The 125,368-nt window shown below is 34.5% G+C and overlaps 2 protein-coding genes, 3 long non-coding RNA genes and 2 pseudogenes across 5 annotated transcripts; all 7 read left to right on the top strand.

Moving 5' to 3' along the window:
* The first annotated feature begins 15,534 nt into the window (after positions 1–15,534).
* LOC118052576 (uncharacterized) lies at positions 15,535–18,355 on the top strand. Its single transcript, XM_073406974.1, is given in 5 exon segments — positions 15,535–16,198; positions 16,352–16,419; positions 16,421–16,911; positions 17,010–17,326; positions 18,228–18,355. Coding segments are annotated over 5 exon segments (1,668 nt in total).
* A 20,672-nt stretch (positions 18,356–39,027) lies between these two features.
* On the top strand, positions 39,028–40,175 carry LOC140954262 (uncharacterized). The gene is made up of 5 exons (XR_012168900.1): positions 39,028–39,100; positions 39,222–39,293; positions 39,375–39,446; positions 39,530–39,601; positions 39,701–40,175. It is a non-coding gene; the product is annotated as an uncharacterized lncRNA (long non-coding RNA).
* Positions 40,176–41,066: 891 nt separating this feature from the next.
* On the top strand, positions 41,067–44,785 carry LOC118052575 (probable LRR receptor-like serine/threonine-protein kinase At1g07650; annotated as a pseudogene).
* A 10,250-nt stretch (positions 44,786–55,035) lies between these two features.
* Positions 55,036–56,903, top strand: LOC118052611 (legumin B-like; annotated as a pseudogene).
* A 23,207-nt stretch (positions 56,904–80,110) lies between these two features.
* Positions 80,111–84,876, top strand: LOC140955133 (uncharacterized). The gene is made up of 4 exons (XR_012168901.1): positions 80,111–80,259; positions 80,357–80,428; positions 84,634–84,705; positions 84,821–84,876. It is a non-coding gene; the product is annotated as an uncharacterized lncRNA (long non-coding RNA).
* A 261-nt stretch (positions 84,877–85,137) lies between these two features.
* LOC140955134 (uncharacterized) lies at positions 85,138–85,550 on the top strand. The gene is made up of 3 exons (XR_012168902.1): positions 85,138–85,219; positions 85,304–85,375; positions 85,501–85,550. It is a non-coding gene; the product is annotated as an uncharacterized lncRNA (long non-coding RNA).
* Positions 85,551–87,168: 1,618 nt separating this feature from the next.
* On the top strand, positions 87,169–90,388 carry LOC118052613 (probable LRR receptor-like serine/threonine-protein kinase At1g07650). The gene is made up of 8 exons (XM_035063606.2): positions 87,169–87,480; positions 87,549–87,744; positions 87,887–88,027; positions 88,434–88,552; positions 88,680–88,890; positions 89,022–89,259; positions 89,516–89,666; positions 89,894–90,388. Exons 1-8 carry the CDS (start codon positions 87,289–87,291, stop codon positions 90,278–90,280), a joined length of 1,635 nt encoding a protein of 544 aa, XP_034919497.2. The 5' UTR covers positions 87,169–87,288; the 3' UTR covers positions 90,281–90,388.
* The last annotated feature ends 34,980 nt before the right edge of the window (positions 90,389–125,368 follow it).

The raw sequence follows: 125,368 nt of genomic DNA, 5'->3' as shown, positions 1-125,368 counted from the left end.
AAGCTGTCGTGATATTCCATTAATATAACTTATTGAATTTTAATTATTTTAATGGAAACAACGCAGTCTAAAATTCAACAGGTAGCATTGTTTTTACCAACGCAATTTTAAAATAAAATAAAATAAAGGTTGCACTATCCCTTTAAACAAGAAATTAATTATACTGGTTTTAACAAAATAAAAAAATTTAAAATGGTTCAGCCAAAGAAATTATAGAATAATATAAATTATATTTTAAAATTATATTTTTAAAATTTAAAATATTAAATTAAGATAATTCTTTTACCCATCACAACCTTTTAAATTATTTATTTGTATTTTTATTTTTAAAAGTTGCACTGCTAGAAGCAGCATCACTTTTTATTTTTTATTTTTTTATTGAAAAAATTACTTAGGGCCATATTTTATCTTAATTTTTTCATAAATTATATTTTATATTGCAGGTTAACACATAATTCATATGTCGATGAAACAACTAAAATATTCCTCAACTTTTTCACCATTTCCTTTTTTTTATTTCTTTTCTTTATCCTCTCCAAGAGACTTTTGTGAAAAACTATACTAGGGGTCTTTGGGTTGCGATATAACCTGTTTTTCATTACTTTTGTGGAAAATTTATTTTTAATGAATATAAAAAATAATTTATTTAAAAATATTATTGTAATATAATTTATAACAAAAATTTATTTTAAAAAATAACTCCGATCAAATTTACAAACATCCTTGACAATACAAACATCCCTGACAAAAATAAAAAGGGTTAAACAGTGATACTAGGGTTTGATTTAGACATCGAAGGTGGGTCTCGGACGGTTTGCGTTCATGGCTCAGTGTACTAAAAGTTCCTACTGTTAGCAAACAAAGCATTCATTTCACACGGTTTGCATTCATGGCTATCTCCTTCGGGCCATTCCATCCACAAGAATTGATTTACCATATGAATATGGCTGATCGGTTAACCTGATAACACAGTCGTCTGGACTGCAAATCTATTTCAGATCACAAAATCCTCCTTTAGCTCTTCGTAGTTTTGTATTTTGGGCAAGCAAAATTGCTAGTTACTAATAAAACAAGAACCTTGACGATAGCTATAGAGGCATTAGCTAGGTTATATGGTACCTGAATGGAATAAGATTAGCACTTGAAGAAGATGTTTATAGTTATGGAGTTGTGATCTTAAAGATCGTCTTTTGCAGAAGAAATATGGAAATTAACGTATCAAAACCAGAGGAAGAAGTTCTACTTCTAACTGGGCATGCATACGAACTTTTGATTGAAAGAGAATTAGACAAGCTTGATCGTGGTGAATATGTAGACTGACAGAAATTGATGTATGTACGATGGTTGATAAAAATATCTAAGTGAGAAGTTGTAAATTTTTAGCATACAGATACAGTAGCAAGGCCAAATGCTGGTCCCAAGAAAAGTAATTCGCTGCCACCAGTTCACACCAAGCCAATAATTATGAAGTGAATTCTTGTATTTTTAAAATAAAAAAATACAAAACTACATGTTAATTATATTCTCACCGTCTATTTTATTCCAAGATAATAATCAAATGCTATTTTAACAGACTAACACTACAAATTACTAAACCCAAAAGAAGTTTGAATCAAATTCCAAAATTTAAACTTTATATCCAAGTATTTGGCTGCAAGGTGTGCTAGTGAAATATAAAAGAGAAAGGTAAGGCATGAAAGAATCTTGGGCAATAAATCATCATACTTCATTGGAGATGCATCAGCAAAGTTCATAAATGGAGCTAGCACCTCAATATCAGAACCAACCTCTCTGCGGGGAAGCTTTTATTGTTTTCCAGGTCACTTTAATTGGAACTTGTCGTTTCCCTGCCACCTATTTCTTGTTCATAAATGTTTTTAAAATATTTTAATATAAAAAATAAAAAAAAATATTTTTTTATTCAAAAATATTTTTTAAAATAATCATGGAACACAAAATCAAACATCAGTTGAAAGATTTGAGTCCCTACTGGCCGACGTCTCATGCATTATTGTCCTTCTGTCCCCATACCAGCCTGTGGCAGGTTTTTGTGAATCTTGGCTATGGACTTGTGATTTCACAGCTGGAAGGCAAGGAACATGATTTCCTTGCATTAATGGAAGGATATTTTGGTTTTTCAAAAATATTTTTCAGCTAAAAATATATAAAAACTTCTCTCAATGCTTTGTGTATTTGGTATTTTAGTTTTTTAATTATAAAAACTTCTTTCAATGCTTTTGTTTGTGTAGCTATAAATCTTTTTTTGTATTAATTAATATCTTTTGACTTTATATACCATTTTAGTGTCGTATTATTATTATATATAATAATGGAAACAATCAGCCTTTTAGGCTTGGCGAAGTAAATAATTTTTTGTTATTTTTTTTAAAAATTGTTTTCATCAATAATATTTTTTTTATATCACCTCATCAAAATTATTAAATAACACAGTTCAGATAATTACATAAAACAATCAATAAAAACTTAATAATTTCGGCTATTCATAGCAATATATAAACTCGTGATACATTGCTTATTCCTGTTTGTTTGAAATGGTTGACAGATGCTTAGATGTGTTTGATTTAGACTCTGTTTGGGAAGTAGTGTCCATCTTTCCAAACACGTACTTACTTTAATTTGATTGTTCAGAAATGCTTTATTGGATTATGACCCCATGGTAAAGTAAACATTTGCTCCTGAACAATGAGAATAGTCACAATTTAGTCCTTCAACAATCTGATGTGTTTGCTATTGCTTGAACTTATGATGTTCACTGTTTTGTTTTTTTATTAATATAGATATTCAGGCCAGCATGCATGTATCTTGATTAATCTCACAGCCCTGAAATTAACGATCATGTAAGTCTTTAATGACTGAGAAAACTCGACCTCGTGATCATAAAATTATAAATCTAAAACCTGACTAGTTAAGTTATCTTTAGAGTTATGATATTTACTTTTAGATGTCAGGGGAGGGAGGAAAACCGATCTAGGCAACCATTTGTTTTACAGCAGGGATAAAATGATGGAGAATGCTCCATCTGTTAGGAAATATATGTTTCTTCAAAGATAATATATTTTATTTAATGCAATTTTCTTGTAATTTTTTTTTGTTTTTTGTACTTAGACTCCTTGTAATAGAATAGCGTAATTATAACAATTCTCCTTTTCTATTGCTTTTACATTAATATTAGAGCTAGGTTCAATACCCTAGTCTTTCAATATTATGGTCACATATTGTGGAAGACTAGAAAATCATAAGAAATTTTGAAAACACACGGAATCTCATAGAACCACCCATGAGAGACCAGTAGGAATCCAACTTTGAAATGATATTCTTTAAGATATTTCATTTTGAGATATTATTCAATACAATTGGATTAATAAATATATTTTAGAAATAAAAAAAATATTATTTCTAAAAAAATATTATTTTTTCTTTATATTTTTTATTTTAAAAATATAAAAATTCACTTTAAAATTATATCAAAGAAAACATTATTTTTATGTGTCAACTAAATATATTTTTGGTTTTATTGTTACTGTTTCTATTATCAAGAGATAATAATTAAATATTTTATAATAAAACGTTGATATACCATTTTTTTAAGAAACAACGAGTAAGGCTCGAATATAAAATCTTTATATATAATTGCGGCTAGCATGTTTGAGAGCGGTTATTGTTGTTTTTTAAAATACTTTTCATTCGAAAATATATCAAAATAATATATTTTTTTTATTTTTTAAAAATTATTTTTAACATTAATACATCAAAATAATCTAAAAATACTAAAAAATATTAATTTAAAGTAAATAAAAAATAAAAATATTTTAAATTTTTTTAAAAATATTTTTAAAATACAAAAATAAACACTTCTGTATACTTCCTCTTCAATTTCCCAATGATATTTATTATTATTTTTTTGACCTACCAATCTTCCCGTTGACGAAGAGATAAAATCGAAGGGCACAAGTCGTTTAGTACAGACAAGGGTGTATTTTCGTGTGTGCTTGTCTATTTACTAAATATTTGACCTGTATTCGGTAATCTGCAGCAAGTTATAATTTTTTTTTTAAAAAAATCTGGATATACAGCTATTTTAACATATTTTTATATAAAAAACTTTATCTAGATATCAAATTAAATAAACAAAAAATTATCTATGTAAATAAACAAAAAAAAATTGTTAACAATAATTAAAAGAAAAATTGAAAAAATCAAGAGATGAATATAAATCAAGATATTTGATTTTATAAAATGAGATATTTATTCGTTTGTATCTATTAAATTTATTTATTAAAATAAATAAAATACAATGCAAGACAGAATATATAAAAAATATTTTTGTAAAATAAATATATATTTTTTTAAATAAAGCTTATCTATATAAAATAAGGGGAAACAATTTTTTTAAAAATAAATATAAAACAAAACATTTTTTTAAAAAAAGACATCTCTATTGGAAAAAGACTTGCAAAACCCATGACTTGAGCCATGAGATCAAGACAAACCAATAGAAAAGAAATTAAAAATAACCACAAAATCAATCTTTTTTAAAAAATAATGTAGAATGATAAAATCATAAGAGAAAATGAGAAAAAAACAATCCTTAACTGTGTCAACTTTTAAAACTCGTGATCCATGTTATCATATCAGAAGCATGACAAATAGAAAAATCATGAAATTTAATCCCCAACAAATCAAATACTGAAGGATGAAACTGGGCAAAAAAAATAAATCAAACAAAAAATTGTAATTAAAATAATGAACGTGAAAATAAAAAAAATTAAATTGGAGGGTTAAATTAAAAAGAAAAAACACTTTAACAGAAGAAAAAAGAAATCAAAAGAGTAAGGGCTAAATTAAAAAAATAACATATACTTTGATTGAAGGATGAAATTGAAAACAACAAAACTTTAATAAAAAAAACCAAGAAAAAAAAAATAAAAATCAAAAGAATAAGGACTGAATTAGAAAAAAATAACATAAAAAATTGTAATTTAAGGGCTAAGGACGAGAATAAAAAATTAAAAACATAAGGACTAAAATTAAAAAAAATAGAAAAAACATGCACTTTCTCTATAAAAGAGAGAAAAGAATGTAGAAAGAAAAATAAATGTCCACCAACAACAAATCATTATCATGTGCCGCACCAAGAGGAAAAGCTAGGTGAGGCGGCGATTCCAATAACATGGCAGAACAACAGATTTGGCCACTAGAAGAAGTAACATGAGCTGTTGCCCAGCGGTTCAATTTTTTTTAGTGGAGGGGTAATTTTACTATTAAAAGAAGTTAAAAAAAAAAAACAAAAACAATCCATTTCAATCATTTAATGATCAATTGATCATTGAAAATGACCATTTCATTACTTTAAGCTTTCTTCAGGCAGCCTATATATTAACTCTTGAAGTGGATTGCAGACTAAGGAAGATGGCTCCTGCACTCTCTCCATGGGAACAATTAACTTGGAGGCCCAAGATTTGAGCCTTGCTCCTGATGAAGGTACACACACACACACACACACACACACACACACACACACACACACACACACATATATATATATATATATATATATATATATATATATATATATATATTTAATTTGATTTTCATACACTCTTCGATAACGCAGTCATCAAATGTGATTGTATTTCCGAATTCTGTAACCATGTTAGTAATGTGAAAGTAAATCCGTGTTTTTTTGCAAACATTTCTTGGCAAGGCATTGTAGAAGCCACCAGCTAATCATCCCAGAATTAGACGTTGAGGTTTAATTTTGATTTATGCAGTGGGAGCCTTGCTTGAAGTAGCAACACAACTGGGCAAAAAAGGCTGGAATCGCAATATGGAACTGTGCAATGATACAATTTTACCTCTAAAGCCAGATGCTGACAATAAAGTTGTTTGCAATTGCTCAGTTCCTGGAGAACCGTGCCACGTTGTTGCCATGTATATCTCTACACACTTACCACTCCATGCTTTTATTTTCAATTTTAATTTGAGGTCTGAAGGATTCTGACTGGGCCAGTCCAGGGAATTAACAAATTACTCACACTCATAATGCTTCATAATTTTGCTCGATTCTTTTTATTAAGTTATATACCAATATCATGTATTTTTTTCTCTTGATTTCAACATTAAATATGCTGGTAGTGGCATTTTATATATTTTTTTATGAATTTATTTTAATTTTATGATTTAAGTTGCAGGTTTAACAGATTAACTCGGATTTACTTTTTAAATTTTTTTTTATCTTTTTTAAATTTAATATTTTTTTAATTGGGATTAGTTATTTTTTTATTTAATTTATACGAGGTTATCTTGATCTTATTACCTAGATCACGGGTTTGATAGGTAAACCTGGGTTGATTCTGTTTAATTTTTAGTCATTTTTTAATTATTTTTTTTATTTTACCTTTCAACAACTGATTTTATTTTTCAATTTTATCTTCCATTATTAGGCTTTTTGAGAATCGAGTTTTTTTTAGTTTTTTTTAATTTGATTTTCGTTGAGTTATTTCGGTCTAAATGATTTATTTATTTTTTCTTTAATTTGATTTCAATTTTCAACATTAGATGTATTAGAAAAATAGCTTTGTAATTTTTTTATTTGCTTTTTTATGAAGTTATTTTGTCTCTTGTTCTAGGTTAAAGGTTTAATAGATTAGCCCGGCTCTGCATCATCCTCCTCCGGAAAGAAATCGAATCTAAGACCTTCAACTGGTGTAGGAATAAACAACCAGTTGATCCCAAAAGCCTAGACAAATGTTAACGGACAAACTTATTCCTATATTCACTAGATAATAAATATAAAGGTCCTATTATGTGAGCATTTACATCGTGGTTCCCACCACGATTTCCACTCTAGGAGGAAAAGGATGCTCTGTTTTCTCCGATTGTTTCTGTCCTGTTTGCTCCGATTTAGCGTACGGTCTGATCCTAACCTTTCTTGTGTTATAATTTGTTTAATCATATCGGTTGCCATGAACATTTTTATTTCTATGTATAGAGCGATATTCAGTGCACATTAATTGTGGGGGACCAGAAGCCACCATTGGAAACACCGTCTACGGAGCAGATGATGAGCCAGGAGGTGCTGCAAAATATGTGTCCAAAAGAGAGGATTGGCAAACAAGTACCACAGGACATATCTGGGATGTTGATTCTTCCTCGTATAACTACAAGGCAGAAAACATGTTCATACTCAGAATGGACAACTCTGTATTGTACACAAATGCACGCTTCACGCCTTTGTCTCTCACATACCACGTTCGCTGTCTGGTAAATGGGAATTACACAATCAAGCTGCACTTTGCAGAGATAGTAATGAGGGATAACAGATCCTACTACAGTCTAGGAAGACGGATATTTGATGTTTATATTCAGGTATCTATTAATTAAAAGATCATAGATTCATTCCTTCTGCAATAGGTGACAGCTTAATTGAAGAATTGTTCTCGCAGGACATTGTTGTGCTGAAGGATTTTTATATAGTGAAGGCAGCGGGAGGGGTGGATAAGGTATACATTCATAATTATACAGCACCTGTAACCAATGGAGCTTTAGAGATCCGCCTTCATTGGGCTGGGAAAGGAACCACAAGGTCTCCCACAAAAGGAACATATGGTCCTCTAATATCAGCCATTGATGTGGAATCTGGTAGGTTGACATATAATGGAATGACATGGTAATGAAGTAATAATTAGTACTTTGATCTGACAATACTTGCTCTTGCTGCAATTCTGTTTCTGCCTAGACTTCAAGCCTCCTACTAAAGGCAGGAGGAAGAGATTCATTGTCGCTGGGGCTGTGGTTTTGTCATTATTCCTCGTTTTCATACTTCTATCCTCTCTCTGGTGGAAAGGTTATTTGGGAGGAAGGACATCGAGGGATCGAGGTACAGTTGATACATTTATTTGATTTTGCAAATTCTAGTGAGGAATCCAGTCACTAAAATAACACGGCAATAAGCAATTTTCTGCATCTTATTTGCTGTATGTCTATCCATGAATGCATACATTTGTCAAAGAATTATCTCAATCCAAAAACGAAGCTAAAGGAATGGTTTTATATTACTCTCTCTAAGAATGGTTTTTTCAATGGGAATTACCAATCTCAATGCTGTTTAATTGTAGGACTGCAAAAACCATCTGTGTTCTTCCTTTGATGAATCATTCATGCAGAACAACTAATAGATACATATCCTCTTTGTTCCTTGGGCAGAACTTGTTGGGTTAGATCTGCTTACTGGTATCTTCACCTTCAGACAAATCAAAGCCGCAACGAATGACTTTGATCCAGCAAACAAACTTGGAGAAGGTGGTTTTGGCTGCGTCTACAAAGTATAGAGCAGATTTTTGTTTTCGTCTAGCTACTTGTCTACTATATTATTTCTTTTCTCTTATCGAAGCATCAAGGAATGGCCTCAGTGAACTTATTTTGTTTGTCTAAAATTATTCTTATTATAGGGAGTACTATCAGATGGCACTCCTATTGCGGTTAAGCAGCTTTCTGCGAAATCAAAACAGGGGAATCGTGAGTTTGTGAACGAAATAGGCATGATTTCTGCTTTGGAACACCCAAATCTTGTTACATTGTATGGATGTTGCATTGAGGGGAAGCAATTGTTGCTGGTATATGAATACATAGAAAACAATAGCCTTGCGCATGTTTTGTTCGGTAGGCCTCTGATCACTTCCCCATAGTATCTTATGTAAAGTAATGGGAAAGAAAACAAGTTCTTTTAATAGCATTTAGATAGAATTAGTGAAGAAGAAATTGATGGGTTGGGTTATGCATGATGATTACAGGGACAAAGGAAATCCAGGCAACGAAGCTAGACTGGCGTACAAGGCAGAGGATATGTGTAAGTATAGCGAAAGGTCTGGTTTTCCTGCATGAGGAGTCGACACTCAAAATCGTTCATAGGGACATAAAAGGTACCAATATCCTTCTTGACAAGGACATGAACGCCAAGATATCTGATTTTGGAATGGCCAAGCTTGATGACGAGGACAACACCCACATCGACACCAGAGTTGCTGGAACAAATATGAGTTTCTGATATTAAACAAACTGTAAGGAAAACACACAAGTATTGTCATTTATCTAAGATACCTTTTAGTCTTAAACAGTATGATGCTGTGACTGGGCTCAAGTGCCGATGGAAGGGTTAGCTTAAAAATATGTGGTAGGCAGGCATCTAGAGTTCAAATCACACACTTGCAGGGTTCTGATGGACCAGGGCCTCCCCATCTATGGCTGTGTTCCTCTAAATGAACACATTATCATCCAGGGTTCGAAATCCTGTTTAGGCTGCAAGAAATATAATTTTGCCTATCGAAAACAAAAACAAACAATAGACATTTAGCATTTTTTACATGTTTTAGAGAAGCAAACTAGTAAATTGTCTCTGAGTTATTCTTTCTGTGCAGGGGATACATGGCACCGGAATATGCATTATATGGTTACTTAACTTACAAGGCAGATGTATACAGCTTTGGTGTTGTAGCATTGGAAATTGTTTCTGGGATGAACAACGTCAAATTTAGGAGGGATGAAAATTTTGTATGCCTTCTAGATTGGGTAAGTTATGCCCATTTAGTCTCTTAATTGTCTGTTCATGTACTTACTCTTGGTCAGCTATATATCTTTTTTTTTTTTGTTATTTCAGGTTCTATATTTACAAAAAGATGGGGACATAATGGAGATAGTTGATCCAAGATTGGGGTCTGAATTCAACAAGAAAGAAGTGGTTAGAATGATCAATGTAGCCCTGCTATGCACAAATCAATCTCCAGCACTTAGACCTACAATGTCTACAGTATCTCCTTAGCTGTTTTCTTCTCCGCCACACTTGATAATACTTCATTGACTAATGCTAAATGTATGTTAGCAATAGCATTGCCATCCATCTCATTCCATTTTGCATTATCAGTGATCTCCACGGGCCGATCCCCAATTGCTGCCAAACAATTGTCTTTCCTTAAGATTGCCTTTATTCTCATTTTTCACAGTGAGAAATTGCTCCCATTGAACCTCTCAATCTTGTACTTTAATGCCATTGTATTCACCGAGATTTATTCAGATATCACCGTTTCACAGTTCTGTAACGTATATGAAAATAATATCGTGTGAATAATACTTCACTAAGTAAGTTCCCAAGAAAGATTAGAGGGGTCACAAACGGTCCTGCTTAAAACCCAATCTCCTTAGACAAAACTTCCTAGACTGTATTTAATCACCGCACTGACTTTCTATATACGCCAATAGTAACGTATGTGAACAATATCGTATGGATGAATAGTGTCGTATAAGTGAATAGTATTGTAGACGTGAATAGTAATCGTATACACGAATAACTTTTGTGTGTTAACAACACCAACCAAGAAGGCTCTGATACCACTGTTAGGATACTGGCATGCAAACCCGACAAGACAAAAGGCAAGGAATGGAATAAAATGAGAAATGAGACATACAAGAATTTACGTGGTTCACCCAATTAGGCTACGTCTACGGGCAAGTATAGAAGAATTTTACTAAGTAATGTGGGAATTACAACCTCTCTCAGATAATAGGAGAACAACTAAGAATCTCTCTATTACTAGGAGAAAATACCTCACTTACTCTCTCACAAATACCTCACAACTTTGTGGGATTACTCTCTCTTCACTCTTCTCTTCTTCTTTCTATCTTGGTGTGCAAAATAACCTTGGAGGCATTGCCTATTTATAGGAAGAGTGAGGGGGACAAAGGCCATAAATCATGACACTAATTATGCCATAAATCATGGCATCAATTATGCCATAAATCATGGCACCAATTATGCCAACAACTCCACTAATTTTTTGTATTCCACCAATTAATTAAGTGGTGGCTTTACACATTAGATAGAACATGGGATGGTCCTTCATCTTCATCAGCCTAGGATCTGTATCGTGATCATTAATAATGATCCTAACATGTACGGATTGTTGAAGATTCAAGATATTCAAAGCCTTAGTAAAGTCCTCTCTCTCTCTCTCTCTATATATATATATATATATATATATATATATATATATCCTCACTAACTGTTATATATATTAAAGTCTGTTAGAATACTAGCATAATAATAGGAATTGTTTCCTTAAAGGTAAGGGATAGATTAGTTAATAATATTATATTAATAAACTACCTCTGCTGCTATATAAAGAGGATAGCCTTGTAACATTAAAGCAATGAAATTGAATATAGTGAACAAAAGATCAATACTGAATACTGAATTTGTCATGGTATCAGAGCATTGGTATCCCTTAAAACACTATTGAATTACTTCTTTTTTTATTCCACGTAAAACACCACTGAAATCCTTATTTCTTATCAATAAACAGCATCATGCCTTCTTTATCTTCTTCATCATCCTCGTCTGCCTCTCAAAAATCTTTGTATACCTTCATCTTCTTGATCGTTTTCCCAAACCAAGATCTATAATCTTGATACAAACCATCCTTCATGAAACCATATTCTTGATACAGATTCTATAATCTTTCTCTGTTTTACATTAGGTTCATCACGCTTTCTGTCTTATAGTCTTGCTCACAATCTTGAAATCTTGTATCATAATGAATAACAATACAGAAACCACCCCAATTATTCATGTTCAAACCGAAAACACATGATTCACCACCAGTGTTATTCTTACTGAAAATAACTACGATGTATGGTCACAAATTATGGAAATGCAAATTGCAGGAAGAGAGAAACTTGAATATATTATGGGCAAAACACAACCCCCCCCCCCCAAGATTCAAATGCATCCTATGCAAAATGGTATGCTGATGAAACACAACTTTTCTCATAAATCAGAAAGCTTTCTCCTTGAAACATATTGGACGCCCTTTATCAACATACTATGGTGATCTTGTGGAAATCTTCCAAGAACTTGATCATCGTGATCGAACTACAATGAAAGATCCTGACGATGTCATTACCTATAGAAAATCTGTTGAAAGATTACGGGTACATATTTTCTTGAACGGATTAGATGCTGAGTTTGAACAAATACAAGGAGAGATTCTCAGAAAAGATCCAATATTGGATCTTGAAGAAGCCTATGCATACGTATGTCGTGATGCTGTTCGTAGAAGTACTCTAAGCAATGAAACTGATCATGGTGAATCATCTCTGATGATGGCATGATGAGCCAAACCTAGAACATATTTTCGGACATCAGGACCTCAGAATAAAAGCTATGAGATTGGAAAAGCCAAATCAGAATATGTTTCACTCATTGCAGTGAGACTGGTCATCTAGGATATATGATGATGCGTGCTCACGTGGACCTCCTGAGTTCAAGCGGATGCAATGATAGCTTTCTTCGCTCGTGAATGATGGGTGTCTTCAAGTCACTTTAGAGCATGCCAGCTTTTTCTAATGTTTAGAAAATTTTGTGGTTTTGTTTTTGACGTTTCAAGATTTTCTTGCAGTTGGGATCACACACGTGATCTGAGTTTGGTCTTTATTGTTTGTGTGACGTGTCCTTCATCTTGTTTGTTTGCGGATACCAAGAACAGTCGCGCTAAGCTCTTAGAACAGTTGCCCCTTTTTTCTTTTTTTCTTTCAAATTCCTACCCATCCTAAAGGTAAACAAGAATTATTGCTAATGCATCAATGGAATATTCTCAGGTACTGTTTGTGGTCCAGCCAACCTGGTGAATTCAATGATGGATCTTCAGCATGGAGCCCTGATGCTTCTTGGTCCCACAATGAATGCCAAGGTTGCCTTTGAATTGTCAGAGAGGATTCCTCATTTGGGGTTGAGGATGAAGGAACATTGCCACCGTGCAATGGTTTACGCCACCAAAATAAAAAAACTAGGCCTCAATGTCATTTACCCAGGCCTTGAAGATCACCGTATAGCACGCAAGAATCACTAATTAATTCGGTGAATTTTACTACACTTGCTGTCATCACTCGTCGAACCATGTGCTATGCAACCTACAGCACTGTTTCACACACCAATTCCGAGCCAGCCAAACATCGAATTCAGATGATTTAAGAGTACTACAACACTAATGATGAGAGTTGCATGGCCTTACCTGCCATATCAACCAAAAAAAGTTGAAGAAAATTCTATGTTCATATAGATTCTAACAAATTAAATCACACAATGAGATCTGCCCAATTCACACTGTAATGCATGGCCGGCACCTAACAAAACAATGCATGTTACCCTTGCAGATGGGTTTTCAAAGAACCTCGGAAACTGGCACCATTTTAAAAGAAAACTTTCATAATTACATTACTGGTGAAACACTGATTAGTTATCAACAACTTTATTCGGTTTTATCATCTGTTTATTAAAGATTACTTTTCAAGTTATCTTTTATTTAAAAAGGTATAAAAATAACATATGTTTTTATTTTTTAAAAATTTATTTATAACATCAGCATATTAAAACAATTTAAAAATTTTAAAAAAATTCAGAAAATTTAAAAAAATATAGTTGAACCGTAAAAACAATATGTTCTGATTTATAACATCCTGTTTTTATTCATTTTCTTTATCCTCTCCAAGCACTACTAGAAAACCAGAGAAAAACAATAGAATTACTGATGGAATTATTTTGTTGGTAATTTTACCGACGGACATAATTCCGTCGATACAACGGTCGGTATATACCGACAACAAATACACATTGATGATCCGGTCGGTATATACCGACGGAATGTATCCGTTGGTATATATCGACCGTATCACCGACGGATTATATAGTGTTTTTGAAAAGTTGCAACAGTGTGATGAAGTGGATTTCTTTCAGACGATTTTACTAACGAAATGACCGAGGGATTCAAACCGGGATCTCCGTACAGTGACGTGACACATTTACCGGCAGAATCACCGATGGCTTGACCGACGAACACGTTCCATCGGTGATTCCATCGGTAAAAGCCAATATATACCAGTTTGCCAACACTCTCTTCCTCTATCTCTCCTTCTTCTTCCCCATCCCCACCCTACCCCCCCAAACTACAACCAACCACCCATCCCAACCCTCCCCCTCTTCTCAACACAAGTTAGCACTCAAGTTTGTTATACTTTTGTACGTGGTCAAAACAATATCCATTCTTGTGGATTTTATCATTTTTTATAAGTAAATCTATCCTTTTTAGTTTTAACTTTTAAATGTGAATTTTATTGTTTTATTTATTATATGTTTTTTGTTAACATATGTACTTGTTTGATTGTCATTTGTCAAAGAAACTTGTAGTATGAATGCATAATTTTGTAGTTGTTATAGTTTGTTTTAGATTTTGTCAACTTATATTTGTTTGTAAATTGTTGAAACTTTGTTTGAATTACACCGAATTGGATGTGTTGTGATGAAATAAATAATAATTTGTTTAACGAGTCCGTTTTAATTTTTATCAATTCTATTGCGAAGTTGTGATTTTCGTAAATTTATATATGTATAAATTTGTATGGACGTTGATAATTGATAATTGATAATGAATATTTAACATAAGTGTTTTTTTAGTTTGTTGGATAATGTCGAGGCAAACAAATATTTTTGTTATGTTTATTTATGTAACATAGTTAATTAATACATGTTGTTGTCATAATTTTATAGAGGTTCGATAGAAGTCATGGATGATCGTTCATGGATGTATCGGGACTCAACTCAAGGATTGCGGAGGATGGATTATTGTAATGGGGTTCAGGGTTTTATTAATTTTGCAACATCTATCCCGATGAATTTTATTGATGGCGGTATTAGGTGTCCATGCAGAAAGTGTAAAAATAAAAATTTTTTGAATCAAGATGTTGCAACGATGCATCTTCTAACCAAAAGGTTCAGAGAGGATTACCTGTTTTGGTACGCACACGAAGAACTATTTCTTCCTAATGAGAGCATGGTAGAAAGGGTGGTTGGGTCAACTTCTAGTGCTAGCAACATGCATGAAGTTGAAAATGACAATAGTAATCCTTACAGGAATATGGTTATGGATGCAATGAGAATGAGTGAAGGTAATGTCATTGAATGTCCAATAGTAGAAGAAGAACCAAATGCAGATGCAACAAGGTTTTTTGATCTATTGAAACGAACCATTATGGGATGGCTGCACGAACCATAGTAAATTATTGGTCGTAGCACAGGTGTTCATCATCAAGTTAGATCACGGGTTAAGTGAGGCCGGTTATGAAAAGATTATTGAATGGGCGAGAAGCATTTTACCTAAAGGTAACAGGTTGAAAGAGAACTTCTATGCTGCCAAGTCTATGATGAAACCCCTCGGTTTAGGATACCAAAAGATTGACATGTGTCCTCACTTCTGCATGTTATACTACCTTAAAAATGCTGAGTTGACCGAGTGCATGATATGTGGGCATTCCCGTTACAAACCTAGAACTGGTAGAGGGAAGACTCTTGTGGCATATAAAAAACTTGGATACTTCCTAATCACACCTAGATTGCAAAGGTTATTTATGTCACCAAGGACTGCTGAGCACATGACATGACACCAATCACATCATGCGGTTGATGGAGTGATGATGCATCCTTTTGATGGAGAAGCCTAGAAACACTTTAATAGTGTGCATCCTCACTTTTCAGCTGAATCAAGGAACGTGCATCTTGGGTTATGTACAGACGGATTCAACCCATTCGGGTCATTTGCTACTCCTTATTCTTGTTGGTCGGTCATACTGACGGTTTATAACTTGCCATTAAGGATGTGTATGAGGCCGGAGTTTATGTTTTTATCTATGGTCATACCAGGTCCGAGCAGTCCGGGATGGAATATAGATGTTTATCTTTTTTCGTTGATTGATCAGTTGACACAGTTTTGGTCCTCTAGAGCTTTGACTTATGACATCTCGAGGAAACAAAATTTTATTATGAGAGCGGCTTTGATGTGGACCATCAATGATTTCCCAGCTTATGGACTGGTTTTTGGTTGGAGCACGCATGAAAAGCTAGCATGTCCATACTGTATGGAGAACAACAAGGCATTCAAGCTGACAAACGGGGGTAAAGCTTCTTTTTTTTACTGTCACCGTCACTTCTTGCCACCGAATCATAGGTACAAAAAGAACAGAAATGATTTCTTTGTTGGAAAAGTTGAAAAGGATGTTGCACCCCCGCGTCTTTCCGGTGAAGAATTGTTTGATGTTGTGTCAGAGTACGGTGACATTGTGTTTGGTCTCCAATCAGGTAAGTAGAAGTTTCCTGGTTTTGGTTTAACCCATAATTGGGTGAAGCGAAGTATCTTTTGGGAGCTTCTTTATTGGAAGACCAATCTTCTCCGCCATGACCTTGACGTGATGCACATTGAAAAGAACATGTTTGAGAACATTTTCAACACCGTCATGGATGTGAAGGGGAAGATAAAAGACAACATCAAGTTTAGATTGGATATGGTGTTGTTTTGTACATAACTGTAGAAATATGGAGTTGATTTGTAATGGGTCACGAATCACAAAACCAAGAGCAAGCTTCGTGTTAGATAAAAACACACAACTACTAGTCTATAAAAAGCTTAAGCGTTTGTGTTTTCCCGATGGACATGCCTCGAACATATCAAGGCTGGTTAATACGGAGGAATGCAGATTATATGGAATGAAGAGTCATAACTGCCATGTGTTTATGCAGACACTCATCCCATTAGCTTCTCGTGATTTGTTGCCAAAGGGGATATGGGATGCACTAACGGATATCAGTTATTTCTTCAGAGATATATGTTCTACTAAGTTGAATGTTGATCACATTGAAAGGCTTGAAACGAATATCGTCGAGACAATATGCAAACTTGAGATGATATTCCCTCCATCATTTTTTGACTCAATAGAGCATCTTCCTGTATATTTACCATTTGAGATAAAAGTTGGAGGACTTATCCAGTATAGATGGATGTATCCATTTGAGAGGTTAGATATTACAGTTGCTATGTAATTTATAATTATTTTTTTTTGTTTTTTTTAATTGATCATTTTTCCATTAATTCTATATATTTATATATATGCAGGTACTTGTTCAATCTTAAAAAAAAAAAGGTTAAGAACATGGCGCATATTGAGGCGTCAATATATGAGGCCTATATTGTTGAGGAGATCTCAACATTTATCTCATACTATTTCGAACCTCATTTGAGATTGAGGATCAACCATGTTCCACGACATGATGATGGTGGTGAAGTGCCTTCAAGTGAGAACTTGTCAATATTCTCCAATCCTGGACAACCAACACCTAAAAATGCTGTGAGGGGAAGATATTTGTCTGAAATAGAGTTCAGACAAGCACACAATTATGTCCTATTTAACTGTGATAAGCTTAGACCTTTTAGTAAATAAATAGATGTTCGACTTAAACTTTGTCAAGAGTGTACTATTTATGTTTTGTGATACCATGCACTTATATAATTTAGAACAACCTTGCAGGCAACATCGACGATACTTACTGTCTAATAACTCATAGCTGACCGAATCCCAAATCTTTCAATTACAAGATGAACAATTTGACATGTGGTTTAGAACACATGTAAGTCCTATCACAAACTCATTATCTCTTGTAATGTAGGTAATTGTACGTCAATATTACATAATATCCGTTTATTGATTATTGTTGCATTTAATATACAAGGTTTATCAAATGGGAGGTAGTGCTGCTATTTCACTATCTTTACTAAGCTTGGGCCCTGAAAGAAAAGTCAAGTGCTATAACGGGTATTTTGTCAATGGAATGTCTTTCATACTGAAGAATACGGTCATGGAAGAAAGACATACAATAGCGGTGTTTGTGTTAAGGGATCGATTTCTAGTGAGTTTGAAGTTGACTACTACGGTAGATTGGAAGAGGTCATCGAATTGCAATATCATAACGAGTAGAATAAAATTTTTTTATTCAAATGCTATTGTTATGACACAACTAACAGAGGAATCAGAGTACATCCTCACTATGGTCTTGTTGAAATCAACTCAAAAGCTAGACACCCCAACATAAATGACGTCTTTGTTTTCACAAAGCAATGCCAACAAGTTTATTACACATACACCCCTTCCTTTAGAAAGGACCGATCAAGAGTTGATTGGTTATCCATTTTAAAATCCAAACCCAGGGGTGATAGATGAAGTCTTTCAAGCTAGTGAGTTGGTTGAACCATACTGAGTTGCTCCTTCGATTGACTTAGAAGAAAATTTGATTTTTTGTGTTTTTGATGATAGTCTTGTTGATGTTGACGCAAAAGAGTTGAATGATGTTTTCAGCTCTAATGGACTAGAGAAAGTTGATGAAGAAGATGATAACCACATTAAAGAGTGCGATGAAGCTGATGATAACAATTCAATTGAGGAGGAAGATGAAAATGCTGACTAAACATGTTGTAACGCCTTATTTTTATAATGTAATATTAAGGATGATATTTTGGAACTTGAAATATTTATTCTTCTTTAATTGTTAGCTCTTGTTATTGTGTTGTGCGTGCTGTAAGTTTGCAATTCAACATTTTATGCAGGAGGATAAACAGAAATACATGGAGGTTTTGCAAAAATATTGACAGTTTCACCAACGGATATACTGACGAAATAATACCTGTCGGTATTTCACAGAGAGTTGCAAAAAATTTACGGAATTTTAACATTTTCATCGACGGATATACCGACGGAATAATACCCGTTGGTATTTTCACTGAGAGTTGCAAAACAATTATGGCCCCTGCCACTATCACCGACGAACTCACTAACACTTGGTGCACCTCCTGAAGCGCACGCATGTCAAAGCGGCAGGTCAGTCGGCACATTTACCAACGACCGTGGAAAAACCAAGACGCCCGTGCTCTGACACCCGGTTACCAACGAATTTGCTAACATATCAAAAAGTCTGGCGGGATTTTTGAATTTTTCGGTGCGAATATCAATTAATTACCAACGGATATTACCGATGGAATTTAATGCCACCGACAATAATAAATGTCCGTCAATAATTTTGATGGAAAAACTGCTATATAAATCCCTCCCTCCCCCCTCCGGTTTCATTTTTTTTCTCTTGTTCTTCATCTCAATTTCTCTTCTCCTCTTCTCCTCTCCATTTTTATTACGTTTTTATTCAAGATTCTGTTGTTTTGGTGCTATTTGGAGCATATTAAAAGGTATGTATTTTTCTTTCTTTATCTTTGTAAATTTTTTTTATTTTAATTAAATTATTTTTCTGGTGTTCTTTGTTTTGTGTATTGTTTGTACAATACAAGTTTCACAGTTTTACCGACGGAAATATTTCATCGGTGTGTGATTAGGAGTTCGTCGGTGATATCGTGATTTACTGACGGCCACATACCGTTGGTAAATTTGTCGGTGAGTGTTTGAAATACCGACTGAATATATTCATCTGTAAATTCGTTAGTAATTGTGGCAGCTGCTGTCAAATGCCGACATATTAATTCCATCGGTAACTCTATCGGTGAATGTATGAAATACCGATTGAATATATCCGTTTGTAAATTCATTGGTGATTGTTACTGTCAAATGCCGACTGATTTATTCCGTCGGTAAAACCCTTTGTAATAGTTTTTTCTAATTTTTTTTTAATTATTTAGAATACATAATATAAAATTATATAAATTAATGGTGATAAAAACCAATTATGCAAATAAAATTTATATTAAACATAAAAAACATAAAATCAAAGTTAAATAATATTCATTACAAAATGAATGTGTTTCAAAAAAATATTAAATGAAATTTTAAAGGTAAATAATGTTTATTACAAATTAATATAAAGGTGGAGCTAGAGAAGGAGGAGGCTAGTGGTTATACGGCCAAAAAGGATTAGGCGCACATGTTCCACTATGTGATGCCATGTTCATAACCATTTCGCGAAGCTCTTCATAAGCCCTTTTTTATTGTTCAGACTCCGCTCTTTGTTGTGATTGAGACGCTTGGAGTTGTACGTACGCCTCTGATAGGTGGTCATATTTTTCGATGAGCTAAGTCGTATGTTGCTGCAAGGCCACGAACGCTTTAGATTGGGAGCTCCCCACAGTTGAAACACTACGGGCCGACCGCAAGTTGTAGGTCGTAGTGTTGGAGAGCCCGTAAACCTGATTTTTATTGAGTCCGCCTGACGATCCAACCTCCAATCCATAAATCCGGATCGAATTCCAGATGGGTCAAAGGATCATCCCCGTATCTCTTCCTCAACCGATTATTATAGGTCTCCTAAAAATAAAAAAAGTAATCATCATATTCAATTCAATAAACATAATAACTTACAAAATAAAATGGTTAAACAAACATACCATGAAATGTTGAGCACAGTTGTTAACGAACTGTTGTACCCCCTTTTGGAGGTCTTGACTCCACACACGCTTCTCCAAAAACAGCTTTATCGAGCTCGGCTCACGTCCAAGTGACGTAGCTTATAATGAAAAAAATTTATTAACAAAAAATTAATTGAACGATATATTTCATTTAAATTAATCTTACCATCCGTTTCGCATGTGCAGCAAACAGAATGGAGCCGCCGGTGTGCGTTGTCACCGAGCCATGAATTGGCCGATTTCGGTTGCCGGCACCAGACTGTGAGCGTCATGTGAACCGCTCAGACATCATGTGCTCAAGATAGTGCCGCCATATATCTTCCGGAATGTATATTGGTTTGAAATCCCTCCAAACCGTAACATCGTTCCAACCTTAGAACCCCCTATCCCTCGCTGCTTTTTTTTCCCTTTTTTGTGCTTCGTACCAAAAATCACACAACCTACTTCACACAACCAAAAATTACATTTTGAAACATAAATTTTTATCTAAAAAGAATCTTGTATTGTTTTCGATGTTACTTAGTTGCTGCGTGATTTTCCCACACCCTCCTCACAACAGTGTTATGGTCACTCTCCCAGCAGAATTTGTCCTGTGTATAAATAATTAATTTTAAATAAAAATAATAATTTATTTATAATTTATTAGAAATAAGCTGAAAATTATAAATTAACACCAACCTCAAATCTGTCAAACCATGCATTGATTTCAGGCATCCATTCAGGATGCCTGGATATCTGATTCCATTGAAACAATGGAATCTCTATCGATGATTTAAACGTCGATGATATTACTCAGGTGACCTCAATATTTGTGAACCTGAAAATAAATGAAATTAATGAAATAGTGATTACTTCATAAATTATGTTATAATTTTTTTTTGAAAAAAAAAAATAAAACCTTAACAAACTTACATTGAAAGGTCGTCCTTTCACTGTACCTTGTACTTGCGAGTAAATTGATTCCGCTGCGAAGGCATGCTGCTTCTACGTTGTGAACTAGTGCTGGAAGAGGCAGCATCGGTTGACGGCGCAGGTGGTGTAGGTGCCTCTTCTTGAGAGGCACTTAAGGAAATATCATCCTTGCTTCTAGACGAACTAGCTGCAATCGTACGTGAACGACCAACTCTTGTTTTCATTCTACGCATCTACCTAATTTTATACAAATAATTATATAATTAAATTCAAATGTTAAAAAAAATTCCACAGCACCTCCCATATACTAGATACTACCCATATCCACAACTTGCAAATATTAACAATAGCCATAACCAATTGACCCAATCTATTCTAATTATTCCAACATATTCAATTATTAATCCTAAGGTAAATTCAACATTAAGAATTACAATTCAACAAATTATTCAATAATTATGCCAATACAACAATAAAATATATTCAATAAATTAAAAAAAAAACTCTAAACTAACAATTAAAATAAATGGAAAAAAATAAACATAAATCATGCAATAATAGAGTAAAACTAATAATTATTCCAAAAATATTCAATTACTAATACTAAGGTAAATTCAACATTAACAATTACAATTCAAAAACATTATTCAATAATTATGCCAATACAAATAAACAATAAATTAAAAAAAAAACTCTAGACTAACAATCAAAATAAATGGAAAACCTTAAACACAAATCATGCAACAATAAAAGTAAAATTAATAATTATTCCAACATATTCAATTACTAATTCTAAGATAAATTCAACATTAACAATTATAATTCAATAAATTATTCAATAATTATGCCAATACAACAATAAAATATATTCAATAAATTAAAAAAAAAATTCTAGACTAACAATTAAAATCAATGGAAATAATTAAACACAAATCATGCAATAATAGAGTAAAATTACTAATTATTCCAACATATTCAATTACTAATTCAATATTCAACAAATTAACTAATAATAATTATGTCAATACAACAATAACAAATATTCAATAAATTCAAAAAAAAAAACTATAGACTTTAGGAATGAAATATGGTTACCTTAATAATGTGTTGAATTCAAAACTTTATCTACAATACAAAAAATACACCAAAACAAAAAACATAACAAAAATAACAATAGCTAAAAAAACCCCTTAAAGTAAAATGAAATAGAAGAAACAAATACCTTTTAATCTGATGAAGATTCACAAGAAATCTTGCTAGAGATTCTAGGTGAAAGCTTTGAAGAATTGAGAGGAAAAAAATCCAAATTTAAGGTGAAAACGGAGGAGAAGAAAAAATGAACCAAAGGGGCGGTCGCTGGAACTTATACGGCAGTTTTACCGACAGATTCACCGATGGAAATAAAAAATTATTTTTATTTTAATTTAGTCCGTCGGGAAGTATAAAAAAACCATCGGTAATTTTTGAATTTTGCACCAAAATGTTCAATTACCCTCCATATTTTTCGCGATCCGTCGATTATTCCGTCGACAAGCTAACGCAGTCAGAGATGCATTTAATGCACCACCCTTTAAAATTCGCACAGTCCGTCGGTATTTTTATCGGTAACATTGACCCCCCGACAACTTACCAACGACAGTTAATTCGTCGGTATAGTCGTCGGTGATTGTGCATTTCAAGACAGACGTGAATCCATCAGTATGGTCGTTGGAAATTATGGCATTTCAAGTAATTATTTTCAAACTCTCTGTGAAATGCCAACGGACGTGAATTCGTAGGTATGGTCGTCGATGATTATGGAATTTCAAGTAATTTTTTACGAACTCTCTATGAAATGCCGACAGACGTAATCCGTCGGTATGGTCGTCGGTGATTGTTGCACTGTACAAGAAAGGTTGTATTTGTATTGCATATTTACCTTCCTGCAAAAACTTAAATGATAAACTATCCATCACACAAAACAATAACCACAGTGCTTAAACAATAAATATTTTATGTTACAAAATATATCATCCATAATCTAAATTACATGAAAAAAGGGTTTTACATAGGGTTTCATTACATAATCTAAATTGCATGATAGTTAGTCAGAATTGTTTTCTTCTTCTTCGTCATCAATTGAATAGTCATCACCTTCATAGAAATCTTTACGGTTACAGTATAAAGCTATATCCAATCTAGCTTTGATGTTGTCCTTTGTCTTCCCCTTCATATCCATGACGGTGTTGAAAATGTTCCCAAACATGTTCTTTTCGATGTACATGACGTCAAGGTTATGCAGAGCAGATTGGTCTTCCAATAAGGAAGCTCCCAAAAGATTCTTTGCTTTACCCAATTATGGATCAAACCAAAGCCAGGAAACTTGTACTTACCTGATTAAAGGCCAAACACAATGTCACCGTACTCTGATACAACATCATGCAATTCTTCACCAGAAAGATGCGGGGATGCAACATCTTTTTCAACTCTACCAACAAAGAAATCTTTTCTGTTCTTTTTGTACCTGCAATTAAATGGCAAGAAGCGACGGTGACAGTAAAAAAAAAGAAGTTTTACCTCCGTTTACTAGCGTGAATGCCTTGTTGTTTTCCATGTAGTATGAACATGCGAGTTTCCCATGCGTGCTCACACCAGAAAGCATTCTATAAGCTGGAAAATCATTGATAGTCCACATCAAAGCTGCCCTCATAAGGAAATTTTGTTTCCTTGATATATCATAAGTCAGAGCTCTGGAGGACCACAATTGCACCAACTCATCATTCAACGGTCAAAGACAAACATCTATATTCCGCCCCAAGCTGCTTATGACAGTAGATAAAAACATGAACTTCGACCTCATACACATTCCCGGTGGCAAGTTATAAACTGTGAGTATGACCGGCCAACAAGAATATGGAGCAACAAATGACCCAAATGGGTTGAATCCATCTGTACACAACCTAAGACGCACATTCCTTGATTCACCGAAAAGGGAGGATGTACATTGTTAAAGCATTTCCACGCTTCGCCGTTAGAAGGATGCATCATCACACCATCAACTACATCATGTGCATGGTGCCATGTCATGTGCTCAGCAGTTCTTGGTAGCATGAATAACCTCTGCAATTTAGGTGTGATCAGGAAGTATCTAAGTTTTTTATATGCCACTAGAGTCTTTCCCCTGCCAGTTTTGGGTTTGTAACGGGAATGCCTGCATGTCATGCACTCGGTCATCTCAGCATTTTCAAGGTAGTATAACATGCAGAAGTTAGGGCACATGTCAATTTTCTGGTATCTTAAACCGAAGGGTTTCATCTTGGACTTCGCAGCATAGAAGTTCTCTTTCAGCTTGTTCCCTTCAGGTAAAATGCTTCTCGCCCATTCAATAATTTTGTCATACCCGGCCTCACTCATCCCGTGATCTGACTTGATGGTGAACACATGTGCCACAGCCGATAATCAGAATGTATGTGGACCATCATGATCTTCAAATAAAGTATTTTCTATAGTAGCACCATGAATAGTGCATAGCAGAGCAGTGCCCAATACACCGGCAACTGCAGCCATCCCATAATAGTTCGTCAGAATCTTTCAACAAATCAAAAAACCTAGCTGCATCTACATTAGGTTCTTCTTCTATGATTGGACATTGACTGACATTACCTTGATTCATTCTCATTCCATCCATAACCATATTTCTGTAAGGATTAATGTTATCATTTGCCGCTTCATGCACGTTGCTAGCACTAGAAGTTGACCCAACCATCGTTTCCCCCATTCTCCTCTTACTAACAAATACTTCTCCATATGCCTACCAACACTGGTAATTCTCCATAAACCCTTTGTGTAGAAGATGCATCATTACAACATATGGATGCATATACTTTTTATTTTGACACTTCTTGCATAGACACCTAATACAGCCTCCAGTAAAAAATTTGGGAATAGATGTTGCGAAATTAATAAAACCCTGAACCCCGTTACAATAATCCATCCTCCGCAATCCTTGGGGTGAATCTCGATACATCCATGACTTATATCAAACCTCTATAAAATTATGATGACATCATGTATTAATTAACTAAGTTAGGTAAATAAACTTGCAAAAATATTAGTTTACCTCGAGATTATCCAACACACCAATCACAACTTCTCATAAATATTAAATATTCATTATCATTTATCAATGTCCATACAAATTAATATATATAAATTTACAAAAATTACCACTCCGCAATACCATTGATAAAACTTAAAAAAGTAAGCTACTAATTATTTCAAAACAACACTTGTAATTTGATAATTCCATAAAGTTTTAACAATTTACAAACAAATATAATCTTACAAAATCTAAAACAAACTATAACAGGTATAAAATTATACATTCATATACTACAAGTTTGTTTGAGAAATAACAATAAAACATGTACATCTACTAACAAAAGACATATACTAAAAAAACAATAAAATTAACATTTAAATGTTAAGATTTTAAAAAGATAGAATTACTTACAAATATTGATAAAATCCATCGGCAAATTAGAACACAGATGCTATAACCATAAAACTTCAAGAAATATAACTTGTTGTGGTGAGATGAGGGAGATTTTTGTTTGGGGGCTAGTTGTTTGCAGATGGGGAGAGTTGGGATTAGGAAGAAGAAGGAGAAATAAGGGAGGAGAGGGTCGGCAAGCAGGGAATTATATTAAATTTTTTTGACGGTTTCACCAACGAAATAATTCATCGGTGAGTCCGTCGGCTATTCTGACAAAAAAATCAACACGTCATCGTATGGATTTTCCATATTTAATCCCTCGGTGATTCTGTCGGCATTTTAAACGGTGAACCAGTCACGTCACCATACGAATCTGGCATTTCAAATCCGTTGATAATTTCATCGGAATGTTTAACGGTGAACCGGTCACGTCACTATACGGGGCTGCCATTTTGAATTCGTCGGTGATTCTGTAGGAAAAAATCACCTCGCCAAAACCTCCACGTTAGCGACCCACCTTTTTTTTTTTTAATTCTGAACTTTTCATCCGTAATTCAGTCGGTAACTACTGATGAAAAGTGTCCGTCGTTAGTTACCAACTGAATTACGGACGAAAAAAGTTCCATCGGTAATTTCAACCTCAAATTACCAAAAAACATATTTCTTCGGTAAATCCGTTGCTATTAAGAAAATTTCTGGTAGTGGTAGATAAAATCTATAAATCAACACACTATTAAGGTAAGCATTTTTTATTCCTAAATTTATTTTGAATTTATGTATTGTTTTTTAGTTTTGTGTTTAGGATGTTTTGTGTAGTGTTCTTTAATTTTTTTTCTTTTTATTTATTAATTTTATGATATTATTGTTTGTATTGCCATAAATGTTATTGTTGAATTTATGTTTAAAATATTAATTGAAATATAGAATTAAATTTAATTAGTTTATCTTAATTTTAGAATATTATTGTTTGTTTTGCAATAATTGTTGTTGTTGAATTTATGTTTTAAATGTTAATTGAAATATATAATTAAGTTTAATTAGTTTATCTTATATTTAGGATATTATTGTTTGTTTTGCAATAATTGTTGCTGTTGAATTTATATTTAAAATGTTAATTGAACTATAGAATTAAGTTTAATTAGTTTATCTTAATTTTAGGATATTATTATTTGTTATGTTTTTTTATTATTTTGATTAATTTTAATTGTCATTTATGAATTTCTATTGATGTTAGTTGAAAAAATATAGATTTTGAATTTCTATAGATGTTAGGTTGTATAGAGTTGATTTTGCAATATTTGTGTAATTATTAATATTTATAGGTATGAAAACTGTGGGTAGTCTCTAATATATAGGAGGTGCTGTCGAATTTTTTTAAATGATTGAATTTTCATAGATGTTAGGTTGTATATATGATGTTGCTGGAGTCAATTGGATTGTGGTTCTTGTAAAGATTGCAGGTTTGTAAACTATGGGTAGTCTCCAGTATAAGGGAGGTGCTGTCGAATTTTTTTAAATGATTGAATTTCTATAGATGTTAGGTTGTATATGATGTTGCTGGAGTCAATTGGATTGTGGTTATTGTAAAGATTGCAGGTTTGAAAGCTTTGGGTAGTCTCCAGTATAGAGGAGGTGCTGCCAAATTTTTTTAAAATAATCAAAGTTAAATTATGTAATAATTCGGGTATATTTGTGTAGTTAAATCTACAGCACGTCGGCAGCAAACTAATGCAACTAGTTCTTCTAGCAGCGAGGAGGACATCTCTTTAGGTGCTGATCACGGCGAGGCATCCGCATCAACTTGTGATGCTGGCTCTTCTAGTGTGCCTTCATAGCGCAGAGCTGGTGTGCCTTCACAGCAGGGTCAATTCACCCGCAAGTACCTAGCACAATGGAAGGATGACCTCTCAATGTAAGTTTGTTTAAGTTTTAGTTTTTTATATGTACTTATAACATAATTTATGAAAAACTAATTAATTTTTTATTAATTTAATTTAATTTCAAGATCACAAACATTGAGATTAATTTAAATGAAATATATTGTTAATTAATTTGTTGTTGATTATAAATATATTTAACTTGCAACTTTTTTTTCTTACAGGTTACATCTCTTAGACATGAGCCGAGTCCAATGGAGCTATTTGTAGAGACACACGTGCAGAGTTAAGACCGCCAAAAGGGGGTGCTGTAGTACATGGACAACCATGCCCAACACTTTATGGTATGTTCGTCCAATCATTTTATTTTGTATGTTATTGTTTTCTTGAATTGAATATGATGATTTAAAAAAAAAAATTCAGGAGACCTATAATAGCCGGTTGAGGGAGAGATATAGGGACAATCATTTGACCCATTTGGATTTTGATCCGGATTTATGGATGGAGGTCGGATCGTCTGGTGAACGCAATAAAAATTGGGTCTACAACCTCTCCAACAGTACGGGAACACAACGGCTGAAAACTTGTCGTTGGCCCGTAGTGTCTCAACCGTTGGGAGCTCTTCATCAGTATCAAACACCTAGTCAGAGGAGTTCGTAGCCTTGAAACAACAATATCAACGCCTCTCGATAGATTATGATCAGCTCCGTCAAATGGTTATGGAGATTAGATCAAAGATGGGTGATGATCCATGTGCTCCCTTTTCCCCGTACGATTCTGGTAACAACCAGCCTCCTCCTCCTCTGCCGCTATATTAGTTTATTTTTTTTTTTTAAAAAAAAATAAATTTGTAATGAATATTTGGATGAATATTATTTAACATTGTTTTTACATTTTTAATCTTTAAAACAAATTTATTTGGTTATTAAGTTTTTTTCTTGTTAATAAATAATTTTTTTTCGTATTTTAAATAAGTATCGACGGAATTACAGACGGAAACATTCTGTCGGTATTTAACCGAGAGTTGGAAACAAATTACAAACCATGCCACTGTAACCGATGAATATATTCCGTCGGTAATTTCCATTACTATTATCGACGGATATATTCCGTCGGTATTTTAAAGAGAGTTCTGGATATCTGGATATTTACCGCCCATGCCACAATCACCGACGGCTATTCTGTAGGTAAATACCATTGGAAACACAGACGGAATTATTCCGTCGATAAAATGCTCGCGGGGAAAAAAAATTTAGCGCGCTTCGTCGTCTGTGAAACCGTCGGTGTTCCACAGTGTTTGTTTTTTTTTTTTATTACTAATAGAATTTGCAACGGAATGAGAAATTGCCGACGATCAAAATTCCAACGTACATATTCCGTCGGTAATATTTTTACCGATAGTTTGTGTACCTCACACCGACAAATCTAATTTGTCGGTAAAACTGTTTAATGGTGTAGTGAAGAGACTTTTGTGAAAAACTATACTAGGGGGTTTTTGGGTTGGGATATAACCTGTTTTTTCATTACTTTTGTGGAAATTTTATTTTTTTATTAATATCAAATATATAGTTTTTAACAAAATTTATTTCAAAAAAATAACTTCTATTAAATTTACAAACATACTTGACAATACAAACATCCCTACAAAAATAAAAAGGGTTAAACAGTGATATTAGGGTTTGATTTAGACGTCACCCCTGACAGAAAAGAAAAAAAGTTAGACAGTGATATTAGGGGTTGATTTAGACGTCGAAGGTGGGTGTAGGACGGCAGGACCTGTATTAAAGTTCCTTTTGTTAGCAAACAAAGCATTCATTTCATAGGAGCTTTAAAGCATGGAAGTGGTCCAAAGTCATTGATTTGGAAGTGGTCCAAAGGCATTCAGAAGTTGTAATTGTTAGCATACAAATACAGTAGCATGGCAAAATGCTGGTCCCAACAAAAATAATTCGCTGCCAATAATGTAGACCGACAGAAATTGATGTATGTATGATGTTTGATAAAATATCTAAGTCAGAAGTTGTAATTTTTAGGATACAGATACAGTAGCAAGGCCAAATGCTAGTCCCAACAAAAGTAATTCGCTGCCACCAATTCACACCAAGCCAATAATTATGAAGTGAATTCTTGTATTTTTAAAATAAAAAATACAAAGCTACATGTTTATTATATTCTCACTGTCTAATAACCAAATGCTATTTTAACAGACTAACACTACTACTAGGGTTACAACAAATTACTTCATTGGAGATGCATCAGCGAAGTTCATAAATGGAGCACCTCATCAGAACCAACCTCTCTGCTGGGAAGCTTTTATTGTTTTCCAGGTCACTTTAATTGGAACTTGTCCTTTCCCTTTAATGTTTGAAAAGACTATATACGTCAACGGTTTTTTTCCATGGCCAGACTAACAAATTCCCACACATTCAAGTCATGCCCAATTGATATAAATTTGTTTCGAATTAAATTGTCATATTTACGAGTTAGAATTTAAAATTATGATGATAATTACTTTTATTTATGTATTGACTTAAATTAGCTTTGGTTAACTCTCCAAGCCTTGCCTAGTCGACCCTCAAGTTGGTATTTAAAACTATGATAATAACTATTTTTATCCTTATATTAACCTAGGTCAACATGAATTGACCCTTCCATATTGGATTTTAAAATTATGATAATAACTAATTTTATTTTAACATTGACTTAAGTCATCTATGGTTGATTCTTTTGACCTGTGACTTGGGCCTTGTCCTTGGTTAACACCTGAGTCAGATTTTAAAACTATGATAATAATTATTTATATCTTTACATGTCTTAGTTTGATCATTTTAGAATTAAAAGTTTTTTTATAAAAACATTTTAGAAATAAATAATATTAAAAATTGTTTCTAAAACATGTCATCTCTGCCTCATATTTTAAAAATACAAAATTTCATTTTAAAATTATTTTTATATCTTTATCTCTTTTACTTCAACTAAATATATTTTTAGCTTCATCGTTTTTGTTCCTATTATCTCGGCAAAATAACTAAACAATACCTAATAAAACGTTGATATACCATCTTTTAAGAAACTACCAGTGAGTCTCTTCGATGGTTTTGTGGATTCAAAGAATTATAGCCTATCTTTTCTCCATTTCACACACAGATAAATATGTGACCGCGGGCCAATATGCTAATAGGTTATTAAATTATGTTTGTTTTTAATCTTTTTAGAATTGTTTTATTTTTTTCCTTTCACCATCCTAAATTTTTTTAAAAAATAGAAACTCTAATCAATTGAACTATTATTCAAACTTTGACCATTAACTTGCAATATCAGCACCTTTCCAATTAAATATTCTCTCTCTCTCTCTCTCTCTCTCTCTCTCTATATATATATATATATATATATATAATTAAATTGCTATTGATCTAGAAGCGCGGGTAAATATGTTAATAACTTATTAAATTATATTTATTTTTAATATTTCTAATTGTGTTATTTTTTCCTTACAACGTCCTAAATTCAAAAAAAAAACTCTAATCACTTTACTTATTATTCAAACTTTGACCATTAACTTGCAATATCAGCACCTTCCCAATTAAATATTATTTTAGGAGCTTTTTACTCTTATTTGTTCTTTCAAAACAAATCAAAACTTACGATTCCAAGAAGAAGATAGAGCTAGGAGGATAAAAGAATATAATGATGTTGTGATCTATATATCTTTTATTTTCCCAACTAAAATTGGAATCCTCAATCCTCTTTTAAAAAGAAAAGACAAAGGGGATATTTGAAACAGTAATAAATATTATTTTTTATTTAAAAATATATTAAAATAATATTTTTTATTTATTAAAATTTATTTTTAATATTACCATATTAAACCGATTGAAAAATAAAATTAAAAAAAATAAATTATTTAAAAAAAAAACTACAGTTTAACCGCATGAACTAACACCTTGAAAATCTCATTAATATTTTAATGGTTGAAAAAGTAAATCTTTTAAATATTGCAAATAAGATTAATCAAACATTAATTATTCTATTTGTCACCTAACTAGACAGCATTGACAAGACTCTGATTAATATCTCACACTGAACGATTATTATCTGAACGCTATGGGATATTTTTTAAAATATTAAATTAATTGTTTTTAAATGTTTTTAAAATATTTTAATATAAAATTTTTAATTCAAAAATATTTTTTAAAATAATCATGGAACACCAAATCAAACATCAGTCGAAAGATTCGAGTCCCTACTGGCCGACGTCTCATGCATTATTGTCCTTCTGTCTCCATACCAGCCTGTGGCAGGTTTTTGTGAATCTTGGCTATGGACTTGTGATTTCACAGCTGGAAGGCAAGGAACATGATTTCCTTGCATTAATGGAAGGATATTTGGTTTTTCAAAAATATTTTTCAGCTAAAAATATATAAAAACTTCTCTCAATGCTTTGTGTATTTGGTATTTTAGTTTTTTAATTATAAAAACTTCTTTCAATGCTTTTGTTTGTGTAGCTATAAATCTTTTTTTGTATTAATTAATATCTTTTGACTTTATATACCATTTTAGTGTCGTATTATTATTATATATAATAATGGAAACAATCAACAGGTAGCATTGTTTTTACCAACGCAATTTTAAAATAAAATAAAATAAAGGTTGCACTATCCCTTTAAACAAGAAATTAATTATACTGGTTTTTAACAAAATAAAAAAATTTAAATGGTTCAGCCAAAGAAATTATAGAATAATATAAATTATATTTTAAAATTATATTTTAAAATTTAAAATATTAAATTAAGATAATTCTTTTACCCATCACAACCTTTTAAATTATTTATTTGTATTTTTATTTTTAAAAGTTGCACTGCTAGAAGCAGCATCACTTTTTATTTTTTATTTTTTTATTGAAAAAATTACTTAGGGCCATATTTTATCTTAATTTTTTCATAAATTATATTTTATATTGCAGGTTAACACATAATTCATATGTCGATGAAACAACTAAAATATTCCTCAACTTTTTCACCATTTCCTTTTTTTATTTCTTTTCTTTATCCTCTCCAAGAGACTTTTGTGAAAAACTATACTAGGGGTCTTTGGGTTGCGATATAACCTGTTTTTCATTACTTTTGTGGAAAATTTATTTTTAATGAATATAAAAAATAATTTATTTAAAAATATTATTGTAATATAATTTATAACAAAAATTTATTTTAAAAAATAACTCCGATCAAATTTACAAACATCCTTGACAATACAAAACATCCCTGACAAAAATAAAAAGGGTTAAACAGTGATACTAGGGTTTGATTTAGACATCGAAGGTGGGTCTCGGACGGTTTGCGTTCATGGCTCAGTGTACTAAAAGTTCCTACTGTTAGCAAACAAAGCATTCATTTCACACGGTTTGCATTCATGGCTATCTCCTTCGGGCCATTCCATCCACAAGAATTGATTTACCATATGAATATGGCTGATCGGTTAACCTGATAACACAGTCGTCTGGACTGCAAATCTATTTCAGATCACAAAATCCTCCTTTAGCTCTTCGTAGTTTTGTATTTTGGGCAAGCAAAATTGCTAGTTACTAATAAAACAAGAACCTTGACGATAGCTATAGAGGCATTAGCTAGGTTATATGGTACCTGAATGGAATAAGATTAGCACTTGAAGAAGATGTTTATAGTTATGGAGTTGTGATCTTAAAGATCGTCTTTTGCAGAAGAAATATGGAAATTAACGTATCAAAACCAGAGGAAGAAGTTCTACTTCTAACTGGGCATGCATACGAACTTTTGATTGAAAGAGAATTAGACAAGCTTGATCGTGGTGAATATGTAGACTGACAGAAATTGATGTATGTACGATGGTTGATAAAATATCTAAGTGAGAAGTTGTAAATTTTTAGCATACAGATACAGTAGCAAGGCCAAATGCTGGTCCCAAGAAAAGTAATTCGCTGCCACCAGTTCACACCAAGCCAATAATTATGAAGTGAATTCTTGTATTTTTAAAATAAAAAAATACAAAACTACATGTTAATTATATTCTCACCGTCTATTTTATTCCAAGATAATAATCAAATGCTATTTTAACAGACTAACACTACAAATTACTAAACCCAAAAGAAGTTTGAATCAAATTCCAAAATTTAAACTTTATATCCAAGTATTTGGCTGCAAGGTGTGCTAGTGAAATATAAAAGAGAAAGGTAAGGCATGAAAGAATCTTGGGCAATAAATCATCATACTTCATTGGAGATGCATCAGCAAAGTTCATAAATGGAGCTAGCACCTCAATATCAGAACCAACCTCTCTGCGGGGAAGCTTTTATTGTTTTCCAGGTCACTTTAATTGGAACTTGTCGTTTCCCTGCCACCTATTTCTTGTTCATAAATGTTTTTAAAATATTTTAATATAAAAAATAAAAAAATATTTTTTTATTCAAAAATATTTTTTAAAATAATCATGGAACACAAAATCAAAACATCAGTTGAAAGATTTGAGTCCCTACTGGCCGACGTCTCATGCATTATTGTCCTTCTGTCCCCATACCAGCCTGTGGCAGGTTTTTTGTGAATCTTGGCTATGGACTTGTGATTTCACAGCTGGAAGGCAAGGAACATGATTTCCTTGCATTAATGGAAGGATATTTTGGTTTTTCAAAAATATTTTTCAGCTAAAAATATATAAAAACTTCTCTCAATGCTTTGTGTATTTGGTATTTTAGTTTTTTAATTATAAAAACTTCTTTCAATGCTTTTGTTTGTGTAGCTATAAATCTTTTTTTGTATTAATTAATATCTTTTGACTTTATATGCCATTTTAGTGTCGTATTATTATTATATATAATAATGGAAACAATCAGCCTTTTAGGCTTTTCGAAGTAAATAATTTTTGTTATTTTTTTTAAAATTGTTTTCATCAATAATATTTTTTTTTTATATTACCTTTTCAAAATTATTAAATAACACAGTTCAGATAATTACATAAAACAATCAATAAAAACTTAATAATTTCTGCTATTCATAGCAATATATAAACTCGTGATACATTGCTTATTCCTGTTTGTTTGAAATGGTTGACAGATGCTTAGATGTGTTTGATTTAGACTGTGTTTGGGAAATAGTGTCCATGTTTCCAAACACGTCCTTACTTTAATTTGATTGTTCAGAAATGCTTTATTGGATTATGACCCCATGGTAAAGTAAACATTTGCTCATGAACAATGTGAATAGTCACAATTTAGTCCTTCAACATTCTTATGTGTTTGCTATTGCTTGAACTTAAGATGTTCATTGTTTTATTTTTTTTATTAATATAGGTATTCAGACCAGCTTGCGTGTACCTTGATTAATCTTACTGTTCTGAAATTAATGATCATATAAGTCTTCAGTGATCCTAAGAAAACTTGAACTCTTGATCATAAAAAAATAAATTTAAAACCTGACCAGTTAAGTTATCTTTAGAGTTATTATATTTACTGTTATATGTCAGGGGAGGGAGGAAAACCGATCTAGGCAACCATTTGTTTTACAGCAAGGATAAAATGATGGAGAATGCTCCATCTGTTAGGAAATATATGTTTCTTCAAAGATAATATATTTTATTTAATGCAATTTTCTTGTAATTTTTTTTTTGTACTTAGACTCCTTGTAATAGAATAGCGTAATTATAACAATTCTCCTTTTCTATTGCTTTTACATTAATATTATAGCTAGGTTCAATACCCTATTCTTTCAATATTTTTGGTCAAATATTGTGAAAAAATGGAAAGGCACAAGGCTTCTAGCACATACAAACATGTACTTTTAAGTGCTTGCTTATATATATATATATATATATATATATATATATATATATATATATATATATATATATATATATATATATTTTATAATATTGACTTACCACTTTACAGCGGGTTAATAATAATTTTTATTTAAATATAAAATTATAAAATATGATTTTAAGTATATTGAATCCAGAAATAGAGCTACATCCAATAATCTTAGATTTGGGTTCGCATATACTTGGGTTTGGCTTTGCATAGGATTGGGTCTAGTTGTGGTCCTTAGGTCTGTCATCATATTACAATAATACAAAAATATTAAAAAATATTAATTTAAAAAAAAAATTTAAATGTATTTTCTGAAACGCAATAATGAACATGCTTTGATAAGAAAAATTCAACCCAATCTAAAAATGACAAAAAAATATCATCACTCAACTTTTGTACAGCATAAAAAAAATCAAATCAATGTATTTGCTCTTTACAATATGAAAAAATCAATAAGAGAAAATAAAAAAAAAATTAAGAGGAAAACAAATAAAATTGAAAAGATCTTAAAAATAATATTCCGCTATGTATTATTCATGATGCTATTGTAAAAAATGCTTTAGTTGGAGATGATAATAATGCAAATACAAAGCATGCTTTTAACCTAACTCAAACATCTTTATATTTTAAAAAAAGTTGTTATCAATCTGCTGTAGAGCACATGCCAATAAAATTCAATAGTATTAGGTCCTGCTCCTAACCCCACCTGACAGTGGTGTGCCTGTTGAAAGCATATTAGAAAAGGTAAGAAAGACCCCACATCATGGAAGGTCGACTATAATAATGCATCTCCAGGCAGCCTACTAAATAACTCTTGAAGTGGATTGCAGACTAAGGAAGATGGCTACTGCACTCTCTGATATTTTGAGTGTCAGATCTAGCTTACTTATGCTTATGTTACTAATGTTTTGCATGGGAGCAATTAACTTGGAGGCCCAAGTTGGGAGCCTTGCTCCTGATGAAGGTACCTATACATATTTTTAATTTGGTTCAGATGGGCAGATTCTTTAATGTTTAGAGGAAGACATACACTTGTAATGCCTTCTTCTAGCAGGAGTGTTTTTATATGCAAAATCCTCACTGTTTCATACTCTTCGACAATGCAGTCATCAAATGTGTTTAGAGAAATCTGTAACCATGTTAGTAATGGCATCATGCAGTGCTTTGTTTACAGAATTCTGTGTTTTTTTGCAAACATTTCTTGGCAAGGCATTGCAGAAGCCACCAGCTAATCATCCCAGAATTAGAAGTTGAGATTTAATTTTGATTTATGCAGTGGAAGCTCTACTTGAAGTAGCAACACAACTGGGCAAAAAAGGCTGGAATCGCAATATGAAACTGTGCAATGATACAATTTTACCTCCAAAGCCAGATGCTGACAATAAAGTTGTTTGCAACTGCTCCTTTCCTGGGGGTGTATGCCGCGTTATTGCCATGTATATCTCTTCACTTACCACTCAATGCTTTTGTAATTTGTTGAAGGAATTAACAAAATACACATAATCGTATATATATTTTTTAATTTTAATCTTTAATAATTTAATATATATATTTTTTTATTTTTATTTTTTAAATTCATCCTTCAATATTAAATTGTTTTAGAAATTGTACTTTATAATTTTGCTCAATTTATTTTATTAAGTTATATATTGATCTCATGGATTCAATTTTTTTTCTTGGCATTGAGATTTTTTATTTACTTTTTATGACTTTATCTCAATGTTATGATTCAAGTCGCAAGTTTAACGAATTAACATGAATATACTTTTTTTTATTTTTTTGTCCTTTTGCAATTTAATATTTTTTAATTAGGCTTAGTCATTTTTTTTTTATTTAATTTCTATGGGGTTATTTCGATCTTATTACCTAGATCGCAGATTTGATAGGTAAACCTGGGTTGACTCGATTTATTTTTTGGTTATTTTTAATCTTTTTTTTACCCTTCAACAAATGATTTTTTTTTTCAATTTTATCTTGCAGTATTAGGTTTTTTGATAATCGAGTTTTGTAATTTTTTTCAATTTCATTTTTGTGGAGTTATCTTGGTCTTAAATGATTTGTTTTTTTTTTTTTTTTGTCGATTTCAACTTTCAACATTAAATATATTGAAAGTAGAGCTTTTTAATTTTTTTAATTTTTTTATGAAGTTATCTTATCTTATGTTCCAGGTTACATATTTAATATGTTAGCTTGGGTTAACTTGGGTTTTTGTTGTTATTTTTTAATTGAATTTTTTTTTTCTAATTTCAACCTTCAACAATGAGTTGATTAGAAATTGAGTTTTATATGTTCTTAAAAAACTTTTTTTGAGTTATATCGATCTCTTGATCCGAGTTGTGAGTTTGGAGGTTGATCGTGGTTGACTTGAGTAGTTTTTTTGTCATATTTTTTATTTTATTCTTTAATATTAGATTGATTAATAATTGACCTTCATAATTTATTTTGATTTTTTTCTATAGGGTTATCTTATGATTCTTATCACGAACTTGACAAGTTAACTAAAATCAATTCAATGTATTATTATCTCAATATTTTTTATTTTAAAATCATTCAAAATATATATTACTGTATAAATATTTTAAAATATATCATCTAATAATATCATATTTTGAGTTAAAAATTGTTTTTTTATTAGAAAACAGCGGAGGACTATTTGTGGTGGATTAAATCTCCTCATAAACCCCATTCGATAGTTGAATTTTATTTTAAGAAATTCAGATGAAATTCATTAGCAGTAAAATTATATAAAAAGAAGCTAAATATGTAGTGAATAGCAAAAAAAGGATCTTCAGCAAAGAAAATGGTCCAGTTGTCAGAAGTTTAGGCTTAAGAGTTTAATCATACGGAGAAAAGCTGAGCTCTGCTAGATGTCAACAATTTGGTTTTCTATTCCATTGGCTGTTGTAATTTAAATCAACAATTTGATTGATGATTTGCAATGGTTGAAAGTATTGAGGAGTTGATGGGTGCATGTGTTCTTGCAATGCAGATATCTCAAAAGGCAAGATCTTGACGGTACTCTCCCAAAGGCTATCGAGAAACTACCACACCTTAAACATCTGTAAGCAGTGCTTCAAATTACTACATTTCTACAGATTGAGTACCGTGAATTTGCATCGAATGATTCGATTTTATTAGAATTATATCTCCTCTGCAGAGATCTCTGGGCCAACTACCTGAGTGGCAATATACCACCTGAATGGGCTAATACCAAGCTGGAATTTTTGTAAGAAAATTCTGCATTCATGTTTTCTAGCCAAGGAATTGCTTACTCATAATTAATAGATTGTGTAAACAACAGGTGTGTCGGCGTGAATCGGTTGACAGGAAAAATTCCTAGCTATCTGGGAAGGATTACCACACTTAGTTACCTGTATGCATTTTTCTACTAGTCAATTTCTTGTTTTTTTTTTTCTTTTCATATTTAAATCTGTTCAATTGTTTAGTCAGGAGTAATCCTGAGAGTTGGCATTTATGCAGGAGCATTCAGAACAATATGTTTTCTGGAACTGTTCCCCCTGAGCTTGGAGGCTTGGTTAACCTAGAGAATCTGTCAGTTCATTCAACCTTTTGTATTAGAAATTAAGTCCTAACGGATTATTGAATGCTAAGTTTTTTTCTCCTTTTGTGATTGCAGAACTCTCAGTGCCAATTATCTCACTGGAGAGTTACCCCCGGCTCTCACTAATCTGACCGGATTGAAGGAACTGTAGGTTCTCATTTCACATGGTTATAGTGCATCATACTCATTCGTTGCAGTTTTTGATATTACAGATGCATCTCTTTACTCCAAGTTTCATGATTCTGTGTTTTCCGTTCGGCGAATGCAGAAGGCTTAGCAGCAATAACTTCACTGGAAGAATACCTGATTTTATTCAGAGCTGGAAACAACTTGATAGATTGTATGTGCTAGTTTTTACAACAAGTTCTGAAACTCATCAGTGAAGCAGAACCCTAATCCCCCTTTAATTTTGTATTAACAGAGAGATCCAAGCTGGTGGTTTCACTGGACCCATTCCTTCAAGCATCTCTCTCTTGACTAATCTAACTGATCTGTAAGATATTTGTTTTAAATTTATGGTCTCAGTTACAACTTTCCTGAACATCTCACTTTTATATGCTGCCTAATATTGAGCAGAAAAATAAGTAACTTACTTGGAGATGGTTCAGAGTTTCCCAACCTAGAATCTATAGCAGGCATTCAGGATCTGTGAGTTATTGTTGCAGCTGACACTCTCATATCAGGATCATATTTAATTTACAGCTCAGCATATATATTTAGCTTACATGAAATTAATTTATGTTGCAGGCGATTGAGCAACTGCAATTTGTCAGGAAATTTTCCCATTTATTTGACCAGAATGGCACAGCTGAAAGTTTTGTAATTTACTTTATCCCTTATATATCATCCATTCTGTCATTCATCTACATGAAGATTGAAGTGTGAATCTCATGGATGCTTAGAGCTACTATCTTTAGATTGCAGCTACATTATGAACCATGGTCTTTACCTTCTTTTTTTTACCCTTCTTTTCGAAAACAGGGATCTCAGTTTCAACAGATTAAATGGTAATCTTCCAACAAATTATGATGGCCTACGAAGATTGAAGAAAATGTTAGTACACTATATTATATTACCTTCTGAAATTAATGTCTTCCATATTATAAGCATGGTTATTAAACCTAAACTGGTTAGGCAAGTTGACCTGGAAAATCCAGGACTCGGAGCCTGGCTAGGGTTGAGATTCCAGTTGAACTATATAAGACATTGAACTGCCAAACCTGTTCGACCTGGCCAAACCTAATCGGGTCAATATCTTGTGAAAAGAATGGAACTAAATGCATTTGTTTAAATAAAAAAGTTGACCCGAGCTGACCAATGACTCAATCCTTTTTTCAAGTTATTATCCAGACAGTCTTTTGCAATGATAGCCTTGGACAAATGTTCAACCAAATGATAATTCTTACTTTTTCAACCAAATGACAATTTTTACTTTCTGTATAGGTATCTTACGGGGAACATGTTTACAGGGACCATCCCAGAATGGATCTACCGAAGAGATACTAGCTCGTATGTTAGTTTTTTCTTAATTTCTGTATCCGGATTATGATTTTTGAGATTTTTGTTCGTAATATATTTTGTTTCTACTCAATTAAAATTATTGAATATTTTATCCATTAACTCTCCCCTGAAAGATAGAAATGATCATCAACTTCAGTTCACCTTTATCATAACATTCTCAACCCAGGAGCTTAATCGTGAACTTCAGGTTTCCCTTATCCTATAACAGATGCGTGTCTGTAGGTTTAATAATATGTCCTAGTCTTTGAAAAGATATACTGATGAGAAGCTGATAAACAGATGATCCTTCCCAGTTCCCAGTTCCCAGTTTCCAGATAGTTTTCAGTACAGCTGTGCATGAACGATCAAACTATCTCCAAGGTTTCATTTAGTTATTGTCCTAGAATAGAAAGGACAAATACAGTAGGAACAAAAATGTATTTGGTTGCAGTGACGAAGATGAAGATATAAAAATAAATGTGTCTCTAAGATAGTTTTGGGTTGAATATTCATCTCTTCTGCCTTGAGATAGCAACCAAAAGCTAACCAATTGCAATACCTTCCAAGTGTCTGGCTATAACATGTGCATGCAATTTTCTAAAAAACTGGCTGAATGTTTAAGGAAGTTATCTTTGTGTGCAGCGAAATCGATCTTTCTTACAACAATTTTACTTTGGAAGCAAAATGTAGAAAAACAGTACTGTAAGATTGATTTCATTTTCCTTGCCTTCCCTTTGATTTTGAAAGTGTGCTCTTTTTACATCACCGTTCACTTCATAACCTACAAAACTTAACTCTTCTTGTCTTGCCAGAAATCTGTTCAGAAGTACTTGGGGAGGGAACTATTCGTAAGCTTCTATTTTGATATAAAGATCTAAAACACACATCATTTTATTTTCTTCTTCTCTGTCATTTCTCTTAAATAAGCTGATGATTCTATCTGGCCAATCTTTCCAGGAAACCTGTTGAGTGCCTGAGTGCTTGTTCTGCAGGTACTAGTAATTTGTAAAGCTATCCGCTTTAACATTTCACCTGGAACTAGACAGAAAAATGATGCAGGAACATGTCAGCCTAGACTATAAATTTATTTCTATATTCATTGGATCATAGCATCTCAGTCATAAACTCAATGGTCCTTTAGTGTGTGGCTACCCCATCATGCATCCGACCACCTCTGGAAAGAAATCGAATCTAAGACCTTCAACTGGTGTAGGAATAAACTACCAGTTGATCCCATAAGCCGAGACAAATGTTAACGGACAAACTTATTCCTTTATTCACTAGATAATGTTGTCTCTGTCATAAATATAAAGGTCCTATTATGCGTGGACCATCCCATCGTGGCCCTATAACACCCTTGTGATGGGTCCCACCACGATTTGCACTACAGGAGGACAAAATCTTAATTTGCTGTCGTGTTTGATTGTTTCTGTTCTATTTGCTCCGATTTAGCAGACGGTCTGATCCTAACATTTCTTGAGTTATAATTTTTTTAGTCATATCGGTGGCCATGAACATTTTTATTTTTATGTATAGAGCGATATTCAGTGCACATAAATTGTGGGGGACCAGAAGCCACCATTGGAAACACCTTCTACGAAGCAGATAATGAGCCAGGAGGTGCAGCAACATATGTGTACGAAAGAGAGGAGGATTGGCAAATAAGTACCACGGGATATTTCTGGGATGTTAATGCTTCCTTGGTTAACTACACAGCACAAAACACGTCCATACTCAGAATGGACAACTCTGTATTGTACACAAATGCACGCCTCACGCCTTTGTCTCTCACATACTACGTTCGCTGTCTGGTAAATGGGAAATACAAAGTCAAGCTGCACTTTGCAGAGATAGTAATGAGGGATAACAGATCCTACTACAGTCTAGGAAGACGGATATTTGATGTTTATATTCAGGTATCTATTAATTAAAAGATCACAGATTCATTCTTTATGCAATTGGAGACAGCTTAATTGAAGAATTGTTCTCGCAGGACATTGTTGTGCTGAAGGATTTTGATATAGTGAAGGCAGCGGGAGGGGTGGATAAGGTATACATTCATAATTATACAGCACCTGTAACCAATGGAGCTTTAGAGATCCGCCTTCATTGGGCTGGGAAAGGAACAACAATGTCTCCCAAAAAAGGAACATATGGTCCTCTAATATCAGCCATTGATGTGGAATCTGGTAGGTTGACATATAATGGAATGGCATTGTAATGAAGGAATAATTAGTACTGTGATCTGACAATACTTGCTCTTGCCGCAATTCTATTTCTGCCTAGACTTCAAGCCTCCTACTAAAGGCAGGAGGAAGAGATTCATTGTCGCTGGGGCTGTGGTTTGTCACTATTCCTCGTTTTCATACTTTCTATCCTCTCTCTGGTGAAAGGTTATTTGGGAGGAAGGACATCGAGGGATCGAGGTACAGTTGATACATTTATTTGATTTTGCAAATTCTAGTGAGGAATCCAGTCACTAAAATAACACGGCAATAAGCATTTTTCTGCATCTCATTTGCTGTATGTCTATCCATGAATGCATACATTTGTCAAAGAATTATCTCAATCCAAAAACGAAGCTAAAGGAATGGTTTTATATTACTCTCTCTAACAATGGTTTTTTCAATGGGAATTATCAATCTCAATGCTGTTTAATTGTAGGACAGCAAAAACCATCTGTGTTCTTCCTTTGATGAATCATTCATGCAGAACAACTAATATATACTGATGCAGACCAGAACGGAACTCACACGCGTTCCAACACACAAGGATTTCTTCGATCTGTAATTCCGCAGAAAACAGAGAAAAGAGAGATTTTTGAGTTAACTACTCAAAGAAGTTTTTTTATTTTTTATTCCATCCATCTGTCGCAAAGCGATTACAATCAAATAAATAGAGGAACTAACCTCTTAGACTCCTAAAAACAACTCCCTTAGATCATGAAACAATCCTGCATTAACTAGGAAATAAAAGCTGAATGGAGAAACGGAAAGAAAATTAAACTCTTAGACTCCTAAAGCAAACAACTCCAAATTAATTAGGGAAATAAAAGCTACATGAGGAAACGGGAATGAAACTCCAATCGTTACGTAAGAAACTTAAAGTGCTCAATAGTGAAATTTATGACTCAGCAATGTCAAGCCTTTATGTTGTTTTGGGTGTCTTAAATATGAGGCTTGTCACCCGGGCTGCATCATATACATATCCTCTTTGTTCCTTGGGCAGAACTTGTTGGGTTAGATCTGCTAACTGGTATCTTCACCTTCAGTCAAATCAAAGCCGCAACGAATGACTTTGATCCAGCAAACAAACTTGGAGAAGGTGGTTTTGGCTGCGTCTACAAAGTATAGTACATATTTTTGTTTTCATCTAGCTACTTATCTACTATATTATTTCTTTTTTCTTATCAAATCAGCATGGAATGGCCAAGTGAACTTATTTTCTTTGTCTAAAATTATTCTCATTGCAGGGAGCACTATCAGATGGCACTCCGATTGCGGTTAAGCAGCTTTCGGCGAAATCAAAACAGGGGAATCGTGAGTTTGTGAACGAAATAGGCATGATTTCTGCTTTGCAACACCCAAATCTTGTTAGATTGTATGGATGTTGCATTGTGGGGAAGCAATTGTTGCTGGTATATGAATACATGGAAAACAATAGCCTTGCGCATGTTTTGTTCGGTAGGCCTCTGATCACTTCCCCATAGTATCTTATGTAAAGTAATGGGAAAGAAAACAAGTTCTTTGAATGTCATATAGATAGATTTAGTGAAGAAGAAACTGATGGGTTGGGTTATGCATGATGATTACAGGGACAACGGAAATCCAGGCAACGAAGCTAGACTGGCGTACAAGGCAGAGGATATGTGTAAGTATAGCGAAAGGTCTGGTTTTCCTGCATGAGGAGTCGACACTCAAAATTGTTCATAGAGACATAAAAGGTACCAATATCCTTCTTGACAAGGACATGAACGCCAAGATATCTGATTTTGGAATGGCCAAGCTTGATGACGAGGACAACACCCACATCGACACCAGAGTTGCTGGAACAATGTGAGTTTCTGATATTAACACAAGGGGTTTTATTGAACACATGAAAAAAATCCTGAAAAAGAAGACATTAACAAACTGTAAGGAAAACACACAAGTATTTGTCATTTTATCTAAGATAGTTTTTTAGTCTTAAACAGTATGATGCTGTAACTGGGCTCAAGTGCCGATGGAAGGGGTTAGCTTTAGATTATATGGCAGGCAGGCATCTAGGGTTCAAATCACACACTGCATGGTTCTCATGGATCAGGTTTCCCCATCTATGGCTGTGTTCCTCTAAGACTAACCCTTGGAGAGGTTTAGCTTGGTTGCTAAATGAATATACTATTCACATATTATCCAGGGTTCGAAATCCTGTTTAGGCTGCTAGAAATATAACTTTCCTATCAAAAACAAAAACAAACAATAGACATTTAGCATTTCTTACATGTTTTAGTGAAGCAAACTTGTAAAATATCTCTGTGTTGTTCTTTCTGTGCAGGGGATACATGGCCACCGGGAATATGCATTATATGGTTACTTAAACCTACAAGGCAGATGTATACAGCTTTGGTGTTGTAGCATTGGAAATTGTTTCTGGGATGAACAACGTCAAATTTAGGAGGGATGAAAATTTTGTATGCCTTCTAGATTGGGTAAGTTATGCCCATTTAATTAGCCTCTTAATTGTATGTTCATGTTTACTCTTAGTCAGCTATATATCTAGTTTTTTTTTTTTTTTTTTCTGGTTATTTCAGGTTCTGTATTTACAGAAAAATGGGGACATAATGGAGATGGTTGATCCAAGATTGGGGTCTGAATTCAACAAGAAAGAAGTGGTTAGAATGATCAATGTAGCCCTGCTATGCACAAATCAGTCTCCAGCACTTAGACCTACAATGTCTGCAGTAGTGAGCATGCTTGAAGGAAAAACTGATGTCGAGGAACTGGTCATGGGTTCCAAGCACATTGGGTGATCAATCAGGGTAAAATGCTACGGCCTCACATAAACAAGTTTGCTCAATCTTCTGTCAATGGAAGTTTTAGTGAAACTCAGTCCCTCGTGAAGTCATCAGAGGGACCATCGACTGCTTCTTGCTCTTCATCAGCCCAGGATCTTTATCTTTAAATCAATTTAAGCCTATTTCTCTTCAATTCAGACCTAAATTATGACTTAAGAATTTCCAATCTTTATTTTTTTGCTCGGGATATTCAGATATTTGAACCAATTGCAACCCTAGCTACATCAAATTTTTATATTTTTTTTTTATGTTTTCCAATATTTCTTGTACACAAAAATTAAATAAAAAATAACAAAATAGATTAAATTTATATCAAAAAATATATTTTTAGATTTTTTTTATTTTAAATATATATACAAAAATAGGGGTCAAAAAATGGGTTAAGCAATTCCATTCATATCTTTTCAAACCCCCCCCCCAAAAAAAAAAAAAAAAAAAAAGGCCAAATATTGGCTGATGAAAGCTTTTGGTTCCCATATCTATATATTCTCTCACTATTTTCACCTATTGAAGATATCTTATTGTGATAGAAGGAAGAACAATCGTAAAACATCCTGCTGAATTAAACTGATATTTTACCAATTTATGTGATAATAGCTTGTAATTAATGCAATAATATAAATATATTGAAATAAATTCAATAGATCATCCGGGGCAATAAAATGGGGAACTTCAAAAAAATAATTAATGATAGTTGTCCAAAGAGTTTTTATTTAAGGGGATGTATTAAAGAATAATATAAATTATATTTTGGGATCTCAACGCAAGTTGGGTTGGAATCTCAAGAATATGATTTATATTAATTCTCTAACGCAACTCTCAAGTAGAAAGCCTTTTGAACTTATAAAACTTACATAGACGCCCCACATTACTTTGTGGCTTAGTTTTGTCAAAATAAATAAGGATGACGAGATTTCGAACTTGTGATCGCTTGGTCATCGAAGGCTTTGAATACAATGTCAAAGAATCATCTCAACCCAATACTTTAAATTTTTAGATAAACTTTTAAAATATAATTTATATTATTCTCTAATTCTCTTTTCGATAACATCTACATGAAAGAAAGAAAAATACAATATTAGAGCACTTGAGGTCTTTGGCTTCAGCGGTTGAAGGGACTTGTTCTTCCCTTCCTGACTGCATCCTGGGTTCAAACCCCACCGGTACACGCCTGTCACCCCCGCGGTGCCTTACATGCTCACAGTGGGTTTGCAGGATGTTCAGTGAGCCGTGAGATTAAGTCGTTGGTGCGCGCAAGCTGGCCCGGACACCTACGTAAATCAAAAAAAATAAAAAAAAAAACAATATTAGAGCTTAATTTATACCAGGATTTGTCTGCAAGGTGTGGGCGAAGCTCTGAAACAATCACCGATTTTGAAGAAATGCTGACTGAGAGGTTATTGTTTTGGCTCAGAAATATTTAGTGGATTCTACAAGTTAAAGCGTGATCTCTTGTGTGGTGATTGTAGCCAATATATCATAGAATATGATCTTTTCTTGATTCATGGAGATGGGACCAAATTTTTTAAGCTAAATCTTTTCAATTTCGGCGCCGTTTGCTCCTTGGTTTCCTAGTCTTTTAATTTTCTTATTTTTGGTTAATTTTCCATCTTTTTTCTTACTTTCTTTCAATTCAGTCCTAACCAAAATAAACATCCCCTCTAAAAAATTCTCTTGCTTTTCTCATTTTGGTCCTTGTTTCCCTCCAATTCTTTATTTTTTAAGCCAAATTTAACTTTCAAATTTCAAAATTTCTCTTAATTGATTTTCTTCTTAACTTTGCTACTTGTTTCAAAACTCATCTTTAAACCTTAATTTCTTTATAATTGTAGCTAAATTAACTAATTAAGCTCATTTCTCCTCAATTTCAGACCTGAATTATGACTTTAAAAATTTTCCAAAAACTTTAATTTTGCTTGTGATATTCAAATATTGGTCCAATTACAAAACCCAAGCTACATTTAATTTTTTATATTTTTTTAATGTTTTCAATATTTTGCCGGGTTGATTCAAGTTAACCGAGTTGACCCGTGTTGGCTTTTCATTGCATAGAACTGGGAAATAGTGCTGCGGATTTTCTTGTTCAAGTTGGCTCTGGTTAGAGAGGAGCACTACCAGAAAAATTTCAATGCAAATTAAGAGAAAGCGCAAGCATTGTCAACACTTTAATTATTATATTATTATTATTATTGTGAAACAAAATTAAAAAAGGTTATATTAGCACAGAATGAATGCTAAAATGAGATATTGATGTAAATCAATAATTAAAATTAGAGAGTTAAAAATAACATACATCAAAAATATTTGATTTTATGCGTCATCAAGAGATATTTCATATTTTTTTTATTTCATTATATGTTAATACATTTTTTTTATAATTTTATGTTCTATCAAAATAAAATAATTTTCTAGTATACTCTCTTTTTTTCAACAAAAAAAATATAGGCTTTTTTAGTAATGCATATCATTTAATAAAAATCAAAGGTAACTAGAATAAAAATTCAAAAACTATAAAGGATCTGTAACAACGATAAAAAAAAACATGATTTTAAATAAATAAAAACTTTTTTATCCTATTAATATATTATTTTTTAGGCAATTTATTTATCAAAACAAAAATTTTAAAGAAAAAATAATGAGATCATAAAAAACAAAATTTTAATACAAAAAAAATTACTAATGGTTTTATTATTGTGCCTAGGAGGTAATTGAGTATTGATAATTTTATGAAAAAAAATGCTATGATGTCATATAAAACTAAATATAAGCTGACTAATATTTAATAAAATGATATTTTTAATTTTTTTATTGAATAAAATTCAATTAAAAAAGGAAAAAAAAAGTTCAATGGATTTGATAAACAAAGGCCACGCGATTGATACTGTGTCGCCAAGCCCATGCGTGCTTGATTCAAAGAAGAAAAAGCCTAGCGTGTTGATTAAAAATACCTAATATAAGCATTCATATTATTATCAATAAATCAATCTCTTAACTCAAAACATTTTTAAATCGATCTAAAACACAAAATCAAATTAGGGTAAAAAATCACCTCTAAAGTCTGATCTACTTTTTTCATAAAAAATAAAGGAAAGAAAATGTCTTAATGGAACTCTTCTCATTAAATGAAAACCTATTAACATCAATAAAGACATTTTTCATGGCTATAATTTGGCTACCCGACTTTCACTTTCTTTCATTAATTTTTGGTGACTTTCTCTTTTATATCTTAAACCAATAAACTTAAAAAATAAGTAAAAATGAACTTTTATAATGAAAATAGAAAAATTATAAAAACTATGAATGACCATGTATTTTTTTCACATTTTTACATTGAGGTCCCTCTTTTTTAATCTTTTCTTTTATATAATTTAAAACTATATCTCAGGTATTAAAAAATGAAATAAAAAATAAAAATAAAATTAAAAAAAATACAAAACAAAACAAAAAATATTAAAGAAAGCGAATCACCTCTCGGCACAAATTTACAATTTAGGTAATTATATTGATTTTTAAGGGTTGGTTGTCTAATTTGTAGTAGCAGTAACAGTTCAAAGTGTTTTTCGCTTAGAAATGGCATTAAAATAATTTTTTTTTATTTTTTAAAATTATTTTTAATATTAATATATAAAAAAATCTGAAAACATAAAAAAAAATATTTTAAAATAAAAAAATTAAAAAATTAAAAAAAAAAAAAAAAAAAAACACGGTTTACATAGACTTCTACACACTTAAGACAAAACAGTGACTTCAGCCTTTTGAATTACGACCGATATGAAATTAAGGACTCTAAAATACGTCACACCAAATCAGCCGCCAATATTGATCCTAACCAAAAAAAAATCACCTATTGAGATGTAGCCCACATTTCATATAAATAGTTTTTTTTTTGTGTTTTAATTCAATCTTCTACTGCTTTTCTTTCCATGCTCTCTTTTTTTTTTTTTTCATTAAAGTCTTTATTTTAATTTTATTCCTTTTATATTTTATTCATTTTATAAATTTTTTTTATAATTTTAAATAATCATCCAAATATTTAATTGATGTTTAATGTACATACACCCGGAAGTCGGATTTTGAGATAATATATAATATCAAAAGGAATTTATTTAATGACACTGTTGGGATTCTAAAATCCAAACCGTATAAAACAATTCTCCTCCATTCGAATTGTATATTACATTATTAATTATTATTTATTATTATTATTATATTATTATCTCGTTCAAAAGATTGCTTGCAAATCTCATTTGATGATGTTATCGAGGGATTAATTTCAGCATTCAGTTACATAATTTATCACGTGGAGTCAGGGGCCTTCTGGTCATTCTAACATGTTTATACTATGTAATTACTTAATAGCTCTTGTAATAAACTTTGTTTTGGCCTAAGGTAAAGTGGTATTTTTAGTTTTTTTAATCTTATTTTTTCTGGAATTATCACAATGAGGTTAGGGGTATTCTAATCTTTATGTAATTAAAAGAAAATAGGAGATGCTTATACCTTTTGAGAGGCTTGTGAGGCGTCTCCTAGTAACCGTTGTTGATCTTTAGCGAAAACTATGAAAAAACATTGAAAGATAGAAATCTCTATGAAAATTAGCAAAAACTCTTTGAAGCTTACTGCTTTTTTTTTTTCTTATTTTATTTATTTTCCTAGTTATTTTTTTCTATTTTATTTACTGTCATTGTTATTTTTATGATTTTTTTTCTTTTTGACTTATGTCGGGAATTAGGCCACTATTCAAATGATTTTGTAACTTATTTCATCATAGGTTGAGTAGTCATGTGGATGCTCGTTGAGAGTTTCTTGTGTTAATTTAATCTCATCGAGGGAATTTAAGTCTTTCCAATATTAGCACCCTGTTTCTTGGTTTAAGGCATTCTATGAACTCTTCTTCTTTTTTGAGCCTAGAACAAGGTTTAAAATCCATGTTTAATCCAATATCATTACTTATCAATTATCTAGAAAGAAATATTTTAGAATTGTTTCTCTCTCTTTTCTTCCTTATATTTTTAAACCCTAATTTAAGTTTACTCCTAACTTTGGATGGTGTAAGTCTGAAAAAAAAACTTGTATAGAATTCTTTTTTAGACATAAACTTGTTTATAATCCAAATGCGAAAGAGATTTTATTGTATCCAAGACTCAATTTTTTATTCATTGGAATAGTTTAATTACAATGTTGTTCTTAAACCAAAAAATCTTTTGAACTCCATATTAGGGGTAAAGTGGTTTTTTTTCATCTTAATACAATTATATTTTTAAATTATATGGGTTAGATTAGTAATTTTGTTTTATTTTTTACATTAAAATTACTAATTTAACCTTAGAATAAAAATAATTTAATACTTACTACTCAAGGATTTTTTTTTAAATAGCATAATTACTTTGATGCTCTTAAATAAATTTTTTTTTATTAAATATTTTTTTAGCGATTTCATCCTTTAAAATTAAATTTATTAAGAGATAAGTTTTTTTGGTTGAATTAATCCAGGTCAAGGATTTCACAAATTACAGGTTTTAGAGATTATACTAGGTTTAGATAGTTCACCCCATTTTTCTCGCTTTTGTTTCCCTTTTTTCTTATTTTTTAATCATTTTTTTTTGGGTTTTATTTTCCTTTTTCTTTTTTGTTTGATTTTATTTGGTTAGCCCTCTATAATTGTTTTTTCAATTTTCACTCATACCTTTTTTTTTAATCTATAAATGATCTATCAAATTACAAATATTTTTCAATTTTATCCCTTATGACTTTTTTTAACCATTCAGATTTAGTATTCATTATTTTAATTGCTATTTATTTTGTTTGGGATTATTTTATTTTCTTCTCAAATTTCAACCTCCTTAGGTCTTTTTCTCTCAAGTTTTATTTACATTCTTTTTGGTTTTTTTTTCCAAGTTTTTTAATTAATATATTTTTTTCAATGATTTCATCCTTCAAAATTAAATTAATTAACAATTAATCTCCTTGATTGAACTCAAAGTTCAAGATTTAACTAGTTTACAAGTTTTTTAAGATTAAACTAGGTTTATGAGGTTCGTCTGAGTTTTTTTTGGTTTTTTTTTTCTTTTTTGAAGTTGATGTTTTCTTCTTCTTCTTCTTTATTTTAAAGTTTTACTTTTTATGATTTTCCTTTTTATTCAGTTAAACATTTATTTGTTTTGATAATACGAATATGCTCAAATATTGTTCTTTTTATCTTTTTTTTTGTTAGTTTATTTTTTTTGTTATTATTTTTTCTTTCATATTACTTAGATTTTTTTTACATCAAAAAAGAAATTTGCTCAGCCCACGGCGAAACATGGACAACACATATCTAGTGTCATCTATATCTACTTCATTTTTTTCAATTGTATTTTTTTAACTTAAATACATAGGTGCTCATAATTTCTTCTTCTTTTTTTTCCTGGTTCACTTTTTGTCCATGGGGGATCTTAATTTGTAGTTTTAAATTGTCAAATATGCTTAGTCTTCAAGAGTTCAAGAGTTTTTAGTCTTCAAACCATTTAGATCATTTATAATTGATTAGAGGAAGCCACAACAAATTTGTGGTAGCACCAAAAGTCTTCTAAATACGTACTGATGCTCTACTTGCCACCGCCACCCATTCGAACCCATTAATGGTGTCATTTTTTTTATTTTATTTTTGGATTAACGTGGGTGTCCGGGCCAGCTTGCACGCACCTCGAAAAATCCCACAGGTCCTGAAGTTTGTCGCACGTGTGCGGTGGCGCGACGATCGTCCACTCTCAAGGAATAAAAAAAAATAGAATATGGATTCCTTCCTGGCAAATACGTAGAGACAAGGAATTCTTGTCTCCTATCAGTGGAAAATTTGAATGGGAGTCATCACCTAGTATTCTGGTTACTAGAAACCCTAACTGGTCTTTAGAGATCGGGTACGGAGACTGGTTGCATAAAGGGAAGGTATTAGCACCCCAACTACGCCCTACCCAAGGTAGGCTGCATTGTTTTAATGTCTGATAAAATCTAAGGTCGTGTTGTGGTTTCTTATTGTTCGGAATACGCATTACATGTAATGTCATACCACAGGTTCTATTGTCCGAAAAATGAATTAAATATCCGAAATATGCATTACGTGTAATGTCATACCCCGGATACTAAGAGACAAACAAAATAAAATTTTTGTTGTTTTTTGAAATTTTGGCCAATATTCTCTTGACTTTAATAAATTGGTTATTAAAGCCAAAATGCAATGCTAAAAACATTGTTTTTTTTTGGTGTATGAAAAATACAATATGATTTTTAAGCTTTTGAGACATTTGGCTGTATGCACAAAAACATTTTTTCTATTTTTTTTCAATTTTTTTGTATTTTTGGAAGTTTTTATGAAAACCGGGTATTTTAATACTGGATTTTGTATTTTTTACGACAGAAAAATACTGCCCGATATTAATCAAAATGATATAAAAACTACGCGGAAAAATTATAAGATGCTGAAACAAATTTTTATTTTTTATTTTTATCTTTTTTCTTTGAAATGGGTCGGGTCAGGCCTAAATACATGGGCTGGGCTGAACCAGGCCCAAATGCATGGGCTGGGCTCAACCCCAGCCCATGTGAACAGTGCCTTCCACTGTTCACATGCTACGTGAACAGTGGAGGCTGGCAAAGGAGAAGAAGCAGGAGAAAGAAGAAGGGGAGAAAGGCTGACCTGCGGTGGCTGTCGTCGTTGGCGGAGTTGCTGGTGGCGACAGGAAGCGGCGCTGACAGTGGGGTGGCCGGCGGTGGCTCTGCACTTTCCTTCTCTCTCTCCTCTATTTTTTTTCGTTTTCTTCTCTGCTTCTTCTTCTTCTTCTTCTTCTTTTCAATTTTTTCTTCTATTCCCTTCTTTCACTTCTCTTCTCCCCTGCTCTTTTCTCTTGGTCCCCTCTCCCCTCCTTTCTTTTTCTCTTCCCCTTCCCCTGTTTTTATAGGCAAAAACAGGGAAGAGGGCATGGCTGGGGCGGCCACTGTGCTGCCGCCCCTCCACCGCCCGTCCAACACGTGGAAAGCTTTGGGCAAGTGGTGTCCTTGTTCGGCGTCTTTTTGAGCAAAAGAAGGAAAGCATGTCAGTGAAAACAGAGGAGAAAAACAATCTTCTTCTCCCCTGTTCTCTGCGCGTCCAGGGGAAGAAGATGATGGTGCCGTTCAAAACGACATCGTTTTGAGTTTTCCTCTTCTTTTTTTTTTTTAAGAAACAGTGCATGAAACGACGCCGTTTTGGTCAAAACGCGCCGTTTCATTTAAATGGATTTTGGCGCCAGAACGCGTCAGATTTAAAATTAAGCCCTCAATTTGCGCACATTTTGCAGTTTGGTCCCTGGTCTCGAATTTCTTCAATTAAGTCCCTAATTGGCCATTAAACTTCCATATTTATGCAATTAAGCCCCTGATTTGACCAAATTAACTTCCACAAATTATAATTTGACCCCAGAGCTGTAATTTCTTCCAATTAAAGCCCAAATTAACTCGAAAATCAATTGTTTTTGCGATTAAACTCTCCATAAATTCAATTAAACCTTCAATAAAATTTAATTGCGTCCATAAACTTCTAATTTTGGACATTTCTTCCTCAAATTGAATTTTCTTTATCATCGGCGCTCTCATCAGTCAATGATATATTGTCAAATTTTAATTTTTATATTTTTGAACATCCTCAATCAATTTTTGAGCATTTTTAGGACGCTCTGGCATTTTTTTTCACTGTTATATTTTTTTTACAATAATTTTTTGAATTGTTTTTTTAATTTATTATTTTTTTATGTAGGGACCAAAAAATGGGTTACAACAAAGTTAACATCCATGTAAGCCTCCAGTTGCCATCATTTCTGTAAGACTACAGAGGGAGCAAACCTTTTAATCCCAAAATTTTACCATGAGCCACCTCCTAATGGTGTCATTTCTTGATGATGTTAGTAATGGAGGGATGATATATATTAGGGAAATCGCCAAGTACTTTGATGAACTTCAATCAAGCTTTATATTAGTTGCAAATATTAATTAAACAAGTTTAATTAAGTGTTTTGGCTAACCTCTTAAAAAAACTTATAAATCCATTCTGAATTTTTTATTTTTTTTTCTCATTGGTAGATAATCTTAAATTGCATAAATTTACACAAAACCCAAAAAAAAAAATACAAAAACATACCAACCGGAAGAAACACATATACAGGACAAACTCAACTACAAACGATTGAAGCTGCTAGCCATGGAACAAATCCATAAAACAGTCCTTGTGCATCCCTCTATGTCTCTAAGCGTTCATCGAACATAACGCCCACCATTTACACCAAAGATGTTCGAATCACCACGTACCCATGAAGAAAATGTACGTGTAAGCAAGAAAGAGCATTTGCAGACATGCGAATCGAAAGGACAAGTTTACATGCAGAAAGCATCAATAGAAACTCTAGTCCTAACTATTTTCGCCACGTCCCAAATCCTCAGCCCACACTATTTCGCCTATAAATACTAGGGCCCTTAATCTTGCCATAACACAGTACCATACGAAAGAGTTTGAACAAGCATGTCTTCCTCTACTTTGTTTTCTCTTACACTTTGCTTTCTTGTTCTCTTCAATTGTGGCTTTGCTCAGATAGAGCAAGTGACCTCGCGACATGAGCAGCAACAAGCGCGACGACGCAGCTCTCAACATAGCGAATGCCAACTTCAGAGGATCAATGCCCTCGAGCCTGCTCGGAGGATTAAATAAGAGGCTGGTGTCACTGAAATTTGGGACGAAAACGATGAGCAGTTTGAATGTGCTGGTGTTGCAGTTATCCGCCATACCATTCACAAGCGAGGCCTCTTGTTGCCTGCATACACTAATACCCCTAAGCTTGTCTATGTAGAGCAAGGTATGCGCTTAAATATTATTTACCATTTCACAGTTACAATTAATTAATATACTTCTGTTGGTGTCAATGTAGGAAGGGGCATTCAGGGAGCTGTATTCCCAGGCTGTCCAGAGACATTCCAGTCATCAGGGCAGTTTTCTCGAGATGGAAGTCAAAGCTCCGAAGACCAGCACCAGAAGGTTCCACAAGTAAGAGAGGGTGAAGTGGTTGCCTTGCCTTCCGGAGTTGCTGATTGGTTTTATAACAATGGTGATTCACCTCTCGTTCTTGTTCAACTTCTCGACACAAGCAATCCTGCCAACCAGCTTGATCAGGATTTCAGGGTAAGAATCACAAAAATTCAAGCGTGCGATATCATGTAACAAGCAAACAAGGATGACTTTATAAGCAAACATTAATGTACCATTTCAGAATTTCTTCCTTGCTGGCAACCCACAACGAGAATTGCAAAGCCAAAGAAGCTCATACCAGAGAGACCAGTTTGAAGGTCAACGTGGACGCCAAGACGAAGATGAAAGTCGGAGACACCAGCAAGACAGAAACCGCAATGTCTTCGGCGGCTTCGATGAGCAAATCCTGGCAGAAGCTTTCAACATTAACACCAGACTAGCAAGAAGCATGAGGAACGAAAAAGATAACAGAGGCATCATTGTCCGAGCTGAGCATGAGCTTCAGGTGGTAAGTCCACATCAGAGCCGAGAGGAAGAAGAACGTGAAATTGAATACCGAGGGGGACCAGGTGGCAGATTCAATGGCATAGAGGAAACTTTCTGCACTGCTAGGTTGAAGCACAACATCAATGACCCAGAACGTGCTGATTTCTTTAATCCACTCGCTGGACGCCTCACCACTGTCAACAGCCTCAATCTCCCTATCCTTCGATCTGTCCAGCTTAGTGTTGAGAGAGGTGTACTCTACCCGGTAAGAAAGTCTATGCACCCTTCATTGAATTTTTTTTCTTGACATTACAACAATTTCTCTTGTTACGAAAAAAAAAAAAAAACTCACAAACTGGGTTCATGTGGATCAAAATTGTTTCATTGGCGATGTATATAGTAATCCCTTGTAGTATATACATGCTGTGCTTAATTTATTGTGAATTTCCTACTAATGTACGTACATTGAATGTGATCATGCACTGTAGAACGCTATGATGTCACCGCATTGGAATATGAATGCACACAGCATAATCTACATCACCAGGGGAAATGGAAGGATTCAGATTGTTGGAGACAATGGACAAACGATATTTGATGGAGAAGTCCGTGAGGGTCAAGTAGTTACAGCACCACAAAGCTTTGCAGTAGTGAAGAAGGCAGGAAGCCAAGGGTTCGAGTGGGTATCATTTAAAACGAACGACAATGCACAAGTCAGTCAATTGGCTGGACGTGTCTCCACCATCCGAGGTTTGCCGGTGGAAGTGGTGGCAAATTCATTTCAGATCTCAAGGGAAGATGCTAGGAGGCTTAAGAACAACAGGGAGGAAGTTAGCGTTTTTAGTCCTTCACAATCTGGAAGGAGTGGTGAGATTGCATGAATGCAATTGTAAGCTGAACAAGCAAGAGGCTGTTTGTCTAAATCAGTAGAGAATGAAATAAGCCTAAGAGGGCATGTGATGTAGTCTTGTATGGAACCTTGTACGATGCATGTTTTATACGGGAAATGAATGAAATGTTTGCTTTCTTTTCCTTTCTTTTATTTTTTTCCTCTTTTTAATTAAGTTGAATATTTAAACTAATTTGTGCCCACCTTCAATAATTCTGAATTGACTCAAACTCATGATTTCTCATTAATTTTCAAATATCCTTTCACTGTGAGAGAAGAGGAAGTTCTTCTAGCTACGACTACTTCAAGTTTGTATAATATCATTGCCATCATCACTACGTACCAATTAACGATATATATATATACACTGATGCCTTAAGTCAAACATGCTAATATTTGCTGCAACAATGATTGATTTAGTGATTAAAGTTTCTTATTATAGGATGTGTTGTAATATAGGAAATATTATGTTTCCTCTTGTATTGTTTTATATGTGTAATAGGCTACACCATAACATATACATATATATATATATACAATGCCCTACTTATATAAATAGTAGAGGAGCTGCTATATTAAAAGCACCCTCACTAAATTATTACAAATCCATGATTTAACTTGGTATCAGAGCCTCTCTACCTTAAATTGGTTCTTCTACTTTCTGCTGCAGATTTCTTTTTTTTCCTACCGTCGTCCCATTCTCCTCTATTATCTGTTGCTGAAACCATTCTTCTTTTTGCTCTTTGTCACAGGCTACAACCTCGTTATTTCTCCTCTATTACACAGGCTACAGCTTCGTTTTTTCTCCCCTATTACACAGGCTACAACCTCGTTATTGCTCTCTGTCACAGGCTACAGCTTCGTTCGTCCAAGCTACAGCTTTGTTATTTCTCCTCTCTGTCACAAGCTTCGCATGATAGCCATCTGTTATCATCATGGATCATACAGTTAGTACTACTGCTAGCATTAATGTCAGCCTCTGTTCTCCAAATTCTTCCTCCCTGGTCCCTGGACTCACCACAGCCACCAACACAGCCATGGCTCCTTCTGCTGCAACAACAATTCTTATTCCCCTCTCCGACACCCAGCGGGTTATTAATCTCAAACTTACCAACAACAATTATTTGCTTTGGCGTATGCAGATGAAGCCGTATCTGATTGGTCAAGGAGTTTTCTCGTTTGTTGATGGCTCCACTCCATGCCCCTCTTCGCACGATTTTTCCAGTACAACTTTGTTGGTGGGAGAAACCACTGGTGGTGGCTTTGAAACACTCAGAGGGGATAAAACACACTGTTTTATTACACAAAACCGAAGCTTACAATTAAACACAAAAGCTTAACAATTACACGCCCTCTCTCTCTCTTTCTCGTTCAAGTGTTCCTCTCAATTCTCTCCACACATATAACATAAGCTGGGCACTCTATTTATACACAAAAACAGAATACGAAAATTCAAACTTTCTTCAAGTGTGAAGGCGGCTGGCGGCTGTGGCAGCTGGTGGCTGGCGGCTGCGGCTGGTGGCTGGTCGGTTGGTGGCAGCTGGTGGCTGGCTGGGCTGTGGTTGCCTTCCTTGACCATCTAGGAGCTTCTGGATTGAGTTTAATATTCAACAAATCTCCCCTTTAAACTCAATCGAGGGATGTCATGCCAAGCATGAACTCTTCTCCTTTCAATGCCTTCTTTCTGCTTGTACCCTTTATCCACTAATTTGGCTTTCGTCTTGTAGACCTTTTTGACACCTATTGCTTTCTTCTTTTCTAGTGGGTCCTTATCTGCATGGAAACAAAATAGAGTTGTATCTTCCATAACCTGAGTGGTATCGTACAACTCTTCAAGATTCCGCATCCTTCTTGGTCCTTCTGACGAGGATGCTGGTGGTGTTGATGATGATGCTCCTGGTGTGTTCCTTCTGTTGAATACAGGGAATCTGTGTACCGGACTTTGTGGTTCAGCTGCTGGTATAAACACCGAACTTTGTGGTTCAGCTGCTGGCACAATCGGTTCTTCGACAAGTACTGTTGGTACTTCTTCACCTTCAAGGATCAAATCAGTGATGATCCATTTGACTGCTTCTTGATCACCATTCCATTCCCAAGATTTATCTTCTTCAAAGATAACATCTCTACTTGTAATCACCTTCTTCGTGATGGGATTATACAGCCTGTATCCCATCCTTCTTTCACCATATCCGACAAAGATGCATTTCTCGCTCTTATCATCGAGCTTTTTCCTTCTTGCATCTGGGATCTTTGCATATGCCACACAACCAAAAACTCGTAGATGAGTAACACTTGGTTTGTGACCACTCCATGCTTCTTCTAGAGTAATACCTTGCAAACTTCTGGTTGGGCAGCGATTCAACAGATACACTGCACATGATACAGCTTCAGCCCAGTATTGCTTGGGCAGCTTCTTTGCTTTGAGCAAACTTCTGGCCATGTCAAGAATCGTGCGATTCTTCCTTTCTGCTACACCGTTCAGCTGTGGTGTATAGGCTGGCATTGTCTGATGTCTGATGCCTTGTTGTGTACAATAGGCTTCAAAGTCATTGGCTGTATATTCTCCTCCTTGATCAAATCTCACTGTTCTGATCGTATAACCAGTTTGCTTCTCCACAATTGCTTTAAAATCTTTAAAACAATTGAATACTTCTGACTTCCTCTTCAGAAAGTATATCCACGTCTTTCTACTAAAATCATCAGTAAAAGTGAGGAAGTACCTATTTTGTCCAGTCGACATAGGCGTGATTGGGCCACACACATCTGTGTGTACTAACTCCAGTGGCCTCTTTGCTTTCCAGTTGACTTCTTTGGCAAAACTGGATCTGTGATGTTTGCTGAGGACACAACTTTCACAGACTTCATCTGGATGATCAATGTTAGGCAAACCTTTGACCATCTTCTTGCTTGCTAGCATCTTCAAACTCGTGAAATTCAGATGTCCAAGCCTCAGGTGCCAAAGCCATTCTTCACTGTTGGTGATGGCACTCAAGCACCTTGCTGCATCATACTGGATGTTCAAAGGAAACATCCTATTCTTGGACATTTTCACGTAGGCCATTAATCTCCAATTGTTGTCTCTAATTGCTAGATGACAATTCTCCGAGTAAAAAGTATAGCCTCTCTCCAAAAGTTGACCTAAACTGATTAGGTTCTGCTTTATGGCTGGGACATAATAGACATCGGCGATGTAGCTGGAATAGCCATTCTTCATCTTGACTGGGATGTTGCCTTTACCTTTGAATGGAACCTTTGTGGTATCTCCAAAAGTAACTAGACCTTGCTTGGTCTCATCTAGATCACTAAATAACTCTCGATAGCCGCACATGTGATTGCTGGCTCCAGTATCTAGATACCATATCTCCTCTTATTTCTTGACATGTCCTTGTTGGACAAGTAATGCAGATGCTTCTGTGTCATCTTTTGCTGCAAAGTTAGCATGCTCACGTATCTCTAACGGAGCTTTGCTTCTGCATTCAGTGCTATAGTGCCCAAATTGATTGCAACTATAACAGTTGATATTCCTCTTGTCACGGTTATTGTAACCGCCTCCTCTTCCTCTAGGAGTGAATGCTTGTTGGCCTCGACCTCCTCTGGTGGTGTTTCTGCCACCTCTTCCTCTGAAGCTTGTATTCCAAGAACCTCTTCCTTGGAATTGCTGGAATCCTTCTCTGGATTGTTGACTTCCTCCTTGAGTGGTGTAGCCACTTGATGAAGTCTCCCCTTGCTCATATCTGTCCTTGAGAGACAGCTTTGCTTGTAAGGCATGCTCAATTGCCTTATCTCCATTTCGCTTTACAATCTTCTGCTCATGAGCTTGCAAAGAACTCATAAGCTCATCTACTGTCAACTTGTCCACTTCCTTGGACTCTTCAATGGCGACAACAACATGATCAAATTTTGGATCTAGGGATCTCAAAATTTTCTCCGTAATTCGAGCATCGATGAGGGCTTCTCCATTTCTTCTCATCTGGTTTACTATCACCATAATCCTTGTGTGATAATCAGAAATAGACTCCGAGGACTTCATTTGCAATAACTCAAAGTCACCTCTCAAAGATTGAAGACGAATCTTCTTGATTCTGTCAGCACCTTTGTATTTCTGTTGGAGAGCCTCCCATATATCATGTGATGTTTCAGCGGAAGCTATGATCTCGAATGTATCTTCATCAAGACCTTGGTAGATGATGGTCTTGGCTTTGTTGTCCTTCTTTCTGTTGACTTTCAAGGCTTGCTTTTGTGCCTCTTGTAAAGCATCTTCTCTTTCTTTAGACTCTGGTTCATCATAACCAGTTTGTACAATATCCAAACACTCTTGTGACCCAAGAAATGCCTTCAATCTGATGCACCAACTATCATAGTTGTCTTTGGTCAACTTCGGGATGAGTGTATGTGTACCTTCTGTAGTCATTTTACTTTTGGAATGACTATATCACCTCTTTGGGAGCCGAATTTGGACAAACGGACACTGTAGATCGATCCGGAATGGTCCAAATAGTCAGGAATCGGTCTGACTTTGTAGAAATCGGGTCAGAAAATGGGTGCACCGGTCAAAAAACCAATTCTGTACGGCGGGCGGTTCGCTGGGTTGAACCGGGAATATTCTGGGGAATATTCTCTCGGCGCTGGCGGCTGGATCAACGGCTCGGCTTGGCTCGGATGACGGCTCGGCTTGTGGCTCGGCTATCGGCTCGGCTAGACTCGGCGTAAGAGGCTCGGCGCGGCTCAAATATGGCGCGCGTGTACGTCAGTCGTCGTCTTCCTCTGGAGCGCGTGGCTGCGCGTGGGTTATCTGGTCAGAATCTTCAGGAGGCGCGTGGGAGTCACCTCGGTCTCCGATCAGGCTGATTCTTGCGACAGTGAGTTCGTCTTGATGAGCTCTACACTGTGGAATGATCAAAACTTGTTTTGGACAACTTTGAAAATTCGGATATACCCCAAAACACTTCTGTTTTCTGACGAACGGGGCTCTGATACCAATTGTTGGTGGGAGAAACCACTGGTGGTGGCTTTGAAACACTCAGAGGGGATAAAACACACTGTTTTATTACACAAAACCGAAGCTTACAATAACAATACAAAAGCTTATACACGCCCTCTCTCTCTTCTTTCTCTTTCTAGTGTTCCTCTCAATTCTCTCCACACATATAACATAAGCTGGGCACTCTATTTATACACAAAAACAGAATACGAAAATTCAAACTTTCTTCAAGTGTGAAGGCGGCTGGCGGCTGTGGCAGCTGGTGGCTGGCGGCTGCGGCTGGTGGCTGGTCGGTTGGTGGCAGCTGGTGGCTGGCTGGGCGGTGGTTGCCTTCCTTGACCATCTAGGAGCTTCTGGATTGAGTTTAATATTCAACAAGCTTCTGCTGTCTCTACTACCTTGAATTCTAGACCCTGCCCACCCCAGCGTTCTTAGCTTGGAAACAGCAAGACCAGCTTATCATTAGTGCTCTGTTGTCCTCTCTTTCAGTTGAAGTTCTTCATCTAGTGGTTGATTGTTCAACCTCTGCCAGTGTTTGGAGCACCCTTGAACTTGCTCTTGCTTCCCCATCTAACTCTCAGATCATGCAATTGCATGGCTCTTTTCAGGATCTTCGACAAGGTGATGATACTGTTACTCTCTACCTGCAACGTGCAAAAGGTTTATTTGATGAATTGGCTGCGGCCGACGGACCTACTTCTCTCACTAATTTCAACTTATATGTGTTTTGGGGACTTCACAGTGAATTTCGTGATTTGGTTACGAGTCTGTCGAGCAAATCTGATTCTCTGTCGTACTCTGAGCTTCATAGTCACCTGTCTACTCATGAATTTATACATTGCAGCTCAGTATCCTCCAGTCTAACTATTGCACCTCTGCTGCCCACCCCTGCGCTGCCCCCCTCAGTATATGCTGCCCAGCATGGTTTTTCTAGGCCAAACAGCGATGGTTTCATGGCTCATCGGGGTAGAGGACAATGGAGTGGCTGGCAGCATCCTCGCAGCAACTTTCCTCAGTCCAACGATCAGTCCTTTCATGGTGCTGATGGTGGTTCTCCTTGGCAGCAACCCCGCAGCCACAGTGGACAATGGCAAAACCATCCATACCATGGTGCAGCAACAAATCAGTGGCCATGGCAGCAAATAAAATGCTAGCTCTGCCACATCTCTAGCCATTCTGCACAGTAGTGCTCTCAACTTGTTCATCATGGAAATCAAGCCTCGACCAACCTCCCCTTTAGTACTACATCAGTTGATGATTCTACCACTTAGTTTCCTGACACAGGTGCGAATTACCACGTTACTCCGGACATTACTGGTATTGTGAAACCCTGAAAAAAATAATAATAATAAATAAATAAATAAATATTTCTCATATTAAATAGTTTCACGCTTTTGAGCAGAACGCTCAATCCGACCGTTAGATCAAACTGAAATTTTAGGATAAATGTTACAACATATAATTCTACATTTGATTAAAATTTTAGGGCAATCCGAGTTCAGGAAGATATTTTAAAAAATTTCTAATGGTCGGATAGTAAATAACATAAAATTTACCAATGGCAGTTTTGTAAATACCTGATGAGCTGGCAATGTCCAGCAACTTATTCTCCCTTATTTTGACACCAGAAACAGAGGTAATAGAGGGACGAAAATAGAGGTAACAGAGAGATGAAACAGAGGGAGAGAAAAGGAGAGAAAAACGCATGAAAAAAAAAATTACCTTGAGAGAAAGAGTAGAAATTGTGTAGAATCAAGGATCTAAAAAGTGTAAATCACCAAATCACTTCGTCAAGCAAGGATTTAAGAAGAAAACTAAGTGAGGGAGAAGGGTGAGAAAGGGGTCGTAAGCCATGATAAAGAAGAAAAATTGAAGGGGAGAAAAAAAAAAAAAAACATCACCAGGTTAGCTTTTGAAGTTCATTTTAGTATTGGGTAATGAGTTCTAAGTTGTTTAAACAAGTTTGGGTGAAAAGAAATAGATTAATGCATTGTTCTTAGATTTCTTGAATTAGGGTTCTTAGGAGAGAATTTAGGAAAAAATGTGAAATTGTTGAAATTGATACATTTTGTTAGGATGGGTTGATAATGATGCAAAATAATGAGGGATGGAAGGAAAAAAAAAAATAACAATGCAGGTTACATTTGAAATAAAAGAGGAGGAGCATGGAATGTAATAAAGCTTGTATAATTGTGTGAATTACATTGGTGAAGCTATTTGATTTACTGATTTCAGGACAGCATATTACTGCAGAGGCTTTAATTCAGGATTTTGAAAATGTGTCTTTATTTTGTATTCATTGTTGGGAGGTACTGTCCTGGTGGTGGTAATTTTATCAAATCATTTTATATCATTGCAGCTTGCAACAAAGTTCCGTAATAATGGACAAATATGTGTTTGTGCAAACAGAATAATTGTGCAAGAGGGTATCCAACTATAGAATTACAGCCCTGATTTTACCCCTTAATTCTAATTTCATATATAGTGTTGAAAAATGTAACATAACAATGAAATTATATACGTGTTACAAATTCTGGATATGAATATTGTAACAAGCATACCTTCCTTATATTTATAGGAGGAGCATTTGTGGCTGGAACCATAGCGGAGCGAGCTCGAACACCTGGAGCTGCAGGTAGGTGTTTCGCTCTTTAACTATGTAAAATTATTTTAGTTGTTCTTTAGTTTTTCTTATATATGATTGGGTTGCCTTTGTTATTTACATTTGATAATTATTAGAACTAAACTGTGTCATGGTTGTAAGAGAATAATGAGAGCACATGGTTAAGAATGAAGAGAATCATTTGTTGAATAAATTAATCAATATAAAAGATAATGTATATGACTTAGTTGTCTAAATGGTCAGAAACTAAGGAGATATGAATATTAATTTTTGACTTAGCTTTCCAAAGTGGTGGAAAGCTAAGGTGAATAGTATTTGACTTAGCCATTTGCAAAAGCATGGTTAAGGTGATATGGAAAAAATGACTTAGTCATCCGTAAGAACGGAAACTAAGGTGTGGTTATAAAACTTACTCATTCATGTGTAAAATGACTAAGGTCGAAATGAATTTGATCAGGAATTGCGGAAGACCTAGATCAATTGTGTGATTACTTGGATTTCCATTAAGATGGGGACCAAGGTGGTATAAAAAAAATAAAAATAAATAATAATAAAATAAATAAAATAAAATTGTCAACTATATATATATATGTGTGTGTGTGTGTGTGTGTAGATAAATTAAATTAGTATTACTAAATAAATTACGTTGTATTTGCTGCAGGTCCTTCTCATACCGCAGGACAACCTTGATTTTCTTCTTTTGTGGATAGTTACTTGGTATATTTTGGATATCTGGATTATGCAATTTTCTAGTTCACTAGGATTTTAAAGTTATCTTTTAGGCTTGTAATTAGTGTTAAGTCATATACCACTTGTTAGTTAATTAAATTTCTTTTGTGTAGGCATTAAAGAATTTTCAGTATGCATGTAGATAACTTTATAATATGCTTGTTTCAATAATATTATGTGTGAAGAGAAAAGATATATGACATTACTGGTAGAAGGGAAAATGCTAAAGATACAAGTTAAAGTGGATAATGTGATGAGAAATTAGATTTCTGTTGAAGGAGTCTATAATGGTTGGATCATAAATATGCAAGATAAATTGTGTTTTAGGTTGATGTTGACACTTGGGAAGGTCAATTTACAGAGGAGACTCTGCCGAATTTTCGGTAGCCCATTTAATAATATATATATATATATATATATATATATATATATATATATATATATATATATATAAGCATATGCAAAAAAAAGAAATCCTAATTTTTTTAACGAATTTGACATAAATAAAATAGAGTGTTACAGGTATGACATACGCAGAACCTTGTCTTGGTAATGATCAATTATATGTTGGTGATGGTAAGGGACTTGTGATATCTAATACCGCACATAATCTTCTGCATACAACAAAACGAGTCTTCACCTTGTCCAACATATTACATGTTCCTCACATAAAAAAAAATTATTATATGTTCAACAATTTTGTCGTGAAAATTATGTCTTTTTGAGTTTCACTCTTCTATTTTTTATATCAAGGATCTCATCACCAAGGAAGTCCTTCTTTCCGATCGGAGTAATGACGGCCTCTATGTCCTTTCCGAGTCTTCTGCCACTTCTCTGCAACAAGCTTTTTTGTCCACTAGCATGGCCACTTCTGCCAATATTTAGCTGTCACCCCAATTCCCGTATTCTGAGTCTTTTAGCCTTAAATAAAAAGGTTATTTGTACCTCTCGTCATCTTAATTTTCAATGTCAAGCTTGTCTGTTAGGAAAATCCTCTCGTTTGTCATTAGGACCTACGAGCCATAAAACATCTACTCCTCTTGAACTCATCTTTAGTGATGTTTGGGGCCCTGCCCCTATGCTATCGTCTGATGGCTTTCGTTATTTTATCATACTTGTGGATGCGCATACAAAATTTATTTGGTTTTATCCTATTGTTGTCAAATCAGATGTCTTCAATGTGTTTCAACAATTTCAAGTATTTGTTGAATGTTAGTTCTCTCGTAAAATCAAAATTGTTCAAACTGATTGGGGTGGTTAATATCGTAATTTAAATTCTTTTTTTAAAACCATCGGTATCCATCATCGTCTCATATGTCCACATACTCATGAATAGAATGGTATTGTTGAGCGTCGTCATCGCTATATTGTTGAAACCAATCTTACTCTGTTAGGGCAATGTAAGGCACCTCTAAAATTCTGGAATTATGCATTCGAAACCTCGATTTATCTTATTAATTGTATGCCAACCTCAATTTTAAGCAATAAATCTCCCTTCGAATGTTTTTTTTGTCAGACACCTGATTATGCCTTTTTACTTACTTTTGGATGTCTTTGCTTTCCTTTTCTTCGTCCTTACAATGCTCATAAGTTAGACTATCGCTCCACTCCTTGTGTGTTCTTAGGCTATAGTTCGTCTCATCTAGGTTATTGTTGTCTTGATTTGTCGTTTGACCGCATCTACATTTCCTATCACGTCCGATTTCATGAACAAGTTTTCCCATTCATTGAGTCTGTCATCCCGTCCCCATCCTTCTCTTCGCCTGTCACTGAGTCCAGCCTACCCCCCTCACCATTTTTCTATTGCAACCCGTCTCAGCCCTACCTCCCCTTCCTACTAACCTGTCCATCTGCTCACCATCATCTCCATCTATGTCTCTTGATCATTATACAGGTTCAGGTTATGCGGTGCCAACTTTATCTTTATCAGATTCGCCCTCTGCTGCAGACTCTCCAACCTCATCATCAACATTGTCTTCTCCATCTGGGCACTCTGCTCAGTCTGTGCCCGGTCTGGACTTATGAATGGATCTCTCCACATACTCTCTTCCACAGCTGACCTCCATTGATTTGCCTTTTGCTCCGCCACCCATTTGGTAGCATCCCATGGTATTGTGTCCTCGACAGCCAAAGATTGCCATCATCAGCTCTGTTTCTACTTCCTCTCCGCCAGTTTCCACTTCACGGGTAATGTCCCCCTTTATTTTTTAGCCTTTGAGTTTTAAGGAAGCTGACTAGTACTTGTGTTGGCATACTGCCATGAAGGATGAAATTGCAGCCTTACATGCCAATGTCACTTGGTCATTGGTGCCATTTGATCCTTCTATGAACATTGTTGGCTGTCGATGGGTGTATAAAATCAAGCGATGAGCCGATAGGGCCATTGACCGTTACAAGGCTCCTTTAGTTATGCGGGGGTTCACCCAATAGGAAGGTATAGATTATTCAGAAACCTTTAGTCCTATTGTTAAACCAACTACTATTGGGTTAGTTCTCACAATTGCAGTCTCAAAAGGATGGCAGATTCAGCAACTTGATGTTTACAATGCTTTTCTCAATAGCTCACTTCGTGAGGTTGTTTACATGCAGCAACCCCCAGGCTTTGTCAATACTGCTTTGCCTACTAATATTTGTCGCCTTCACAAATCTCTCTATGGTTTAAAACAAGCACCATGGGCTTGGTACATGCGACTAAGTGATTTCCTCATGACTATCGGTTTTCGGGCTTCAAAGGTTGATACCTCCCTATTTATTCTGAATGGGACTCCTGACATATGTTACTTACTTTTCTATGTGGATGACATCTTAATCACTGGTAATAACTCTGAATTGATTCATCGCCTCATTACCTTGCTGAGCTCAGAGTTTAAACTTCGTGACTTGGGTCAAGCACGTTACTTTTTGGGGATTGAAGTTGCTCCCACCAGTATGGGTCTTGTGCTTAGTCAACACAAGTATGTTCTTGATATTCTGAATTGTGCTGGTATGTCATCATGTAAACCTGTTGATACACCAACGTTTGTTTCCAAACTTGATCTGCAGTCTACTGAGTTGCTTTCAGATACCACTCACTTCCGCCAAATTGTTGGTGCTCTTCAGTATCTCACATTTACTCGACTTGATATATGTTATGCTATGAACAAGGTATGTCAGTTTATGCATGCTCCTACTAAAGGCCACTAGGCCGCTGTTTAACGTATCCTGCGATACCTAAAAGGTACATCCTCTTTTAGTCTCCACTGTACTCGTGACTCTACTGTGTCTCTTCATGGTTTTACTGATGCTGATTGGGCGGACAGTATTGATGATCGAAAATCCACTAGTTGCTATATTGTATTTCTTAGTACCACTCCCATTTCATGGAAATCTGGCAAGCAACGCACTGTTGCTCGATCCTCCACTGAATTAGAGTATAAGGCCTTAGCTGATGGTTCTGCTGAGGTTCTTTGGCTTCGCTATCTTTTGTCAGATTTATGTTTCTCTCCTAGTTCTACTACCACTATCTAGTGTGATAATTTCAGTGCAACTTATCTATCTGTTAATCCGATCTTTCATGCTCGTACAAAACATGTTGAGGTCGATTATTACTTTGTTCGTGATCGAGTGACTAAGAAGGAGATTCAGATTCCCTTCATCCCCTCCAAAGATCAATTAGCAGATGTTCTTACAAAACCACTTGCTTCCTCTGCTTTTACTTCTCTACGTTCCAAGCTTCACCTGGATAACCCACTCTCAGCTTGAGGAGGCGTATTATGGGATGTGTTGTAATATAGGAAATATTATATTTCCTCTTGTATTGTTTTATCATGTGTAACAGGCTACACCATAACATACGTACAATGCCCTACTTATATAAATAGTAGAGGAGCTGCCATACTAAAGGCACCCTCACTAAACTATTACAAATCCATGGTTTAACTTTCCTTATAATTTCTTCATCTTCCTCTACCTCCTACCACCATTTTAGCATCTTCTTCTTCCAAGTTCCAAGTCCTTTAGTTTTTTACACTTGGGTTTATTTTCTTATTTTCAAATCCATGATAAAAAGAACTAAATAAATTAAATTAAAATATCCTCATCTCCTTTCTTCTTCATTGTATACTAATATACGTCAATTAATATCAAGAATCAATTTAATTCAATAATTTAAATTGTTAGATGAGATCTTAAAATATAATTTATATTATTCTCTAACATATCCCGTCAAGTGAAAAATTATTTGAATTTAAAATTTACACAGGCTCACACTACCTTATAATTAATTTTTATCAAATAAATATAAATAATAAGATTAAAACTCATGACGACTTGATTATCAAGACTATAATACCATATTAAAAAACCAATTTAATCTAATAACTTAAACTATTAAATAAAATATAATTTATAACAATTAACTATGAAAGTCATCTAAATCCCAAGAGAACCCCTAATGAATAATTGCCCAGCGTAGATCACTAGTAGATTTGAATGGGTAATATAGTAATAAAATTATCAAAATACAAGACAGAAAAACTGTCATAGATCACTGATCGCCAGCCATATAGCCCCACCATTGCCAGCCTTCATAGTGAAAGCACCACACAGAGAATTTCGCTGCAGGCCACTTATCTACGTACTATACAATGTATGCTATTGGATATCTTGAGATAAGAAAATGAATATTTGAGGTCAGCTCGTGATGTACGTGGCAGAGAAAGGGATTATCAAGTACTGAGATCGACATGGTAAAGCAAGTGGTTATCATAACATAAGAATCTCATCCGCAAGGGCAATAATTTTCCGGAACGTGTAAGCCAGGGCTAGAATAATTGTAATGACAAGATCGACATCAACAAGCACCGCCCAGGGGGCCACTAACTAGTTATTACTCAAGTCATTTCCATTTTCTGAGAATGCTAAATGTCTGTTTACTTTTGCCTTATGGTTTATTTCAGGCGCTGAGTTTACGACAAAAGGGAGATATAATGGAGCTTGTTGATCCGAGATTAGGGTCTGCCTTCAAGAAGAAAGAAGCAGCTAGGATGATTAAAGTAGCACTGCTATGCACAAACCAATTTACTGTGCCCGTTTGGAAATGCGGTTGAAATCGTGTTCTCAAAATATTTTAAAAATTTTTTTTTGTTAAAATTTAATATAATTTGTATGTTTTGGATTGTTTTGATGTACTGATCTCAAAAATAATTTTTTAAAAATAAAAAAATATTACTTTCATGCATTTCAGTACGAAAAATTATTTAAAAAGCAACCACTATCATACTACCAAACACACAAATATTTCTGCCGTAGTAAGAATGCTGGAAGGAAAGGGTGAGGTTCAGGAATTAGTCGTGGATCCAAGTACATTTGGCGATTCATTGAGGTTTAAGAGTTTCCAAGGCAACTCTCACAGTTTCCAAGGCTACTCTGATCAATCTTCAGTCCTGAGTATCGACGAAACTCAGTCCCTCGTGCGTTCATCAGATAGAACAATATGGGATGGTCCTTCATCTTCAGCAGCCCAGGATCTGTATCGTGATCCTTAATAATGATCCTAACATGTACGGATGCTCATTAATAGTCTTCTCAGAGTCACAATCTTACAACTGAAATGAGTTTCACTTTGTATTGAATTAAATATATATATCTTCAAATAAGCTGTATATGACTTGACATAAGTCATAGGAGAGGTTTATTACAGTGCTGGGAATTATAATGGTTAAAGTGTTTTTTATTTAAAAATATATTAAAAAAAAATTTTAAAAAAAAATTATTTTGATATTATCACTGTGAAAACGATTCAAAAACATAAAAATATTCAGAATTTTAAAAAAATATTATTTGACTGCAAAAATAAACACTATCTTTCTCAATTGGTGTATCAATTTGTAATTTTATGAAAAAAAATTGGATAAAAAAATAACATAAACCATATGAAATCTCAAGGGTTTTTTTGTTAAAAATTAAAAAAAAAAAAAAATTAGTGCAATCATAATATTTTTTACCCCCTACAAAATAATTATCAAAGATGTCGTGATATTCCATTAATATAACTTATTGAATTTTAATTATTTGAATGGAAACAATGACAGTCTAAAATTCAATAGGTAGCATTGTTTTTACCAACACAATCTTAAAAGAAAATAAAATAAAGGGTTGCACTATCCCTTTTAAATGAGTAATACTCATTTTTACAAAATAAAAAAACTTAAAGGGTTAGAAAATAATATAAATTATATTCTAAAATCTTATTTAATAACTTAAATTATTAAATTAAAATGATTTTTTAATATATCACAATCCTTTAAATTGTTTATTTTAATTTTTAGAAGTTGCACAGCTAGAAACAGCATAATTAACTCTTTAATTTTTTTATTGAGAAAATTACTTAGGGCAGTATTCTATCTTAATTTTTTCATAAATTATATTTTATATTACAGGTAAACACATAATTCATATATGAAACAACTAAAATATTCCTCAACTTTTTTCACCATTTCCTTTTGTTATTTCTTTTCTTTATCCTCTCCAAGAGACTTTTGTGAAAAACTATACTAGGGGTCTTTGGGTTGCGATATAGCCTGTTTTTCAATACTTTTGTGGAAAATTTATATTTTATTAATATAAAAAAAATTTAATATATTATCGTAATATATTTTTTAACAAAATTTATTTTAAAAAATAACTCCTATCAAATTTACAAACCCTTGAAAATACAAACATCCATGACAAAAATAAAAAGGGTTAAACAGTGATATTAGGGTTTGATTTAGACGTCACCCCTGACAAAAAAGAAAAAAAGTTAGACAGTGATATTAGGGGTTGATTTAGACGTCGAAGGGTGGGTCTCGGACGGCAGGAGCTGTACTAAAGTTCCTACTGTTAGCGAACAAAGCATTCAGTTCACACGGTTTGCATTCATGGCTATCTCCTTCTGGCCATTCTGTCCACAAGAATTGATTTACCATATGAATATGGCTGATCGGGTTAACCTGATAACACACTCGTCTGGACTGCAAATCCATTTCAGACAAAATCCTCCTTTAGCTCTTCGTAGTTTTGTATTTTGGGCAAGCAAAATTGCTAGTTACTAATAAAACAAGAACCTTGACGATAGCTAGAGGGGCACTAGCTAGGTTATATGGTACCTGAATGGAATAAGATTAGCATTTGAAGAAGATATTTATAGTTATGGAGTTGTGATCTTAAAGATCGTCTTTTGCAGAAGAAATATGGAAATTAACGTATCAAAACCAGAGGAAGAAATTCTACTTTCTAACTGGGCAGACGAACTTTTGATTGAAAGAGAATTAGATAAGCTTGATCGTGGTGAATATGTAGACTGACAGAAATTGATGTATGTATGATGGTTGATAAAATATCCAAGTGAGAAGTTGTAAATTGTTAGCATACAGATACAGTAGCAAGGCCAAATGCTGGTCCCAAGAAAAGTAATTCGCTGCCACCAATTCATTGGAGATGCATCAGCGAAAATTAATATCTCACTTGTACATAAACTTTACGAAGTGAATTCTTGTATTTTTACATGGCCAGAGTATATCTTGGACAAGAAATCATCGTACTCCATTGAAGATGCATCAGCTAGCAAAGCTCATACTCTGCTGGGAAGCTTTTATTGTTTTCCAGGTCACTTTAATTGGAACTTGTCCTTTCCCTGCCATCTATTTCTGTCCATCCAAATCGTGTTTATGCTACTCCCCCTTTAATTTTTGGGAAGACTATACACGTCAGCGTTTTATTTCCATGGTCGGAGTATATTTTACCCAATTTCGTTTATTAAAAGCAAATATCTTTCAATTCGGATTAAATTGAAAGGGATCACAGACCTAATCAGATGCATTATCGATAAATTTGGAATGTTGATGTTAGCATCAACCACCCTCCATCGATACTAGAGTAATGCTTTACATTCTTTAGCTACTAAATTTGGAAACATGGGCAATTACCTAAAAATACTAAGGACTCGTTCATTTGTAGAAAATAGTTTCTTTTTTTAAAGTGTATTTTTTTTATAAAAATTGAATTACTTTTCAATATTTGACAGTATCATAAACAATAAATTAAAAAAATATATTTGTTTTACGAAAAATCACTTATTAATATTTTTTTTTAAGTTTATCTAAATATATATATATATATATAACTATTTAATCACTTAAAATAAAAGAATAAGATATAAAAAAGTATAATAATGAGAAAAAAAGAGTTTATTGTATCATATATTTATATATAGTTTATTGTATAAAATGAAACTATGCATATAATATAAATACTTTAAATATAATATTATAGACTTGTTAAATATTTCTAAGTAATATTTATTAATATATTTAGTTTTATAATGAAAAATGAGAATCAGAATTTAAAATATATGCTTGTGAGAGTGTTTTAATAAATTATACGGAACGTGCAGATTTTGCAACAGCTAGTAGGCCCATGCATAACTTATAGCGCGATGTGGATTATCTCAGTCTTACATCGTGGTTAACAAATAATGTTTACGATTTCTTGACCAGAATTAATTTTTATTTTTTCATAGGTGAGATAATTCTTATCACTTTCTAGCGATATTTGATATGATTTTTTCTTTTTTTTCTTTTATATATATCTTTCTCGAGGAATAATTTTATGGGGGCATAAAGAGCAATTTTATTAGTTACCTTTCGATATTCATTTAAAAATATAAAAATACAGAGAATAAAAATCATAAATAAAAATATTTTTATATTTTTATGTATTCTCTATTTTTTTTTTCATTGTACTGCTATTTTTTAAAGAACTTTTTATTACATCTATATTTTTAAAAAATATAAATCCAAAAGATAATTAATAAAATATCATTAAATATTACTCAACGTGAACCACAAAATTTTCCTTTCCCAAGCATGATAAGATTTTCATTTTAAAAGCAAGATCAATAAAGCAACTATTTTGGATAATTTACTTAAAATATATCTAATTGGATACTTATCTTTGAATTAAAAAAAGAAAATAAACTCGATTGTAGATTACTTAAAACATATGCTTTGTCTTTCGCGACATGAAACTTTTGGATGTCCATATTGCTTGCGCCAAAAGTTTTTGCCCTGTGAGTTATTAAATTAATGACTCATATTGCTTGCGCCTTCTCTACTGAGTCGGGTATTTTTGCCCTATGACACTCCTAATTAATTTTTACCCATCTGTGCTACCACTTCATGTTTTCTTGGATAGACTCACTCCTTGGATTTCTAATTTAATTTCTTGGTAGTGAGTCTTTCGTGGTAACAAATTGCCAATGGAAAGTAGAAGAACTCATTTCAAATGATTCTTAGACAAAAAGATAAAAACTTTATTTGTTTTTGCATTATAAAACAAAAATATTTTTTAAAAAAAATCAAAATTTTTTATGTTTTTTTTTTTTATTTTAAATTAATTTGTTAATGTTTTCATATTGTTTTGATTTACTAATATCAAAAATTATTTTTAAAAAATAAAAAAATATATTATTTTAAAATATTTTAAAATAAAAAATATTTTAAAAAATAATTATTATTATATTCCAAGCATCCTAACTAGGGGCAGAAGGAAGGGGGGGCAAGCAGGGGCCCGGGCCCCCCTAAAAAGATATATATATATATATATATATATATATATATATATATATATATATATATATATCCTATAGAAACAGTTAGGGGTGTTCAAAAAAATCGACCAACCGATTAAACCGAAAAAACTGAGAAAAAATTAACTGAAAAAACCGAACCGATAGAAAAACCGAATAAACCGATTAAAAAATTTTAAAAAAACCACCCGGTCCGGTTCGGTTCCGGTTTTAAAAAGGCTTAAACCGATTAAACCGGACCAAACCGGACCGATTTAATTAAATCTAAAAAAATATATAAAAGAAAATATCCTAAACCTAATAATAAATACCCCCACAAAAAACTTTCCAGCTGGGCCCCCTCCTCAAAACCTTTCCAGCTGCCCCCCTCCCCCTTTCCCCCTTTCCCCACGTTTTCCCCCTTTCCCCACTTCCCCCTTCAGCAACCCCACCCATCTCTCAGCAGACCCACACACACTGTCCCCTCTCAGGCTCTCACTAGTATCATCAACACAGAGCCGCCCCTCCCTTTGAGAGACGAGAGCCCCCCACCTTTAGATTTTTCTCTTCTCCCTCAACCAACAGCGAGCCGATCTTCTCCACCTTCACAAATCAGCCTCCACCGTAGCCCCATCTTCTTCTTCCCTTTCCCTCAGCCGTTTCCCCTTCTAGCCATTTCCTTCTCCAGCCACCCCTCGCCTCCCAGGTCTTTTCCCCTCAGCCACGGTCTCTCCCTTTCTCCAAGACAGCAGCTCCATTTTCCTTTTCCAGCGACACACCCGAACAACCAGCTACGTACCAGATCTTCTCCCTCCCAGCGGTGCTTCTCTCAGCCACCGAGAGCGCCGCCTTCCAGCCCGCTGCTGACAGATCTTCCTTCTTCCACCGGCCGTAGGCCACGGTCTCCCTCACCATTGATTTCGGTTTTTCTGGTTTGTAAGGCTAAAAAACCGACCCGAACCGAACAAAACCGGTTCGGTTTGAACCGGTTATCGGTTCGGTTCGGGTTATACTAACAAGGAATAGTATTTTCCGGTTCGGTTGAATTTTTATGTTAAAACCGGACCGAACCGGACCATGAACACATCTAGAAACAGTATATGTTTTGATTTTAGATTGAACCATGAATAAAATCAGAAGAATTTGATTTTTTTTGAAAAAAAAAATATTGATAACTTGCAGCCTAATAAACCAACTCTAATGTGTAATGTTAAAGTTATGGTTGAGCAATTCCAATGCGTTTTAGTTTACAAAGAACCCGCGTTGATTAATGAGAATCATTCTTTATTATTTTTTGCTTTATTTCAAAGTTTATCGAACATAAATAACGCTTCGCTTTAACTAATGTTTCTTATATACTTTGTATGTTTATATTTGATAGGTATAAAGACCAACGACATTAAAGTGATGAATATATTATGAAGATGAAATTAGCTTCGTTGCTTTGACTTAATTTGATATTGCTTCGAACCTTTTTACTTTATACAAATGTTATCATATGTTTGTAGTAAGTTATTTGAATAAAACTAAATGATACAGGTTTTTTTTACTACTCATATATAATAAATTAAAATAAATATTATATTTTCTTCAGGTTTGTCTTCAGGCCCCTCCTAACAAATAATCCTAGCTCCGTCCCTCATCCTAACATTGCAATAAAATTAAAGGCAGGTCCCTGGCATTATCAAAATTGGATGACGTGCTAAGTGGATAGTCTAATCAAAGAAACAAAAAGGGATACACGATGTGCATGGATCGAATACACGACCCTCACATCTTCAGTCTGTCTCTCTCACATGTCTAATTAAACTATTTTTTTTAAAATTTCTTTTTAATATTAGCACTATCAAACCAATTTAAAAATATAAAAAAATTAAATTAAAAAATTCTTTAATTTTTTTTTAAAAACATTGTTTCACTGCAAAAATAAATACTACCTTCATCAGTCAGTCGGTGAATTTCATGAAAAAGAATTGAATTAAAAATAATATAAACCATGCGAAATCTGAAGGTTTTTGTTTTTTTTTAAAAATAAAAATCAGTGCAATCATAATATTTTTTACCCACTACAAAATAATTATCAAAGTTGTCGTGATATTCCATTAATATAACTTATTGAATTTTAATTATTTTAATGGAAACAACGCAGTTTAAAATTCAAGAGGTAGCATTGTTTTTACCAACGCAATCTTAAAATAAAATAAAATAAAATAAATGGTTGTACTAATCCTATTAGTGTAACCCTTTAAACGAGTAAGAGCTAATGAAATCGTCGCAACCCTTTAAATTGTTTATTTGTGTTTGTATTTTTAAAAGTCGCATTGTTAGAAGCAGCATAACTCTTTAATTTTATTTTTAAAAAAAATTATTTAGGGCAATATTTTATCTTAACTTTTTCATAAATTATATTTTATATTGCTGGTCAACACATAATTCATATGTCGATGAAACAACTAAAATATTCCTCAACTTGTTTCACCATTTCCTTTTTTTGTTTCTTTTCTTTATTTGAGGTAAGCTCGTGATGTACGTGGCAGGGAAAGGGATTATCAAGTACTAAGAGGCTAAGAGCGACATGGTAAAGCAAGTGGTTATCAAAACATAATAATCTCATCCGCAAGGGCAATAATTTTCCGTAACGAGTAAGCCAGGGCTAGAATAATTGTAATGACAAGATCGATATAACAACAAATTATTTTTAAAGGTTTTTTTATTAAAAAATATATTAAAACAATATTTACTTTAAAAAAAAAAATTAAACTTTACCATCTTATAATATTCTCTTAGTTAGATGGAGGTTAAACGGACATGTTACGAATTTATATGAGGTTTTTTTTTTTTTTTTTTTTTTTTTTTTTTAATGCACGCCATTGTAGTAAACTTCCTTAATCATGATAAATACCAAGACTAATAATAAATAATTCAAGTACCAAAAAGAGATCCCTATCCATGAAATAATAAATAATTCAACCATCAAACTTTTTTATATTAAAAATTAAATTTACTTTGATTTGATATTTTTAATAAAAAATACTAAAACAAATAACATTTTAATTTGACATAGCTTGATACGCTAAACTCAATATAATTTCAGTAAATTTATTTTATTTTAATTACATAATATAATGTTTTTTCTTAAAAATTATCTTTTTTAATTCTTAAATCATAGCTAATTTAGATTTTTTTTTTGAAAAATCAAATTGGATTTGATCTATTCGATCAAGTCATTGATGCATTTACTAAATTTACTAGTTCATATTAAATTAATTCTTACTTGATTTAGAATGTATCTGAAAATATAATAGTTGTTTTTTAAAAAGATTTTTTATTTGAAAATATATCAAAATAATAATATTTTTATTTTTAAAAATTATTTTTTATATTAGCATATAAAAATGATATAAAAATATAAAAAATAATTTTAAACAAAACAAATCTAAATTTTCATGAAAAATTATTTAGTTGTTTTTTTAAAATATTTTTTATTTGAAAATATATCAAAATAATAATATTTTTTATTTTTAAAAATTATTTTTTATATTAGCATATAAAAATGATATAAAAATATAAAAAATAATTTTAAACAAAACAAATCTAAATTTTCATGAAAAATTATTTGTAATGTAATTCTAAACAATACCTTAGAGCCTATTTATTTTTTAGTTTCAAAAGTATTTTTTAAAAAAAATTAAATTTTTTTTATTTTTGTTTACTTCAAATTAATTTATTTTTAGTATTTTAATATTATTTTGATATGTTAATGTTAAAACAAAATTTAAAAAATAAAAGATATCATTTAGATAGTTTTTAAATAAAAATTAAAAAATAGATGGCAAGCTTTAATTTCAAAACTAGAGCAAACGCCAACGTAAGCTAGCTGCCATGTTGACTCTCAGAGTCAAGATTAGTCTATTTACAATGACCAAAAGCTCCTCCCAGTGGGCCACTAACTAGTTATTAGTGAAGTCATTTCCATATTCTGAGTATTAAATGTCCTCTTTGGACAGTCCATGAAGGTCATCAAGGAGAGAGTTCAAAGTTCTTTACTTATAGAGAAAGAACATTGTGGCTGCAGTTTCTGATATTTTGAGGATGACGACATTCATCTTACATATGCTGATGATACTAATGTTTTGCATGGGAGCAATCAAGCTGGAGGCAGAAGCAGGGCTTCTTGCTCAAGATGAAGGTACCATGTGTATGTTTAATTTGGTAAAGATACCTTTCAATGTTTTACCACCCCAAGATTTGAAGCTGTATTTTTTTTTTTTTGGCAGTGGATGCTTTGCTTGAAATAGCAACGCAAGTGGGGAAAAAAGACTGGAATCATAACGTGGATCCTTGCAGCAATGAGACAAGCTGGGTAACACCAACTTCATCTCAAAGGCCAATGTTTGATAATAAAGTTGTTTGCAATTGCTCATTTGGGGGTGTGTGCCACATTGTTTCCATGTACGTTTCAACTTCTCTTAATAGTCCATGCTTGTTTTGTTTATGTTTGAGTGAATGTTTTCCCTTTTTAATTGATTAAATTTTTAGCATTTTTGTTTGAAAATGAGGAACAAGAAGGTATCTTTGTTTTCCAATGAGACAAGATGTTTAACACCACCTTCATTTTTGTTTTGTTTTCCAAATTTATAATGGCATTGAGCTACAAGGTCAAAACCCTTGAGAATTAGTGTGTAAATGTATCTGAAATTATTGGTTTAGTTCATGGGTGAAACAAGATTGAGATGATTTTGGGAAATTCAGATGAAATTGTGCACAGTGGAATTTTTTCTAAGAAGTATAAATGAATAATGACCATTGCAAGGATGTAGTGAATTGCAAAGGAAAGATCTTTATCCTAAGAGAAGAATTTCACTTTTGAGAAGTTTATGCTTAGTATTGTTAGATGTCAAAAGATTTTTCAGGTCTATGGTCTATTATTTTGTATTTTCTTTCTTTATGAAAGGTGATTTTTTATACTTGAAGTTTATGCTTTATATTTGAAGTTTGGATTTTTGACTTTTTAATGAGGAATTGATGGGTCCAAGTGTTCTTGTGAAACAGATCTCTCAAAGGGCAGGATCTTGCTGGCAGTCTCCCAAAATCTATTGTGAAACTACCTTACCTTACGAATCTGTAAGTAGTGTTTTTAAATTTTAGCAATTATGATTTTTGAACATATTATTCAATTCAATTAGAGATTCTATATACGTTGCAGCGATCTGTGGGCGAACTACCTGAGTGGTAACATACCACCGGAATGGGCTAATACAAAGCTGGAAATATTGTAAGAAAACACTACATTTTCTTAATTTTCTAGCCAATGAATTGCTTACTCTTACTGTATTAATAGGTTGCATACGCTGCAGGTCTATTGCTGTTAACCGCTTAACTGGACCAATTCCTAGCTATCTGGGAAAGATTATCACACTTAGAGGCTTGTATGCATTTTGTATTTGTCATTCTATCGTTCTTTTTTATCCTAAAGCTGTTCAAATGTTTAGACAATTCCAATACTGACGGTTCACACTCATGCAGGAACATTCAAAATAATATGTTTTCTGGAATAGTTCCCCCCGAGCTTGGAAACTTGGTTAACCTGGAGAATATGTCAGTTTGTTCAGTCTTTTATCTTGGAGATACATACCTGGTTATTGAATGCTAAATTTCATGTGGCGAATACCATTACAGAAAGCTGACATCAAATTTTTCTCTCATTTGTTATTGTTGGTGGGAGGAGCCACTGGTGGTGGCTTTGAAACACTCAGAGGGGATAAAACACACTGGTTTTATTACAAAATCCGAAGCTTACAAATAACACAAAATAAAAGCTTAACAACAATACACGCCCTCTCTCTCTATTCTCTTTCTAGTGTTTCTCTCAATTCTCTCCACACAAAATAACATAACTGAGCACCCTATTTATACATAAATTCAGAATACGAAAATCTACTGTTCCAGGTGTGAAGGCGGCTGTTGACCGGCGGTGTGAAGGCGGCTGGCGGCTGCGGCTGGTGGCTGGCGGCTGGTCGGTGGTCGGTGGCTGGTGGCTGGTTGCCTTCCTTGACTGGAACCTTCTGGATTGAGTTTAATTATTCAACAAATCTCCCCTTTAAACTCAATCGAGAGATATCATGCCAAGCATGAACACTTCTCTCTTCAATGCCTTCTCTCTGCTTGTAGACCCTTTTGACACTTATTGCTTTCTTCTTTTCTGGTGGGTCCTTATCTGCATGGAAACAAAATAGAGTTGTATCTTCCATAACCTGAGTGGTATCGTACAACTCTTCAAGATTCCGCATCCTTCTTGGTCCTTCTGACGAGGATGCTGATGGTGGTGTTGATGATGATGCTCCTGGTGTGTTCCTCCTGTTGAATACAGGAAAACTGTGTACCGGACTTTGTGGTTCAGCTGCTGGCACAATTGGTTCTTCGACAAGTACTGTTGGTACTTCTTCACCTTCAAGGATCAAATCCATGTTAATCCATTTGACTGCTTCTTGATCACCATTCCATTCCCAAGATTTATCTTCTTCAAAGATAACATCTCTACTTGTAATCACCTTCTTCGTGATGGGATTATATAGCCTGTATCCCATCCTTCTTTCACCATATCCGACAAAGATGCATTTCTCGCTCTTATCATCGAGCTTTCTCCTTCTTGCATCTGGGATCTTTGCATATGCCACACAACCAAAGACTCGTAGATGAGTAACACTTGGTTTGTGACCACTCCATGCTTCTTCTGGAGTGACTCCTTGCAAACTTCTGGTTGGGCAGCGATTCAACAGATACACTGCACATGATACAGCTTCAGCCCAGTATTGCTTGGGCAGCTTCTTTGCTTTGAGCAAACTTCTAGCCATGTCAAGAATCGTGCGATTCTTCCTTTCTGCTACACCATTCAGCTGTGGTGTATAAGCTGGCGTTGTTTGATGTCTGATGCCTTGTTGTGTACAATAGGCTTCAAAGTAATTGGCTGTATATTCTCCTCCTTGATCAGATCTCACTGTTCTGATAGTATAACCAGTTTGCTTCTCCACAATTGCTTTAAAGTCTTTAAAACAATTGAATACTTCTGACTTCCTCTTCAGAAAGTATATCCATGTCTTTCTACTAAAATCATCAGTAAAAGTGAGGAAGTATCTATTTTGTCCAGTCGACATAGGCGTGATTGGGCCACACACATCTGTGTGTACTAACTCCAGTGGCCTCTTTGCTCTCCAGTTGACTTCTTTGGCAAAACTGGATCTGTGATGTTTGCTGAGGACACAACTCTCACAGACTTCATCTGGATGATCAATGTGAGGCAAACCTTTGACCATCTTCTTGCTTGCTAGCATCTTCAAACTCGTGAAATTCAGATGTCCAAGCCTCAGGTGCCAAAGCCATTCTTCACTGTTGGTGATGGCACTCAAACACCTTGCTGCGTCATACTGGATGTTCAAAGGAAACATCCTGTTCTTGGACATTTTCACGTAGGCCATTAATCTCCAAATGTTGTCTCTAATTGCCAGATGACAATTCTCCGAGTAAAAAGTATAGCCTCTCTCCAAAAGTTGACCTAAGCTGATTAGGTTCTGTTTTATGGCTGGGACATAATAGACATCGGCGATGTAGCTGGAATCGCCATTCTTCATCTTGACTGGGATGTTGCCTTTACCTTTGAATGGAACCTTTGTGGTATCTCCAAAAGTAACTAGACCTTGCTTGGTCTCATCTAGATTACTAAATAACTCTCGGTAGCCGCACATGTGATTGCTGGCTCCAGTATCTAGATACCATATGTCCTCCTTTTTCTTATCAAGTCCTTGTTGGACAAGAAATGCAGTTTCTTCTCTGTCATCCTTCTCTACATAGTTGGCTTGCTCACGTATCTCCAACGGAGCTTTTCTTCTGCATTCAGTGCTATAGTGCCCAAATTGATTGCAACTATAACATTTGATATTCCTCTTGTCACGGTTATTGTAACCGCCTCCTCTTCCTCTGGGAGTGAATGCTTGTTGTCCTCGGCCTCCTCTGGTGGTGTTTCTACCACCTCTTCCTCTAAAGCTTGTATTCCAAGAACCTCTTCCTTGGAATCTCTGGAATCCTCCTCTAGATTGTTGACTTCCTCCTTGAGTGGTGTAGCCACTTGATGAAGTCTCCCCTTGCTCATATCTGTCCTTGAGAGACAGTTTTGCTTGTAAGGCATGCTCAATTGCCTTATCTCCATTTCGCTTTACAATCTTCTGCTCATGAGCTTGCAAAGAACTCATAAGCTCATCAACCGTCAACTTGTCCACATCTTTGGACTCTTCAATTGCGACAACAACAAAATCAAATTTTGGATCTAGGGATCTCAAAATTTTCTCAGTAATTCGAGCATCGATGATGGCTTCTCCATTTCTCCTCATCTGGTTGACTATCACCATAATCCTTGTGTGATAATCAGAAATAGACTCCGAGGACTTCATTTGCAATAACTCAAATTCACCTCGCAAAGATTGAAGACGAATCTTCTTGATTCTGTCAGCACCTTTGTATTTCTGTTGGAGAGCCTCCCATATATCATGTGATGTTTCAGCGGAAGCTATGATCTCGAATGTATCTTCATCAAGACCTTGGTAGATGATGGTCTTGGCTTTGTTGTCCTTCTTTCTGTTGACTTTCAAGGCTTGCTTCTGTGCCTCTTGTAAAGCATCTTCTCTTTCTTTGGACTCTGGTTCATCATAACCAGTTTGTACAATATCCAAACACTCTTGTGACCCAAGAAATGCCTTCAATCTGATGCACCAACTATCATAGTTGTCTTTAGTCAGCTTCGGGATGAGTGTATGTGTACCTTCTGTAGTCATTTTGCTTTTGGAATGACTATATCACCTCTTTGGAAGCCGAATTTGGCCAAACGGACACTGTAGATCGATCCGGAATGGTCCAAATAGTAGGGAACCGGTCTGACTTTGTTGAAAGCGGGTCCGAAAATGGGTGAACCGGTCAAAAAATCACTTCTGTACGGCGGGCGGTTCGCTGGGTTGAACCGGGAATATTCTGTGGAATATTCTGGGAATATTCGGGGGAATATTCTCTCGCTCGGCGCGGCTGGAAACGCGGCTCGGCGCGGCGCGGCTGGTGCTCGGCTTGGACTCGGCTTGAGGCGCGGCTTGGACTCGGCGTGAACGGCTCGGCTTGGCTTGAATATGGCGCGCGTGCACGTCAGTCGTCTTCAACCTCGGGGCGCGTGGGATGCGCGTGGGCGATCTGGCTGAATATTCAGGAGGCGCGTGTGGGCTACCCCGAACTCCGATTTGGCTGATTTTTGCGGAAGTGAGTTCGTCTTGATGAGCTCTACACTGTGGAATGATCAAAACTTGTTTTTGACAATTTTGAAAATTCGGATATACCCCAAAACACTTCTGTTTTCCGACGAACGGGGCTCTGATACCAATTGTTGGTGGGAGGAGCCACTGGTGGTGGCTTTGAAACACTCAGAGGGGATAAAACACACTGGTTTTATTACAAAATCCGAAGCTTACAAATAACACAAAATAAAAGCTTAACAACAATACACGCCCTCTCTCTCTATTCTCTTTCTAGTGTTTCTCTCAATTCTCTCCACACAAAATAACATAACTGAGCACCCTATTTATACATAAATTAAGAATACGAAAATCTACTGTTCCAGGTGTGAAGGCGGCTGTTGACCGGCGGTGTGAAGGCGGCTGGCGGCTGCGGCTGGTGGCTGGCGGCTGGTCGGTGGTCGGTGGCTGGTGGCTGGTTGCCTTCCTTGACTGGAACCTTCTGGATTGAGTTTAATTATTCAACAGTTATTGCAGCAATCTTAGTGCCAACAATTTGACTGGAGAGCTACCCCTGGCTCTCTCTAATTTGACGAAATTAAAGGAGCTGTAGGTTCTTATAGCTTGTATAGTTATGTTATGTTATTGGATATAGAATTTGATACCAGAGAAGCATCTCTTGAGTCTCTAAATTCTTGACTGTCTTTGTGTTGGGTAAGTGCAGTAGGCTTAGCAGTAATAACTTCATTGGAAGAATACCGGATTTTATTCAAAGCTGGAAACAGCTTGCTATATTGTATGTGCTTCTTTTCCACCACAAATATTCAATCTTATCACTGCAGCTCTAGAAGCAGAACCTTAATCGACTTTTTTATTTTACATTAACAGAGAGATCCAGGCCGGTGGTTTCTCAGGGCCCATTCCTTTAAACATTTCTCTCTTGAACAATCTAACTAAGTTGTAAGCTGTGTTCCTGGGTCATAGTTAATGAAAAATCATCAACTATAAAAACATGAAAGTCTCACATTTATTTATGGTTGATGTTTTCCAGAAGAATCAGTGACTTACTTGGAGATGGTTCAGAGTTTCCAAAACTAAAATCTATGCAAAACATGACCTATTTGTGAGTTATTCTCTCTGTTGATGCTCTCATATCAGGATATTTACAATGCAGTATTAGCTTACATGAATTAAACGTATGCTGCAGGATGTTAAGCAGCTGCAACTTGTCAGGATCTTTTCCCAGATACTTGACTGAAATGAAACAACTGAAAGTTTTGTATGTGAATTTCACGCATACTTAGAGCTGCCGACCTTAGATTGCTAATTTAGCTATTATTTGTACTTTTTTCTGAACTTCCATAACGTAGAATTAAGAACATGCACCTTTTGTTTTGGTTGCAGGGATCTCAGTTTCAACAGATTGAAAGGAGATCTTCCAGCAGATTATAATGATCTAAAAAAAAGCTTGGAGATAATGTAAGTATTCTAGATTCATGAGGATGGCTAGCTACTGTGTCTTATGGTGCATGAGCAGCCTCCACTGTGCTGTAAACAGCATATAAGTAGTCATATGATAAGCTTATTGTCCCAAGCCATCATCTAAGCTTCAAAATTTTTTAGTAATCATGGTTAGATGCTCAACCGAATGATAATTTTTTATTATTGCATAGTTATGTTACAAGGAACATGCTTTCTGGACCTATCCCGCCCTGGATCCAGAGCAGAAATACTCGCACGTAAGTTATTTTTCTTAATTTCTATTTGAATTACGTTAGAAATTTCATAATGTATTTATTATTCTTTCCTAGGACATTTGTACCTTTATGAACATAATTTTAATGCATACATATTATATTGAGAATTATGCTTAGTCCATCTTCTCTCCCTTGTCATACGAATGACTGAAATGATCAACTTTTACTGGCACTTCCAGTTTTTCCTTGTCTGTGAGAGCATAAAAAAAAGAAGAGATCTAGGCCATTATTTATATAATTTTGTAGGATTAATCTGTCTGTGGCCATAAAAGTAATCCTAGCTTTTGAAGAACTATACTGATGGGCAACAGATAAACAGACAATCATTCCCATAATTTATTGATTTCAGTACAGATATGTATGGATAAACAAACTATTTCCAATTGCAATATCTTTCAAGTTACTATCTATAACTTTGTAATAAAAATTCTAAAAATCTGTGCAAAGTTGTCTCAATGTTGAAAGAAGCTATCTTTGCATGCAGTGAATTTGATCTTTCTTACAACAATTTCACTGAAATCACTACGCCAACTAATTGTAAAGAAACACTGTAAGATTGACTTCCTTTTGCTTGTCTTTCCTTTAATTGAGCTTGCTGTTTATATGCTTTCACTTCATAACTTATAAAAAACTTCTGAGTTGGTTCTCCAGAAATTTGTTCAAAAGTTCTTGGGGAGGGAACAACTCGTAAGCTTCTACTTCATTAAACTCTTAAGACAGATATCTTTTCATTTTCTTCTCCTTTTCACTTCATTTTTAAGATAAGCTGATGGTTCTCTCTCACCAATCTGTCCAGGAAGCCTGTCGAGTGCCTCAGTGATTATTGTTCAAAAGGTACTCATGCTTCTGCATCAAATTTATGATACATGTGCTCCTCTTGTTTTGTACTTATGTTCATAGGAATTAGAGTTTGCAAGAGTTCTGATATTGTTAAAACTCTTCAATATTAAGACCAATGATTTGTTAGAGTTTTGGTGCTGTTAGGATATAGTTCGTTGATTAGTTTTCTTCATAATTAGATTAAGATAAGACCATTTAAAGCCACCTTGAATATTCAGAAATAAGAAGAACAAGAAGAAGAGAAAATGTTAGCTGCTGTTTTTTCCATGGAGTAAAAACTTATGCGAGTTTCTTGTTCAGCATCTATGACGTTTTATATTCAGTTGGATGTGCCAATGTAAGTGAAATTTATTTCTTGTTTTCCAAATGCTCATATTGATGACAGTAAACATTTTGACAATTCCGTATAGATCAATACTCGGTGCACATAAATTGTGGTGGATCAGAAACCACCGTTGGAAATACCATCTATGAAGCAGATGATGAGCCAGGAGGCGCAACAAAATATGTACCCAAAAGAGAGGTTTGGCAAATAAGTATCACAGGACATGTCTGGGAAGTTGAACCTTCAGAAGACGACTACATAGCACAAAATATGTCCATACTAAGAATGAACAACTCTCAACTGTACACAAAAGCTCGCCTCACTCCTTTGTCTCTCACATACCACGTGCGTTGTCTTGTTAATGGGAATTACAATGTGAAGCTTCACTTTGCTGAAATAGTAATGAGGGACAACAGATCCTTCTATAGTCTTGGAAGACGGATATTTGATGTTTATATTCAGGTATTAAAGATCACATATTAATTCCTTATTTAATTGGAAATGAATTGACTGAAGAATTGTTCTTGCAGGACAGAATTGTGTTGAAGGATTTTGATATTGAAAAGGCAGCCCAAGGGGTAGATAAGGTATACATTCATAATTCTACAGCGAAAGTTATAGATACAGCTTTAGAGATCCGCCTTCATTGGGCTGGGAAAGGGACAACAACGTCACCGAAAATTGGAATATACGGTCCACTAATATCGCCCATTGATATAGAATCAGGTAAGTCATACCTCTTATATTGTAAATTTTAATATAATATTCAATACTACATGGAGCATGTTGGCATGTAATGAAGTGGCATAGTAGTGAATAACTCTACAATCTAACATTAATTGCTTTTACTGCTCCTATTTCTACATAGAATTCAAGCCTCCTACGAAAGGCAAGAGGAAGAAGCTCATTGTGGCTGGGTCTGTGGTGTTGCTGTTGTTCCTCGTTTTCATACTTCTATCCGTGCTTTGGTGGAAAGGTTATCTGGGAGGAAGGAAATCAAGGGATCAAGGTACTGTTATGAACATTAGTTTGATTTGTGAATTCTAGTGTGCCTACTACCACATGCTTTCAACAATGAGAATTCCCAACCTCAAGATTGTGTACTCTATGATTGTGAACAAGCACATGTTTTCTTCCCTTTCACCGTGATGATTATGTGAAATTGTTTGTTCATGATATAATGGTTTTTTGTCACACGCTTGTCCTTTTCAACTTGGAATATGGCTCATGTTAAGCTGTCAGGGATGAGAATTTGGCACATCTAAGATCTGAACCGTATCATTTTAGTCTCTCATCGTCATACAAATGTGGAAGGCTGAGGTCTTATCACCATAAGTGACATGTTTTTTACAAGTTAGATTTTCTCTTATGAATCATTTGTGTGGCACAACTTATCCTCCTTGTTCCTTGGGCAGAACTTGTTGGGCTAGATCTGGTAACTGGTATCTTTACCTTCAAACAAATCAAAGCTGCAACAAATGACTTTGATCCAGCAAACAAACTTGGAGAAGGTGGTTTTGGCGTTGTCTACAAAGTAATGACAGCCTTCTCTTTCATCTAGCTACTTATTGATTACTTTCTTTTTCCTTCCATTCCATACCATGGAAGATTGACCTAAATGAATCGATTTCCTCATTTCTCTAAAATGATTCTCATTCCAGGGAGTACTATCAGATGGTACTATAATAGCAGTTAAGCAGCTATCAGCAAAATCAAAGCAAGGAAATCGTGAATTTGTGAACGAAATAGGCATGATTTCTGCTTTGCAACACCCAAATCTTGTTAGATTGTATGGATGTTGCATCAATGGGAAGCAACTACTACTGGTTTATGAATACATGGAAAACAATAGCCTTGCGCATGTTTTGTACGGTAGGCTATGCTCATTTCCTTGAAGTAGTAGCTTTTATAAGTTGATTTAAGAAACAAAAGGACATTGAATGGCATATAGAAAGAATTAAGGTAAAAAATTTGATTGGTTGGGCTGTGCATGCTGATTACAGGCAAAAAGGAGGGCCAACTAAATCTAGACTGGCCTACAAGGCAGAGGATTTGTGTTGATATAGCAAAAGGTCTAGCTTTCCTGCACGAGGAGTCCACACTCAAAATTGTTCACAGAGACATAAAAACTACCAATGTTCTCCTTGACGGGAACATGAATGCCAAAATATCTGATTTTGGCATGGCAAAGCTTGACGAGGAGGACAACACCCATATCTCCACCAGAGTTGCTGGAACAATGTGAGTTTCTGTTATCTCATTTCCTATCCAGCTAGCCTTTTCACATAGTCTTAGAAGTGCTGCAGCCATTCTTTTTCAAGTCATTCGGTTAAACAAAACTGATATGTGACTGCTCCTGTAGACCAATTATAATACAATAATTATGATACAGATGGGTATAATTCCTGAAAAGTCAGTACCATTACAAGTGAGTTGCTCCAAATTTAGCATTGTTTACTGTTTTTGCTAAGGTTGTGGTGTTATTCTTTCTGTGCAGGGGATACATGGCACCAGAATATGCTTTATATGGTCGCTTGACCTACAAGGCAGATGTTTACAGTTTCGGTATTGTCGCACTGGAAATTGTTGCTGGGATGAGCAACATGAGCTTCCAACATAATGAAAGTTTCGTATGCCTCCTAGATTGGGTAAGTTGTGTCATATCCATTTACTCCTTGCAGGCAACTTAAGCTCCAAAGCAGACTAGGTCAGGCTGCTTCAAGCCTGACATCTTCGAAGACAGAATACTTCTGAGAACCACCTTAACATTAATTCACTGCTAAAGTTGTCTCATCTAATCAAGAACGGACTCCTCGAACATGAGACAGTAAAACAGCTACATGTCTGTTTACTTTTGCCTTGTGGTTTATTTCAGGCGCTGAGTTTACAACAAAATGGAGACATAATGGAGCTTGTTGATCCAAGATTAGGGTCTGCCTTCAAGAAGAAAGAAGCAGCTAGGATGATTAAAGTAGCACTGCTATGCACAATTCAATCTCCCGCACTTAGACCTACAATGTCTGCCATAGTAAGAATGCTTGAAGGAAAGGGTGATGTTCAGGAATTAGTCGTGGATCCAAGTACATTTGGCGATTCATTGAGGTTTAAGAGCTTCCGAGGCAACTCTCAGAGTTTCCAAGGCAACTCTGATCAATCTTCAGTCCTGAGTATCGACGAAACTCGGTCCCTCGTGCGTTCATCAGATAGAACATGGGATGGTCCTTCATCTTCATCAGCCCAGGATCTGTATCCTGATCATTAATAATGATCCTAACATGTACGGATGCCCATTAATAGTCTTCTCAGAGTCACAATCTTACAGCTGAAATGAGTTTCACTTTGTGTAGAATTAAATAAATATCTTCAAATAAGCTGTATATGACTTGACAGAAGTCATAGGTTTGGTGTATTATAGTGTTTTGTATATTTTATTTAAAAATATATTAAAATATTGTTTGATTGTAAAAATAAACACTACCTTCACTGTTGGTGGATCGATATTTAATTTCGTGAAATAAACTGAATAAAAAATAAAATAAATCATGCGAAATCTGAAGGTTCTCTTTTTAAAAAAGATAAAAATTAGTGCAATCATAATATTTTTTACCCCCTACAAAATAATTATCAAAGCTGTCGTGATATTCCATTAATATAACTTATTGAATTTTAATTATTTTAATGGAAACAACAGAGTCCAAAATTCAATGGGTAGCATTATTTTTACCAACGCAATCTTAAAATAAAGGGTTGCTCTATCCCTTTAAACGAGTAATTATACTCGTTTTAACAAAGTAAAAAAATTAAAATTAATAATATATAATTATATTTTAAAATCTCACATAACAATTTAAATTATTAAATTAATATGATTCTTTAATACAATTACAATTTTTTAAATTATTTATTTTTATTTTTATTTTTTAAAGTTGCGAAGCAGCATAACTCTTTAAATTTTTTTATTAAAAAAAATTACTTAGGCAATATTTTATCCTAACTTTTTCATAATTTATATTTTATATTGCAGGTCAACACATAATTCATATGTCGATGAAACAACTAAAATATTCCTCAACTTTTTTCACCATTTCCTTTTTTTTATTTCTTTTCTTTATCCTCTCCAAGAGACTTTTGTGAAAAACTATACTAAGGGGTCTCTGGGTTAGAATATAACCTGTTTTTCATTACTTTTGTGGAAATTTATTTTTTGAAATATTATTATAATATATTTTTTAATAAAATTTATTTTTAAAAATAATTTCTATCAAACTTACAAACATCCTTGACAATAAAAACATCCCTGACAAAAATAAAATAGGGTTAAACAGTGATATTAGGGTTTAATTTAGACGTCACCCCTGACAAAAAAGAAAAAAGTTAGACAGTGATACTAAGGATTGATTTAGACACCGTTTGGCTCTGCATTTCAATCTGCGTTTGGATAAATTTCAATTTTTTTTTTGCTAAAATTGAGTGCGGTTTGTACCTTTTGGATCGTTTTGATGTGTTGATGTCAAAAATAATTTTTAAAAAATAAAAAAATATCATTGACATGTATTTCGACACGAAAAGCTATTTAAAAAGCAATCATTACCACACTGCCAAACACGCTCTTAGACTTCGAAGGCGGGTCTAGGACGGCAGGACCTGTACTAAAGTTCCTACTGTTAGCAAACAAAGCATTCATTTCACACGGTTGCATTCAAGGCTATCTCCTTCGGGCCATTCTATCCACAAGAATTGATTTACCATATGATCGGTTAACCTGATAAAACACTCGTCTGGACTGCGAATCCATTCCAGACAAAATCCTCCTTTAGCTCTTTGTTGTTTTGTATTTTGGGCAAGCAATTAAAATTGTTAGTTACTAATAAAACAAGAACCTTGACGATAGCTAGAGGGGCACTGGCTAGGTTATATGGTACCTGAATGGAATAAGATTAGCACTTGAAGAAGATGTTTATAGTTATGGAGTTGTGATCTTAAAGATCGTCTTTAGCAGAAGAAATATGGAAACTAACGTATCAAAACCAGAGGAAGAAGTTCTACTTTCTAACTGGGCATATGAACATTTGATTGAAAGAGAATTAGACAAGCTTCATCGTGGTGAATATGTAGACTGACAGAAATTGATGCATGTATGATGGTTGATAAAATATCTAAGTCAGAAGTTGTAAATTCTTAGCATACAGATACAGTAGCAAGGCCAAATGCTGGTCCCAACAAAAATAATTCGCTGCCACCAATTCACACCAAGCCAATAATTATGAAGTGAATTCTTGTATTTGTAAAATAAAAAATACAAAGCTACATGTTTATTATATTCTCACTGTCTAATGACCACATGCTATTTTAACAGACTAACACTACTACTAGGGTTACAACAAATTACTAAACCCAAAAGAGGTTTGAATCAAATTCCAAAATTTAAACTTTATATGCAAGGTGTGATAGTGAAATATAAAAGAGAAAGGTAAGGCATGAAAGAATCTTGGGCAATAAATCATCATACTTCATTGGAGATGCATCAGCAAAGTTCATAAATGGAACTAGCACCTCAATATCAGAACCAACCTTTACCCAATTTCGTTTATTAAAAGCAAATCTCTATCAATTCGGATTAAATTGAAAGGGATCACAGACCTCATCAGATGCATTATCGATAAATTTGGAATGTTGATGTTAGCTTCAACCACCCTCCATCGATACCAGAGTATTGCATTACATTCTTTAGATACTAAATTTGGAAACATGGCCAATTACCTAAAAATACTAAGGACTCCTTTATTTGTAGAAAATAGTTTATTTTAAAGTGTTTTTTGACAGTGTTATAGAAGATAAATTGAAAAGGTTTTTTTTTTTTTACTATACTATAAATAATAAATTGAAAATCACTTGTTAATGTTTTTTTTTTTTGAAGTTTATCTAACATATAGAGCATTAAATATAAACATTTAATAACTTACAATAAAAAATAAGATATAAAAAATATAATAATGGGAGTTGAGAATAATAGAATGTGTTAGGTTGTGCTTTAGCCAACCTTCCTATTTATATATACGTGGTAGAACACGGTAGTAACTGTAGGATTACAACGTTGAAATAATCCTATATTAATTTTCTGTGCAGATATATACATGCTATACATTCTATAATATGCCCCCTCAAGCTGAGGGTGGGGGATTGAACTGAAGTTTGAATTGAAAAGCAGTAAAGGATGCAACAAGAAGCAATTTAGTGAAGCCATCCGCAAATTGATCCTAAGAAGAAACAAAACAAATCTGAATCTCTTTCTTGGCGATGCGGTTGCGGACAAAGTGACAATCCACTTCCACATGTTTAATACGGGCATGGAAGATAGGATTTGCTGAGAGATAGGTTGCGCTAAGGTTATCACACCAAATGGTAGGAGCAGAAACTGAGGGAACCTGCAAATCTGTTAACAAGTATTGAAGCCAAATGACTTTAGCAGTACCATCAACAAGGGCTTTATACTCAGCCCCAATAGAGGAGCGAGCAACTGTGCGTTGCTTTTCGGATTTCCAAGAAATCGGCGTTTGACAAAAAAAAAGAAAGATAGCCACCAAATTTGCATCTGTAAATCCATGTAGAGCAAAAGAGGAGCCTCGAGTAATATGAAAACCATAAGTTGTCTTACCTTTAAGATAGTGTAGAATACGCTTAACAACGACCCAATGAGAATCTGTATGAGCATGCATAAACTAACAAACTCTATTAACAACAAAATAGATATCTGGACATGTGAAGGCAAGAAATTAAAGAGCACCCATGATTTGACGAAATCGTGTAGGATGAGAGAATGAATGATTCGGCAATATAGTAACTGTCGAAGGAGAGACTAGATTATCAACGGGTTTGCAAGAAGTCATACCAGCTCGAGTGATGATGTTAAGAATATATTTATGTTTACGCAACATTAAACCCATACTTGTAGACTGAACTTCAATACCCAGAAAGTAGTGAACAACACCTAAGTCACAAAGCTTGAACTTAGAACTTAGTAACTTGATTAGGTGATGAAGCATGGCAGAGTTTCTACCCGTAAGCAGAATATCATCAATATATATCAAGAGATAAAAGATATTAGTACCATCAAATAAGATAAACAGGAAAGTGTCAACCTTGGAAGCCTGGAAACCAATGGAGAAAAAAAACACTCAGACGAGTGTACCATGCTTTCGGTGCCTATTTTAAATCATACAATGATTTGTACAATTTGCACACATGAGATAGAAGAGAAGAGTCAACAAAACCTGGAGGCTGTTTTATGTAGACCTCTTCAGTAAGAACGCCATTGAGGAAGGCATTATGAATATCAAGCTGATGAATCTTCTAACTTCACAAAACCGCGATAGAGAAAACCAATCGGACGGTGGCCTGCTTAATAAATGGACTAAAGGTTTTAGAATAATCAATGCCTTCCTATTGGGTAAAACCTCTAGCAACAAGGTGCGCTTTATAGCGTTCAATACTACTATCAACACGATGTTTGATCCAATACACCCATCTACTGCTAACAACATTCATTGAAGGATGAAAGGGAAACAAAGACCAAGTGCGATTATAGCACAAAGTGGTGATCTTATCACACATAGCATTATGCCAAACTGCATACCGGTAAACATCAGAAAATGCAAAAGGCTCAGAAGAGGAAGAATGCAGCACTCGGGTGAAGACAGGGGTGGCGGCAGTTGAAGCAACCATATTAGCTATCTTCGACTGTCGCGGTCTAAGAATCATAGGATGCCTGCTGCTTACTGGTGGAGACGTAGAGAAAGATGGTGGCAAGGAAGAGACCTGTGGCAACTGATAAGAAGATAGATCAACTATAAGTTTCAGTCCAACTAGAGAGGATGATGAAAAAGTAGCCACAAGGATAGGACTGTCAGCAGAGGAGGGGCTGTAAGCAGAGACCGAATCTACAGTAACACTGGCCAAAAAGGGTGAATCAGAGGAAGGACTAGAGATTGCCCCAAGACCAGGAGGAGATGAGACCACTTGATGAGCTAAACTTGTATCATTATTGTTAGATAAACAAGCACGGGATGATGGGCAGGGGAGGGGCAGAGGCTGTGGTAAGGTGGCTGTTTGGAGTGGCAAAGCTGAATGCTGGTGGCTGTTTGAAGTGGGTATTGATGGGTGGTGGAGCAGAATAGCAAGAGTGACAGTATCAGGTTGGGTAGGGGTTGTGTTCGAGACCTTTACAATCTGTTTAGAATTATCAAAAGGAAACACATGTTCATAGAATCGAACATGATGAGAAATATAAATAAGGTGAGATGCAATGTCAAAACATCGTTAACCAAAGTGTAAGGAACTATAACCAAAGAACACATATGAAGAGGAACAAAAATCCAATTTATTATTATTATATGGATGCAAAAAAGAAAAACAGAGACACCCAAAAGTAGGCAAAAAATGATAATCAGGAGACCATTGAAATAAACAATCAAACGGAGATCCATGGGCAAGAACAGGAGTAGGCATGCGATTTATAAGATAAACATAGATTTCAAAAGCATAATTCCAAAACCAAAAAGGTGTTTTACATTGCCCTAGAAAAGTAAGTCCTATTTTCATAATTATGGCCTATGACGACGCTCTAACTTTGCCATTTTGTTCATTGAGTGTGAGGACAAATCAAACGATGATGGATACCAACAATCTAAAAAAGATGGATAGTTTGCGGTATTCACCGCCCTAATCAATTTGAATAGATTTTATTTTTAATGGAAATTGATGTTCAATTAGAGTCTGAAATTGATGAAAAACAGAGTAAACATCAGACTTGTCAACGAGAGGATAATACGATACATATTTAGTATAAACATAAACAAAGATAACAAATAATGATAGCCATCTAAAGAGAAGAGGGAGCAAGGCCCCACACATCACTAAAAATTAATTCAAGCGGAGCATAAGTGTTATGACTCGTAGGTCCTAAAGATAAACGCGATGATTTTCTTAAAGGACAACTTTGACATTGAAAATTATGACGTTTGTTGTTACAAATGATCTTATTTTTCGAGACTAACAATTGAAAAATACGTGAAGTAGAATGATCTAGTCGACGATGCCATAATCGGCAAAAACAGAAGTGCAGGGAGACCAATGGGCTAGAGGAACTAATGTGACGGAAGACTTGGTCAGGGCATAAAGACATCTTTACTAACCTGGGAGAAGGACTTTCATTGGTGTTGAGATCCTTGACATAAAACATACGAGGGTGAAATTTAAAATAAACATTATTATCAAGAAAAAATTTCTGAACAGAGAGCTGAGGTTTCGTGATTGCAGAAACATGAAGAACATTAGATAAGGTGAAAGAAAGATGTGGTGTATATATTTTTGTATGACCGAGATGAGATATAGGAAGGCCCTTACCATCACCAACATGCAAATTATCATTACCAAGATACGATTTTGAAGCAGTCAAGGTGGCAAGATCAGGTGTGACGTGTTGATTGGCACAAGTATTCAGAAACTAATCAGCAGAACCAGTTGAGGAGAGAATGCGCTGCACCAGATTTGTAGTAGGTTGTTGGCCATAACCCCGCTATTGGAGTTGAGGACAGTAGGGAGCGGTATGGTTGAAAATCTGACACAGTTGGCAGCGTGGATTCTACCCCCTATTGCACTGCCAATTTCCTAAAGGAGGAGCAGTAAGTGCCTTGCCTACTATTACCGAAGAAGGAGCTTTGGAAGCTGCGGTCATCAGGTTTGGAGCTAGCAAACTGGTTGCCTTTGTTGCTGGACTGGTTGGGTTGCCAGCCACCATTGAAGTGGCCCCTATTGCGACCAAAATTGCCTAAGGTCTGGCATTGCGCAACAAGGGCAGATGGTGGGGTGCTGGGTGTGGGCAGCAGAGGAGCATGTATGGAAATCAAAGATTTGTGAAGAAATTCATTCTTTAAGGAGATGATTGTGAAGATTTGTATACGATAAAGGTTCGGCCTTAGTAATAAGACTTGTAACTAAGTCTTTAAACTCTCCCTGAAGACCACAAAACACATATAAGTTGAATCTTCAAGCGAAATCGGCCGGCCAGTAGTGACCAATTCATCAAACAAGGCCTTAGCTTTTTGCATAAATTGAGTTACTGATTCATCACTCTGTCGAAGATCCTGAAGAGAGCCATAAAGTTGCATAATACGAGAGTTTGAGGTGGAAGCGAGAGCTCGCCAGGCAGAACAAGAGCTTTGGCAGCCAACAACAAGATGCAGAACCTCCATGGATAAGGAGGAAAGAAGAGCACTCAGAATAAGTTGATCATGTTGTTTCCAGTGAAGAAATACCAGATTTACTTGAAGAGAGGTACCATCTCCGACAAGAACATGTAAAGATGGACATGTGTTGGAGCCATCAACAAAACCAAAAACTCCTTGACCTAGGAGATACAACAGCATCTGCATAAGCCAATATAGATAATTGGTGTTTTTTTAATTTGAGGGAGATGACTTGGTGAGTGTGAGATAGGGAGATGATGCTTGTGGCAGCAGAGACAGAGGTTGCATCAGACGTAGGCTGCAAGAAGGGGTATTATAGGGGTTGAAGAGAAGTTGTTCATTAGCCACGACAGAGGAGAAAGCAAGCGGTGATGTAGCAGAGGAAGGCAGAGGAGCCGCTGCAGGAGAAGAAGTCTACACTGCCGATGCTACAAAAGAGGAAGAATTAATGGGCGGTTGTTCCATTGCAGAGGAGACTATGAGGAAACTGTTTTAATTATTTTAGGGCTTTAATACCAAGTTGAAAATAATAAAATGTGTTAGGTTCTGCTTTAGCCAACCTTCCTATTTATATATACGTTGTAGAATACGACAGTAATTGTAGGGATTACAATATTGGAATAATCCTATATTAATTTTCTATGCAGATATATGCATGCTATACATTCTATAATAATGGGAAAAAAGAGTTTATTGTAGTTTATTTTATAAAAATGCAACTGTAAACATATAATATAAATACTTTTAATATAATATTATAGACCTTGTTAAATATTTCTAAGTAATATTTATTAATATGTTTAGTTTTTATAATGAAAAATGAGAATCAGAATTTTAAATATATGCTTGTGAGAGTGTTTTAATAAATTATATGGAACGTGCAGATTTTGCAACACCTAGTAGGCCCATGCACAACTTATAACGCGATGTGAAATTATCGATCTCAGTATTACATCGTGGTTAAGAAATAATGTTTATGAATTCTTGAGCAAAATTAATTTTTTCATAGGTGAGATAATTCACTTAAAAATCGTGCGTAAAGAGCAATTTTATTAGTTGAATTTTTTATATTCACTTAAAAATATAAAAATACAGAGAATAAAAATCATAAATAAAATATTTTAATTATTTTTGTGCATTCTCTTATTTATTTATTGTTTTTCATTGTACTCTTATTTTTTTAAAATCTTTTTATTACATCTATATTTTTTTAAAATATAAATCTAAAAAATAATTAATAAAATATCATTAATTACTGGTGTGCACCACAAAATTTCCTCTCCCAAGCATGATAAGATTTTCATTTCAAAAGCAAGATCAATAAAGCAGCTATTTTGGATAATTTACTTAAATTATACCCTAATTGGATACTTATCTTTGAATTAAAAAAAGAAAATAAACTCGATTGTAGATTACTTTTAAAAACACATGCTTTCTCTTTCGCGACATTGAAACTTTTGGATGTCATATTGCTTGCGCCTTCTCTACTGAGTCGGGTATTTTTGCCCTATGACACTCCTAATTAATTTTTACCCATCTGCTACCACTTCATGCTTTCTTGTATAGACTCACTCCTTGCATTTCTGATTTAATCTCTTGGTAGTGAGTCTTTCGTGGTAACAAATTGCCAATGGAAAGTAGAGAACTCATTTCAAATGATTCTTAGACAAAAAAAACAAAAACGTGTATTTGTTTTTATGTTTCCAAATTACAAATACTTTTGAAAAAAATTGTATTTTTTATGTTTTTTTATTTCAAATTATTTTTTTAATATTTTGTTTTGATATGCTGATATTAAAATTATTTTTAAAAAATAAAATAATATTATTTTAATATATTTCTAAATAAATTTTTTTTTAAAAAAATAATTATTACAGTATTCTCATTAAAGCTTAATATTACAATAAAATTAATAGGCAGGTCCCTGGCTCCTTATCGAAATTGGATGACGTACTAAGTGGGTTGTTTAATCAAAGAAACAAAAAGGGATACATGATGTGCATGGCTCGAAGACATGACCCTCACATCTTCTGTCTTACTCTCTCACCTGAGGTTTAATGATTTACCATATTCATAAAAATGTAGATGATTTATTATTAAGATGGATACATGATGTGTTAAGTTGATAGTCACAAGTTTAAATCTCACTAGATATACCATCTAAAAGTTGATAGTCATTATGTGTTAAGAAACTAACACGGTGAGGCCTGAATGATCCGAGTTTAAAAAAATAGAGGAAGGATTGTATCTTAGAATCTTATCTAAAAGCTTTTATTTGAAGCGGTGTGTTAGAAAATAATATAAATTATATTTTGGAACCTTATCTAAAAGCTTAAGTTATTGGGTTGAGAAGATTCTTTGACAAAAATAACATGTAGATATACCATATTTTTAAGAAGCTAACACAGTGAGGACTGAACAATCCAGAGAAAAATATGGCAGAGGAAGAGAACAAAGCAGTGGAGATGGTTGTTGAATTAATTCTCTTCTTCTTGTTAGTATTACAAAACAAGGAGTAAGCACGCACTATACAATATGTGCAGGATGTAAATATATATGAATAAGAAATAGAGTAACGATTGACTTTCTATAGTTGTCTTTCTTTCTATAGTTACAGGATTTTCTAATTATGGAGGCTGATTTGTCTCTGATTTGTTGCCATTTTGGAGTATAGTAGCTGTTGGAGTATCTTCTTGATTATGGTGGCTGATTTGTTTCTGAATTGCATGCCATTGTAATTTCCATGTATGATAGTTGCCATTCTGGAGTGTAGTAGCCGTTGGAATATTTTCCCTACAATCTTGGATGCTGGCGTGACAGGAGTTGATCAAGATTTGATCAGGAGATGCTGTGATGTTGTTGCTGCTACTGCTTCGGTGATCCTACTGTTGTTGCTGATCCTCTGATGTTGCTGCTGTATTATTGCTAATACCCTCCCTCAAATGTTGTCGGGGTTGGTGGAAAAGTTTGTTTTGGAAACAAAGACGGGCAGCTTTGGATATTGGCTTAGTAAATAAATAGATCAGCTTTCTGATTAGAGACAGGAATGTGATTCGTAATAAGGTTCCCAAAAGCCACTTGTTCGTGTACAAAATGATAATCAAGCTCAATATGCTTGCTACGTGCATGGAAGACAGGATTGATCGTTATGTGGACAGCACTAATATTGTCACAATAGAGCACCGGTGGAGATATCAGTGGAAGGTGTAAATCACGAAGGATGTAGGTCAACCATGTAAGTTTTGCGGCAGTGTTGGCCATAGTGCGATATTCTGCTTCAGTGCTAGAGCGCGAGATGGTGTGTTGTTTCTTGGCACACCAGGAGATGAGATTACAACCAAGAAAAACACAGTAGCCAGTAGTCGAACGTCTTGTAGTAAGACATCCAACCCAATCAGCATCTGAAAAAGCAGATAAATGAAGCTTAGTAGTAGAAGTAAAATGCAGACCATTATTAATGGTTCCTTTGACATATCGTAAGATACGTCGAACCATTTTTAAATGAGCAGTTGTAGGAGCATGTATAGATTGAGAAACATAGTTAACACTAAAGGAGAGGTCTGGTTGAGTCAGTGTGAGGTACTGTAAGGAGCCAACAAGTCCTCGGAAGAAGCTGGCATCTTCCATTAGAGGTGTATTTGATGAATCTGTAGTTTTTGTTTCAAGTGGTGTACTCATTGGTTTACAGTCAACCATATCAGCACGTTCTAGAATTGTAAGGGCATAATGAGACTGTGATAAGTGAAGGCCACTTTGTGTTTGTGAAATTTTGATGCCAAGAAAATGATGAACATGTCCTAAGTCCTTCATGGAAAATTCCTGACTGAGGAGAGAGATGAAGTCTGCAACAAGTGTATCACCAATTCCTTTAAGGAGTATATCATCAACATAAAGTAGAAGAATGAGAGAACCATAATCAGAATGAAAAATAAATAAAGATGGATATGCTAAGCTGCAATGGAAACCATATTGGAGAAGGAAGGTACTGAAACGATCAAACCAAGCACGAGGTGCTTGTTTACGTCCATAAAGTGCACGTTGCAGCTTGCAAACATGTTGTGGAAGATGAGGGTTTGCCATTCCTGGTGGTTGTTCCATGTAGATGGTTTCAGATATTAAACCATGCAAAAATGCATTTTTAACGTCAAGTTGTCGTAAAGGCCAGTGATGGACAAGGGCTATAGAAATAATCAACCGAATGGTTCATGTCTTGACAACTAGAGAGAATGTTTCAGTATAATCTAGTCCATCAATCTGGTGATAACCTTTAGCAACAACACGAGCTTTGAGGCGATCCAAGGTTCCATCAGATTTGAGCTTGGTTTTAAATACCCATTTAGAACCTATGACATGCATATCGGTGGTGCAGGGTACCAGCTGCCATGTTTGGTTTTTATGTAAAGATGTGAGTTCATCCTCCATTGCTGCTTTCCATCCTGGGTGAACCGAGAGTGAGGGTCTTGTGTCCCGTTGAGTGGTTGAGGTGGGATAGTGCTGCTGCTGCTGATGACCTGAGGGATGTTGAACAATAAGGTCTGCTGCAGAGCTCAAGGAATCATAACTGAGAACGAATGTAATTTGTTGTGCTGAGTCATTGTCTATTGATCACTAGAGGTGTGGATTGTTTGTTGCTGGTGTTGCTGATCCTGTGCAGTTACTGTTCCAGAGGCAGCATCAGCTGGAGGAATAACTGTGGAAGAAGAACATGCTGGTTTGTTTGAAGACATTGGATGAAGCGTGGATGTAGGTAGAGAGCTCAAGCATGGTGGTTCTTCTAGTGTTTCAAGTGTATCTATAGGAGAACTTAAAACATGAATAGTTAGCCATGAGTCAAATATGGTAATGACATGGTCAGAAGAATTTGTATGGTTGCTGCTGCTAGGTTGTTTATATGGAAAAATTGATTCATTAAAGACTACATGTCGTGAGACAAAAAATTTCTTGCTTGTTGGATGAAAACATTTATAGCCTTTATATTGATCACTATAACCTACAAAAATACATGGAACACTTTTGGGATCAAATTTATTTTGTTTTGTGTCCCAAGTGTAAGGAAAGCATTGTGAGCCAAAAATACGAAGAGATGAATAAATAGGATGTCTTCCATGTAATAGGAAGTAAGGAGTGTTAGAATTTAGAGCAGATGAGGGCAGTCTATTAATAAGACAAACAGTAGTTGTAAAAGCCTGTACCCATAAAAATAAAGGAGTACCACTATGAAATAGCATTGTCATACCTAGTTCTCTTATAATTTTGTGTCTCCTTTCAACTATACCTGTTTGCTCAGGAGTGTATGGACAAGATACCTGATGAACAATTCCTGTTGAACGAGAGTGACTTGCTAATTTGGAGTTAATGAATTCACCTCCTCTATCTGAGTGGAAAACTTTGATCTGTTTATTGAATTGTCTACTAACATACTTTTCAAATGATAGATAAACTGTTAGAAAATCAGATTTATTTTGGATAGGAATTATCCATGTATATTTAGAGAAATCATCTACTAGGCAAACATAATACTTGAATTTTCCAATAGATAAAACCGGGGCAGGTCCCCATAAATCACAATGTATTTTGTCAAAAATATCAGTACTGGAGTGTTCAGAATGAGGAAAAGGTAACTTGCTAAGTTTTCCTAATTGACAACTATCACAAAGGTGCTCAGTCTTATAGCTCCTATGACGTCAATCAATCCTTTATTTTTTAATAACTGCACGGTAGAAAATTAAGGAAGTCCTAAACGCTAGTGCCAGACTTCTGTTGATCCAATTTTAAAGCGATAAGAGAAATGTAATTCTGACGAGTTGTGCAAGACATTAGAGAATTCACAGTTCACAGGAAATTGTTTTGTTAGTTGACTAACTGAAAGTAAATTTTTGGTCAATTCTGGAACAAGTAGGACATCATTGATAGGTCATTTAGTATTTTTCTGTTTAATAAATGAGTCTCCAATACCAACAATTGGCAGGGAAGATCCATTTTCAATAACGATAGAATCAGTTCCAAAATATGTTCGAATATCAGTTAACATACCTGGCTTGCTTGTCATATGATTTGAGGCACCGGTGTCTGAAGTCCATTCAGTGTCGCAAACAGTATTGTCTAGTGTAAGGGCTGCCAGTGCTTGTGAAATTTCACTATCATGAGTAGTTTTTTGCTTAGGTATCCACCAGCAAATTTTAGCAATCTGGCCTATTGTGCCACAATATTGGCACTTTTCCTCGCGATAAAGGACTCTTTCTGTTTGGGTCATGCGACGTTCTCCTTGTGGTGGAGGGCGTCGTTGTTGAGTAGGGGTGAACCTACGATTTTGATCTCTGGATTGTTGTGCTTGAAATCCTCTCCCATTGGATGAAAATGAATAAATGTTGCGTGAGGATGGCTGCTATGAGCTTCGGTGATGCTGCTGCTGTTCCTGCCCATAAAATGCAAGTTGTTGGGAAAATTGTGAGTTTGTCATGTCCGTATAAGAGGAGAACCAGTTACGGCGCTGATCAAAATTCTGGAGCTGAGAGACCAGTTCTAAATAGGATGGTCTTGGGGGCTTCAACATGGTTGTTGTGAAGTTTTCATATTGTGGACCAAGGGTGGTGAGAAGGCAGATTCCTTTTCACTGTCATAAATTGGTTTGCCAATTGCTACAAGGCTGTCACATAATTTTTTTAACGTGCAAATGTGTTCCTCCATAGATTGATTGTTATGTTTCTAGAAATAAGTGACTTGTTGGTGAAGTGTAAACTCACGTTCTTGTGAGTCTTTAGCATAAGCATTCTTAAGAGCTTCCCAAACAGCAGATGCTGTCTCCAAGCCAACAATAAGGCTAAGTGCTTCTTCATACAAGGTTCCAATAATCCAACCACGAAGAAGCCGATCAGATTTTCTCCAAGTGATGAAAGCTTCAGTTAGGACTGGTACTGTATTTTCTGTGTTTGAGTTATTGACTGGATCTTGTGTGATGAATTTTGTTGGTGCAGGATCTTCATTGGTGAGATGCCCGACTAGCTCCTGACTCTATGCAAGAGACAGAGCTTGTTCCCTCCATAAAGGGTAGTTTGTTTGACTAAGCTTGAGGGTGATGAAGTTCCCAGCATTGAGTGACAGTGAAGTCATTGTGTGGATATGTTTATGTTTGTTTGTGTGCTCACTCCAAGGCTCTAATACCAAGAGAAAAATATGGCAGAGGAAGAGAACAAAGCAGCGGAGATGGTTGTTGAATTAATTCTCTTCTTCTTGTTAGTATTACAAAACAAGGTGTAAGCACGCACTATACAATATGTGCAGGATGTAAATATATATGAATAAGAAAAGAGTAACTATTGACTTTCTATAGTTGTCTTTGTTTCTATAGTTACAGTCGTTTCTATAGTTACAAGATTTTCTAATTATGGAGGCTGATTTGTTACCATTTTGGAGTATAGTAGCCGTTGGAGTATCTTCTTGATTATGGTGGCTGATTTGTTTCTTAATTGCATGTAATTGTAATTTCCATGTATGATGAGTTGCCATTCTAGAGTGTAGTAGTCGTTGGAATATTTTCCCTACAATCTTGGATGCTGGCGTGACAGGAGTTGGTCAAGATTTGATCAGGAGATGTTGTGATGCTGCTGCTGCTGCTGCTTCGGTGATCCTGCTGTTGTTGCTGATCCTGTGATGTTGCTGCTGTATTATTGCTAATAAATCCAAGTTTAAAAAAAAAAGAGGAATGATCAACCCGACCTAAGTCAATAAAAAACCCATTGACTAATTAATTTTGACTTTATTTTGTTGAAAAAAGGTTGTTTTGATTCTTTTTTGAAAGTTTTTTAGGGTCAATCCGAGTTGACCCTCCTAGCATGTGACTTGGGCTTTGCCTCAAGTCGACTCTCGAGTCGATAGGGATAAAAATGGGTATTTGCAAGTTAGATTTCTTGATATTCATACCCTACCCAATATTTATCAGGTAAAAAAATTTAAATATTCATAAATAATCCATCGAGTCTCGAGCATCCATATGGTTATTCATTATCTATTATTACTTACTATGCTATAAAAAAAATAGTTTATATATGTATATGAAGTATTTACATATTAAATGATAATATTATACATATTTATGAGTTTTATGTCAATATTGAGATATGTATATATCATATTATATTAAAATCTAAATGTTTAACAAATACAAATATATATTTCAGTTTAATTTTGGTTGAATTTCGGGTCGGGTTTGACAATATCTATACCCTACCCATTATCCATTGAGTATGGTAACTATCTAACAAATACCCACACATTCAGGTTAGGCCGGATTGATATCCATTTGGTTCAAATTAAATTGTCATTTCTATGAGTCATAATTTAAAATTATGATGATAATTACTTTTATTTATTCATTGACTTAGGTTAACCCTGATTGACCCTCCAAGCCTTGCCTAGTCGATCCCCAAGTTGGTTTTAAAAACTATGATAATAATGATTTTTATTTTTATATTAACCCAAATCAACATGAATTGACCCTCCTGACCTGTGACTCAAGTCTTGCCCCGAGTCGACTCCCATATTGGATTTTAAAATTATGATAATAATTAATTTTATTTTTACATTGAATCAAGTCATCTAGGGTTGATTCTCTTGACTTGTGACTTGGGCCTTGCTCTTGGTTGACACCTAAGTCAGGTTTTAAAATTATGATAATAATTATTTTTATCTTTACATACCTTAGTTTGATAATTTTAGAATTGAAAGTTTTTTATAAAGATATTTTAGGAATAGAGAATATATATTAATTATTGTTTCTAAAAACATGCCATCTCTGTACCTCATATTTTAAAAGTATAAAAAATTTTTTTATGTCTTTGTCTCTTTTACTTCAACTAAATATATTTTTTGCTACATTGTTTTTATTTCTATTATCTTAGCAAAATAACTAAACAATACCTATTAAAACGTTGATATACCATCTTTTTAAGAAACTACCAGTTAGTTTCTTCGATGGTTTTGTGGATTCAAAGAATTATAGCCTATCTTTTCTCCATTTCACACACAAATGAATATGTGAACGTAAAATTCGTGTTTCTGAGTTCGGATTCTTCCTCTCCAATTTCCCAATGATATTTATTATTATTTTTTGACCTACCAATCTTCCCGTTGACGAAGAGAGAGAATGGAAAGGCACAAGTCCTCTAGTACAGACAAGGGTGTATTTTCGTGTGTGCATGCCTATTTACTAACTTGCTGCAGACGACAGAGTACAGGTCACATATTTAACATATTTTTATATAAAAAAATTCAAAGTGGAAAGAAAAACATTTATCTAGATATCAAATTAAATAAAAAAAATTATCTATGTAAACAAACAAAAAAAATATTAACTATAACTAAAGGAGAAATTGAAAAATTCAAGTGATGAATATAGATTAAAATATTTGATTTTGTAAAATGAGATATTTGATCGTTTATATCTACTAAATTTATTTATTAAAATCAATAAAATACTATGCAAGGAAAGGGAAAAAACACAATGCAACGCCGAACATATCAAAAATATTTTTGTAAAATAAATACTTTTTATAAAATAATGCTTATCTATATAAAATAAGGAAAACAATTCTTAAAAAAATAAATATAAAATAAAACATTTTTTTTAAAAAAAAACACCTCTATTAAAAAAAGACTTGCAAAACTAATGACTTAAGACATGAGATCAAGATAAACCAATAGAAAATAAATTAAAAATAACCACAAAATCAATCTTAAAAAAAATAATAATGCATAATGATAAAATCATAAGAGAAAATGAGAAAACAAGAATCCCACTACAAGATTTAACAGTTTTATCAACAGAATTTTTCCGTTGGCATAAGAAACATATTCTGTCGGTAAATAATTTACCAACGAAATCACCGACGAAAATAATCCGTCGGTGAATCTTTCATCAGTAATTTTTTATCCGTTGGTAATAAAAAATAGTATTACCGACGGAACAGAAGCGTCGGTAATAGTATTTTTTTATTACCAACGGATTTACCAACGGAATTACTGACAGAATTTCTTCGGTAATTATTTAAAAACATTTAAAAAAAAACAATTTATAAAATTATAAAAAAATTAAATTAACATTAATCAATACTCTATAATATATACTCAAAATGCTTGGGAAAAAAGAATAAGAAAATCAACTCAAACAAATTTGGAACAAATAAATAAAATGAAAAAATAAATTCAACTAAAAAAATTCATATGAAAAAAATAAAGTTGCAATTGCTAAAAATTTAAAAATACTATAAATAAATCAACTAAAATTGATCTCATATGAAGAAAAAAAATCTCACAACAACATTTATAAAATTATTAAGAAAAAAAATTAAAAATAAAATAAAAAACAAATCATGAAAAAAGAAGAAAAAAGAAAAAGCTTACCTTAATGTAGTTGCAAGTGAAGCTAAGGAGAGAGAAAAAAAATTGTAAAGCATATTAATTAAAAAAAAAAAACTAAGAGGATAAAAGAAGAAGAAAGAAGAAGACATACCCAAGCATGAAGGAAAAGAGAAGGAGATGAGGAGAGAAAAGAAGAGAAAGAAATAGATATTGATGTTTTTTCTATATATAGTGAAGAAGAAGAAGAAGAATAAGAAATGACTCTATCTCTTGTGAAATATATTTATAAGGGATTCAGGCTTTTTATTGAGGCGCATTAGCGACGGATTTACCGACAGATAATTAAATATATTTAATTTAAATTTTTAATTTCGTAATTTTTTTTCAGAAAACCGCCAACAATTATCGATGATTTTTCAATCCATCGGTGATTCCGTCTGTAATATTTTAAATGAAAATTTTAAATTAATTGATTTTTTTTTCAGAAAACCGCCAAATAACACCGACAACTTTTCAATCCATCGATGATTTTGTCCGTAAAGAACAACAATTAACAGTGCAATTGGAAAGTGAACACTTCTGGAGCTCTCTGGAAAATACCGATGAGAAATTTCATCGGTGATTCCCTTTGTAATTGACATGATGAACAGTGTTCATAGTTTACCAACGAATTTACCGACGAAAAAATTTATGTTGGTAAAAATTGACACATCATCATTTTTTTTTTGCTTTGTTTGAATTTTTTTTCCGACTGTAATTCCCTCGGTATATACCGAGGGAATATTTTTGTCGGGAAAATCCCTCGGAAATTTACAGAAGAAAATATTCCCTCGGTATTTCCGTTTATATTTATCGATTTTCTGGTAGTGTCCTTAGTTGTGTCAACTCTTACAACTCGTGATCCATGTTATCATATCAGAAGCACGATGACACGACTAAAAGCTTGATGTCTTCTCCCAAGTGCAGAAGTGTCGAAGTAATAAATAACCCGGCAAGACCAGGGTCGAACCATAGGGAGGTTAACTATATAAATTATAAATAACAACAACAACAACAACAATAATACTAATACTAATACTAATACTAATAATAACAATAATAGTAGTTAGTAGTAGTAGTAGTAGTAGTAGTAGTAGTAGTAGTAATGATATTAATAATAGTAATAGTAATAATAAAGAGAGCTTTGAGATGTAAGATCGATCTAATGATTAAACAATAATAAAAACAAATGTCAAGGTTAGAGGATCCACTAATGGTACTTCAAACAAGTATAGTATAAACTATTATTACTCAATTGGAAACCACACATAAAGGAGGTTCCAATCAGATTATAAATTGTTAACATGATTACAGTAGTTATCTTATTCAAATCATGCTAATACTTGTAAATGTTGTTAGGCATTCATGATTAATTATAACTTATGTTAACAACAAATAAAGTTCCTTTCATAGCTCAGGTGTCGGTTATACCATACAGTATGGGCTATGAAAGTGTCAAGTATTTGTTGTACCAAGTGCATGTTATACAACATAAATCTAGATTAACCATTTAACAAGCATAGTATTAAAAGTGAAAAGATAACAAATATAAAACATGTTAGTATCCAACATTCAGGTCCATGTTAAGTTTATATTATACTTATTCTTACACCATTAGTGCACCTTTTTCACCTTGACATAATTAACTTATCTAAACATAATGAAAGAAAGAAACATAAATAAACAAGATAAGAACATAAATGAAAAAGAAGTTAACTAAGTAAAGGAAAGGAAATGAAATGCATAAACTTGATATTAATGAAAGCAAAACATAAGCAATACAAAGAGAGAAAGCAAGAGCATGATCTTGATATGAAAAACCAAGATGCCTCAATACATGGTAAATGCCTCTTTTTATAGGCCAAAATTTGAAACTATTGATTTGTTGACTAATTGATAAGTGGGTGGCCACATCTTGACTTGGTGACAATTATTATTTTCTTGTCTAAACAAGACGTCATTGCTAATATTATAATTTGCACAGAATCATTAGGAAAGTTCTAGGAAATTGTCTCGCTTTCCAATGAAAAAATGATGAGGTCATTTGGACTTCTAGAACTCGAGATATGGGTTGAACACCGAACAGTGTCTGGGCTGCAGTACATATTCAGACTTCTTCGTAGTTCCTACAATTTGGACTTCAAAACGGCCTTTTTAAATCTTGGGCTCTCATGAAAGTTGTAGACCTATATTTTACCTTTCCATCCATATAAAGTGGCCTAAATCCAAGATCTAAAGCTCCAAATATGATCCAATTACCGAGCAATGTTCCGGTTTAGACTGCACCAACATCTCTTTTCTAAGTTTGGCCATCTCTTTGTCCTTTCACTTTCAATACTTAAACTCATCAATCAATCATTTCATTTATGCGATAGGCCTGCATTTAAAATGAGCATTTACCATAAATTAAGGTATCTTATAATATCAAACTTGTTATTATAGAACATGCTTTAGTTAAGAAGTTATTGATACTTCAAGTGCAAAATGATGATATAAAACCTTGATAAACATGCACTTTTAAATACTAATCACACGACAACTAGAAAAACCACAAAACTCAATCCTCAGCAAATCAAACACCAAAGGATGAAATTGGGGAAAAAAATAAATCAAACAAAAAATTGTAATTAAAATAATGAGCATGAAAATAAAAAATAAATAAATTGGAGGGTTAAATTGAAAGGAAAAAACACTGTAACAAAAGGGAAAAAAATTCAAAAGAGTAAGGGCTAAATTAAAAAAAAAACATAAACTTTGATTGAAGGATGAAATTGAAAACAACAAAACTTTAACAAAAAACCCAAAACAATAATTAGAAATCAAAAGGATAAGGATCGAATTAGAAAAAATAACATATAAAAAATTGTAATTTAAGGACCTAGGATGAGAATAAAAAATAAAACACATAATGACTAAAATTAAAAAAGAAAAAGAAAATAGGAATAACATGCACTTTCTTTGGAAGAGAGAGAAAATGATGAAGAAAGAAAAAGAAATGACCACCAACAACAAATAGTTATCACGTGTCGCACCAAGAGGAAAAGCTAGACAAGGCGGTGATTCCAATGACATGGCAGAACAACAGATTTGGCCACTAGAAAAAGCAACACGAGCCGCTGCCTCTCACACGCCCCTGCGTGAAAGCCTACAACTACAGCCTTTTGATTTAAAAATTAATTATTTATAACAAAAAGTCCAAAACATCTTTCATAATTCTTGTATTAATAAAAATACTCATGCGAAAAGATAGAAACACCCCTAAATACTTGCCCCTCTTTTTTCGATTCTAAAGGCATAAAAGTCATTTTAAAATTTTGTAAAAAACATTAAAGCATAAATATCCCCCAGCGGTTAAATTCTTTTTAGTGGAGGGGTAATTCTACTATTCATAAAAGTTAAAAACACAAAAATAACCCATTTCAGCGTTTTGTCTACACGTTTTACTGTTTATGTTTAATATATGACAAGGTAAGAAAGACCTACACCATTCTGATAAGTCAACTATAATAATACATAAAGCTTTCTTCAGTCAGCCGCACTCTCTGATATCTTGAGAATCACGTCTAGCTTACTTGTGCTTCTGTTACTAATGTTTTGCATGGGAGCAATTAATTTGGAGGCCCAAGTTGGGAGACTTGCTCCTGATGAAGGTACATATATATATTTTTAATTTGGTTCAGATGACAGATTCTTTAATGTTTAGAGGAAGACATGCAGTTGTAATGCCTTCTAGCAGGAGTTTTTTTTATCTGCAAAGTCCTCACTGCGTCTATACCATTCAATATACAGTAATCAAATTTGATTGTGTTGCCGAATTAATTCTGTAACCATGTTACTAATTGCATCTTGCAGAGTTGCAGTGAGGTTTTAGCAGAATTCTGTGTTTTTTTGCAAACTTTTTTTATTTAATTTTGATTTATGCAGTGGGAGCCTTGCTTGAAGTAGCAACACAACTGTGCAATGATACAAAATTACCTCTAAAGCCAGATGCTGACAATAAAGTTGTTTGCAATTGCCCAGACGTTCCTGGGGAAGCGTGCCACGTTGTTGCCATGTATATTTCTTCACTTGCCACTCCATGCTTTTGTTTCAGTTTTAATTTGAGGTATGAAGGATTCTGATGGGGCTAATTGAAGGAATTAACAAAATCCTAAATCTGTGGCTATGTAGTCACACTCGTAATTTTTTTTTAATTTCACTTTTTAATAATTTAATATATTTTTTTATTTAGTTTTTTTGAATTTTTTTTTCAATATTAGATAGTTTTAGAAATTCTGCAACATAATTTTCCTTGATTCTTTGATTCTTTTTATTAGTTATATATTAGTATCATGGATTTAATTATTTTTTCTCAATTTCAACGTTAAATCTGATGGTAGTTGTATTTTTATTTTTTATAAATTTATTTCAATTTATAATTCAAGTTGCAGATTTAACGGTTTAACAGATTAACCTGAATTTATTTTTTTAATTTTTTTTGTCCTTTTAATTTAATATTTTTTTAATTGGGCTTAGTCATTTTTTTTTATTTAATTTCTATAAGGTTATCTCTTTTTTATTATATCCTTCTACAATTGATTTTTTTGTACTTTTTGAAAATCTAGTTTTGTAGTTTTTTTCAATTCAATTTCTATTAAGTTATTTCGTCTAAATGATTTGGATTTTTTCCTCAATTTCAACTTTATCTATTAGAAATGGAGCTTTGTAATTTTTTTATTTGTTTTTTAAGTTATTTTGTCTTTTGTGCTAGGTTACAAGTTTAATAGGTTAGCCCAGATTAATTTATGGTTTTTTTTTGTTATTTTTTAATTGATGTTTTGTACAATTTCAACCTTTAATATTGGGTTGATTAAAAATTGATTTTCATATTTGAGTTATCTCGATTTCATGACTCGAGTTGTGGGTTTGGAGGTTAATCGTGATTGACTTAGGTAGCTTTTTTTTTGTACTTTTTTTCCCTATTTATCCTTTAACAATATTGGGTTAATTAGTAATTGATTTTTATAATTTATTTTAGTTTTTTTCTATAAAATAAGCATGATCGTCGGTCACAAACTTAACAAGTTAACTAGAATCAATTCAATATATTATTATTTTAATATTTGAAAAAAAATATATCATCTAATAAATCACTGAATAAATATTTAAAAAATATGTCATTTGATGGGTCCATGCGTTGCAATGCAGATATCTCAAAAGGCAAGATCTTGACGGTAGTCTCCCAAAGGCTATCGAGAAACTACCACACCTTAAACATCTGTAAGCAGTGCTTCAAATTATTACGTTTCTACAGATTGAGCACCGTGAATTTGCATCGTATGATTCGGTTTTATTAGAACTTAATTTATCGGCTCTGCAGAGGTCTTTGGGCCAACTACCTGAGTGGCAATATACCACCTGAATGGGCTAATAGCAAGCTGGAAACATTGTAAGAAAATTCTGCTTTCATGTTTTCTAGCCAAGGAATTGCTTACTCGTAATTAATAGATTGTATAAACAACAGGTCTGTCGGCGTGAATCGGTTGACGGGAAAAATTCCTAGCTATCTGGGAAGGATTACCACACTTAGTTACCTGTATGCATTTTTCTACTAGTCAATATCTTGTTTTTTTTTCTTTTTCATATATAAATCTGTTCAATTGTTTAGTCAGGAGTAATCATGAGAGTTGGCATTTATGCAGGAACATTCAGGACAATATGTTTTCCGGAACTGTTCCCCCTGAGCTTGGAGGCTTGGTTAACCTGAAGAATCTGTCAGTTCATTCAAGCTTTTGTATTAGAAATTAAGTCCTAACTGATTATTGAATCCTAAGTGTTTTTCTCCTTTTGTGATTGCAGAACTCTCAGTGGCAATTATCTCACTGGAGAGTTACCACCGGCTCTGACTAATCTGACCGGATTGAAGGAACTGTAGGTTCTCATTTCTCATGGTTATTGTGTATCATACTCATTAGTTGCAGTATTTGATATTACAGATGCATCTCTTTACTCTCCAAGTTTCATGATTCTGTGTTTTCCGTTCGGCGAATGCAGAAGGCTTAGCAGCAATAGCTTCACTGGAAGAATACCTGATTTTATTCAGAGCTGGAAACAACTTGATACATTGTATGTGCTAGTTTCTACCACAAGCTCCGAATATCATCACTGAAGCAGAACCCTAATCCCCCTTTAATTTTGTATTAACAGAGAGATCCAAGCTGGTGGTTTCACTGGACCCATTCCTTCAAGCATTTCTCTCTTGACTAATCTAACTGATCTGTAAGATATTTGTTTTAAATTTATGGTCTCAGTTACAACTTTAATCCTGAACTTCTCACATTTTTATGTTGCCTACTATTGAGCAGAAAAATAAGTAACTTACTTGGAGATGGTTCAGAGTTTCCCAACCTAGAATCTATAGCAGGCATTAAGTATCTGTGAGTTATTCTTGCAGCTGATACTCTCATACCAGGATCATATTTAATTTACAACACCGTATATATTTAGCTTACATGAAATTAATGTATATTGCAGGCTCTTGAGCAACTGCAACTTGTCAGGAAATTTTCCCATACACTTGACCGGAATGGCACACCTGAAAATTTTGTAATTCACTCTGTCCCTTATACATCATCCATTGTGTCATTCATCTACATGAAGATTGAAGTGTGAATCTCATGGATCTCAGTTTTGGTCTTTAATTTATTTTTTTTTCCTTCTTTTCGAAAACAGGGATCTCAGTTTCAACAGATTAAATGGTTCACTTCCAACAAATTATGATGGCCTTTAAAAGCTTGGAGAAAATGTCAGTATACCATACAAGAAATTAATGTTTGTCATATGAAAGTATAGTTGTTAAATTTAGACCGCAAGTTGACCTAGAAAATCCAGGACTCAGAGCCTGACTAGGGCCGAGATTCCGGTTGAACCTTACAAGACATCGAACTGCCAAACCTGTTCCACTTGGCCAAACCCTGTGCAAACATGATGGGGTCAATATCTTGTAAAAAAAAATGGAACAAAATGCATTTGTTTATATAAAAAAGTTGACCTGAACTGACCAAATCTTTTTTTCAAGTTAGTCTCTGCAATGATAGCCTTGGACAAATGTTCAACCAAATGACCATTCTTACTTTCTGCATAGGTATCTTACATGGAACATGCTTACAGGGCCCATCCCAGATTGGATCGACAAAAGAGATACTCGCTAGTATGTTAGTTTTTTCTTAATTTTTGTATACGAATTTTGATTTTTGAGATTTGTATTCGTAATATATTTTCTTTTTACTCAATTAGAATTATTGAATATTGTAGGGAATTCCGACCGGTGATGTACTGATCTTTGCTCTCGGGAGGGCAAGCACACTGACACAATATTTAACGTGGTTCGGCAAACCGCCTACATCCACGGGAGAAGCCATTTGATTATATAGGGAGAGAACAAGATTTACAACAATAGAGGAGGAGGAATTATTCCCTCTTTAGCAACTCTCAACCTCACTCTATTTCTCTCTTCTCAGTGCTGCAATGACAGCTACTGCTGGCTGCCTTGGCAGCCCACTCTCTCCTACATTTCTCTCATATTTGGCTCTACTTCTTACTCACTCTTAGCTCTCTTTGTATGGTGCCTATTTATAGGCAAATGGTGGCTTCTCTTCTTCTCTTCTTCTTTCCAGCTGCACATGGGAGTCAATGGTGGCTGCCATCTTCTTCAACAAAGGTGGATGGTTAAAGTCAATGTTAGGCACATTAAATGGCAACACACCTAACAAATATTTTATCCATTAACTCTCCCCTGAAAGAAAGAAATGATCATCAGCTTCAGTTCACCTTTGTCGTAACATTCTCAACCCAAAAGCTTAATCATGAACTTCAGGTTTCCCCTATCCTATAACAGATGCGTGTCTGTAGGTTTAATAAGATGTCCTAGTCTTTGAAGAGCTATAAAAGCCGATAAACAGATGATCCTTCCCAGTTTCCAGATAGTTTTCAGTACTGCTGTGCATGAATGATCAAAACTATCTCCAAGGTTTCATTTGGTTAGTGTCCTAGGATAGAAAGCACAAATATAGAAGGGACAAAAAAGTATTTGGTTGCAGTGATGAAGATGAAGATATAAAAAAAATTTGTCTCTAGATAGTTTTGGATGGAATTTTTATCTTTTGAAAACAGAAAAGACGTCAGGTGAGGACATATTCTTTCTGTCCCAACTACCTTCATCTCTTCTATCTCAAGACAGCAACCAAAAGTTAACCCATTGCAATATCTTCCAAGTGTCTGTCTATAGCATGTGCATGCAATTTTCTAAAAATTCCAGAAATATTGGCTGAATATTTAATGAAGCTATCTTTGTGTGCAGCGAAATCGATCTTTCTTACAACAATTTTACTTCGGAAGCAAAATGTAGAGAAACACTGTAAGATTGATTTCATTTTCCTTGTCTTACTTTTGATTTTGAAAGTCTGCTTCTTTTTACATCACCATTCACTTCATAACCTACAAAACTTGACTCTTCTTGTCTTGCCAGAAATCTGTTCAAAAGTACTTGGGGAGGGAACTATTCGTAAGCTTCTACTTTGATAAATATCTAAAACATAGATCATTTTTTTTTCTTCTTCTTTGTCATTTCTTTTAAATAAGCTGATGATTCTATCTGGCCAATCTTTCCAGGAAACCTGTTGAGTGCCTGGGTGCTTGTTCTAAAGGTACTCTTAAATTTGTAAAGCTATCCGCTTTTTCATTTCACCTGGAACTAGACAGAAAAATGATGCAGGAACAGCCTGTCAGCCTAGACTATAAATGGATCATTGTATTTCTATATTCATTGGATCATAGCATCTCAGTCATAAACTCAATGGTCCTTTTGTGTGTGGCTACCCGATCATGGATCCGACCACTAGGATTTCCATCCCAGAAGATGCTCTGCATCATCCACCTCTGGAAAGAAATCGAATCTAAGACCTTCAACTGGTGTAGGAATAAACAACCAATTGATCCCAAAATCCTAGACAAATGTTAACGGACAAACTTATTCCTATTTTCACTAGATAATATTGTCTGTCATAAATACAAAGGTCCTATTATGTGTGGACCATCCCATCGTGGCCCTATAACACCTTTGTGTGGGCCTTTACATTGTGGGTCCCACCACGATTTCCACTCCAGGAGGGAAAGGATGCTCCTGCATCACAAAATCTTAATTTGCTTTTGTGTTTGATTGTTTCTGTTCTGTTTGCTTCGATTTAGCAGACTGTCTGATCCTAACATTTCTTGTGTTATAATCTGTTTAATCATATCACAAAATAAACATTTTTATTTCTATGTATAGAGCGATATTCAGCGCACATAAATTGTGGGGGACCAAAAGCCACCATTGGAAACACCATCTACGAAGCAGATAATGAGCCAGGAGGTGCAGCAAAATATGTGTACGAAAGAGAGGAGGATTGGCAAATAAGTACCACAGGACATATCTGGGATGTTAATGCTTCCTTGGTTAACTACATAGCACAAAACACGTCCATACTCAGAATGGACAACTCTCTATTCTACACAAATGCACAATACTACGTTCCCTGTCTGGCAAATGGGAATTACAAAGTCAAGCTGCACTTTGCAGAGATAGTAATGAGGGATAACAGATCCTATTACAGTCTAGGAAGACGGATATTTGATTTTTATATTCAGGTATCTATTAATTAAAAGACCATAGATTCATTCCTTATGCAATAGGTGACAGCTTATTTTATTTTGCAAATTTTCTGCATCTTATTTGCTGTATGTCTATCCATGAATGCATAAATTTGTCAAAGAATTATCTCAATCCAAAGACAAAGCTAAAGAAATGGTTTTATATTACTCTCTAACAATGGCTTTTTCAATGGGAATTATCAATCTCAATGCTGTTTACTTGTAGGATTGCAAAAACCATCTGTGTTCTTCCTTTGATGAATCATTCATGCAGAACAACTAATATATACATATCCTCTTTGTTCCTTGGGCAGAACTTGTTGGGTTAGATCTGCTTACTGGTATCTTCACCTTCAGACAAATCAAAGCCGCAACGAATGACTTTGATCCAGCAAACAAACTTGGAGAAGGTGGTTTTGGCTGTGTCTACAAAGTATAGTACAGATTTTTGTTTTCGTCTAGCTATTTGTCTACTATATTATTTCTTTTGTCTTATCGAAGCATCAAGGAATGGCCTCAGTGAATTTATTTTGTTTGTCTAAAATTATTCTCATTATAGGGAGTACTATCAGATGGCACTCCGATTGCGGTTAAGCAGCTTTCGGCGAAATCAAAACAGGGGAATCGTGAGTTTGTGAACGAAATAGGCATGATTTCTGCTCTGCAACACCCAAATCTTGTTAGATTGTATGGATGTTGCATTGAGGGGAAGCAATTGTTGCTGGTATATGAATACATGGAAAACAATAGCCTTGCGCATGTTTTGTTCGGTAGGCCTCTGATCACTTCCCCATAGTATCTTATGTAAAGTAATGGGAAAGAAAACAAGTTCTTTTAATGGCATATAGATAGAATTAGTGAAGAAGAAAGTGATGGGTTGGGTTATGCATGATGATTACAGGGACAAAGGAAATCCAGGCAACGAAGCTAGACTGGCGTACAAGGCAGAGGATATGTGTAAGTATAGCGAAAGGTCTGGTTTTCCTGCATGAGGAGTCGACACTCAAAATTGTTCATAGAGACATAAAAGGTACCAATATCCTTCTTGACAAGGACATGAACGCCAAGATATCTGATTTTGGAATGGCCAAGCTTGATGACGAGACAACACCCACATCGACACCAGAGTTGCTGGAACAATGTGAGTTTCTGATATTAACACAAGTGGTTTATTGAACACATGAAAAATCCTGAAAAGAAGACAGTAAGGAAAACACACAAGTATTGTCATTTATCTAAGATAGCACATTGGGTGATCCATCAGGGTATGCTACGGCCTTACATAACGAGTTTGCTCCATCTTCTGTCAATGGAAGTTTAAGTGAAACTCAGTCCCTCGTGAAGTCATCAGAGGGACCATCGACTGCTTCTTGCTCTTCATCAGCTGATGCCAAAGTGCATGCTGTCTGTGCACTTCCTCTCTTATTTCGCAAATTTAAATCTCTTTATTTCTTGACATATCTCAAAGATCATTTATTTTAGTATCACATAAAGCAACCATCACAGAAAATTCTAGCTGATAAAGTTAAGTCCAAGAATTTCAGTTTGGTACACACATACACTCAAGCATTAAGAAGCAAAATAAAATTGGAAACTCAGAAACTTTACATAGAAATTATAAAAAGATATCAGTCTACAAAGATGTTTGAACCTGGTTCTGTAGAGTAATTACTCCTAGAATGAACTGGAATTTGTAAAGAAAAAGACTACACAATTGCCTTGGCAACGTGTGTTACTATTGAAGTAATCTTGCCAGCTTCCTCTTGCTTTCCTGGAATGTGTTTCTGTAATGGTTTGAATTAAAAGAGTAGGAAAAGGCAACCAAGCCCTTGGTGGTTTAAAAGTAAGTGATTAAATGAGGGGTATTGTGGTAATTGAACAAAACTTGATAAATATAAATAGGAAGTAAAAAAAAAAAACGAAGAGAGAGAGAGAAAAGAGGGAAAAAGGAAGAGATTGAGAGGAAATTAGTTTAAAGGTAAGATTTAGGTTGTTTAATGTGTATAATATGTTATTTGAACCTTAAATTTCAGTTTTGATTAATGTTAGGGTTTTAAAGATTGTGTTTTGAGTTTATTGATGAATTAATTTGAAGATTACAAGGTTAATTGTTATGTTTAATTGATTATTTGGTTGATTTTGAGAGATTGAGTTGAAAGATGATGATTTTGAGTTGTGATTTTGTTTGAATGGTGAATTTATGTTAGAAATTTGGAGAGAAAAGTGGGGTTTCTGTTAAAATTCTGGACTGGAGGTTGAAGATGACGAAAATTCATTTTGGTCCCTCAATTTGCGAAAATTACAGTTTAGTCCCCGAACTTTGGAAAATTACAAATTGGTCCCTGGAGCATATTCCGAGATTCTGAACAGAATAACATATGAATTATGGACAGAATTACTGTATAGACAAGAGAATTTAACACTTTCAATTTAGTCCTCCAATTTGACAAAAATTACAATTTGACCCTAAAAATTTGGTAAAATTCTAGAATGGTCCCTGGAGCATAATGATACAACCTGGACAGAATTGAGGATTAATTAAGGTCAGAATTTCAGTATATTCATGGATTTATGACAAATTTTAGTTTGGTCCTCCATTAGATCAAAATTACAATTTAGCCCTAAAAATATGGAACAATTCCAGACTAGTCCCTAGTTGTAATATTAGCTTTTTCAGATTAGTTTGATGAATAATTAAGGGTTATTTAGTGAATTATTACCAATTTTATTAGTTGTTTTATTATGGATTAGATTTCAGAAAAACCGTTAGATTTTGGGTTTTTGAGAAAATTGACTAGTTAGTTCAAAAACCATTTAGGGTTACAGAATACACCCTTAGTTAAGTTTATTAAATAGGTTAAATGTTCTTTCGAGTCGTTCTTGAATATGTCTTTTGTATTCAGATAATCCTGATATTCTACCAGCGGGACGTCAGTAGGAGTTTCTTCTGTGTTTGCTTTTAAGTGCTGTTGCTTTTGAGTCAGATGAGTGGATAATTTTCCATATGCATGAGAAATAGTATAAATATTTGATTTGTTAATATGAATTGGATCATGCTTCTTGATAATATATATGTTGACTATTATCCTTGTTATGATAAAGCATGATCATTTGTTGAATCTAAATTCTTGATATGAACCAGTATATATTTTGAATTGACTTCTGAATTGATAGCTCCTCGTTTGATTGATGTCATGAGTTGAGCTTTGAGATATGAATATGTTTGTTTGATTATGATTATGAACCTATGGTATGTCAGTCAGAATACCCATGCTAACAGGGTAGTGTTAGTCTTTGTGCACATCGTATATGAACCCTAGTTGGTCGGGGGAGTCACCAACCTGTGTGGACTGATCATCCCACAGTACGGAGCCTCATGCTCATTGCATTTTGATTTTCTGACGAGCTTTACCATATGATATTCTTGTTATGGCCTATTTGAGAAACCTTTCTATAAGAACCTAGGCCATACTTGTATATATATTTCTCATTGTTGTATTACCTCGTGTGTGTGTATTGAACGTTATCTACTCACTGAGTTGTTGAACTCACCCTCTCATTATTATTCTTTTCAGGCTTATAGCTTGATAGCAGGTTACTTTTGTTGAACCTTCCGAACCTGCTTTTTGGTTGTAATTTGTACCTTCCTTTTATGTCAAGTTAGTGCTCCAAAACTATGAATTATATTAACTTTTGTATTAAGACAATGAAATTATATTATAAAGTTAGTTTGTTGCTAATGCTGTGTTAAACTCTGATTGAGTTGTTTTAAGGATTGTATGTAAGTTTGGGTTCGTATAGGTTTGGAACCTTGGAGGGGAACCTAGCCTATATACCGGTCATGGATCCGGGAATCGGGTCGTGACAAACTTGGTATCAGAGCTTTAGATTAAAGAAACAATAATATAATTAATTTCATAATAAATGGAGCATTAGGATCCGTATCGTCTTGTTTGTTGTTTTTGAAATTTTGAATTCTCATCAAGCATGTCTCTTTCTTGTGATAGATATGCTTTCCTATAATTCTGTAATAATTATCATGCTATTGTTCTAGCATGACTTAAGTGCTCTCATTTTTATTTTAGGAAATGCCGAGGAATAGACGAATAGCTGATACTATTAGGGTAGATGATGATCAGGATGATGTCCCTATTATGCACTTGAGAAGTGCAAGGCAGAGAAGGAGGTGCGATGCACCCGTGCCTCAACATGTTGAGGAGGTACCTCCACCAGTGGAGGAAGAGCCTCAAGAGATAGAAGAGGAAGCTATGGTTGATGAAACAAGTGTGGGGGTAGCTGACCCTGAGCCTGTTACAGAGGTTCAACAAGTTAGTCAGGTTGTGCGGACCTGGATAGAATTTACTATGGAGAGAGACAAAATGAGGGATAGAGATGTACCCTCGACATCCCACACTGTTCAGGGAGTTAATGTGCCGTTGAATGACTTCATGTAGTTGGCACCTCCTATTTTTACTGGGATGGATAGTTCAGAGGATCCTCAGAGGTTCCTAGACGACATTTGGCGACGGTGTGAAGCTTTGGGATGTACAGACCACCGAGCTATGAGTTTGGCATCGTTCAGGTTGGAAGGAGATGTGGCAATCTCTTGGTTTGAGTCCAGGAAAAAAGCAAGACCAGTAGAGGCTCAGTGGACATGGAAGGAGTTTAGCTCCATGTTCTTAGATAGGTTTCTACCTCAGAGCGTCAGGGATGCTCGACTTTATGAGTTTGAGAGGCTAACTCAGGGGAGCATGACAATGGATGAGTATGATATGAAGTTCACTCAGTTGTCTAGGTATGCAGAACATCTTCTACCCACTAAGGAGTGGAGGGTGAAGAGATTCATTGGAGGACTCAAATCCTCTATGTATATGGTGATGGTGCCACAGGTGTTTCCATCCTACTCCTCAGCTGTTGATAGCACCAGGTTGATAGAGGTGCGTGAAATAGAGGACATGACTGCTGGCCAGTCTAAGAGGCCTAGAGATGAGGGTCAGTCTTTTAGGCAACAGGGATTAAGTGCAGGTCCGTCTAGGGGACGAAGTGGCCGTCAGGGCTCATGGGTTCAGAGGAGGTTTAGACAGAGACCGTCAGTTAGTGGCTTAGGCGGTCAGAGTGGCAGTAGTGGTACCCAGAGTTTAGTTCAGACTGCACCTCGTAGTTCATTTGTTTCACCTGGTGATAGTTCTTCATGTCAGCACTGTGGAGGAGGTCATACTAGTACAGAGTGCTACAGAAGAACTGGGGCTTGTTTTAGTTGTGGCCAGATAGGTCATAAGATTAGAGAGTGCTCAATGAGACAGTTGTCCACTTTGGGGTTATCTGCTTCAGTCCAGCATCCTATTCAGGCACCATCAACGAGCCAGTCTGTGGCTCATGGGAGCAGAGGTTTTGGTGGCCGTGGTCAAAGAGGTCGGGGTGCAGGTGATAGAGGTCAGATACAGCAGGGTCAGGGGCATACCAGAGTTTTTTCCTTGACTCAGCAAGATGCTCAAGCATCCAACACAGTTGTTTCAGGTATTCTTTTTGTTTGCTCTTTTGAAGCAAAAGTTTTGTTTGATACAGGTACAACTCATTCATTTGTGTCTCCATATTTTGCTATGAGGTTAGATAAACAACCAACCTTGTTAAAATCCCTCATTTCAGTCTCCACTCCCTTAGATGAGTTAATATTAGTAAAGTATGTGTATCTGGATTGTGAAATAGAGATTGGAGATAAGATCTTTATGGGAGACTTAAATGTCTTAGATATGGTTGATTTTGATGTGATTTTAGGAATGGATTGGTTGGCTAAGCATAGGGCTTCGGTAAATTATCGGGGTAAGAAAATAATGTTTGATCTAGATGAAGAAGTTGGGTTGGTATTTCAAGGAGATAAGATTGGGTCTCCATCAATTATGTTGTCGGCTATCTCGAGGAAAATTGCCCGAAAAGGGGTACAGTGCTACCTAGCATATATAGTGGATGTAGAGAAAGAAGTTCCCCTGTTAGATGAAGTCCCTATAGTTAGAGAGTTTATCGATGTCTTTCCCGATGACTTACCTGGATTGCCTCCGTATAGAGAGATTGAGTTTTGTATTGATTTGGTTCTGGGTACCGAACCAATATCAATGGCACCATATAGAATGGCGCCAGCAGAATTGAGGGAGCTAAAGGAGCAACTGCAGGATTTGTTGGATAAAAAGTTTATCCGACCAAGTGTGTCCCCTTGGGGAGCCCCGGTGTTGTTTGTGAAGAAGAAAGATGGGTCATTGAGGTTGTGTATAGATTATAGACAACTAAATCGGGTGACAGTTCGAAATAGATACCCACTCCCTCGTATAGATGATTTGTTTGATCAATTACAGGGAGCTCAATTCTTTTTTAAGATCGATCTTCGATCTGGGTATCATCAGTTGAGGATTAGGGAGGAGGACATTTCAAATACAGCTTTTAGAACTTGGTATTGTCATTATGAGTTTTTAGTGATGTCATTTGGGTTAACGAATGCACTAGCAGCTTTTATGGACTTGATGAATAGAGTGTTTGGACAGTTTATTGATCGATTTGTGATAGTTTTTATTGATGATATTTTGGTGTATTCAAGATCTAGAGAGGAGCATAAGCAGCACTTGAGAATGGTGCTTCAAACTCTGCGAGATCATCAGTTGTGTGGCAAGTTCTAGAAGAGCGAGTTTTGGTTGGAGAGTGTAGCATTTCTTAGGCATGTAGTGTCAAGGAATGGGATTGAGGTTGATCCTCAAAAGATTGAAGCAGTTAAGCAGTGGCTTAGGCCTACTTCGGCGACAGAGATTAGAAGTTTCTTAGGTTTGGCCGGCTACTATCGGAGGTTTGTGGAGAACTTTTCTCGAATTTTTGCACCATTGACTAAGTTAACACAAAAAAATGTTAAGTTTCAGTGGTCTGAAGCTTGTGAGAAAAGTTTCTTAGAATTGAAGGAGAGATTGACTACAACGCCTATTCTAGCAGTACCACTAGGTTCTGGTGGTTACACAGTGTATTGTGATGCTTCGAGAGTGGGGTTAGGATGTGTTCTAATGCAGCATGGCAAGGTTATTGCCTATGCTTCACGGCAGCTGAAGAAGCATGAACAGAACTATCCTACACATGATTTAGAGATGGCGGCTGTGATTTTTGCTTTGAAGATTTAGAGGCACTACTTGTATGGTGAAACTTGTGTGATCTTTACAGATCACAAGAGTTTGAAATACATCTTTCAGCAGAGGGATCTAAACCTGAGGCAGAGAAGATGGATGGAACTGCTGAAGGATTATGATTGCACCATACAGTACTACCCGGGTAGGGCAAATGTAGTTGCCGATGCTTTGAGTAGAAAATCATCAGGGAGCTTAGCTCATATTTAAGAGGTACAAAGATCTCTTATTAGGGAGCTGCATGAGTTAGTGGATGGAGGAGTCAGATTTGATCTTAGTGAAGTTGGAGCAATGATTGCTAATTTTCAGGTTAAGTCAGATTTGTTTGATAAGATAAAAACAGCTCAGAAGAAAGATGATTCACTACTCAGGATCATAAATGAGGTTGAGCAGGGTAAGGCTGCAGGTTTTGTGATAGGTGATGATGATGTGTTGAGATATAGGGATAGGCTTTGTGTACCTGATGTTGATGAACTGAGGAGAGAATTGATGATAGAAGCACATCAGACAGTTTACACAATGCATCCAGGTTCCACCAAGATGTATAAAGACCTTAAAGTGTGTTATTGGTGGAATAGGATGAAGGCTGATGTAGCAGATTTTGTTTCTAGGTGTTTGACCTGTCAGAGGGTAAAGGGTGAACACCAGAAACCTCCTGGATTGTTACAACCATTGTTGATTCTAGAATGGAAGTGGGAAAGGATCACAATGGACTTTGTGACAGGATTGCCTAGGAGTCAGGAGGGTTATGATTCGATATGGGTGATTGTAGACAGGTTGACAAAATCAGCCCATTTTCTGCCAGTTAAGATTACTTATGGATATGCAAAGTTGGCGGAATTGTTTATTAGTGAGATTATACGGTTGCATGGAGTGCCAATCTCGATA

This window comes from Populus alba, chromosome 19 (genome assembly GCF_005239225.2).
Source record: "Populus alba chromosome 19, ASM523922v2, whole genome shotgun sequence".
NCBI classification, from domain to species: Eukaryota; Viridiplantae; Streptophyta; class Magnoliopsida; order Malpighiales; family Salicaceae; genus Populus; species Populus alba.
The sequence above is the reverse complement of the archived record's forward strand: the minus strand, read 5'-3'. Positions and strand labels throughout refer to the sequence as shown.

What these genes read in the sequence shown, in the direction of transcription:
- LOC118052613 (XM_035063606.2), top strand. Translation starts at nt 87,289, where the DNA reads ATGTCCATACTAAGAATGAACAACTCTCAACTGTACACAAAAGCTCGC. An exon ending in GTTTTGGCGTTGTCTACAAA is followed by an intron (nt 88,553 to 88,679) that starts GTAATGACAGCC and finishes TTCTCATTCCAG; the next exon opens with GGAGTACTATCAGATGGTAC. An exon ending in TCGTATGCCTCCTAGATTGG is followed by an intron (nt 89,667 to 89,893) that starts GTAAGTTGTGTC and finishes GGTTTATTTCAG; the next exon opens with GCGCTGAGTTTACAACAAAA.